Source organism: Panthera onca, chromosome E1 (assembly GCF_046562875.1).
Source record: "Panthera onca isolate mPanOnc1 chromosome E1, mPanOnc1 haplotype 2, whole genome shotgun sequence".
In the NCBI taxonomy this organism is placed as follows: domain Eukaryota; kingdom Metazoa; phylum Chordata; class Mammalia; order Carnivora; family Felidae; genus Panthera; species Panthera onca.
Genome location: NC_138352.1, coordinates 58331502 through 58471578, shown reverse-complemented (window position 1 = coordinate 58471578; position 140077 = coordinate 58331502). Strand labels below are relative to the sequence as shown.

At 44.5% G+C, this 140077-nt stretch overlaps 3 protein-coding genes, 4 long non-coding RNA genes and 7 other non-coding genes across 38 annotated transcripts; 5 read left to right on the top strand and 9 right to left on the bottom strand.

Moving 5' to 3' along the window:
• The first annotated feature begins 645 nt into the window (after window positions 1–645).
• On the top strand, window positions 646–836 carry LOC132675277 (U2 spliceosomal RNA). The gene has a single exon (XR_009608734.1). It is a non-coding gene; the product is annotated as a U2 spliceosomal RNA (small nuclear RNA).
• Window positions 837–1997: 1161 nt separating this feature from the next.
• LOC132675278 (U2 spliceosomal RNA) lies at window positions 1998–2188 on the bottom strand. Its single transcript, XR_009608735.1, has one exon. It is a non-coding gene; the product is annotated as a U2 spliceosomal RNA (small nuclear RNA).
• A 747-nt stretch (window positions 2189–2935) lies between these two features.
• On the bottom strand, window positions 2936–13764 carry LOC144614283 (uncharacterized). 3 transcript variants are annotated; one of them, XR_013551933.2, is made up of 4 exons: window positions 13065–13764; window positions 5910–6089; window positions 4249–4450; window positions 2936–3153 (listed from the first exon to the last, which is right to left on the bottom strand). It is a non-coding gene; the product is annotated as an uncharacterized LOC144614283 (long non-coding RNA). The 3 variants fall into 3 exon arrangements; XR_013551931.2 differs by having other exon boundaries at window positions 5968–6089; window positions 13065–13758; XR_013551932.2 differs by lacking the exon at window positions 4249–4450 and having other exon boundaries at window positions 5968–6089; window positions 13065–13742.
• On the top strand, window positions 4865–6174 carry LOC132674253 (uncharacterized). The gene is made up of 2 exons (XR_009608473.3): window positions 4865–5091; window positions 5182–6174. It is a non-coding gene; the product is annotated as an uncharacterized LOC132674253 (long non-coding RNA).
• On the bottom strand, window positions 7488–7678 carry LOC132675467 (U2 spliceosomal RNA). Its single transcript, XR_009608778.3, has one exon. It is a non-coding gene; the product is annotated as a U2 spliceosomal RNA (small nuclear RNA).
• Window positions 12827–13009, bottom strand: LOC132676953 (U2 spliceosomal RNA). The gene has a single exon (XR_009609158.1). It is a non-coding gene; the product is annotated as a U2 spliceosomal RNA (small nuclear RNA).
• A 7082-nt stretch (window positions 13765–20846) lies between the features above and the next one.
• On the bottom strand, window positions 20847–21037 carry LOC144614529 (U2 spliceosomal RNA). Its single transcript, XR_013552330.1, has one exon. It is a non-coding gene; the product is annotated as a U2 spliceosomal RNA (small nuclear RNA).
• Window positions 21038–22835: 1798 nt separating this feature from the next.
• Window positions 22836–29894, bottom strand: LOC132674360 (uncharacterized). Of its 5 annotated transcripts, none has more exons than XR_014136089.1 (4): window positions 29352–29894; window positions 28923–29026; window positions 27551–28321; window positions 22836–23607 (listed from the first exon to the last, which is right to left on the bottom strand). It is a non-coding gene; the product is annotated as an uncharacterized LOC132674360 (long non-coding RNA). The 5 variants fall into 5 exon arrangements; XR_014136088.1 differs by lacking the exon at window positions 22836–23607 and adding exons at window positions 25181–25253; window positions 25360–26170 and having other exon boundaries at window positions 28923–29894; XR_014136086.1 differs by having other exon boundaries at window positions 28923–29894.
• Window positions 28677–28867, bottom strand: LOC144614527 (U2 spliceosomal RNA). The gene has a single exon (XR_013552327.1). It is a non-coding gene; the product is annotated as a U2 spliceosomal RNA (small nuclear RNA).
• An 11519-nt stretch (window positions 29895–41413) lies between the features above and the next one.
• On the top strand, window positions 41414–45767 carry LOC132687587 (uncharacterized). 2 transcript variants are annotated; one of them, XR_013551945.2, is made up of 4 exons: window positions 41414–41618; window positions 43965–44310; window positions 44780–44838; window positions 45573–45767. It is a non-coding gene; the product is annotated as an uncharacterized LOC132687587 (transcript). The 2 variants fall into 2 exon arrangements; XR_014136085.1 differs by lacking the exon at window positions 41414–41618 and having other exon boundaries at window positions 42521–44310.
• On the bottom strand, window positions 45270–53483 carry TMEM106A (transmembrane protein 106A). Of its 2 annotated transcripts, none has more exons than XM_060645998.3 (8): window positions 53002–53483; window positions 51944–52170; window positions 51360–51423; window positions 50168–50321; window positions 49517–49657; window positions 49369–49412; window positions 48802–48855; window positions 45270–45757 (listed from the first exon to the last, which is right to left on the bottom strand). In XM_060645998.3, exons 2-8 carry the CDS (start codon window positions 52152–52154, stop codon window positions 45730–45732), a joined length of 696 nt encoding a protein of 231 aa, XP_060501981.2. In that variant the 5' UTR covers window positions 52155–52170; window positions 53002–53483; the 3' UTR covers window positions 45270–45729. The 2 variants fall into 2 exon arrangements, with proteins under 2 accessions (XP_060501981.2, XP_060501979.2); XM_060645996.3 differs by lacking the exon at window positions 45270–45757 and adding an exon at window positions 47615–48458 and having other exon boundaries at window positions 53002–53479.
• An 88-nt stretch (window positions 53484–53571) lies between these two features.
• On the top strand, window positions 53572–56374 carry LOC132687588 (uncharacterized). Its single transcript, XR_009614201.2, has 2 exons — window positions 53572–53666; window positions 56337–56374. It is a non-coding gene; the product is annotated as an uncharacterized LOC132687588 (long non-coding RNA).
• NBR1 (NBR1 autophagy cargo receptor) lies at window positions 53668–81688 on the bottom strand. 7 transcript variants are annotated; one of them, XM_060645991.3, is made up of 22 exons: window positions 80902–81015; window positions 80240–80394; window positions 77418–77528; window positions 74407–74469; window positions 73684–73702; window positions 71947–71969; window positions 68890–69084; window positions 68265–68342; window positions 67618–67832; window positions 66917–67084; window positions 66439–66648; window positions 65155–65314; window positions 64769–65059; window positions 63937–64086; window positions 63382–63457; window positions 62626–62736; window positions 62273–62437; window positions 60442–60880; window positions 59591–59685; window positions 58834–58906; window positions 58013–58121; window positions 53668–55404 (listed from the first exon to the last, which is right to left on the bottom strand). In XM_060645991.3, the coding sequence occupies exons 3-22, from the start codon at window positions 77517–77519 to the stop codon at window positions 55231–55233; spliced, it is 2916 nt and encodes a 971-aa protein (XP_060501974.3). In that variant the 5' UTR covers window positions 77520–77528; window positions 80240–80394; window positions 80902–81015; the 3' UTR covers window positions 53668–55230. The 7 variants fall into 7 exon arrangements, with proteins under 7 accessions (XP_060501974.3, XP_060501975.3, XP_060501973.3 ...); XM_060645992.3 differs by lacking the exons at window positions 80240–80394; window positions 80902–81015 and adding an exon at window positions 81573–81688; XM_060645990.3 differs by lacking the exons at window positions 80240–80394; window positions 80902–81015 and adding an exon at window positions 81256–81542.
• Window positions 81634–139860, top strand: BRCA1 (BRCA1 DNA repair associated). 11 transcript variants are annotated; one of them, XM_060645978.3, is made up of 23 exons: window positions 81634–81736; window positions 83079–83164; window positions 90543–90596; window positions 98389–98466; window positions 99439–99527; window positions 100101–100240; window positions 101429–101534; window positions 102500–102545; window positions 103961–104037; window positions 104652–108089; window positions 108487–108575; window positions 113958–114129; window positions 119173–119299; window positions 121534–121724; window positions 122884–123194; window positions 125698–125785; window positions 127974–128051; window positions 128544–128584; window positions 131556–131639; window positions 135746–135800; window positions 137375–137448; window positions 138063–138123; window positions 138974–139860. In XM_060645978.3, the coding sequence occupies exons 2-23, from the start codon at window positions 83085–83087 to the stop codon at window positions 139117–139119; spliced, it is 5625 nt and encodes a 1874-aa protein (XP_060501961.3). In that variant the 5' UTR covers window positions 81634–81736; window positions 83079–83084; the 3' UTR covers window positions 139120–139860. The 11 variants fall into 11 exon arrangements, with proteins under 11 accessions (XP_060501961.3, XP_060501960.3, XP_060501971.2 ...); XM_060645977.3 differs by lacking the exon at window positions 81634–81736 and adding an exon at window positions 81831–82042; XM_060645988.3 differs by lacking the exon at window positions 81634–81736 and adding an exon at window positions 81831–82093 and having other exon boundaries at window positions 101432–101534; window positions 104652–104765; window positions 119176–119299.
• Window positions 139861–140077: the final 217 nt, after the last annotated feature.

Sequence of the window (140077 nt, the reverse complement as noted above, 5' to 3'; positions counted from 1 at the left end):
TCGGTGTATGTATGTACAGTACACAACAGATCCATGATGTTAGGTGGTGGGTGCTCACGGTAGAAATCTTTCAACGTTGCTGTACGTGCGAAAAGAAATTTAAGAAAAGAAAAATGCTGCCAAGAAAAACCTCACAAAGCTATTTGTCTCGTTCTGGGCTTTCTCCAAGGAAATGAGACTTGAGGCAGCTTTCCCGCTACAGGCGCGTTTCCCTTTCAAGGCGAGAGAGAGAGAGAGAGAGAGAGAGAGAGAGAGAGAGAGAGAGAGGAGGGGGGAAAGGGGAAGGGGGGGGAAAGGGGGAAGGGGGGGAGGAGAGCGGGAGAGCGGGAGAGCGGGAGAGCGAGCGCGCGAGCGCGAGCCGGCGCTGACGGCAGGAAACCAGGAAACGGCGCGTGTGTGGGCGGGACATGCAAATTAAAGTGGCTGTTTCTCTCGCGAGCTATGGGAGCAAAACAATAAAAAGCGTGAAAGCCCCGAACAAGTTAAGCGATCTGATAAACTGAGTATGTCTTAGAAGTTGTGACGATGACACACTGTCCAGCCTGAGGAAAGAGGGTGAGCCTTCGTTTGAGGGTGACTTTTCTCACCGTGATCCAAAGGAGGAGTGAGAGGGAGGGTGTCGATGTGCTGGGGGAGGTTACGGTTATCGCTTCTCGGCCTTTTGGCTAAGATCAAGTGTAGTATCTGTTCTTATCAGTTTAATATCTGATACGTCCTCTATCCGAGGACAATATATTAAATGGATTTTTGGAGCCGGGAGATGGAATAGGAGCTTGCTCCGTCCACTCCGCGCATCGACCTGGTATTGCAGTACTTCCAGGAACGGTGCACCTCCCCTGGGAGGAAACACTCGAGTGTGTCAAAGATCAGTTGTCACGGTCGTTTTTTCCTGGCTCCGCCTCCCCGGGGGTTCTGTTCACTCTTTTACATTTCTTCTCCATTGATTGTGCTGTTTTATATACGTGTTTCCCGTTGTTGAGTTTTTTAGTGGTGGTTTTTGCTTCGGAAAACGAGGGCCGAGCTAGATACTTAGGATTCTGCCTTGTTTTTCTTCCCCCACTTGGACAAGCTCGCCGTTTTTTTTTGTTTTTTAATTCTTGCTTGCGTGCAGTGGGTAATTATGCGCACTGAGCTGGCATGCAGCTCCTTCTCTTTACAGTCCATGTAGGTCACCCCTATGTGTCGTACGTAATGGGGAGGCGGGGATCTCTATCTATGGTTCCACTTTTTTGGCCTTGTCGCTATCATTTCCAAGACAGCTTCTGTCAGTTCCTGTTGCTGAGTATTCTTTTGGAGGAAAATTTCCTTCCAAGAAGTTCTGCTCTTTGGTTGTTTTTAGTCGGACTTTCTTGACCTTGCAATTCTTGCTGAGGTTTCCTTGTAGTCCTTTCTATATAACGGGTGGAGCTTTAAAGTTTCCTTTGGCGTATACGGAGGGGCTTTGAGGGGAATTTAACAATATAGAGGGGCCCCTCGATTTAAGTGCATCTAACTTTGGCTCAGGGAATGCGGCTTGGGAGTCATTTCTTCCCCTCTCCACTCCACCCAAGCCTCAACGACTTGTGAGCGCACCTACAATTAGAAAATAGACATTAGAGTGAAGGATTCAGATCAACTTGTAGAGATTTATTGCAATTCTCATAATTCCTCCACTTTGTGAAAGCTAAGAGTTCATTTGAGTCAAAACACCACAAAAGTTGGAAAGTCAGTTTAAGCAGAACTACTTTTAGAGCATCTAAAAGCTCAAAGTGGGGGATATAGAAAAAAACTCAGCAGTTGAAGAAAAAACAAGGCAGAATCCTAAGTATCTAGCTCGGCCCTCGTTTTCCGAAGCAAAAACCACCACTAAAAAACTCAACAACGGGAAACACGTATATAAAACAGCACAATCAATGGAGAAGAAATGTAAAAGAGTGAACAGAACCCCCGGGGAGGCGGAGCCAGGAAAAAACGACCGTGACAACTGATCTTTGACACACTCGAGTGTTTCCTCCCAGGGGAGGTGCACCGTTCCTGGAAGTACTGCAATACCAGGTCGATGCGCGGAGTGGACGGAGCAAGCTCCTATTCCATCTCCCGGCTCCAAAAATCCATTTAATATATTGTCCTCGGATAGAGGACGTATCAGATATTAAACTGATAAGAACAGATACTACACTTGATCTTAGCCAAAAGGCCGAGAAGCGATAACCGTAACCTCCCCCAGCACATCGACACCCTCCCTCTCACTCCTCCTTTGGATCACGGTGAGAAAAGTCACCCTCAAACGAAGGCTCACCCTCTTTCCTCAGGCTGGACAGTGTGTCATCGTCACAACTTCTAAGACATACTCAGTTTATCAGATCGCTTAACTTGTTCGGGGCTTTCACGCTTTTTATTGTTTTGCTCCCATAGCTCGCGAGAGAAACAGCCACTTTAATTTGCATGTCCCGCCCACACACGCGCCGTTTCCTGGTTTCCTGCCGTCAGCGCCGGCTCGCGCTCGCGCGCTCGCTCTCCCGCTCTCCCGCTCTCCCGCTCTCCTCCCCCCCTTCCCCCTTTCCCCCCCCTTCCCCTTTCCCCCCCTCCTCTCTCTCTCTCTCTCTCTCTCTCTCTCTCTCTCTCTCTCTCTCTCTCGCCTTGAAAGGGAAACGCGCCTGTAGCGGGAAAGCTGCCTCAAGTCTCATTTCCTTGGAGAAAGCCCAGAACGAGACAAATAGCTTTGTGAGGTTTTTCTTGGCAGCATTTTTCTTTTCTTAAATTTCTTTTCGCACGTACAGCAACGTTGAAAGATTTCTACCGTGAGCACCCACCACCTAACATCATGGATCTGTTGTGTACTGTACATACATACACCGACACAGATGCAGATACATATATATCCATCCCTCTACCCTTTTACTAAGCTGTCTTGCTCTAGGAGTTATGAGATCAACAACCTTTTCTCTTTTTTGAATTCCTAGTTTCTCTTTTGAGCAGTTCTATTTGTAAATAGTGGTATTTCATGACTTGTATTCTCATTTACAGGCCTTCCAACGGGGGGGGGTGGGGGGGGGGGAAACTTTGCTTGTTAGAATAAAACGCATTCCACGTCGCAGTTCCCATATGGGTCCATCGGTGGACCCTCTTAATAACTTGTCAACGCCATCCAGCCAAAGACCACCAGGAACACACCTGTAATGAAAAGGGTTGGGTTACCGCTTGCTGCAAAGTGAGAAGGAAACCGCGGGGCGCCTCAGCGAGAGGGTGTCAGGAATGGCTCATTATATACGGGATGTAGGCTTGCATTAGGGGGCTTGGGGAAGGTTTGAGTGAGCGAGGCCTTCCTTTGGGATGCGAAGGGTGGCGGAATTGCCCCCCTCCCCCGCCGCCCGCCATTATGCCACTTTGGCGTAAGGATTATTTTGAGCTGAAACAGGAGGAAAAAACTCTTCCCTCCCCCGATTTGCCTAAAATCAGGACATAAAGGTATACAGGAGTTAATTACGGACAACCCTGGATCCTTATCAGCCCAGAGACTGGCACCAGAGACTCTACCTAACAAATTTTACTGCCCAGCCCTTATCTTCCACTATTTCCCCATATAGTTACCATCCCACAGTTGGCCAGCCTAGAAACTCAAAGCCCTTTTACTTTTTGTCACTTTTCTGAAAATTTATTATTTTTTTGTTTCTGTTTGTTTTGTTTTTAAAGATTCTTTATTTGTATATTTTATTTTCAGAGAGAGAGAGAGAGCACACACACACACAGGAGGCGGGGGGAGGGGGGAGAGAGAGAGAGAGAGAGAGAGAGAGAGAGAGAGAGAGAGAGAGAGAATCCCCAGGAGGCTCTGTGCTGTCGGCCAGCGCAGAGCCCGACTCGGGGCTCGATCTCATGAACCATGAGACCATGACCTGAGCAGAAATCATGGGTCAGGCACTTAACCGACGGAGTCACGCAGGCGCCCCTGTTTGTTTTAAGCGGCTATGTAAGCCCAAGTTCCAGCCACCCCATTGGGTTATTCATCCCTGGCTTTCTCCTGTGTATATATGAGATACGTACACTAATACACTTCTGTTTCTTTTTCTCTTTTTGATGCCCCAGCCATCCTCCCCTTCCCACCACCCCAAGAACCTTGAAGGGGAGAAGGACAAAGATTCCCCCCCTCCAGACAACACACACACACACACACACACACACACACGCACGCACACGCACGCACACACTCTCCTACAGATGACCTCAGGCAGTGGGGGTAATTCAGTGATTGGGTAGCTGAATACATCTTACCTAGGAGAAAGGAAGAATAGAGCGAGGCCAAAACTGCGACTGGGAAAGTAGCAGCAGTTACTCATATTAGCTAGGATAGGGGGTGTTTGGTCAGCTTTGTTGTTTGGACAATATTCTTCTTTTTTCTTGTCTCAGTTCGGAGGTGACTACGGAGTGGCCTTGTTTCTGTCTTGATTCATCACGGTCACAGAGTGACCTTAATCTGTTGATGTTGAAAATAAATAAAGGAGGGGCGCCTGGGTGGCTCAGTCGGTTGGGCGTCCGACTTCGGCTCAGGTCATGATCTCACGTTCTGTGAGTTCGAGCCCCGCGTCAGGCTCTGTGCTGACAGCTCAGAGCCTGGGGCCTGTTTCAGATTCTGTGTTCTCCCTCTTTTTCTGACCCTCCCCCATTCATGGTCTGTCTCTATCTCAAAAATGAATAAATAAACGTTAAAAAAAAAAAAAGAAAGAAAGAAAGAAAATAAAGGAGAGCTCAGTTAAAATGGAGTCGGGAAGCACTGGAAAGGGGAGCTCTCAAGCATGTACCACTCCTTGCAGCCTGCCTAACCTTAGCGGGAAGAAGGAAGACAAAAATTTATTCTGACAAGGGAGACCCTTTTCACATAGGAAGCTTATCTCCTGCCTTTAAGAAAAAGAAGGAAGAGCCCTCGTTGCACCCCAGCCAACAAGGCACTAACCCCCGCTTGCAGCTAATGAGAAACCGCCAGGACCTCAAACTCCTGTTCTTCTCCAGGGAACTGTTGTTCAAAACAAGCCTCCCCAGCTTCCTCCTAAAACGTAAACAAAGGCTGGCCTTCCTTTTGCCTCTTTGGACTTGTCTGCAGTTCACCACAGCCTGCAGGTCCGTAATCGCAATTCCTCTGCTATTCCCGAATAGCTAGTAAAATAGGTTTTTTTTGCTAGTAAAATAACGGGCTGTTTTATTTTTCAGATTGCCGCCACTGTTGTGTGAAACTGTTTACGTTCCACGGGAGACCCCCACAGCCTAGCTGTGAGTGTCAGGCCAGCTTCTGCGGCTGCTTTTCTGTCTCCAAACCGAAGACACATCGCGGGGTCTTAGCAATCTTATTCTCCCTGTAATCTCAAAACAACGAAACAATTTGCTATTTCATCATCCTGGGGGTATTTTTGCCTGAAGTTATTCCTCGATCCCCAACTAGGACGGAGAAATCTACAAGGCTAAGGAAATGGAATCCCTCAGAGCGGTGAGGCGGCAGTGAAACACGTCACCAGAGTGGCACCCACCATCCCTCAGTTTTCTCCCTGCCTTGTTGCAATTAAAAACAAAGTATCGAATCATCTTTCCAGAAGGTACACAAGCAGATGGGAGACACTATCCTGGCAGTCTGAATTTTGCTTTTGTTGAATGTCATCGAGAATTTGGAAATTTTCACCTTTCCACCCATAATATGGGCAACGAAAAGAACTCTGACACGAGTAGATGAACGATTAGACTCTGACTAGATGAACCAGAAGATGAAAGCAAAGGACTGGTCTCTAATGAGGAGGGTGAAAGGGATCAACATGAGTGAAATCTCCGACCCCACGTCTTCAAATGACAATATCCTAGATGAATTTTCTCAAACTCCAGACTCTGCAGGTCAACAGAATTGCAAGCCACCGAGGGTTAAAAACATAAAAAATAAAAATGAAAAAAACCTTCGACTGTTGTGTTTTGACGGTGCAAGAAGAACCAGAAGTAGTGATAAGGCCGAACCTGTTGGAGATGTATTGGAAATACTGGAGAAGCAATATTTCACAGGCCCGGTAGGACAGCCAGTGAGCAGTCCGTTGCATTTGGAGGATGTCGCCGGATTCGGATATTTAGACCTTCAAAACCTGGAAAGTATGAAGAATGTGAGTTTTGTTGTGTTTAATTAAACTCGTGTCAATTTTAAATAAAGCAGTTTCCCACAGTGCTTTTTGAGCTGTCAGCACAGAGCCCGACGCGGGGCTCGAACTCACAAACCAAGAGATCATGACCTGAGCCAAAGTCCGACGCTTAAGCGACTGAGCCACCCAGCTGCCCCCTCCCCCAATGCTTTTATTTTTCCTTCTCCTGAAAGGGCCTCTTGGGGCCTGGGTAACAAATGTGTTGAGGTCTATCTAGTTTCCTCCCCGGCACACTGAGAGTTTAGGTGAGCCAGATCAGCCCGGTGCTACGGTTTTCGCCGGCTACATTCAGTGGCACAGGTGGCACCAAGAACGTGTCAAGGACCTGAGGGTATGTGCAAGGAAATGAACCCGGGTCAATAGGGAGGCAAGGACATTGAGGGATCCGGGGTAGGGGTGAGGGTGTAGGTGTGAAGGAACAGAGAAAAGTGTCAGTGTCAAAGGGCAGAGGAAGGGCAGAAGGCGATGGGAGAGTGTGATGCGGGATGGGGACACGGTTAGAGCAATTGGGAATGACAAAATCTAGCGGGCGGACGAGGGGGATAGATTCAGCCGCAGTGGAGAAACTGAGAGGCCAGGCGGGGTGTTGGGAAGGAATCGCCCGTGTGACTGTTGAAACTCACCAGGAATGACAGAAGTGTCTCAGAGAGAGACAGCCAGGAGCTAAACTTTCAAAAGCGAAATGAGCTGCAGCTGGACACAAAGCACAAGGACAGGCATAGGCGGCCGGGGGGGGGGGGGGGGGGGGGGGCGTGTACAACATAAACGGCCGGGCGCGGGGAGGAGGGCAAAGCTCTTTGACAGATAAAGTGGAGCAAGACTCCCGGGAACGAAAAATGGAAGGTTTGGAAGAGCTGGCCACCACCGGGAATCAGACTACGTACGAGTGCAAATTTCCGGAGAAAGGTAAAAAACCGGAAAACGGTAGCGGGAAGCGGTTGAAGAAAAAAAAGGCTGCACCCCGGGGCGAAAGCGGAAAAGGGGGGGGGGGGGGGAAATGGGACGAAAAAAACACCGGCAGGGGAAAAAAGTGCCGGAGGTGAGGAACATGAAATTAAGGAGAGCAGGAAAAACCTAGCGCGCTGAACTTACGCGAAAACAATGATCCTCACAGGCATTTCGGACCCAGCGAACCGATCCTGCCGCCAAAGCAAAACCCCGACTAGGCCCCCCCAAATAATAATAATTAAAAAAAAAAAAAAAAAAACCCGCGACGGGCGCGCAGAACAGACAGAGAAAGAAAGAGACAAAAAGAAAAAAGAAAAGAAAAAAAAAAAAAAAAAAAAAACCACACGCTTGGCAAACCAAGCACTAAGTCTGCTTTTAAGAACCCAGCGAAAGGAAGGGAGGTGCACCGTTCCCGGAAGTACTGCAATACCGGGTCGATGCGCGGAGTGGACGGAGCAAGCTCCTATTCCATCTCCCAGCTCCAAAAATCCATTTAATATATTGTCCTCGGATAGAGGACGTATCAGATATTAAACTGATAAGAACAGATACTACACTTGATCTTAGCCAAAAGGCCGAGAAGCGATAGCGGCCTGCCCCTCCCTCTCCAGTACCGTTCTCCCATCATCCATATTCAACTCATGGTGAGAACCCTAACGCTCACTCCTTTTCTGATATCCTTTGCGTCGACAGGACCATCGATAATCACTAGAATACTTTTGTGCACATTTTTTTCGTTCTCCACATTCTGAAGGGGAAATCCCGTATCCCCGGTTGGCCCGTCCTTACCGCGCCGCACAGCCATTTCTAATCTGCATGATGCCCCGCCTTTTGTTCCCTGAGGAGGCGCGGCCGCCGCGGCCCGACTCCACCCTCCCCACCGCCTCTGCGCGCCGCGAGCCCAAACCCAACTGGGGGGCCCACCTCCCAGCGTGCACACACCTCGCGCAAAGACCCGGGAGGAGGGGCGGCTGGCGGGGACTGCAAAGGGACAGCCAACACGGCTGCAGATCCCGGGGCTTCCGGGAGCCCGTGAAGGCAAGACCTTGCTTTTGGCCGCTGCTCTGCCCGCCCCGCCCCGCACACTCAACCACCGTTCAGTGAATGACATCCTGCCTCTTACACGCCCAGCCAGTGCCCCGCGCGTCGCGATGCTGACGGCTCTTCAGCAGCACGCCCACCCCCCACCCCCACCCCACCCCCGCTCGCGTCCGCGTCCTTCGGGCCGTCTTCCGCCCCAGAGTCCGAGCCCCAGGCTGGTTCCCTCGCGAGAAGGGGATGTCCTCCTGGATTACTTTCATTGGGATGGAACAGTTCCCGTCGCGAATCAATAACTTGGCGTTTCCGTCTCCTCGGCGTGATTCACTCCCGCGGAGTTTGCTCAGATACACACGCACGGACCCAAGTGCCTGCAAACTGCGCTCTGTGGACGCCAGTCGTATGCCCTTGTGTCCTCGCCGTGAGTGCGGTGTGGTCACGGTCCTGCCACTCTTGCCGCAAGGGGGCCTTGAATTTCGGGGGAGCAGGGACAGTGACTGCAGGAGCACGGCGGACGTTTTCAGGCAGCGCCTGCTTCCCCAGTCCCGCCAGCAACTCCGCGTGGCATCAAAGTGGGGATTGCTTGGGGGGGGGGGGGGCGGGGGGACAGGGGAGCAGGGGGAGGGGACGATCTTACAGGTGAAAATGGTACCTCAGCATGGTTTTGACTTGTACTTCTCTAATCATGGGTAAGAAGATAAGGCTGAGTGTTCTCTCCTGTGTTTGAGAGCCCTGAACTCTCTCTGTTCAGGGACTTCGGCCCTTTTACTTGCTAGGTTAACTGGTCGGGCTTTATCATAAGGGCTTGTATCGGCAATTTACAGATTAAGGCCCTTTGTATGTAATACAAGCAGTGAATATTTCCTTCTGTTGGCCATCTGTCTTTTGAGGATTTCATCTCCTTGAGGTTCCACTGAAAGTTATATTTTAGAGGCGCCTGGCTGGCCACTCTTGACCTGGAGGGGTCGTGAGTCCCAGCCCCACGTTTAGGCGTAGACATTATCTAAAACATAGGGGCGCCTGGGTGGTTCAGTCAGTTGAGCCTCGAGCCTCTGACTTCGTTCGGCTCAGGTCAGGATTTCAGGTCAGGGTTTGTGGGTTTCAGCCCCACATCCGGCTCTGTACTGACAGCTCAGAGCCTGGAGTCTGCTTTGGATTCTGTGTCTCCCTCTCTATCTGCCCCCTCCACTGCTCGCGCTCTGTCTCTCTCGCTCTCAAAAATAAACAAATAAATATCACAAACTATTTCTTAATTTAAAAAGCCATTACATTAACAAACAACCTTTAAAAAGTTATTTTTTCTATCATCCTATTCATCATTAAAAAAAAATAGCTTTCAGATGTTTTTCAGATGAGGTTATAAAATAATTTCCTACATCTTCCCTTAGGTCTTTTTCTTCTTTCTCCACAGCTAAATCTTTGAGCCATTTGGTATCTACTCTGCAGTACAGTGCAAAGGAATGTATTTTTCCTTCACAACTTTGGGATGCCACCTTGGATCCTAAACTGTACCACGTGTACATTTTTGTAACACTCCTGGATCTTTCTTCCTCTCTCTCTCTCTTTCCTTCTTCTTTTTCTAAATGTTTATTTTTGAGAGAGAGCGCGAGCGGGGGAAGGGCAGAGGGCGGGGGGTGGGGGGGGGGTGGGGGGGTGGGGGGGGGTGGGGCAGAGGATCCGAAGCAGGCTCTGTGCTGACAGCAGCGAGCCCGATGCGGGGCTGGAACTCACCAACCGTGAGATCATGACCTGAGCTGCGAAGTCCCCCTCTCAACCAACTGGGCCACTCATGTGCCCCCTCCCCCCTTTTTAAAGATGTTATTGTTGAGTAATCTCTTCCATGCTCTACCGACTGAGCCAGCCAGGCCGCACCACCACCACCCCCCCACCCCACCCCGCCTTCGATTTTTCTTTAAAAAGTAGCAGAACATGGGGCGCCTGGGTGGCTCAGTCGGTTAAGCAGCCGACTTCGGCTCAGGTCATGATCTCGCGGTCTGTGAGTTGGAGCCCCGCGTCGGGCTCTGTGCTGACAGCTCAGGGCCTGGAGCCTGTTTCGGATTCTGTGTCTCCCACTCTCTGACCCTCCCCCGTTCATGCTCTGTCTCTCTCTGTCTCAAAAATAAATAAACGTTAAAAAAAATTTTTTTTTTTAAATAAAAAGTAGCAGAACAGGGGTGCCTGGACAGCTCAGTCGGTAGAGCATGAGACTCTTGATCTCAAGGCCATGAGTTCAAGCCCTGCAGGGGACATAGAACTTACTTAAAAAATAAAGTAGCGGAACACATTGACCTAACCACGTTTGATTCTTTGCGTCCACGGGATTGACCCATCCTTTCCATGTGGATGATGGTTGGGCACCCATCAGACAGAGCCCAACTCCGGGACGTGACTGTGATCCTATTCCTGCCCCCTAGGCATTCATGGTGGGGGTGAGGGGGTGCGTGGTCACTTGTATGGAGAATCCTCCTCAAGAAAATGGATGCCCCATTCGGAAAGCGACAGGCACTACAGAGTGGACGGACCCTCGGAGAGAGCAGGAGGCCCAGTGACAAAGCTCTTGTCTTTTTACCCTGGGGAAATGGATCTGCCCAGGAGGACAAAACCACCCGCACTCTGGGCCTCCTGCCATCACCAGCAGTTCCAACTTAAGGAATAGTCATTAATCACCTTCAACTCCACGACCCACCGGGGCGGTGCTTGGTCCTGGGAAGTAGAGAGAAACCAGACACCGTTCCTGCCTCCTCGATGCCCCAACCAGGGAGCATCCGGGCCAGGACCAGGATAAGACACCTGCCCAAATGGCCACAACACCAGGTTCCATGCGGAGGGGACTGTGAGAGATGAACACATGGTTGTGGCCCCCACCTGGCTGTGTGACTCCCTTGAGGCCCAAGGCCTCTCCCGTTTGGCTCTGCGTCCCTATGGGAAGCATGCGATACATATTCAATAAAGGAGAAGGTGGGATGGAACACAAAGCCAGCTGAATCAGGAAGGCCTGCCTGACGTCTTGGCGGGAGGGGGGGGGCGGTTGCGGGGGGGGGGGGGGGTGGTGGCCTAAAGAACAAGTCAGAGTGCCCATGCAAGTCAGAATTTCAGGGCACATGAGGGGGGAACCCGGGCATTGCAGTCTGACCAAGAGCGGGGGCAGGGGAGCGATTGGAGAATGAGGGGACCAGTTTGTATCCCACTGACCTGCCCAGCCACCTTGAAGGTACGATCTGGGCCTCAAAACTGGGGACCCTTGCTTCTGGTGGGCTCCTCCCTATCATCATGCCCCCACCCCCATGTCCCCGTCCTTCACAGACTCATTCATATCTCAAAGTCAGCCAGCAGGCTCAGCTTCTCACAGGAACCTGCCCGTACCCCTTCCCCTTCCCTTTCTTCCTCCACCTTGTCCCCACCGGCCGGCCTGGCCCTGCCCCCACTCCACCCCCCAACCCCTCACCCCCCAACCCCTCACCCCCCAACCCCCCACCCCCGCCCCTGCCCTTGCTCAGGCTGGAACCCTCCTTATCACATCAGATCAAGACGGCCATCAAACTCTGATCCAAGGGATGTTTGTTGAGTATCCACCGTGGAAGGCACGGTTTCATGGGCACCGTGCCCGCAGAAGGCGGCTGCCCACCCCCATTTCACAGAGGGGAAAGCAGCTTGCAGCAGGTCATAGAGAGTCTGACTTCCTTTGGATCTTTGACTGCAGACAGCTTTTAAGTCTCGCCACTCCCTCCTCTCTTCCTGCCCTCCCTCCGGTCGATCTGACAAAAAGCCTTACCCCAGACCCTCCATTCACCACCATAATAAACACACCAACCCAGGCTCCTTCCTTTGCTCTCAAGCAAAGATTTTTGAATCTGCCCGGGAGCCACCCTGCTCTCCCTGGAAAGCTTCATTATGTGAGCTGTAAACCTTTTCATACCCTCGTGAGTAGTGTCATCAGTCTCCACATCTAAGAGGAAATACGGGGGGGGGGGGGGGGGGGGGAGGGCGGTGAGGAGACGGTCCTCCGTCTCCAACGGAGACATTGGAAGTCGAGCCACATGGGCGTGGGCGTGAAGTATTTCTCCCCAAAAGTGTGGGTCACCAAGCCATGGGCCTGGGCCTGGGCCCACGCCCAGGGGCGGGGCATACGAAGAAAAAAAAAAGCACTTCAGAGGCAGCAAACAGGCACGGTCTTGAGCAGAGAAGTAAGAAAGTTTCAGGAGACCGGGGGCGGCGGAAAGGTGGGGAAAGGGGGTCGGCGCGTGTGACCCAGAGAAGAAGCCAGAGAGGCACGAAAGGGGAACGCGACTCGGCCGCAGAGCCCGATGACCGGAGGCATGGACGGGGGCTGACCCCAGGCGGCGGACGCCGAGCGGCGGCACGCGCCCGTGCCAGGGGTACTAGAGCCCAGCGTCGGGCTTCTTCCCCCCCGCTAGGAGTAATAAGACCATAAGGTCTCCGACCGGTCCCACAAACGGGGAAACTGCAAGGCTACAACTTCAGGAACCAAAACGCGGGGCGGGGAAGAAGAGAAAGCACAGAAGAGAAGAGAAAAAAAAAAAAAAAAAAAAAAAAAAAAAAAAAAAAAAAGAACAAACGAACAGACGGAAAAAAACAAAACAAAACAAAACAGCGCAACACACGAGCCGACAAAGAACAAGCACTAGATTCCACTTGTAGTTCACAACTCTCCAGTCCACCTCGCGCCCCGAGGCGGGGGAAAGCGCGCACGGATTCTGGTAATACTGACGCACGAAATGGACGGAGCGAGCCCTTGGTCCCACTTCCCAGCCCCAATAAGCCCATTTAGTATGCCGTCCTCGACTAGAGAATGTATCAGACACCGAAGGCGAGAAGGACAGGTACTACACTTGACCTTAGCCAAGAGCCTGAGAACCGTTACCGGCCGCTGCCTCCTCCCCGCTACCGCCCTGCAGTCATCCATATTGCACTCACGGTGAGCCAGGTCACGCTCAGTCCACATCCTTGACTCACTATCCCGTGGTACGCGCCACACGCGGTGCAGTTGCAGTTGCCCCCCGCATTCCTGGTGAATTTTCGCGTCCCTTTCCGCTCCCTCCCGTCCTTCCCTAGCGGAGGACTCGCTAATTTGCGTGTCCCGCCCCACCCTGCCCCGGGCGGGGGGTGGGGGGTGGGGGGTGGCGGGGAGCGTGTCACAACGGTCCCGCTCCGCCCCTGGCCCGGCCCGCCGGGTCCCCGGAACCCTTCCCGCCGCGGGCCCAGGGCAGGGGAGAGGGGCTGCGGGAGGAAGCCGTGGGACCGGAGCGGTCCGCGTGCTCCCGAGAAAGCCGCGGGGTAGAACGCTGTGCGTCGGGGAGGGGAGCGTCCGCCCGGGGGCCCCAGGCGGGGCCCCGACCTTGGGCGGGCAGCGAACTGTGGCCGGGGCAGGAACCTGCGAACGTGACTGTGAGCGGCCTCCGTCCTACTCACCTCCTCGCCAGCCTCCGGTGACTGAGACATCCCGCCTCGCCCCCTGTCCCCCGCCCCCGTCCCCGTCCCCGCCCTCGCCCCGGCGGGCGTCGGTTTCTTCCCTGGGTTAGTTCTTCTCGAAGTCTGCAGTTAGCTAGCTGTAAGGACCGTGAGACCAGCACGATCGCCCCTCGATCTGATGGAGTCCTCGGTTCCGTCATCCCTGCGGGGAAACCATCCCGATCGATCGCAGCACTGCCGCGCGCCAGACTCACTGCCCTGCGTGCGGTCTTTCCCATCCGTTTGGATCCTCAGGACCCTGGAGCGAGTTGAAGTGGTTACCACCCTCACTTCACGGCTGTGATAACCGACATCAGAGAGGTTGAGAAACTTGTCCAGTGGGACGCAGACTGTAGGCAGCCGACCTGTGGGCCTCACCCTGTCCCAAGACACCGCCTGCCTCTGGACGTGGACCTTGGAGCAGGGAAGGACTGCTGGGCACGCGCGCGCGCGCACACACACACACACACACACACACACACACACACAGGGACCGGCACGAGAGAGGCCGGTAACACGATGGTGACATCTGCGGTCACGGCCCTGCCCGACCCCGTCTTAGCTCTTGGCTCTGTGACTGTCTCCCGCCCTGAGTTTACCCTCTGTCCCGTGGGGGTGGGGGCGGGGGCGGGGATGATCTCTCCGTCACGCGTTCTCCCGGAAGCGCGGGGTTGCTCGGGACCCTAAGCAAGTTACCTTCGTGACTGGTTAGCCTCTGAGGCCCTGTGTGGAAATGCCCGGCAGGAGTCCGCTGCTTGAGTAGCAAACAGCGTTTTTGCCAGTCACTTCTCTGGAAGCTTCGTCTCCTCGCTGAAGACCACGTCCTGATAGAACCTAACCTAACCTAACGCCGGGGCCTGTTTTGAGCACTTTTCCCTCCCCACTCCCACCAGCCCCACTATGATACGGTATGGGAGTATGTCCTGGTCTGTACCCTGCCTCCCTTCCCACACCCTGCCCCGCCCCCTCGATACCCCAGCTCGGGACGACTGGGAAGATCCCACCTGGACCCCTCTTCCCACCTCTCTGGCGGCCCGTGCACTTAGCCCCGTGCCCAGCACCTAAATATTTGTTGAATGGATGAGCGAATGGATATGGATTCAACGAGGTAGATCTATCGACCAAGCAAGCTCACCCAGCCAGTGGCCCACGGCCATCCTGATGGCTCTTGGGGCCTCTCCAACACAAGACCTCTCTGCTTGGTTCCACGTTCTTCAGTTACTAGCCACTTTATGGTTTCCCAGCTGTTTTGACCCTCAAGACACTCCCATTCCTGGCAAAGGACCGTCTCCCGAGGAACCGAGTGCACCGATCGGCCTCTTGGGAGTTAACTGACTGCAGGGTAGCTGGAGTCAGTACCCCTGCCCCACCGTGCCCCCCGTGGCCCGCGCAAACCGACACACACGGGCGGTGGCGCCTGAAAAGCTACGGCTGGCACCAGCCTCACCCAAGAGCCATGTACCTCCACCCAGCTGTTGCACCCTCCTGGCCCCTGGCGCTGTCGCCCCAAAAGCGTCTCCAGCCACGGGTCAGGGACGGGGATGGGGACTCTAGGAGCACCCCGAGAGTTCTCAAGCAGCGTCTGTGTCTGCAGCCTGGCAAACCCAGTAGCTCGTCAGACTCTCGGATTTTTACCAAGCGCTCAGGTTGTAAACTCTATCTCAGCACCGTTCTAGGTACGCATTTCTCTCTTTACGGTACCTCTTTGTTCATCTTTGCACCTCTGTATGTGAAAACCCACATTTGTCATCTTTCCCCTGAAGTGCGTGACTTTGCCCACGTTTCATCAGGTCGTTTTTTTCTTTTTCCTTTTTGTCTTTAATGTTGATTATTATTATTTTTTTTTAATTTTTGAGAGACACCGACCAGACAGAGACAGAGACAGCACGAGCGGGGGAGGGGCAGAGAGAGAGAGAGGGAGACACGGCATTGGGAGCAGGCTCCAGGCGCCGAGCTGTCAGCACAGTGCCGGACGCGAACTCACAAGCCTCGAGATCATGACCTGAACTGAAGTTGGTGCTTAACCCACTGAGCCACCCAGGTGCCCCCCCCCCCTTTTTTTTTTTCTGATCCCGTTCTGGCATCTCCTATATAATTTGGAGAAAAAACCCTGCCTGTGGTTTCGACTGGCAAATATTTATTCCCCTTTCCATTTTTGTTGTTGTTGTTTTGTTTCTGGATTGTTGTTTCGTTTGTTTTTTTTTAAAGTAGACTCCATGCCCAACGTGGGGCTTGAACGTGAGGCCCTGAGATTGCGAGTGGCATGCTCTACACACCGAGCCCACCAGGCGTCAAAAATATTGTACAGACATGAGGGGTGCCTGGGTGGCTCAGTCGGTTAACCATCCGACTTCTGCTCTGGTCATGAACCCATGATCTCAAGGTCCCTGAGTTGGAACCCCGCCTGAGGCTCTGCGCTGACATCTCGGAGCCTGGAACCTGCTTCAGATTCTGTGTCTCCCCGGGGCGCCTGGGTGGCTCAGTCGGTTAAGCCTCCGACTTCGGCTCAGGTCATGATCTCACACCTTGTGAGTTCCAGCCCCGCATCAGGCTCTGTGCTGACAGCTCGGAGCTCGGAGCTCAGAGCCTGGAGCCTGCTTCGGTTTCTGTCTCTCTCTCTCTCTCTCTCTCTCTCTCTCTCTCAGCCCTTCCCTCACTCACTCTCTCTCTCTCTCTCAAAAAATAAATAAACATTAAAAAATTAAAAAAAAAAAAAAAGGATTCTGCGTCTCCCCCTCTCTCTGCCCCTCCCCCACTCACTCTCTGCCTCTCTCAAAAATAAATAAACATTAAAACATTTTTTAAAACTGTACAGACGTGAACATTACATATTCACATTGACCAATGTTTTGTAAAAGTTGGACTACCGGAGTCTGAGTCCTAGGCGGCATTGGGTCCTCTGGAAAGAAGCTGCTGGGACTGAGTGAGGCGTGCAGGAGGTTGATTGGGGGTGCGGGGGGTGGAGGGTTAATAAGATAGAGGGAGGAGGCAGGTGTGGGCAAGGAGGGCCTCAGAGCTCTGAGCAACCGGACAAAGGCTTGGCCAGTCAAAGGGAGGCCTCTGGAAACAAAGATAGCCGGCTAGAGGAGCCCCACATGTGAAAACCCAGTAGAAATGGCCAGCAGAAATGGTCGGGCCCCAGTACCCCATGGAGCCCCGTACCACCCCCACCCCCCACCCCCCCCACTGAGAGCCCCGAGAGAAGCAGTGCCGGCCCCGTGTGCGACCTCCCTGGCCACCACTGTAGCCCCCGCTGCTCACGTGCCGTCGTGCCAGGTCCGGGGTGGCCAAGAAAGGGCCGGCGGGGCCATTTCCTCTGTTGGCTGTCCAGTGGCTCTTATTCCTGCTCGGGCTCGACCCTGATACCCTACGTTCATCTTAGGACTGATGGACAGTCCGGGGCCCTGGTCTCTGACGGTCCCATGGTAAGCATCCGTCTCTACAAGGGCCCAGCAGCATGCCAGGAGCTGCTTTTCAGAAGGCGGAGAGGTCTCTGGCGTCCGGGGCCTGGAGGAGGCCTGGCTCCAGAACCCGAAGGGAGGGCCCCCCTCCCCCCCCCCCCCCCGCCCCCACCATGTGACCCTTCGGCGCCGTGGTGGTTTTGCCATAAACTCCACACAGCATCTCTTCCTTCACAGACCCGCCCGCGGCCGCCAACACGGTGGGGTCCGCCGGATCCTGTGGCCCCAACAGCAGGGCTGCCCCTCTGCACCTCGCAGGCCTTCAGAGCCCTTCTCTCTCTGCTCCGCACCCACCTCCCAAGGTGAGGGTCTTCCACGTCCCGCGGTGCGTGAGCCCAAGCAGGGCGTCTACGTGTGGAATGGGTTGCTTCCAGAACCCACAGAGGCCCACCGGGCCCTGGGTTTCCTTCTCTTTCAGTAGTCCGCGGCGGCGGCGGGTGTATAAAGAGGAAGCAGTTTTTCGGGACTTTGGAGGGGATGTCCCACAACGGGAGTCCTTAAACGCTGTGCTGCCCTGTTTCTTTCACTGTAGGGTTTCCCTCCCTCTCTGACTGCGGGGCACCGGAGTGCCTGTATGTCTTGATGGCCTCTGGTGCGCCAGCCCCCCAGCTCATCCTGTCCCGTCGGTGTGATGCCACAGAGGGGATAGATTCGATACTGGGGTCTCTGGGATGAGCGGGTGGCCCAGGCCCCTTGGCCCCTTAGAGACTCGGGGGCACAGAAGGGGTGACGTTGCCCCAGGGTGGGGGGCAGATGTCAGCCTATAACTAACTAACTGTGCTTTTCTCCCCACCCCCCACCCCCGCAACCCGCCGGCAGACTGTCTATCCTTTGCCCATTTTCTGTTGCCTGTTCAACTGTAGGGTATCCATTCCCAGGAACTCAGAAACGGACGCCTTGCATCAGTTAGCCCAGGGTGTGCTTTGCTGGCAACGGGGTGTGCCCAACCCATGAGAAGAAATCCTCTGCGGGGGTTTTAGAAATTTCAGTTCCGGAGACGATCCCGGATCCCACCATGATTGGTTGCTCCGCTTTCTCTGTCGGGGACCGTAAGGTTTCTCGGGGTAGGGAGGCCCGTCTGCCTCTTTCATACCTAGGCATCTGTCTCTCGGTCTTAGCACATAGCAGTCATTCAAGACATGTTTCCTGAACGCATAAACCCCAATTTGTAACACTCACTCGTTGGTTCCCCCTGCCTTCTATCAGCACCCCAGGAGCCTAACTCAATACTCCAACCATCCAGTCCCAAACGTGCTCAAACTTGCTAGCACTTGGGGAGAAGGAAAAGAAATGAGTGGGAAAGGGGAGGTTCGGAGTCTCATGAGGCTAAGGAGGCATGGAGAGAGATGACATCTTGCTATTTCTGTTGGGACCTGAGGGGACCCATAAAAGGGCACATAACGACACAGGGCAACAGACTAGGAAAACGAGAAGAAATTACGTGGTCGGTGTTCTAGATTTGGGTGTCTCTTCTTTCTTTCCTTCTGTCTGTTTTAGCCTATGAGAGGAAAAGAAGTCTCTTTTTAAGTAGAGAGTGTCACATATTTTTCCTCATGTAGGACACAGTTTTGTAGAAGGAGGTGTATGGATTGGGTGGAGGGATACTGTTGTTAGCTAGATTCATTTTTGTTTATTGTTATTATTTAATTTAAAAAATTTTACGTTTATTTATTTCGAGAGAGCGCGAGCGAGCAGGGGAGGGGGGAGAGCGAGAGAATCCCAAGCAAGATCCGCCCTGTCAGAGCAGGGCCTCACGTGGGGCTCAAACTCACCAACCGTGGTGAGATCATGGCCTGAGCCGAAACCAAACGTCGGACGCCTAACCGACGGAGCCATCCAGGCACCCCTAGATTCCTTTTTTTTTTTTTTTTTTTTTTTTTTTTTTTTTAATAGTCATGGGTCCCCCTCAGCGCTAGGAGAGATTGTAATCCAGATCTGCCCTAAAACATATAGGAGTATAAAAAAGACCCGATGATTACAGGTGGACAGAAACTGCAGGGAAACCCTGGAAATGTCCGCCAACACAAAGGTATTTTTTTAATCAAGAATGTACATTGTGGGGGCGCCTGGGCGGCTCAGTCGGTGAAGTGCCTGACTAGGGCTCAGGTCATGATCATCTATCTCATGGTTCCTGAGTTCCAGCCCCGCATCAGGCTTTCCGCTGTGAGCACAGAGCCTGTTTTGGATCCTCTGTTCCCCTCTTCTCTCTCTGCCCCTCCCCTGCTTGTGCTCTCTGCCTCTCTCCAAACAAACAAAGTTTAAAAACCTTAAAAAAAATAAATAAATAAAAATAAAAAAATAAAAAAGGTGTGTACATCGTGGGTGCTCCACAAATGTATTCCCCGTGAATGGAAAACCTGGGAGAGACAAGTGAGTGAGCAGGAACTCTCCGTTTCCACTGTGGGCACGAGCCACAGCCACTTGTAAATGTAAGGCCTTTCTCTAGTTGTGGCAGCGGACTGTCAAGAAGCCTGAAGGGGAAGCATGTCCCTGACAAGACAGAAAGTGGGTACTTTATACCAGGCGTTGGCCGACTACAGCCGGTACCCCTATTTGGCCCGGTCCGCTCTTGTAAGGTGCACTTTGACAACGGATCGTACATTTTTAAAGGGTTGTAAAAGAAAGAATATGTCACAGAGACCTTTGGGGGCCCATGGAGCCTCAACTTTCTACGATGTGGCTGGCCCTTTAGAGAGAAAGCATGCCCCCCCTCCCGCCGCCCCGGCCCCGGCCCCGGCCCCGGCCCCGGCCCCGGCCCCGGCCCCGGCCCCGGCCCCGGCCCCGGTCTCATACCACCAACGGTGAGGTTAAGAAAACATTTCACCTTTGTGCAGAAGACAAAAGGGAGCACGGTTGAGAAGGTATGTCACTTTGTAGGTATGGACTTCCTACGATGATAACCTTCCGCTTAAAAAGTGACCACCGACTTGGGGCGCCTGGGTGGCTCAGTCTGGTTGGGCCTCTCACTTAGGCTCTCAGACCATGATCTCGCAGTCCGTGGGTTCCGGCCCGTGTCGGGGGGTCTCTCTTTCTCTCTCTGCCCCTCTTCCGCTCACGCTCTGTCTCTTTTTTATTTATTTATTTATTTTTTTAAAAAAAAATTTTTTTTTTTTAACTTTTATTTACCTTTGAGACCGAGAGAGAAACAGCATGAATGGGGGAGGGTCAGAGAGAGAGAGAGGGAGACACAGAATCCGAAACAGGCTCTAGGCTCTGAGCTGTCAGCACAGAGCCCGACGCGGGGCTCGAACTCACAAACCGTGAGATCATGACCTGAGCCGAAGTCGGACGCTTAACCGACTGAGCCACCCAGGCGCCCCGCTCTGTCTCTTTGAAAGACAAGTAAACACTAAAATTAAGACAAAACAAACAAACCACCTGCTTACAGTATTCAGTCATTTACATGCCATAGACCCCACACAGGAGCACGCCCAGGAGACGGAAGTAGTAAGAGAGGTGATCCCATCCCGTGTCGGGCTTGGTCGGACTCCACACCCGTCCAGCCTGGGAGCAAGGATTTGGAAACTTAAGCCCTAACAGCAGGAGTCGTTGCAAACTAACTCCTAGTTGCCACTGCCCAGAAGGTGCAGCTGAGAACAACAGTTTCAGAAAAAGCAAGGCCTCGCGCTATCTTACAGGCGCCCGTCGTGCACGCCAGCCCCGAAGCGAAGAAGAGGAACTGCCAACGCTAGGCGCACCCGCCCGACACCAACACGAGCAGGACGCGAAACACGTTTATAACCGTATGCTGATCTTGAACACCACAAGTACTACCTCCCCCTAAAGGGAGGAGGGCACCGTTCCTGGAAGCACTGCAATACCAGGTCGATGCGCGGAGTGGACGGAGCAAGCTCCTATTCCATCTCCCAGCTCCAAAAATCCATTTAATATATTGTCCTCGGATAGAGGACGTATCAGATATTAAACTGATAAGAACAGATACTACACTTGATCTTAGCCAAAAGGCCGAGAAGCGATACCGGCCGTGCCCGCCTCCCCGCCACCGCCCTGCCCTCATCCACATTGCACTCACGGTGAGCCAGGTCACCCTCCTTCGAGGTCTCACTTCCCTCGCTTCTCGGACTTTGGTATGGGAGCCACACTAGGCAGCAGGCTCTTGTGCAGATTTTTAAATCTCTGCCTTTTAAAAGAGAAATTGTGTTCTCTGTCGTTGCTTCGTCGCGCTCACCCAGAGGCCATTTCTCATTTGAATGCCCCGCCCCTTCCGCGCGGCGAGGTGTAACCGCGCCCACCATTTCCCAGTTCTCTTGAAGGGCTTTGTGGGCTGGAGCAGAACCTAGGTTGAGGCCACGCTCTCAGTTGGTTTAAAGCTTTTGCCTGCGTAAAGGCAGGACCAAGGGGGAGGTGGGGATGGGGGTCTGGGAACTGGGGAGTGTGGAAGGGGGCTGGAGCAGAGTGGTCCGAGTTTGAAGAACGTCGTCCCGTCCCGTCATCACTGTAGGACCCTACGGGGCTTGCTGTATCCAGGGTGCTGGGAACCGAGAAGCGCCCGGCTGAGGTCTCCTGGAAAGGGCTCCAGAGAGAAGTTGGGACCCGAGATTGGGCCCTAACAGGGCTGCTACCCTGCCTTGGTCAGCAGGGCTCTTGGGCACACTACTTGACCCGACCCCAGTCGAGCCTCCAGTGTCCCGGGTCAAGAGGTGGAAACCTTCGTGCCTTCCTGAATGGGGTCGAGGGAGCACGAAACGTAGCTAATGAGGTGACCTCAATTTAAGCCGTCTAGAATATGGGTCCTGGGTCCCACGAGGTACCAGTGAAGGGGCCATCGATTGTGACACTGAAACAACGGAGCGGCAGTACACAATACAATAGGACACGTTGGTTGTTTGGGTCCGACTTGTGCCCAGGGCTTTCTTTTCGGGTCAAACTTGCAAAGTTTACCTACAGATGGAACAGTTGAGACAGAGAGGTTAAGCAATTTGTCCAAGACCACACAGCTTAGTTGGTGGAAGAGGCTGGATAAGGTCTAGGAAGTCAAGAGCTCAGGGCCTGGAAAGAGCACTGGAAAGAAAGAAAGAAAGAAAGGAAGGAAGGAAGGAAGGAAGGAAGGAAGGAAGGAAGGAAGGAAGGAAAGAAGAAAGAAAGAAAGAAAGAAAGAAAGAAAGAAAGAAAGAAAGAAAGAGAAAAGTTATTCTTGTGTGTCCAGCCCAGGAGGAGACTAAGAGTTGCTGAGCCTGACACACAGGTAGGTGTGCGGGCGCGGACAGGACGGAAGCCCTCTAAACCCAGTTTGCCTAGTGTGACCTAACGTGGACCTTGTCCTCCTCGCTTCACCCTCCCCCTTCAATAAACCATTTGCCCATTGTCCTGTAAACTAAGATGATGAGAATTATTAGAAATAACGACACGTGGGGTGCCTGGGTGGCTCAGTCGGTTAAGCGCCCCACTTTGGCTTTGGTCCTGATCTTCAGGGTCGGTGAGTTGGATGGAGCCCCTCATCCGGCTCTGCGCCAACAGCACAGAACCTGCTTCGGATCCTCGGTCTCCTGCTCTCTCCGCCCCTCCCTCGATCGTGCGCTCATGCGCGCGCTCGCCCCCCCCCCCCCCCCAATAAACAAAGAAACAAACATTTTTTAAAAAAGAGGGAATAACAAGACATGTTTGGTACGTAGTATATCTGTGAGAACCAAGCACAGGGAAACACCTCGGGCCATTCACTTCTCTGTAGCTCCTCATCTGGAAAGCGCGAGTACTAACAGCGGGCATATAATCTTAATCTTCCCTCCTCCACTCAGGGCCCCTGTTCTCCCTTACCTGTTTTTTGTTTGTTTGTTTTTGTTCTTTATTCCATAGTCCACAGTTATATTTCCAGTGCTTAGGACAGTACCTGGCATATACTGGACACTTCGTATATTTGGTCAAATAAATGAATGAATAAGTATTATATAATGTGATCTCTACATATGGAAGGTGATCAGCAGACCTCCTGGCTTGTGGTAATTATGACCCTCACTGCGTTCTACCAACTTTCTGCTCGCTTCCACGTTTACCTGGCCATCTTGTGCGTGCGTGCTTATTTATTTATTTATTTATTTATTTATTTATTTATTTATTTAAAGTAGGCTCCATGCCCAACATGGGGTCTGAACTCACGACCTCACGACCCTGAGATCATCGAGAATCCCATGCTCTTCTGACGGAGCCAGCCAGGCGCCCCACCGGGCTCCCTCACGGAACTTCACGGGCATCTTGATCTGTGCAATGAGGTGCCTGGGATGGCAGACATGCGTGTTCTGTCATCGCAAAGGAGTATTTCCCATTGCAAATTAATGGTTTCTCATTCCAGTTCACGCACCGGCTTCTTGTGAGTTTGGTCAAGTTACTGAGTGTCTCTATTCTTTGCCCGCTGTCCTTTAAATTGTTCATCATTTTGCATTTCCACCTCGAGCACAGAGCACACTTCTTCGTATCCGTCCTAGTGTAGGAATTGGGAGTATAAGTCTGACGTTACTTTTTCTGGATGGCTACCCAGCCGTCCCGGCATCCTATACGGAATAGCCCACGGACTGTCAGGTTCAGACGCCACCCTGATCATGTAAAAAAAAAAAAAAAAAAAAAAGTCCTCATACGTATTTAGATATATTTCCGGATTTTTCTTCTCTCTCTCTCTCGTTTTAAAAAGATTTTAGTTTTAAGTAATCTCTACACCCAACGTGGGGCTCGAACTCACAACAACTCCAAGATCAGGAGTCACATGCTCTACCCACTGGCCCGCCAGGCACCCCTGGATTTTTCTATTAAAAATTCTTCTGATAACCTGTTTTTAACATTTTTGATGCAGGCGCGCCTGGACGGCTCAGCTGGTTAAGCAACCATCGGCTCCTGATTTCGGCTCAGGTCACCATCTCACAGTTTGTGAGTTCGAGCCCCTCAATGGGCAGTGCGGAGACTACTTGGGATTCTCTCTCTCTCTCTCTCTCTCTCTCTCTCTCTCTGTCTCTGTCTCTGTCTCTCTCACTCAAAACACAAACATATGCATAAATAAACAAACTTAAAATTTTGATTCAACTGATTCTCCAGTATCACACCTACTCCATGACTGGCACCTGTGGGCCCTGGGTCGGCAAGGGGCATCTGCCAAGCTCTTCCAGTCCTCTTCTGCGGCCATTCAGCTACTACACCCCCACAGAGCCTTGGGGATGCCCACGCACAGCAGGAGGGTGTCTGCCCCCCGCCCGCTGCCGAGGACACCAACTCCAACTCCAGGCGCTCCTGAGTGTTCCCTCCTCAGGCCTGGCAGGGCTGTTGGGTCCCTGCCAGCCCAGGAGGACAGCGTCCTCAAGTCCAATCCCCACCGCATCTGTGTTTTTTTACCTGGCCCTGCGGCAGCCCTGCCTTCATCTTGCTCCTGAGCCAAAATCGGACACTCAACCGACTGAGCCACCCAGGCGCCCCTCCATGGGGTTCTTTTTTGTCCCCTCAGCTTTCACAACTAGTTGAAGAGACCCGGTGGGAGAGACATGCCATTTTGTTTTGTCTGACTTCCCCTCCCCTCCCCTCCGCTCTCAATTCTTCCCCCCTCTCCTTTCCTTTTTCTCCAGTTACACACAAAAGCTTTTGCTTCTGTGACTCCCATCAGAACCCGGTCCGTCTGTCTGACTTGGCAGTGGGCAAGGGAGATTGTTTTTTCTAGCAACGGCTGGCCACGTTAGGGTCACATATACCCTGTTTTTAAAATGACTCCAGGGGCGTCTGGGTGGCTCGGTCAGGTGAGCGTCCGACTCCTGATTTCAGCTTCAGATCGTGATCTCACGGTTCTTGGGTTTGAACCCCATGGCGGTCTTCGCACTGACAGTGCACAGCCTGCTCGGACTTCTTTCTCTTCTTTCTCTGCCCCCCCCCCCCCCCCCATTCTCTCTCTCTCTCTCTCTCTCTCTCTCTCCCTCTCCCTCTCTCACACACACACCCACACACACAAATAAGTAAATAAACTTAAAAAAAAATAAATACAAAAGACCCGAGGTGGGACATTTTACCGCAGTCTCGCCGCTCAAAGCGAGGTCTCCAGATCAGCAGCATTAGGGTCCCGTGAGCATGCTGGAAACGCAGGACCACGGGCTTCTTAACAAGACTCTCCTGGCGCGCGCGCGTGCGCGTGTGGTGTGTGTGTGTGTGTGTGTGCGCGCGCGCGCACGGGACCGTTTGAGAAGTGCTCGGCGACGGCACTTGATGACTGAGGGAGAGAGACCGGCAGAAGCAGCAGATATATTCCTCAGGATCTCCACTCTCACTACCGATATATGCAAACCAATTTCTCTCCACCCTTCTCTCACCCTGACCTTCTGAGTCCCTGAGGAGAGTCTGCAAACGGTTTCTAGAACCTTCTGGTGCCGAGACAGAGAAAAGGAGCCCATGACACACGAGCTAACTTTTTGGTGTTTCTTTTGTTTGAATTGTAAGTGACCGGAAGGCTCCAGGAACTGTGGATGGGATAATAAAAAAGCACAGAAGATACTGAAGGTCATTAATTAGATTCACTTGCATGTTCCTTGAGAGACAGGAGCCGAGAGGTGTGGGACTGTTCACGCTGCATTTCTTTGATGGGGCCGGGCGGTGTTACCCCAAGCCAGCCTGAAAACCCTGGATAGTTACACGTGATCAAGGCAGTTGCAAGGGCCAGCAGAGTACCTGCCCCCCCCCATCCCTCCCCGCCCCCCAACCTCCCGCCCCGACTGCGTTCGGGATCCCGGGGCTAGAATATCAGGGTTTGTGTGCTGGACAGCAAGTTTCATGCCCAGCTAGACTGGATCCATAAAACTAGTTAGACTCCCCCAAGAACCGGGCTTCAAAACTTGCCTGCCATCCTTGGGCACCCACCGTGGGCCGGGCCGGCAAATCCCCACATTGTTCTTTTGGTCTTCCAACAATCCCAAAGAGAAGGTGTTACTTATCGTATTTTACATCCAAAGAGATCCAGGCTGCCGAGGCCCCACCTCCCAACATCCTCAGCTTTCTTGCTCTGCTTCCTCCCACAGAATTAGGGGGACCCTTACTCTTGGCTGGTTGGTTTTGCGTCTTTGCGACTGACGGGTCCTCTCGTTCCCATCCACTTTCTGAGCAAAGTGGATCAATCAGCGTTCACGATCCCCACTTAACGGATGAGAAAAGCACACTTTCAGAAAGAGATTTCAAGCTAACCGGACTTGGGAGACAGACTCAGATGTGTGGGGGGCTGATTCAAGGAGCTGGACACCTGGCTGCTGAGGGCAGAACATTGGGTGCCTGGCCAGGTGTTTAAGATCCAAAGTGGGTTGCCAGGCAGGCAGCCGGCTCCTTTACCTGCACTGCGCCAACCACCTCTAGGGCTGAGTCATCATCTCAGCCCATGAACCGATTTTCTTTTTCTCTTTGGGAGCAGCAGGGGGAAGCAGGGAGCAGCTAAGGGATGGACCCCCCCCCCCCCCGCCGCCCCCCGCCGCCCCCCGCCGCCCCCCGCCGCCCCCTGTGCCTCAGGACCTCCCAGCACCTTGGGAGTCATCCATCCTGTGCTTAACTTAGATGACAAGAAAACCAAGGTCCTGAGACCGGAAGGTTCAAGGCCATCCAGGTGTCAGACACAAGAGGGTGTGTAAGCCCAGGCTTCCTGTTGAGACCCCCTCAGATGGTAACACTCCATGATGGGGACCGATTTCATCCATCCCTTGTACTTTGACAAGTTCAATTTCTTTTTCTTTCTTTCTTTCTTTCTTTCTTTCTTTCTTTCTTTCTTTCTTTCTCTCCCTTAAGTTTATTTATTTTGAGAGGGAGGGAGGGAGAGAGAGAGAGAGAGGGAGAGAGGGAGAGAGAGAGAGAGAGATAAAGAAAGTGTGGGAGGGCCGGGGGGGGGGAGGGGGGGGGAGGGAGAATCCCAAGCAGGCTCTGTGCTGTCAGCACAGAGCCCCACCCAGGGCTCGATCCCACAAACCATGAGATGCTGACCTGAGCTGCACTCAAGAGCCCGGCACTTAAACAACTGAACCACCCAGGCGCCCCGGCAAGTCCAAGTTTTTGATAAGTCTAAGATCACAAAACAGAACTGGGTAAAAATTTCCACAACTAATGGAAAAACTGGACTCAAGTAGAATAAATATTAATTACATGAGACTGAATGAGTTGAGGAGGAGGATCATTTTTATGACTTCATTGCTTGTTCTTTAATGTTTTGTGTTTCCAGATTTTTTTTGAAACCTTTTTTATCTTTTCTCTTAAGCTATCGACAATTGGCAAATTATACCTTTGTAAACAAATATGAAACATTTACTTTTTCTCCCTACATGATCCCTCCAGAATTCGGAAAGTTTTCAGCATTCTTCTTTCTTTTCTTTTCTAATTTTTAAAACATTTACTTATTTGTTTATTTTGAGAGAGAGAGAGAGAGAGAGAGAGAGAGAAGGAACGTGAGTCGGGGAGGGGGCAGAGAAAGAGGAGAATGAGAAACCCAGGCAGGCTCCGCGCTGTCAGCCCAGAGCCAGAGGTGGGGCTCAAACTCACCAACTGAGGGTTCATGACCTAGCCGAGACCAGGAGTTGGATGCTTAACTGACTGAGTCACCCAGGCTCCCCTAGATTCATTCAGTTGTTATAATCATGAGTCCTCTTGAGCGCTGGCAGAGATTTTAATCCTGATCTGCCCTAAAACATGTAAGAGTATACGAAAGTCCTGGTGATGACAGGTGGAGGGAAACTGCAGGAACCACGCGTTTAAGGAAGAAACCCTGGAAACGTCCGCCAACACAAAGGTATTTAATGAAGAGTGTACAGTGTGCGTGCTCAACAAATGTACTTAATTAACATGGATGGAAAACCCGGGAGACACAAGTGAGCAGGAACTCTCCGTTTCCACTTTGGTCACGAGCCACAGCCACTTGTAAATGTAAGGCCTTTCTCTAGTTGTGGCAGCGGACTGTCAAGAAGCCTGAAGGGAGGCATCTCCATGACAAGACAGAAAGGTGTTTTATACCAGGGGTTGGCAGACTACAGCCCGCACCCACATTTGGCCCGGTCCACTCTTGGAAGGCGTGCGTCAACAATGGACACTTTTAAGGGGTTGTAAAAGAAAGATATGTCACAGACCTTCCGGGGCCGTGAAGCCTCGACTTTTAACTACGTGGCGACGTCCGACTCGTACCACGAACGTTGATGAGGTTACGAAAACGTCTTACCGGGGCAGAAGGTAAAAAGAAGCGCGGTTCAGGAGATACACCACGTGGGGGTATGGGCTTCCCGCGATGGATCTCGTAGCAGCCTTCCATCGAAGAGAGAACTACCGTTTAAAGACGTCAGCTGTTAAATTTCCACACGCCCCACACAGAAGCACGAGAGACAAAGAGTAGCAGAGATAGGTCCACCTGTAAGACTTGTCACGGGAGTGAGCACCCCTCCCCCCGTACTGCGTGGTACCAAGAACCAGAACCAACAACCAGAAGCACATGCGTTTTCTCCCAAGCTACTTACCAAGGGTAGCAGGTAAGTTCTCGCAAAGCGTACATCACACCTGCCTGCACAGAAAAAGTTCCAAGTTTCCCGAGAGAGAACACAACACAAGCAAGCACTTACAGGAATGATATGTAAAACATGCAAGAACTGACTTTAGATACCACAGAAGTTGTCCCCCAAGCTGGGGGTGCACCGTTCCTGGAAGCACTGCAATACCAGGTCGATGCGCGGAGTGGACGGAGCAAGCTCCTATTCCATCTCCCAGCTCCAAAAATCCATTTAATATATTGTCCTCGGATAGAGGACGTATCAGATATTAAACTGATAAGAACAGATACTACACTTGATCTTAGCCAAAAGGCCGAGAAGCGATACCGGCCGTGCCCGCCTCCCCGCCACCGCCCTGCCCTCATCCACATTACACTCACGGTGAGCCAGGTCACCCTCCTTCGAGGTCTCACTTCCCTCGCTTCTCGGACTTTGGTATGGGAGCCACACTAGGCAGCAGGCTCTTGTGCAGATTTTTAAATCTCTACCTTTTAAAAGAGAAACTGTGTTTCTGTCGACGCTTCGTCGCTCTCACCCAACGCCGTTCCTAATTTGAATTCCCCGCCTTTTCCCGCCCGCGGAGGCGTGGCTAAAGCGGGCCCACCGGACCCCGCGATCGCTTCCGCGCGCCGAGAGTCGAAGCCGCGCCGGGCGGTCGGTCTCCGCTTTTGTGCATAACGGAGACTAAAGACAGGACCAAAGACGATTGGGGGTGCCGTCAAGAGGGGCCTGTGGAAGGGACCTCTTGGCGGAGGGTCTTCTTGAGGAAAGGCAAAGTCGCAAGACCCTTTCCCTAGAAACGCCGAGACCTTACCGTGTTAAGTTGGTCGCACGCCGGCGCAAAGACGACCTTGGTATCTGTCGGTCGAGCAGCTCATTCTGAGTCAGGGGAGCGGCAGGTCTGCGGGAGGGGCTTCCCGGGGCCGGTGGTAGCCTGCCTGCAAGGCGGAAGGCAGGTGGTAGAAAGTGTAGAGCAGGGAGGGGGGCCTGCCACATCTCGGGAGGCGGGGCTGGGCCGCTGGAGGGATTCCCCCTCCCCCCCCCCCCCATCCCTCCCAGCTCCAGCCCTTGCGTCTATTCCTGCTTCTTTCTGTGAATGAATCCTATCAATAGCTTTTTTAGCCCCTAGCTGCTGGACAGTGCTCAGCACACATGTGGCACCAGAGAAATCTTTGTTGAAAAAAAGAAGTTTCGGGCGCCTGGGTGGCTCGGTGGGTTAAGGGTCCGACTCTTGACTTTGGCTCAGGTCTTGACCTCACGGTTTGTGAGATGGAGCCCCGCATCGGGTTCTTCTCTGACCGCACAGAGCCTGCTTGGGATTCTCTCTCTCTCTCTCTCTCTCTCTCTCTCTCTCTCTCTCTCCCTCAAAATAAATAAATAAATAAACTTAAATAAAAACTAAGAAAAAAAGAAATTTGGTGAATGAATGAATGAAGTGCACATGAAACGATACATAATGGGCTTCGCTTGCACCTGACCTGACGACATAGGACTCTTTGCGCCTCCTAATCCCAGATCTCTGTTCAGATATGAGTGTATCAGACCATCCTTTTTTTTTTTTTTTTAATTTTTTTTTAACGTTTATTTATTTTTGAGAGACAGAGAATGAACAGGGGACGGGCAGAGGGAGACGGGGAGACAGAGACACAGAATCTGAAGCAGGCTCCTGACTGTGAGTCAGCACAGAGCCTGAGGCGGGGCTTGAACCCAGGAACCGCGAGTTCAAGACCTGAGCCCATGTTGGACGCTCAAGCGACTGAGCCATCCGGGGGCCCCTGTATCAGACAGACCATCTTATACTCGCTCATTGGGTTTTGCTGAGAGGGGGGTTGCTATCATCTGAACGCCCCAAGCAATTGTTCATCTCTCTTTGGCTTTCCTGTTCTGCCTGGTGTTCTGGCCGTCCGCGCAGGTGTCTCAGTCCCCGTCTGCAGCTGGATGCACCCCCAGGGCAGGAACGGGGTCTGTCCGGTCTCTGCTCCCAGCACCTGCCCAGGTGTGTCACATCACGTTACAGGAGATTAACGACAGACAAATCAGTTAACAACGAATATTGGTGCAATCCCTATCAAAATAACACCAGCATTCTTCAATAGAGCTAGAAGAAGCAATCCCAAAGTTTGTATGGAACCAGAAAAGACCCCAAATAGCCAAAGCAATCTTGAAAAAGAAAATTGCAGCTGAGGCATCACACTCCCAGACTTCAAGATGTATTGCAAAGCTGTAATCATCTGGACAGTATGGTACTCTTGCAAAAACAGACACTGAGATCAATGGAACGGAATAGAGAACCCAGAAATGGATCCACAAACATATGGCCAGCTAATCTTTGACAAAGCAGGAAAGAGTATCCAATGGAATAAAGACAGTCTCTTCAGCAGATAGTGCTGGGAAAACTGGACAGCAACATGCGGAAAAAGTGGACTTGGACCACTTTCTTATACCACACACAAAAATAAACTCGAAATGGATGAAACACCTTAATGTCAGATAGAAAACCATCAAAATCTTAGAGGAGAAAAAGGCAAAAACCTCTTTGACTTCGGCCGTAGCACTTCTTACTCAACAGGTCTCCGGAGGCAAGGGAAACAAAAGCAAAATGAACTACTGGGACCTTCTGTACTGCAAAGGAAACAATCAGCAAAACTAAAAGCAACTGATTGGATGGGAGAAGATATGTCCAAATGACATATCAGATAAAGGGTTAGTATCCAAAATCTATAAAGAACTTATCAAACTCCACACCCAAAACCAAATAATCCAGTGAAGATACGGGCAAAAGACGTGAATAGACACTTCTCCAAAGAAGACATCCAGATGGCCAATCGACACGTGAAAACATGCTCAACAACATTCATCGTCAGGGAAATACAAATCAAAACCACCACGAGTTACCACCTCACACCTGTCAGAATGGCTAACGTTAATAACTCGGACGACGATAGATGTCGGCGAGGATGTGGAGAAAGAGTATCTCTTTTGCACTGCTACTGGGAATGCAAACTGGTGCAGCCACTCTGGAAAACAGAATGGAGTTTCCTCAAAATATTAACGATAGAAATACCCTATGACCCGACAATTGCACTACTAGGTATTTACCCAAGGGATGCAGGTGTGTTGTTTCGAAGGGGCACATGCACCCCAATGTTTACAGCAACGCGATGGACAACAGCCACAGTATGGAAAGAGCCCAAATGTCCATCAATGGATGATGGATAAAGAAGATGTGGTATATATATATATATATATATATATATATATATATATATATCTCATATGTATATATATATGATATATATATACACACACACACATATATATGATATATATATATATGATATATATATATATATATACAATAGAGTATTACTCGGCAATTAAAAAGAATGAAATCTTGTCATTTGCAAGTATGTGGATAGAACTAGAGGGTATTGTGCTAAGGAAAATTAGTCTGTCAAGGAAAGACAAATATCGTATGACTTCACTCATATGAGGACTTTAAGATACAAACCACATGAGCATAAGGGAAGGGAAGCAAAAATAATATAAAAACAGGGTGGGGGACAAAGCATTAGAGACTCATAAATATGGAGAACAAACAGAGGGTTACTGGATGTGTTGGGGGGGGGGGAATGGGCTAAATGTGTAAGGGGCATTAAGGAATCTACTCGTGAAATCATTTTGCAGTATATGCTACTAACTTGGATGTAGTTAAACAATGAATAATTAAATTAAATTAAATTAAAATTAATTTAATTAAAAATAAAATAAAATAAATATATGCAACCCAGACCACAGAAAAAGTACTTTTTTTCTAAAATATAAAGAGCTCCTGCAAATAATTATAACAGACAAACTATATAGTTTTTTTAAAAAAAGGGCAAAGGCCAGGTGCAGACAATTCACAGAAAACAAAAAGTGGTTCTTTGGGGTTTTTTTTTGTTTGTTTTTTGTTTTTTTATTTATTTTGACAGAGTGAGAGCACATGAGCAGGATCAGTGGGGAGGGGCAAAGAGAGGGAGAAGGAGAGAATCCCAAGCAGCCTCTGCACTGTCAGTGTGGAGCCTGATTAGGGGCTTGGAACTAACAAACTGTGAGATCATGACCTGAGCTGAAATCAAGAGTCGGAGGCTTTACCAACTGAGTTTCCCAGGTGCCCTTTAATATATTTTATTTTAAGTAATCTCTATACCCAAGAGGGGCTTGAACTTTAGACCCCAAGTACCCCTGTCTATATTGGTTTAAATCCTGTTAATTGTTTTTGAGGTTTTATCTATCTGTAAATTAGACTTGATCCTGAATTCCTCTAGTTTCCTCAAATATCTGGGTATGACTCACCAAATTTACATTTCCAATTTCCTCCTACCCTTCTGATTTGGAATCGCTAAGAACAAAGACTGTTTTGAGTCTCCTTGGATGGGAGTATATAGCAGGTCTTTGTCACAACCCAGATGGCAGCCAAATATCAGGGACTTAAAACTTGAATCTCCATCTAGCATCAGAGTGCTACGTCCTCTCAAAAAGCTGAGATGTAATCTCAGCTGAAGAAGGTTACATCTGAGATCTGGTCCTGTACAAAAGTTGGAGATCTCCAAATCAAATTAGGAAGAGAAGTAGCTGACATCAAGGTAGACTACTTTCTTCCAAGATGCTAGATCAACACTTCATACTTTAACTAAACATGAATCTCTTCTTCCCTCTCTTTGCTTTACTCTGGCACTGGCCTGGGAAGATAACACCATCATCCATTATCTCCCAGGCCACTGCTAAGACGAATAACCTCTGGAATTTAGAACAACTTTTCATTTCAGGCTAGGAGAAAACCTAACTGACCCCTTGCTTGGATTAGCAAATGAAACAATCTCTGTGAATGAATCCATTAACAGTACCACCTTCATGGAAATGGTTTGTGCCCAATAAGGTTTTTTGTTTTGTTTTGTTTTCCTGCAGTGGTTATCATTCTCCTTGGGTGTATGAATGCCTAGATGCTTGGCATATAGCTGGGCAATGCCTCTTAGGTTGTCTATCTGTGTCCCTAACTTTTTACAAACAAGCTAAGACACCTGTTTGGTCAACTCCTCTGAATTTACATTGTCAAGTTAGAAAGGACCTATCTGGAGGCTTTCATGATTCAGGATTCACTTCCTTTGGCAGGTCCCTACTTGCCTGGTCAGGAGTAATGAGCGCCAATGAGGCTATGACAAAGAATCTCTCTTTAGCTCTCAAAAAATACTGCAGAATCCATTGCAAAACCAATAGCTGCCCAACAAATATCCGGAATCTCTAGTCAAACTTGTTCTTGATAATAAAACTGATTGTCTTTTAGCTAAGCATGGAGGTATCTTTGCTGAGGCCAACACCACCTGCTGTGCCTGGATTAACATTTCTGGGGAAGTTGAAATTCAGTTACAAAAGAGATCACTGAGCAACCTACTTCACTTAAAAAGGTGACTCCCTGGGGCGCTTGAGTAGCTCAGTCAATTAAGCGTCAGACTTTGGCTTAGGTCAAGATCTCGAGGTCCGTGAGTTCCAGCCCTGTTTCGGACTCTGCTGACAGCTCAGAACCTGGAGCTTGTTTCAGATTCTGTGTCTGCCTCTTTCCCACTCACACACACACACTCTCTTTCTCTCTCAAAATTAAACATTAAAAAAATAATAAAAGGTGACTCCTTCAGGGGCATCTGAGTGGCTCAGTTGGTTAAACATGTGACTCTGGATTTTGGCTCATGTCTTGATATCATGGTTTATGAGATCGAGCCCCTCATCAGGCTCTGTACTGACAGCATGGACCCTGCTTGGGATTCTCTCTCTCTCTCTGCCTCCCTCCCTCATGCTCTCTCTCAAAAACAAACAAATAAACAAAAGTGACTCCTTTGAAGGTCTTTCTCTGACTTATTTAAAAAAATTTTTTTAAAGTTTATTTATTTTTGAGACAGAAAGAGACAGAGCATGAATGGGGGAGGGTCAGAGAAAGAGGGAGACACAGAATCTGAAACAGGGTCCAGGCTCTAAGCTGTCAGCACAGAGCCTGATGCGGGGCTCGAACTCACGGACCGTGAGATCATGACCGGGGAGGAAGTCGGACGTTTAACCAACCGAGCCACCCAGGCGCCCCTCTCTGACTTATTTGATTGTGATTGGTTTTTGTCTTGGGAACTCTTGCCCCAAAGTATACTCCAGAGATTGGGAAGTATCTTGTTTATAGCAATCATAGTAATCTCCCTGGCATCTTATGCTCTCAGTCTTTAAAGGCATGCATGTTTGCAGCCTTTAGCCAACAATCTAAGGCTGGTATGCCTAGAAATGAAGAAAATGCTGCCTGGTTCATGAATCCCTGAATAAAGTCAATTAGATTCTCCCATTTACTCAGTTGAATTTTGTTTTTTAACATATCTAAATAGTAGCAGTGCCTTCTGGAATGTAATAAATGCATCCTGGTTTCTGAGATGTAAAGTTATGAAAAAGATGTGTTATTTGGGATGGAACTCATGAACCATGAGATCATAACCTGAGCTGAAACCGAGTCAGCTGCTTGACTGGCTGAGCCACTCAGGTGCTCCCTATTTATATCTATTTGGTTTACTTGTTCTTAACAATTTTGTTTGTACTACCCACAAAACATGAGATATTAGAGAAAATTGGCCATCAACCCAAGCCTATTATTCTTGATGACAAATTTTGTAAGAGATTAACATGAACTCATCCAACCTTTAGTAAAACTAGGTAGAATAAAAGCATTATATTTAATGCTGATAACACTAAAGACATGCTTATTTTAATCAAACCAACAAACTTAAACTAGCTTTAATACCAAATATTTCCCTAGTTCAGGTGAACCTGAAATTCATTTGGGTTACTGTCTACTATATTAATGAGAACTCAATTTATATAAGAACCTAATTTTCTTTCTTTCTTTTTTTTTTTTCTTTTTCCTTTTTGAGTTTAAGTAATCTTGAAACAGGCTCCAGGCTCCGAGCTGTCAGTACAGAGCCCGATGCGGGGCTCGAACTCACGGACTGTGAGACCATGACCTGAGCCGAAGTCGGTCGCCCAACCGAATGAGCCACCCAGGCGCCCCAAGAACTGCATTTTTTTTTTTTTTTTTTTTTTTTTTTTTTTTTTTTTTTACTGCATGCTTTTTCAACTGAGCCAGCCAGGTGTGAGAAATAAGCCCACTGACCCAATCAAAGGAGGGACACGGAGACTGGGAGCACAGTGAAGTGAGGCTCTAATCAGAGTTCTTGTAAGAGTGGGTGTCTGATGGACAGGCACACTTGGGGCAGTTACAGCAGGTAATTTATCTCCTAGTGTGCAAATCCCTCCCCTGGTTCCTCATTGGCTGAGCTTTACAGAGGTAAGCCCCTCCCCTGATTCCTCCTTGGCTGAGTACTATGGTTACAGCCTTACCCAGAAGTCACCTATGCCCAGGTAAGGCAAAAAATAGTCTGACTGGAATACATGTATATTCCTTGAGACGAGGCAGATACTTCAGTTCTTTGGCACATGGTCATTGCAAAGCCTGCAAAAATAAGCCGGGGAAATGGAGAGGGGAAGAAGAACCAGGAACTGAAGTGTCTAAGGGTTTGGGACTCCACTGTGGTGTGTGTGTGTGTGGGGGGGGGGTGGTTGTTTATACATATTTCCAATAGATTGTAAACCTATTGTTAACTGGACAACACAGCTTTTATTTGGTATTTCTGAAAATGAATCATCTCACTTCCTGATGTGGGAAACAAAGGCAAAAGGAAATGGCAGATAAAATTAAATTTCCTTATGATCTGCAGCCCATTGACAAATACTTGAGGGAGACAGAGTAAAACATTTCTCCAGGAACTCCCTGCTATCTTCATGCTAATGCTTTGCTAGAGGGAAAAACAACATTAGCTTGACAATAGCTAGATAATAGCATCCTGGGAGTCTTCTTTAGCATATGAAAATCCCATTGGAAACTTCCTCTTAACTCTCCCTCCCCCAATTCCCAAGTATATAACCAATCCCTCCACAGGGTCCTGCCCACGGGTCCTGTCCCCGTTTTTTAAATAAAATCACCTTTGGCACCAAAGACATCTTCAAGAATTCTTGGCCATTGACTCCGGACCCCACGAGCCCCACTATCACCTCAGAACTTCATCACTTCTCACCCCAGATGCCCCAGAACTTAATTTTCTTTAAGCCAATTAAATAGAGGTCTTTTACAAATTAATTTTGGTAATACCATCTGGAGATGGGAAATACCACACATCTACAATACACACACAGGTAGACACACAAATATACAGAAAGATATAAACAGAGACCTTATAACTTCCATTTAAAAATTACTGCCATTGGTAGGGCACCTGGGTGGCAGGGTGGGTTAAGCTGCTGACTTCCTCCCAGGTAATGATCTCGGAGGTTCACAAGTTCCACCCCTGCGTAGGCTCTGTGCTGACAACTTGGAGCCTGGAGCCTGCTTCAGATTCTGTGTCTCCCTCTCTTTCTGTCCCTTCCCTGCTCACAGTGTCTCTTTCTCTCTCAAAAATAAGTAAGCATTAAAAAAAAAATTACTGGGGCGCCGGAGTGGCTTAGTGGGTTAAGTATCTGACTTGATACTCAGGTCATGATCTCACGGCTTGTGGGTTTGAGCTCCTTGTTCGGCCCTGTGCCGACAACTCAGAGCCTGGAGCCCACTTTGGATTCTGTCTCTCCACCCCTCCTCTGCTCATGCTCTGTCTCTCCTTTTCTCAAAAATAAATAAACATTAAAAACAAATTAAAAAAAAATTACTGCCATTGGGGCACCCGGCTGGCTCAGTTGATAGAGTATGTCTCTTGATCTTGGGGTCATGAGTTCAGGTGCCACGTTTGGGGTAGAGTTTACTTTTAAAAAAATGCTGAGGTGAGCAGAGTAAAAAAAAAAAAAAAATACTGGCATGTATTAGGTATAATAATACAAAACTCACAATTTATAAAAGTTGGATCGAAGTTGTTTTTCTGGTAAATGTAACAAGTTAAGTTTACCTACTCAGGTGACTAGGGCTTTTTCCATTAATATTTGTGGAGAAGATATTGAAGATTTATATTTGTCCAATCAAGTTCCAAATGACCTTTTCTCCTTTTGTTTTATCTTTTGATAAGAATTCCCTGAAGTTTGGGGCACCTGGGTGGCTCAGTCAGTTGAGCATCCGACTTTGGCTCAGGTCATGATCTCACAGCTCGTTGAGGTCGAGTCCAGCATTGGGCTGTATGCTGACAGCTGAGAGCCTGGAGCCTGCTTCGGATTCTGTGTCTCCCTCTCTCTCTGTACCCCTCCTCCACTCATGCTCTGTCTCTCTCTGTCTCAAAAATAAATAAACATTAAAAAAAAAAAAAAGAATTCCCTGAAGTTTGCATATTAGAGAGAGGGTCTGAACACTGTTAGAATATTTACATCTCAAAGGTACAAGAGAAAAAATGCAAGTTCCTACATACCTTTTGAGACAAATAGGAAAGACTTGGGGATTGATAAAAAGGATAGATGGACTTTGAATAACTATTCTGGAAATAGCTGGAGCCATCCAATCTTCTAGCCTGTAAATAGATTTGGAAAGCAAGGGCAGCTATTTTTAATTCCTTAAAGAATAGGGTTGCCACTTTAATGATACTAACTGTTGGAAGGGTTTTCTTCCCTCTGGGTACATTTGGTTTAGGGGAGAGGCCTTAAACATTTCCTATCATGGGGCACCTGGATGACTCAGTTGGTTATACATCTGACTCTTTTTTTTTAATTTTTAAAAATCTTTATTTTTGAGAGAGAAGAGAGAGACAGAGTGTGAGTGGGGGGAGGAACAGAGAGAGAAGGGGACACAGAATCTGAAGCAGGCTCCAGGCTCTGAGCTGTCATCACAGAGCCGAACATAGGGCTCAAACTCACAAAACTGATCATGACCTGATCCGAAGTCAGACACTCAACCGACTGAGCCACCCAGGTGCCCCAAGCATCTGACTCTTGATTTTGGCTCAGGTCATGATCTTGAGGTTGTGATGATGAGGGGCCATAAGGCAAGCTGAGGGCAAAGCACAAGCTGGCACACCCTGTCCAGGGCCCCCCCACTGAGGGATATGTGTGACCTTCCTCAGGCACTCCTGGCTGCCCAAGAACAAAGGAAAGGGGAAAAACAAATGGTTAACTGATAGAGATCATAGTCATGCAAGACATGAATTTCCATCAGTTTACAAATATCTTAGTAAATTATAAGAAAATGGCAATCTTATCATTAGCCTAATCTCCAGAAACCTATAGACTCAGTTTCCTGGAGCCCCTAATATCACCCTCCCCTCCATAGTGATATGGGGAACAAAGGCAAGAAGGAAATGGCAGGTAAAATTAAATTTTCTTATAACCTGCAACCCATTGACAAATACTTGAGGCAAATACAGAGTATAATACTTCTCCAGGGACTCCCTACTGTCATAATGTTAACGCCTTACTAGAGGAAAATACTGTTAGCTTGACAATAGCAAGGCCCAGGTATCTTAGGAGTCCTCTTTAGCATATCAAAGTCCCTCTGGAGGCCTCCCTTGTGTCTTCACCTCCCCTGATTCCATGGTATGTAATGAAGCCACTCTTCACAACCCCAGTGCAGCTCTTTCTGCCCTCAGGTCCTGATCCAGTGCTTTAATAAAATCACCTTTTTGTGCCATAGATGTCTTCAAGAATTCTTTCTTGGCCATCAGTTCCAAACCCCACCATCACCCCAAAACCTCACCAATAGTTTTTGAATCCTTTCAAAAATCTTGTCATGTTTCAGCCAGGACAAATAACAAATATTTCTGATAGTACTATACAATCCCATTATTATTATTTTTTAAGTTTATTTATTTATTTTGAGAGAGACAGAGACAGCGAGTAGGGGAGGGGCAGAGAGAGAGAGAGAATCCCAAGCAGGCTCTGCACTGTCTCATGAAGCCGTGAGATCATGACCTGAGATGAAACTAAGAGCTGGACGTTCAGGACACCTGGGTGGCTCAGTCAGTTGGGCGTCCGACTTCAGCTCAGGTCATGATATCATGGTTCATGTGTTCAAGCCCCTCGTTGGGCTCTGTGCTGACAGCTCAGAGCCTGGAGCCTGCTTCGGATTGTGTGTCTCCCTCTCTCTGCCCCTCCCCTGCTCATGACCTAAGCCGAAGTTGGAAGCCCAACTGACTATAACTGTCGACCTGTATGACCATCTTGTTTTTCACTTTCAGTATTCAATAAGTTACATGAGATATTCAACATTTTATTATAAAATAGGCTTTTGTTAGATGATTTTTGCCCAACTGTAGACTAATGGAAGTGTTTTTTGTAACCAAATTCAACAGTTTTCTCTTTGGGGTGCATCAAATTGAACACAGCCCACAGAAGTGTTGAAAGTAAAGAATTTTTTATTACTTATTACAAGCAAGGAGACAGAAAGACAACCCTCAAAGCACTGTCTCTGGCGCACCTGGCTGGCTCAGTCAGTAGAGTGTGCAACTCTTGATCTTAGGGTTATGAGTTTGAGCCCCACATTGGGTGTAGAGACTTAAAAAAAAAAACACTGGGGTGCCTGGGTGGCTCAGTCAGTTGAGCGTCTGACTTCAGCTCAGGTCATGGTCTCGTAGTTTGTGAGTTCGAGCCCCATGTAGGTCTCTGTGCTAACAAACAGCTCAGAGCCTCAAGGCTGCTTTGGATTCTGTATCTCTGCCCCCCCCCCCCCCCTCATGCTCTGTCTCTCTGTCTCTCAAAAATAAATGTGAAAAAAATTTTTTTTAAGTTTCACAGGAAAGGCTCAGAGACGTTGAGCGACCTACCTAGGTACCAGCAGCTAGTAGGTGGCACAGGCAGAATTAAACCTGAGCCTGTTTGACTCCACTATAGTGGCCACCTGAATTGGTAGGTTCTCTAGGGACCTGTTCTCTGGTTCTAGGGCTGCTCTCTCTTGTCACCTTCCCACCCCACCCTGCTTTCCACTAGCACAGTGTTTGAAGCTGTGACTGGGTTTGAAGCCCTTTTTCACTCACGCCCGTCCCCTACCTCTAGACCAGAAGCTGGGCACAGCTTCTGCTGCTTCTAGAGGAAGACTGCTCTCTGTGGGTAAGGGCAGGAGGTAGGTCAATAGCCTATCCAGTCCCTGCCTCCACAAGCCTTCCTGGGTTGCAGGAAATGATCCCTTCCTCTGGCCAATTCCACCTCCCGGGAGGAAAATCAGAAGGATAATACATATTAACCTGTAGCTACACAAGTTTATACTTTGTCTTGAACATTTCTCATCCACTAATCCACTTGGTCCTGATACCAGTCCTGTGAAGGAGGTAATAAGTAATATCCTTCTTGTTCTACAGGTAAGGAAACTAAGATCCAGAGAAGTTATGTAGGGTCTCCAGGGTCAGAGGAAGAGGTAGACACTAGGCTTGAGCCCAGCATTATAAATCCCCAGGACTAGGCCACTTGCTAATTAGCCATCTTGCTTTCACAGGGCTCAGACTCCAGTGAAGGTTAGATGGATTTTACATTTTCTTCCCTCTTGACTCAGCACAGCCGGAGGAGATGGAAGACTGAGGGAACTCCTGAAAACTTTGGGAGTGGGGAGGGAGGGGTCAGCAGAGGGCCAGATGAGGATCCAGGGATCCTAGGAAGGGTGGGAGGAAGAAATCAGAGAGAAAAGCCAGCTGACTCAGAAATTGTCCCTGGGGCCCATGGAAACTCAAAGCTAAGGTGGAAAGGTTTCTGCCTGCACAGGACCTTGGAGAGAAAGGTAATTTACAGGCATTTCCTAGGCAACTCAGGAGGACAGCTTCCCTCCTCCCCAGGGCAGAGGAGGCCTGCCCAGTTGCCCCGGTAGTGGCCACATTGTGAGGTGGTTCTTGTTACAGGCAGTGGGGTGGGAGAGGAAACACAGGTGATGGGAGCAGTGGTAGCAACCTGGGCTCTGCCTGCCCCCACCCCCTTCTGCTGCCCCCACCATCATGGGCAGCGCTTACCACTGGGAGGCCCGTCGCAGGCAGATGGCTTTGGACAGGAGGAGGTGGGTGATGGCCCAGCAGCAGCAGCAGCAGCAGCAGCAGCAGCAGCAGCAGCAGAAAGAGCAAGAGCAGGTGCACGAGAGGGGCCAGTTTCATCAGGGCTTCCCGGGGCAGGAAGGGAATGGGAAGGGAAGACAGATCCCTAGGAAGGTATTTGGTCAATGTTTTGCTGGGGTTAGGAGGAAAGTAAGGTCCTTTGATGTTCTCAGGGATGCACTGTGTGTGTGTGTGTGTGCGCTCGCGCGCATGTGTGTGTATTAGGGTAACTCAGCTTTGCTGCTGTACTAGGCTGAGGGCTAGTGGGGGATCCAGGGAGGGTCAGGTCTGAGAGATTTTATTTTTAAAAATTTTTATTCATTGGGGCACCTGGGTGGCTCAGTCGGTTAAGCAACAGACTTTGGCTCAGGTCATGATCTTGCAGTTCGTGAGTTTGAGCCCCGTGTTAGGCTCTGTGCTGACAGCTCAGAGCCTGGATCCTGCTTGGGATTCTATGTCTCCCTCTCTTTGTCCTTCCCCTGCTTGCACTCTCTGTCTCTCTCAAAAATAGACATTAAAAAAAAAAAAAACAACTTTTTTAATGTTTATTTTTTTAAAGTTTGAGAGAGAGAGAGAGAGAGAGAGAGAGAGAGAGACAGAGAGAGACAGAGAGAGAGAGAGAGAATGTGCCCATGTACACAACAGGGGAATGGCAGAGAGTGAGGGAGAGAGAGAATCCCAAGCAGGCTCAGCTCGCTCGGTCAGTGCAGAGTCTGACACAGGACTAGATCTCAAGAACCATGAGATCATGACCTGAGCTGATATCAAGAGTTGGAGACTTAACTGAGCCACTCAGGTGCCCCAGACCTGACTGTGCTGTCCAATAGGGTGGCCACTAGCCTGTGTGCTGTTGAGTCCTTTAAATGTGGCTAGTGAGACTGAGGAACTAAATTTTAAATGTTATATACATTTAATTAATTTAAAAATAAATTTAAAAATACTTTTTATATATTGGAAAGCTTTTAAGTATGTTTAAAACAACTTGGATACGTAAATCTTTTTTTTTAGAGATCCTATTGAAGTGTTTTTTTGTTTTTTTTTTTTTCTTTTAATGTTTATTTGAGAGAGGGAGCATGAGTGGGAGAACATGATCGGGGAAGGGACAGAAAGAGAGGAAGAGAATCCCAAGGAGGCTCAGCACTGTCAGCGTGGAGCCTGACTTGGGGGCTGGATCTTACCAACCTTGAGATTATGACCTGAGCCAAAATCAAGAGTCTGATACTTAACTGATTGAGCCACCCAGGTGCCCCTGTTGTTGTTGTTGTTATTTTTAATGCTTTATTTTATTTTTATTTATTTTGGGTTGGGGGAGAGAGGCAGAGGAGGGAGACAGAATACGAAGGAGACTCTGCACCGTCAGCACAGAGCCTGTCATGGGGCTGAAACTCACAACCCATGAGATCATGACCTGAGCTGAAGTGGGTTGCTTAACTGACTGACCCACTGAGCCAGCCACCTAGGCGTTCCGATAATTTTTTTTTTTTAAGAACTTTATTATTTTTATAATGTTTACTTAGAGAGAGAGAGTGTGGACACATGTGAGTAAGAGCAGGGGAGGAGCAGAGAGAGGAGGAGACAGAGATTCCCAATCAGGCTTTATGCTGCCAGCAGAGAGCCCCATGCAGGGCTGGAACTCAGGAACCATGAGATCATGACCTGAGTTGAAGTCAGACACTTAATGGACTGAGCCATCCAGGTGCCCCATAAATCTTTTTCAACTATACATTTTATGAAATCTAAATATAAAGCAATTAGTTTCGATCAAACTCTAGTGTCTGAATTAAGAGGTACTATTACATATAAAATACATGGTGGGTTTTGCAGACTTAGTACAGAAACAAAGAATATAAGCAATCTCATTAATATTAATATTTTCATGCTGATTACATGTTTTGGACGTACTGGGTTAACCAAAATATATTAAAATTAGCATCACCTATTTCTTACTTTTTTATGTGGTTACTAGAAGAGTTTAAATTACTTGTGGCATGCATTATATTTCAATTGGACAGTGCTGTTTCAAAGTGTTTGCAAGAAAGTATCCTTTGTTCTCCTGCACTGAAAACTGTTCTCAGTGCATAGCTCCGGAGCTGGGAGGTGGGTGCTGAGAGGCTGCTGTTTCCTGGGCCAGCGCTGTGCCAGGGGACACAGTCACCAAAGAAATAGTTCTTGGTGTTGTGGTGGGTGAAGGGAGATAGACTAGCTTCCCACTCCCTGGAATAGAGACCTTCCTGCCACATCTGTTTCTCCTTTCCTCCATTGCCTGGCTCTCCGCGGTGTCTCTGGCAGATGGGTGATGAATGAATGAGGAGGGAGGAGGATGCCACTAGCTGGGGGGGTGGGGGGGGTGGTTCTTGCCAGGAACTGAAGGAACTCCAACAGGAGGAACGCCAGTCTGAGGAAAAAACCCAGCCACCTGTGGAGTCTCAGCAAGAGCAGCAGTGGCCATTGGGGCCTCCACCAGCGCAGCCACAGCCGCAGGGGACCCCAGTCGGAGCACAGCTGCCCCGGCGGCCACAGCTCGCAGAACAGTCCCAGATCCTGCCTCCGCCGCCGCCGCCACAGCCACCACCGTCGCCAAGGCCACAGAATGCCCAAGACTCTCTTACTCAGTGCACCTCCGCGCACATTCCGCAGGATTCCCAAAGGCCAGGTCCCCAGCTTAGCTCAGTGGGAGCCCATCAATTGCCAGGGCAATCCAACTTTAATAAATTCCTTCAAAACCCTGGTGAGATGCCTGGGAAGGGAGGTGGTGAGGAGAGAGTGCCCTATAGTCCAGAATCCACATCTGTCCTCCACTGTGTCAGACTCTCCCCAGTACCTTTGGCCTTTACTTGAGGATCTCTTCCTGTGGGTACCGTTGCATCACTCTGGGGCTGCGAAGGAGGCTGCTGTCTTTTGCAGAGGGTGGTTGAGAAGTTGGACCCCTCCTCCAGGGTGAGGGTGGTCAGAGGGTGGGATCTGAGTTGTAGGCTTAACAGCAGTATAGTGTGCCCTGAGAGGGCTGGAACAGGGAATCCCAGCACAGCCTCCCAGTTGGGAATTTTCTGGGTGGGCTCAGTGGGTGCCTTGCCCTAGGTAAGGGCTGCCACCTGCCCCCGCTCCCCCCGCCAGACACATAGTAAAGGGCCCAGCTCTGCCATGATCCATTTGCAGAAACTGTCAGATGAGTAACTTGTGCTTTGTTTCATCATTAGGTTTCAGGAAATCATTCCAATCTAATCCAGATAAATATACTGAGCACTCACGATTCACGGTGAGACAGTGTGAAAGACAGGTAGACTCTGGCTGTGTGTCTGAGAGTGTGTATGTGTGTAAGTGTGGATGGAATCCTAGAGAAGCTTCCTTGGTGGAAGGGGCTGCAATTATTTATATTTTATAAAGTCAATTATATAAAGTCTTGATATGCAATTATATAGTCACTTCTGGATGGTCCATTCCTCCATTTGTTGCCTTCACAAAAATGTCCAAGGAAGGCCTGTTGCTCAACACTAAACATAAATGGAGGGATTGACAATCTATTGTTTTAAGTGCTGATCCGAGCAGAGGCAGCTGGAGCAGGAGGAAGGCAAGACATGAAGCCAGAGGCTGGGAGTCTCAGGATCGCCAGTCCCTCATCGGCCCCATCCAGAAAATGAGAATGATAATACCACTTCCTTAATAGAGGCATCAGGACCACTGAATGTGGCAATTAAAAGAGAAGGCATCAAAAGCGTTTACTTTAGAACCTGGCTCAGTGCAGGCCTTCAAACCCAGGGCGGTCACTCTTGATGAGGACACAAAACAGTACAGGCTTTGGAAAGTGAGTTTCTGACACAGGTGCAAAGGATGAGAGACCCTGATGCTCTAGCCCTTTTAGGATGAGGACTGGGCTGCTCCATTTTACTTTGAATCCTCTGGCCTCAAAGGGCTTGATACAATGTTCAGGAATCAGCAGGCCCAGAAACTGTTAACTAACTTGCTTTGCCTCCTGTCTCTCCCTCTTCCCAGTCAACGAATTACACACAGCAATGGTGATCCAGAGATAGACCCCCACCCCTACCGGCCATCAGCAAAAAAATAACCCAGATGAGGAGCCCCACACTTTTTCATCCCTGGCAGCATCTCCACTCCGAAGGCTCCTCCTGATCCACTCTAGAAGAGGAGGCTAGCTGGGAATAAAATGTGATGGCCTCCTGAAAAGAATCAAGAGATTGGTCAGCTCTGTGAGACTGGGATGAAGGGACAGGGGCATGAGGACCCATGAAGGGGACGGACTGGGTGGGAGAAGAAAGGAGGCAATTCCATGCTTCTGTAGGCAAAGCCATTGGGGGAACTTGGTCTTGGCCCTCTCAAGTCTATATAGCTCCACTGCTAACCCTTGTTTAGCAAGGATAGGTCTTTGGGGGGGCTTTAGGTTTAGGATGCTAGCGGGAGCCGTCACCCCTACCCCCTGGCCAATGCTTACTGAGATACGGCTGGGGAAGGAGGGGTTGCATCACACCACAGCAAGCCTGGGGCAGCATTAGAGGTGTCAGGTAGGGCCCCCCCAGTGCTGGGCCCTTAGTGGGCGCTGAGTGGTTGCATGATGGGAGGCAGGGGTGGAAAAGAGCTCAGAGTAAGGGGGGCTGTAGCCTCAAGCACAGGACACCTGACCTTGGGAAGGGGAGGCGGGACTCACCCACAAAACCCCATAGGCCTCTTCCTTCCGTGTGTGGCAGAGGCAGTCAAAAGGCTCCGAAGACCTCAGGCAGCCCTCTTACCACTTCCTGAAGCTGGCACCCGGGACCCCCTAGGCTGCCCCCTTTTCCGCCTTGGACTGGTGAGGGGATGCCTGGAGCCCTTCACTGTAGCCCACACAGCATCGCCTGTGGGTCAGGCTGAAGGAGCCCCTCAGTGCAGTGTTTCCTGAGCGGGGGCAGCTGGGGAGGGGGGAAGGGGACACAGAACAGGAATATTAAAGTAGGGAGGGAGTTGGGGCGCCTGGGTGGCTCAGTCGGTTGAGCGACCGACTTCAGCTCAGGTCATGATCCCACGGTTTGTGAGTTCGAGCCCCGCATTGGGCTCTGTGCTAACAGCTCACAGCCTGGAGCCTGCTTCAGATTCTGTGTCTCACGCTCTCTTTGCCCCTCCCCCACGCATGCTCTGTCTCAGAAATAAACAAACATAGAAAAAAAAATTTTAAAGTAGGGAGGGAGCTTAACAGACAAACAATGAGAGAAAGGCAGAGAGCGAGCTCCTGGGAGCAATCTCTCAGAAGCCAGAAAAGCCGTACATGTTATCAGAGGAGCTCAGGGCCTGGGGAAGAGAGCTCGACGCCCACCCGGACACTAAGAAACAGGCTGGGAGTGTACACCAGCTCCCTGCCCACTTACAGGAGACTTTTTAACACTGTCAAGTACAGTTTATTGAATACAATATAAACTCTACACATTCGGCAACGTACATACAGCAGAAACTCCGGCCTGGCCTTTCTGGACTTCTGTGCTCCTGCTGGCACCTTCTTGACTCCCCCCCCCCCCCCCCCCCCAGCCAACTAGCCAGGTGCTGTGACACTTCCCCCTCTCCAGCCATCCAGCTTCACATTCACTTTCCCCAGTACCTAAGTTCATCTCCCTGAGGAAAACCACAGCCGCCTTTAGGGAGCAATTACCATTCTGGCTCAGCTACAAAACAAACCGCCTCCACCTGGAGCCCAGTGGGAAATTGGGTTATCTGGGACTTAGCTTCATCTGAGCGACAGCAAAGAGGAGAGGTCAAGACCAGTCCCTACTGGTATCCAGCTCCATACTGTCAATTCCTGAAGGAAAGCAGAGGACTCTGGGTGCGCAGGACGGGACCTGGTACTAAGCCAGGGATGCTGCAGAGCCCAGCAGCTTGCGGAATCTTGAGAATCGCGACAGCTTCACCTCTGCAGGCTTTCATGGGAGAGCAGCTGGGACCACCATTTGACCTACCTGTGTCCCCACATGGACTCAGGATTGTCGCCTCACCACCAGCCAGAAGCTTTCCTTCAATAAACAACTTATCAGATGATTCTGGTTTCATCTCCATTTTTCTTAGGCAGAGGGGGTGCCTCCCTCTCCTCCCCTACTACTTTGGCTCCGGCTGTGGCGAGAATAATAAAACTATTTTGTGGCAGGAAGAGCTTTAGCCAGAGAACGGCTCTGTCTTCCTAGGAACAGGAACAGTCTTTAACCAGGGAGGATGCAGGGTCAAAGGGCCTTAGCCAATCTTGCTGTGAGGGGACAAGTTACCAGGAGAGAAGCAGACCATCACCATCACTTTGTCACATGACCAAAGCAGGGAGGCATGAGACAGCACGGATGTCCCTCAAGTCCCAATCCCCTCCCTGGGTGGAGAACTTGAAAAAAGATCCATGTTTTAAGACCCAGATAAAATTAAAGCTTTCCTCATTCAGGCAGGAGGAAGGCCAGCTCTAGAGAAGTTAGGCAACCAAGGTGCTCAGCACCGAAAGGGCAGGTGCCACTCCAGGGATGCTACAGCAGCTCTGAAGAACATCAGGTCAGACTTTCCTCAAGACAGACCAAGGGGAAAACCCCTAGAAGAACCAAACTTCTTTTTTTGTGGACATCAGGGGATGCGTGTGCGCACGTCTGTAAAGTTAACTTCCACAGAGAGCTTCCTGTGCTGAGGGGGTATGTGTGGCGGGGGAGGTATAATAAAGCGGGGCTTTTCCTTTGGCAAAGTCACTTAGGCACTGGGAGATCCAGCCCAGGCTGGCGGCGGCCTGGAGTTTGGGGGCAGCAGACAGGTCACGTCGGGTGAGGGACCAGCAAGTGGGGCACCGACGCGTTTCCCCGGCAGTCCACATATTCATAGCTCTGGAAGACTAGCTGCTCTGAATGGCTCAGGCAGGAGCAGGTCAGGGTGCCCCTAGAGAGGAAGTAGGCTTTGTGGCTGTGTCTGGGAGGAAGAAAGCTCTGGACCTGCTCTGCCGTCTCGGGAGGTGAGGATCCCTCAGACACCCCACCCTCTTCCTTCTGTTCCCCACTCTGCCAAGGCGCCTGGGATAGTTGTCCCACCTGTAGTCCAGATAGCCCTGTGCCTTCACATCAATGGCTTATAAGCAAGGTGGGATATAGGGAAGGGGCTATTCCCATGAGCCAACAAAGATCCAGGGAGTTAGCTTTGGATGACTCGTCCCACAAGGTGGAGCAGAGGGGAGACTGGGGTTGGAAGTAGGAGAGGGGACACCAGGGCTCCAAGCCCTACTTACTGGATGTGCAAAAGTACATGGTGGACTTTGATTTTCATCCAGGAACAGATTTTGCTGAGAGAGAAAGAACAAGGGACATTTCACACTGAGCAGCCTGTCGGCTCAGAGGAGACCTGCAGGTCCCAGTATCCTTGCCTCCTGGGCTCTTTTCCATCAGGGGTCCCAAATGCCACTCCCACTCTTTCTCCCTCCCTCAGCCTAAGGTGAGAATGTCACCCTTGCTGCAATATCATTCCCCCAGGCCCCACAGGCCTGGCCCAGGTATGTGCTAGCCCCTCCACCAACAGAAAACAAGGACATTCATCTTCCTCAGCGATTCAGGCGGAATAACTCAAGGTCACATATTGTAAGAATTAACCAAATTCTGGCCTGTTTTCATTCCAACCTAGGTCTAAACAGGCAGAGGCTGGGGACCCTGAGCCCCCTCACATTGCAGTCTTGGTCATGAGAGTGAAGGCCAAGTGCTGGCTGCAGGGTTTGCTAAGCCATCAGGAAATCTGGTAGGGATGAAAACCGGGTTTCCAACCAGGAAAGAGGCTAAGGGAGAAGAGATCAAGGGATACTTACTAGGTGTTTTCATCCCCTATCTTGTTGGCCACTGCATAAAACATCTGTCAACCAAATGGGCATAGGGTAAGCCCCAATCCCAGCTGCCCCTTCCCACCACCAGTGTCCATACACCTGTGGGCAGGGCTGTCCAAGGGGAGGGAGTCACCTGTTCACTGGCCAAAGGGCCGATGTGTAGGAGGAGGCTGTTGGAGACCTGCCCCACCACGAGGGACAGGTGCAGAACCTCGATGGTCAGCTGGGTCACGGTGATGGGGTAGTAGTTACTATTGGAGATGTTTAAGATATTCTGAGGAGAAAGAGAAGGAAAAGGGAAGTGAGAGGGAGACCATCCTTAGAAAGGAGATGTCAAATAGCTTCCAAAACCACCAGGCCTGGCTGAGCTTCACTCCCACCACATGCCAGGAGCCCCTTGGAAGAGCTCTTACTGGCAAAGGGTCACTGGAAGACATTAAGCTGGCACAGGATCTAGTCTCACCCTGCGAGGCTTTTCTCTTCAGTTTTGCCGCCCCCCCCCCCCCCCCCCCGGGAGTCTCAGGTATGCCCCCTGACTGCACCCTGTGTTTTTTTCCTCTGGTCCCGATTCTGACCCCTCACTGTGTACAGTCCCAATCCTACACAATCTGTTATGGGGCTCATGGTTGCCCCTGCTTCTCCCCAGCCCTCCACACCCCCTGGGTGCCATAAAATTCCTGGCAACCTGTGCCCAAGATTGTAACCCCAGATAAGGGCTATAGAGAAGAGCTGCTGGCAAGGCGGGGTTGAGCCCAGGGGTGCAGGCATCCACCCACCCACCCACCGTTATGTTGAGGTTGATATCAGTCACATCAAAGGCCACTGTGGAGGAGTTGAGGCCTGCAGGCTGCACGGAGATGGGCCGGGGAAACAGGAAAAAGATGATGAGGGAGGAAGTCACAAGGCAGGTGAGCACTGCCAGGAACACGAAGAGCTTCCTGTGGGAAGGCAGGATCCGGGAAAGAGGAGTGGAGTGGTCTGAACACCAAGGAAACTTGAGCAGGGAGCTGTTCAGACACTCCTCTCCATATACAAGGCTCTCCCCTGCACTAGCCCCCTCATAACCGTAAATTTACCCCCCACCCAGATGTGGAGGACCAGCCCAGGTTCGGATGTGCCCCAAAGTGAGTCAGAGCACAGGATTGGGAGGCAAGTGACCTGACTTCCATTCCCAGCTCTCTGTACCCACTGGCCCAGTAACTCTAAGCAAGCTACTTAACCTCCTGAAGCCTCAGTTTCCTTGTCTGTAAAATGGAGAGAAGTGTACCTACCTCACAGAATTTGTTAATGCAAGGTCCTGACACTTAACAAAACTCAACAAATGCTAGCTATCATCACTGGAAGAAACATCCACATGGATGTGAATCTGAATATGAAAATTCAGAACAGGATATCATCTGTCCATCTGATTCAAAACTGAGATATGCATTAAAGAGACAGCACCTTATTAGTGTCTTATGAGGGGCACTGCTAGATTCAGATTCTGGTACAGTGGTTGGGGAGGGCAGGGTGGTGGCTCCCAGACTGAAGCTGAGGAACTTGGGAAGAGGTTGCAGGGACTCCTGCCAAATAGACCCAGATGACAAACAGGGTTATAACACCCCCAGTGAAACTCAGGGCTGCCTCTGAGGTTCTGAAGCATCTCAGAACAGGGAGCAGCTAGTTTTCCATCTCAGCCAGGAAGAGACCAAGCAGCTCTGAACTGCCACAGCAAGGGAGGTTCTTAGGAAAAATAATTTCCCCAAATTGCAGCCAGGGCCACTCCTTTCAGGGCCACCCTCAGGTGGCATCTGCTATGCCCGTCTTCTTAAACCAGGAAAATCTCTGGAAATGCAGCTAGTACGTATGAACCCAGTGAGGCTTTCTTGGGGAGAACCAACGGAAAAAAATCGCAGGGGGAGACACAATGGAGGAGACAAAGAGAACAGCCCCCAGGGGTGACGTCCTGTGGAACTGAGGGGAGAAGAGGGGCTTACGTGTGCCTGGGCTTCAGCCTCTGGTCCCCATAGGGGATGAGCGCCACTAGCTGCTTCTCTAGCTCTGTAGAGAGAAAGAAGAGAGAGGGCCAGGAAGTATTCATGACAAATGTTTCCTGTGCTTGCCTCCCGGATGCACCCCTACACCCCACAGAGTAGGGTCAGAAGCATGCCACCTCTGCCCCACAGAACTGGGAACACAGGGCAGGGAGGGTAGCTCAGAATAGAAGCGAGCTTTTCATTAGCAGGTGTGAATTTCTGTAAGACATCAGCAAATGAGAAAAGCCTAGCTTCTTTGGAGAGGTCATTTGTTAACTTCCTGAATCCTAAGGCACAGTGTTGCTCAGGGAGTGGGGAGGCCAGAGACCCCTGGGCTGGGGAGAACAACCAGGTCAGGAGGGGTGGGGGGTGTCTCTGCAGTGAGCCCAGGGAGAGTTAGCTCCTTGTTGGCCCAGCTGCAACTGGGGGACCAAGAGCTGGGAGACCCAACCCCATTCAAGGAGGCTCAGGGGGGCCTGCCCAGCTGGCTGCTAAGAGCTTTTTTTCTGGATTCCAGGCGATTTCCAAAGCCTCGGGCCACTCACCTCTTGGGATCTCCCCACTGCCCTGGCAGGTGGGACAAGTCACAAAGCTGGCACCAGCAGTTCCTTCACGAGGCATGCAGGAACAGAAAGACTTGCTGCTTCGGATGCTGGAGTAGCAGGCAGCTTTGTTGCCAATGGCTGGGCTGGGGGGCAGGATCGATTTGTTCTCATCCTCCCGAGAACCCAACTGGGAGAATGTCTCACCCATCATTCAGGGGGAGTTTTCACTAATAAGAAAAGAACAGAATTCACTGCTAAGCTTGTTAGCACGGACACTGGATGTAACTCTGGTTTTGGGTTCTCAGGATTGGCAAGGACTGCCATCACAATGTCAGCAAGCTCCAGCCCAAGGAAACTAGGAGATGGAAAACTAAGCAGTTACATGGGACTCTCCCATCAGAAATCGCAGTGTGTTTCCTTTCATTACTGCAGGGGAGCTCAATCTACCTGCAAGAGGGACGAGAAAAGCAGGTTATTTCACTAGAAGAGATTTCCAGAAGTGAATGGCAGAGCACTTATTGTTTTTCTGGGAAAGTTGCTGAGCTGTCATTCTCTTCAAGAGAAGGAAGTGGACAGGGCTGGGGGTGGGGGTGTGGTGGAGGGAGGCAGCAGTCCAGAGTCCCTTCACCCTCTGCAACAAGAGGACTCTCAAGAGTTGTCTAGAACACCCGGGAAGAAATGCCTGAGATCTCCCAGCCTGGGCGTGGAAGGAAAGCTTCCATTCCTGAGCCGCGGCAGGTGCTGGCTTAATAGGAAGGCAGGGATTCTTTGAAATAAGAGAAAGAAGGTTAGACTGGTCACAGGTGCGGCTAAGAACCTTAAAATAGCCTGGAAGGGAACAGAAACCTCTTCCTCACTGCTTTCTGTGAGATAGGAAAGAATGTCAGGGGAAGAGTGGGAGCACTGGTCAGGGCTGATAGTGAAGGATACTTCACTAAGGAATGGTACAGGCTAACAATCCAGATTCTTCTCCAAAGGCTCAGGAGTGGTGTCAGAATGAGTGGGCAAGGTGAGCTGCGTACAGACCTTACTGGGCTAAAAATCAAAGAGAGCCTCACCTGGTTCAGGTCTGGGATCCAGGGCTCCTGTCAGCCAAGAGTGAGATTTCTGGAATGGTCTTTGGAGAGAAGGGCTTGTAGGGTAGGGTGACCAGAGAGGCCACGGCTGGGGCTGGCCAGGCTAGTGGCCCCCTTCAGCAGAGGCCTGGGGGAGCGAACAGGCCACGTTGGAGGGAGGACGGAGCAGCGACACCGGCCTCCTCAGAGGGCTAAGCCGCTTCCTGCCCTATTCCGGGGCTCAGCCAGGGGCCCGAGCTGGGGAGCGCAGAAGCTGGGACTTCATTGAAGGAGAATTTCAAGTCCCGCCAGACACCGAGGCCGTTAGTCGAGCCTGTTACCCGCGAGTGCCTGCGTGAGGCTAGGAGACACACAAGGTTCCTCGACCCTTGCCTCCCAAAGGGATAGAAAGGAAGGAGGGTCTAGGAGCGCCTTACCCCACCCCTGGACGTCAGCAATCGTTGCAAGCAGAATCGAAAGTGCGGGAGCCCAGGGGCTAACCCCAGGCTTTGACTCCGTGCTTGGGGAGGCTCCGCCCCAGCTCCTCCAGGCCCGCCCCACCCCGCAGGGGCCCGCCCCCTCCCTACTCAGCTGCCAGAGAAGCGCTCAGCTCTTCAAAGATCGCCACGCATCTCGGACGCTGCTTTCGCAAGTACCAGTCAGTCCAGGTAGGCCTTTCAAAGAACGTTTATTCCACCATTTTTTAAGCGGTTATGTACAACTGGACGGACGACTGGACTCCAAGGTCCTCCTGCACCCCTACAGTATGACTCAGGAGGTCAGAACAGGTCTCGCCCGATATCAACCCAATTAATTACACACACCCTGCAGCTCAGCCTCTACCCAGAAGCCCGGATAAAAACGTTTTAAATAATGAACAGCCTGGCTGGCTTGCAGTCTGAATTTTGGTTTATTTAATAGGTCAAGAATTATACTGTAAATAAACATCGTGATGGCTAATGATTAATTAACATTACCATTCATTATAAATACCAACCAGGTTAAATAATACTAGTTTACTACCCTTCCTCCTCCTGGATGAGGGTCTTTTTCTGGAAGTCATTTTCATGAATACTAGCTTTTAGTGTTTTCTGTTAACTTTTTTTTTCACCGATTGTACCAAAGACTCCTTTCTGTAAACAGAATGAGGACCTGGGCCGCAGGCAGCAAGCTTTTTCATTCATTTTGGGGTTAAACCAAAACTTTTTCAGAATTTGCCCCCATCCAAGTTTTGCAAAACAGCCGCCTCGTTCTAGATACCTTTGAGCAGATTTCAAACATTCAGGAAGTCGTCAGGATCTCTAATGCCTCACACACACATTTGCCCGCCCCTGAACTAACTTTACAGATTAATGTAGGGCCCTGCCTTTCATGTTTCTATCTCCCCTCACTTGACTGTAAATAACATCTGCCTTGACATTAAGAAAAAAGGTAACCGTTACATTTATTTTCCCTTTAATAGAAGTTTTCTCCTCCCTTATAGGATTAGCAAAACATTCCACACGACCTACTTAAATTTGTTCCCTTAAATAAAGAAAAATGTATGCAAAATTACTACAGTAAACACTGCTCAACAGGTGCTGGTGGGTTAATGAGCACACTCCCTCCTCCTTTCACTGAAGTGCAGAGACCCTGAAGGTGGATTATCTTGAATGTACCAGTGGGGTCTTTAGACAACAGCGGTCCATTACTCAGTGTTGCAAGGGAAAGGACTTTGTCCTGGAGAAAGGAAGAGTAACAACATTCCTTTGGGGCTCTGGGTGTCATTTCAATCCCGTACAGCTATGAGGCTTGGGGTAGGCTAGAAAAATTGTTAAGAGTTCTTGAAAACAACTTCCAAGGTTAATTTCTTTTAAAAACTGCCAACAGATATCCCCATAGAAACATCCACATTTAACCAAAGAAAAATACTCAACTTCAATACAAGCAGAAAGAAAAACGGTACTATAGAAAGTTCAAGTTATACTCTTCAATACACTAAAATGGAGAGAGGAGCTTTATCCAACTCAACTGAAAAACCGTTTTCCTACAACTCAATGTCTCTGTTTAAGTCCTGGTCTTTCATTTGCTCCAAAAAATACTGTAATGCAGGTGCTGTCTTGATAACTCAATAATGGGGTCTATATAGATTCATCGGATTAAAAAATAAGCAAGGGCTTCTCCCCCATGCCCCAAGGACAGAATAAAGATTATCTCTGAGCAGCAGGCAGTTATTTAATACAGGGTCACTCCTCAGTAGCGGTGGCTGTACCAGTCATTGTTGTTGACCTGAAGCAGTTCTGTCACAACCTGCAGGATGTTGTAATTGTGTTTCTTCAGCAGCCTTAGGTTCAGCTGCCTGTCACAGAATCCCATTTCAAAGAGATGGGCCATCAGGGCTGCTGTCTGATCTTCAGAAACTATTGGCTGTGTAGAGTCAAGAAAAGCAGAACATTTTCTGTATCATTTATGGGTCTTGTAAATTGTTATTATCTTGTAAATCATACGAATCTTTCCAGATTTGTTTAAAATATTAGGAAATTCAATGCAAGGGTATGGTGTTCCTGTCCACCTGACACTAATGGACCTTCTGAGGGAGGACTGGGAATGCCCTGCTCTAGATTCAGTATGTTTGTACCCAAAACCAAGCAACTAATGAACTGTCCTCAGAACCAGGAGGAGGATGCTTCGGAGGGGGCTTCCCGAAGGAAGCATCCTTTGACCTGATGAAGCAAGAGATGCAAACACTGGAAACACTGTGAAGATAAAAGGTAACTGTGGTGATGGGGCAAGTATAAGCAGGAGCCAAGACCACTATTGGAAGAGGGTTTGGTCAGAAATACAAAGGAGCTGAACAAAAAACTGCTTGGGAAGTTACATTTTGGGTGACTTTCTTGGCATTTTTCTCCTTTTTCTTTTTAAAGAACAGAAGCAATCCAGAAGAGAGGAAACTAATATTCATTTACCTCTCCCTCTTTAGGTCAAGCTCTATGGTGGACACATAACCTTCTTAAATCCTAACACTTCGGATCACTCATCATTTACTTACCAACTGTGTTGACTACCAATTAATTCTATTATGTATGAAAATGGAGATATAAAATACCTCCTATTTTGCAGGGTTGCTGAGAGGATTCAGAAGAGAGTGTATAAGCATGTTGAGCACAGTCTCTGGCATTTCTCTCTACACCTAACTCAACTGTTCCCTTCCTTCCCTTTTATTTCAAAATAAATTATCCAACCTCCTTTCAGGTTAATCCTTCCACAGGTACTTTGCTTGCTATCTCATCACCTCTCACCATCTCTGAAATCTCTATGAATTATCCTCTCTCATCTTTTCATTATTATTTTGTCTTTAGAGAAAAAGTGTGCATGGAGAAGAGGGAGCAAGAGAAAATCCCAAGCAGGCTCCACACTCAGCAAGGAGCCCGACGCGGGGCTTGATCCCATGACCCTGGAATCATGACCTGAGCCGAAATTAAGAGCCAGACATTCAACTGACTGAGCCAGCCAGGTGCCTCTTATCCTCTCTCATCTTGACTGTTAACCGCCTTTACTACTGGCTCAGCCAACTGTAGAAACCTCTCCCTCTGCCTTATGCATCCTTGCTTTCTCTCTTTCCCGCTTTGTGGTCCAGCTACTTGAAAATGAGGTGTACTTGCACTCTCCAAGTCCTCTCCACTCCCTCCCTGTTCTCTGCAGCATTGACCACGAGGTCCTCATTAAAGCTCCCTTCCCCGAGGCCCAGCACAGACTCTCATTTTCCTCCTAGTTCTCTGTCTTCTTTGCAGGGCACTCCTTTCCAGGGTCCTTAAAGGCTGCTTCCTGCTTTACACCCCTTTTTCCTGGAAACTCTCACCCAATCACATGGCTTCTGTTATAACCTGTACGAATAACTTTACCTCCAGGCCAAATCTCTCCTCTGTGAGCCACATGCACGGGCCCAACTGCACTCTGGGTAACTTTACCTGGACATGCCTCAAATTCCACACCTTCCAAAATGTACCTAATTTTCTTCTTCCCCTGCCCAAATATATCCTTATTCCTGCACATCCTAATGAATGGTTCTATTGATTGCCTGAAGCCAGAAACATGGGATTCCTCTTTGACTTCTTTCTAGCCTTTTAATCATGGTCTCCAAGTTCTGCCATTTCTTTTACCCCTTTTCCATCTCAAATAGATTTTTTTTTTTAAGTTTATTCATTTATTTTGACAGAGAGCGTGAGCAAGGGAGGAATGGGGGGAGGGGGGAGAGAATCCCAAGCAGGTTCTGTGCTGTCAGCTTGCAGCCCTATACGGGGATCAATCTTACAGACCATGAGATCATGACCTGAACTGAAATCCAGTTGGACATTTAACCAACTGAGCCACCCAGAAGACCCTCAAATCGATTTCTTTAGGTCTCCCCCAACCTCCACACAATACTGGAGTTCTCTCACTAGGTACAAATCTGATGCTAATTACTTCCCTAAAACCCATTCACTGGCTCCTCCCATTAGCCTTAAAGTAACACCCAAACCACTTAACAGAGCACCTCACCTACATAAGTTGGTCTCTTCTTACTCTTCCCAGACCAAATTCACACTTCAGAGTCACATTTACAAGTCTTCTTACTGGCTAGGCTCTGTCTGCAATGCTCTTTCTATTCTTCTTTCCTGGCAAATACTTATTTTGTCCTTAAGGACTCAATTCAGGCACCATCTACCAGGAAGCCTTCTCTGGCCCCATGCAAGGACCCACAGCAGGCCGAGATGTCCCATCCAAGAACATGGGCATAGGATCTTACACTGCACTGCAGAAGTCTGTGTACCTTGCTTGTTTTCCTGTCTTTGGGCAGGGACTGGTGTCTTTTTCACCTTGTAGTGCTGGTACTCGGAAGAGCTCCCCACACATGATAGGTCCTCAACAAACACTAGACCTTTTCCCCTTCATCCCTTAAGTAACTTGGCTAAAGTCATATAGCTTGAAAGTGGCAGGCAGCATCATTTTCACTGGGGACTTGGCTTTGCTACAGGAAAATAAAACATACACTGACCTGGGCAGTGACTGGTGGCCCAGCAAACAAGGCCTTGTATGCAGAAGCAGCAACAGACAAAGCCCCCTTCACCAATCCTCCAGCAATGCTGCTCCCATGGTGGTGGTGTCTGGAGAGGAAAACCAAATCATCTCCCTAAAAAATCACAAACTATTATCTTCCTACAAGATAATCTGGGCTCTAATCCTTGAAAGAAAATGGATTTCCTTGAGAAAAAAAGTCAGATGTAAAAAGAGGATGTGATCACTTTCCTATTAGTTTTATACCTACAAAATCTTGGTTTGATGTCGTAGAGCCTAGTTCTACTGCTGCAAGATAAGGCTGTGCAGCAAATGCACCCTTCTGGTTAGTATACCAGCTTTCTGTCCCAGCTGAAAATTACATGGTCAAGAGCACAGAAAAGTATTGGCAGTCTGTCTGCACAATTACCATTTCAGAGGAAACACCTCCAAAGGCAACGTGCTTTTCTGGGTACTGTAGGGAGGAGCCCAGCTTGCCATTGCTCTGAGCCGATTGGGAGCAGAGAGGCAGGTAGGTCTAAGAAACTGTTACTAAGATGCACAGTGGGCTTGATTTTTCTGCCTTCTCCTCTGGTACTAAGGATGAGTTGAACTTGAGGGTACTGGTCTGAAATGTGAACACTCTGAAATGTAACTTTAGCCCTCTGTTCAATGTTGCTCACAAGCTTCAGGAGAAATAAGGAGTGACGGCTCTCCTCTGCTCTCTGGAGGTGGCACATGCTGTGAGAGGCTTGTTTAAGCAGAAGCAATACTAGGATATCCACCTGCTTCTGAAGAAGAGGCTGCACAAGGTCCAGTTACCTTGAGTGGTCATAGCTCTTCTGTCTGCTGTTTACAATTCCTGATGAGCCTCTGGGCTCTAAAAGCAAAAGAGCTATTGGTTAGATGTAGCATCCACAAGTGCCTAGTGTTTCTTAACTCATAGTGAAGCTATTTTTGAGAGGCAGGCAGCAATCTGATCACAGCATTTATTTATTTGTTTGTTTGTTTGTTTGTTTTTTAACTATTTGGGAAATTTTGCAGGTGGTTTTAAGTGATAACAGGGAACTGTCCAGAATGTAATACAAGGTGATTGTTTATTGAATCAGAAAAATTCTATAATCCTATCACGTCCATTTATTACTTTTTCAGTTCCTTAAGTTTCGTTTTTTTGAGGTGGAGTGGGATGTGACTTCGAAGGTCTACTAGCAACTTCAAGATGCTATTCTCCTTATTTTGGAGACAAGAAAACAACCTCGCAGGTGGTATGAACGTGCTGACCTGCTGCAAGGTCACACAGTGAGGAAAGGTGGAACTGGGCCTGGAATCTAGACTGGTCTAGTTCCACAGCCTGTGTTCTTCCCACTGCAGCACAATGCCCACCTCTGTAAGGTCTCACTTTGTAAATGTTAAGAATATTTACTAGAGAATAGAAAACAGTATGAGGGAGGGGCAGAGAGAGAAAGAAAGGGCAAGTTTCCAAATAATGCCAAGAGTCATGGAGACACAGTGCCCCTTTATACCTGGTTTCATTAGAAAGGAGCACAGAAAAGGATATAAAGCTTAGGCTGGTCATTACCTCCTCTGATCTGATCAGGGACTGAACAAGCTTCTGGTATGGTGACTGGTAAATCCACTCCTGGGGAACCATCATGCTGTGCACAAGAAGGGCTCCTTTCAGAAAGACACAATATTGAAAGTCAGTTGAAAAGGCACCTATGGGAACGGTGGAAACAGTCAACATGGCATAGAAGTGACCGATTTTCTACAGAGGCTTCACATTTCTGATCCAGATCTCATGTCTGAATTTAGGGATCAGGTAGAAAGGGCTCATTCTACTTCTGGTTTTCCTCTTTAGCCATAGTCAAGCTAGAAAGACCAGCTTCAGTCAGGTCACTCCCCCCTACATCAATTGGTACTGATAAGGGGAAATGTCTAGCTCCCTGAGAGAGTGGTTTAAATTACAGTCAAGGCTCCACCATCTTCCATTACTGTGACAGAGCAAGGACACAGATCAGTAAATAATTAAAAATAATTGTTTTCTGATTTTGGAGTGTATTTTTTCCATAACAGATTAAGCTTTCTACTACTTTGTTTGGGTTAACATGAAAATAAGTTTTGAGTGCCTTTACCCATGAGTCAACAGAACGGCGAAGAAGATCCAGGGATGTTTGTGTTTAAAAACTGGCTCTCAACGACCAAAACATAAATAGACTGTACTCCGATAATTAAGATGAACTAAAACAAGCGTTTCTTTAAATCCAGAATCCACAAATTCTGGGAAATACAACTTTTATTCATCTAAATTCAGACTTTTATGGGAAATAGTCTCTTCCCATGCTGACAAAAAAATAGGTTTTGAGATCGAGTCCTTTCCTCTCTACTCTGCCTGTGAAGAACAGCCGAGCTGAGGGGGGTTGTGGATGGTACCTGGGCAGCTGTGGAGGAGGCCCCACCACCTCTGGGGTTAGGGGCACGGTGTCCAGAGTCTGTGAGGTCATGAGGATGTCGTTGATGCTCTGTCCCTGCGGCTGGTTCTCCCCTCCAGCGACTCTCTCCCCAGCCTCAACCCCAGGTTCACCTTCAGCCCCGCGCTCTAGGCCTGGCTGTGAGAGTGCAGAGCTGTACATGGAGTCCCCCAGGGGGCGGCTGGTGTCAAAGCACTCAGGCAGGATGATGATGTAATCCTCTGAAGAAGTAGAGGACTGACTCTGAACTTCATCTTTGAGCTCATCATCCTCTTCCTCCTCCTCCTCTTCCACTTCCTCCTCCACAATAGCTTCCTCCTCCACAACAGCTTCTTCAGCAATATGGACAACCTCCTCCTGCTCAACTCCAAGTGGTCCCTCTTCAGGGGAGGGAAATTTCACTAAAGGATGAAAGCAATCAATTTTCAGCTACAGCTAAAAGCAGCCTCTGGTGCTGTCCTTACCTGATAAAGTCTTTTGTGGGTCATGAGCTACAGTCGTGAAAGCCAGAGGATGGAGACGAACCAGAGGGAAGGGCTGCTGCTAGAACCTCAGCTATGGCCACATTCTAAGTCTGAAGCCCGTACAAAGCCAGGAAGAACTTAAGCTTATAACAACAAGGTATGTAGAAACACCAAAGCTTCCGAGAAGCACCATGAATTTTAGAAACATATCAAAACTGATATACTCGCTAACAGTGCTAGAACAATAGCAAATGGTAGGTGGTGAGTGCTGCCGGACTGTATGTCTACTTTCCTCCTTTTCTTTGCAAAGTAATGGGTAGTCATGGTAGAAAACTGGCAAAACATGGATGAGGGGCAAAAAAGACACCTATAATCCTATCAGAGATAACTACTGTGAACCTTTTGGTGTAAGTCCTTTCGGATGTTTTTGTTATGCATTCGTATATAAGTGTATGTGGGTGAAATAACTGTGTTACATATTTTATTTCCATTTATTTAGTTTCAGCTTTTATTTTACTTTTATTAGTTAGCTTACAGTGTAATATTGGTTTCAGGAGTAGAATTTAGTGAATCATCACTTACATATAACACCCAATGCTCAACACAACATGTGCCCTCAATACCCATCACCTACTTACCACATCCCCCGCCCACCTCCGTGTGTGTGTGCGCGCGCATATGTGTGCATGCGCACTCGCGCGCCTGTGTGTATTTTAAACAAAAGTGAGACAAAAAATATTTAAAGGTATAGGTTAAATTTCATTATGACAAACGAGATTTTCCCACATTATTTTGATGCACTAGAATTTGAATTTTTGGATAGTTCTTGAAATACACAGTATGGGCTCTACATATCTGATCTAGAAGTATCTGTTGTGAAGAAAGTGGATTACGACAGAATATAACCTCGTGAAACTTAGTTTGGCACCCCAGCTTCTGCACGCTATTTCCTGGACTGTGTCCTGGGAGAAATGACAAAACTCAGCTGCCAATGGAGGTCTCTGCTGAAGAGCTCTGTCAACTTACAGGAAGACTCTTCACAGCAGAATCCAGGCAGCACAAGTCGCTGTTGTTCCTCTGAATCGTACAGCTGTAATTCTGCCCCCGAGAAAGTGTGAAAATGTGTTATGGTGGTTGCTTTGCTCTTGAGGCTACAATTAAAATGGTCAGGTAGAGTGTGTGGAGTCTAAAGAAACAACCATGACCTGAAGTCTAACAAAGATCACCTAACCTCCACTCTCAGTGAAGAAGAGCACTTCTTTCTACTCTGGTCAGGCAGCCACAATTCAAGCACCACCCTGCTAGGTGGAGGAACCCAGGGACACTCACTGTGTGGGGATTTCTGTCTGCAAGGTGGTTTGTGATCCGGGGCAGCATCCAAGGTAAGGGATCGGATTACAGTCTCACACACGAACTGGGTCCCACTCAGGTCATCTTCTGCTTCCTCCACTGAGGAAATGTTCTCAGCCTTCCTCCTAACTGATGCTGTGGGATCTGAAAGACACAAAGCTTGTCTGCACTTGGTGTGGAGGAGCTTCTTCCATTCATGTTCCCATGCTGATACCATGCCAAGGAATAGCCTTGACTATCTGTGCCATATGAAGGTTAGGAGGAGTATGTATGAAAACGGTATAATATGGAAGGGGACAATGCAAAAACTTTACAGATATTGAAGTCCCTACCAGGAAGTGCTTTAAATCCTGCCCCTTCGCTCTCTTCCTGTATCTGCCCCAAGCCTGGCTTCTCTATTAAAGGATTGTCATGCGGCAGAGGAGACATGCAGGGAGTCATATCTGCAGAATGAAGACAGAAGAATCATCAACCAAGAAAAAGCATCACGTCGTAAACAGGGTTCAGAAGCAGCGGCTCACAGGCTTCTTGCCTCCTGCAGGGCTAAAACAAACCTAAGTATGCTTCAAGGCCTGTTGTAAAGAAAATCCTCCAGACCATCAGGTGTGGAAGTATCTCAGATCAACGAATGCAGGAAAGATCAGTCATCTGGCCTTAAAAACCACGGCCAAGACACAGAACCAGGAATGTAAAGGGAAAAAAGGACATAGTGTTTACAGAAAAATGGAGAAGAGGGCTCCCCCACCCCACTTCTTAAAGATTTCATTTTTAAGTGATCTCTACACTCAGTGTGGGCCTCAAACTCACAACCTCAAGACCAAGAGCCTCACGCTCCACCAACTGGGAAGCCAAGCGCCCCAAGGGTCCCTTTATCGTGGGGAAGTCTTACACCACCATGTATTGTTGACTCTGACAGACAACAGAAAAAAGAAGGGACGTGATGCATGGGTGCAATTTTACTGTCACACGGTGGGAGAAATCCTTGTCATCTATTTTCTCAGAATAAGATACTACCTATCAGAGTCTAGGGTATAGCACTTTTGTGTCCGTTAATAAAATAAACAATATGGGTTGAATGACATTCTTACCCACAGGAGTATTGTGGGGCACTCTTTCCAACTCTTGGACAATGTTTATATCCAACAGTTCAAAGGACAGCAGGTCCTGGAGGAAAAAAGGGCAATGTTAGGCTACTTGCCATGGAGGCTGGAGTCATGTTTTGTCCTGCTGGGATGTGTAGGCCACTGAGCATCACACCTTCCTGGATTCTGTTCAAATTCATGCCTCACCTCAGTCAAGTGAAATCAAGGAGAGCGAAATGGGAACTAGGTGTTCAAATAACCAAGTGGCAGGAGAGAGAGAAAATGCAGTGGGGGTGAAAATGAACTAGAGAAGCAGAAGTGAAGAGACAACTGAAGGGAAGCTGTGGGGAAGCACACGAGTTACCAACTCAGAGAGGAAACATTTAGTTCAGAGGCCTCCTTCCACAGGTGACCTCCTTCCCACTCTGCATCTGAATGGATCGAAGTGGGCATCTGGCTAACTTGCTGGGCACTGCCTGTGGCTATACCACCTTCTCAAGGGGGTAAGGCCTCTTTCTCCACTGCCTTGTCCTTTGCCCCCCAAAGTGTTCAGTCTCCCACCTGGGCAGTCAGTAGATCCACGGAGGGGATGTAAAGCTCCCTCTCACTGGCAACATTTTTTGTCTTCTGTGGGATGCAGGTTCCTGTCCCTTGTGACTGCTCAGTTACTTCATCAAGCTGAATGTCTTCTTTAGCCAGAAGAAAAGCTTCCTACACAGACAAAACCATTGGGACAAATGTCAGGCCCTCAACTGACCTCAAAAGGTAAGGTGGCAGCTGCCTCCCTAAAAACCGAAACACTGCTGCACCTCTACATGTTTTAAAACTTGTTCTGATGTAATTTTAGACTTACAGAAAAGTTGTAAAAATAATAATCCCCTTCACCTAACTTCCTTTAACGACAAGTCAGGTTAACCATAGTTGACGACAGTCAAAAGCAGGAAATTAACTTGGTTAACTAAATCTAAGCAGTAAAATACTCTAAGAACTAGTAACACACTAATAAAAATGGAAGTTGCTTAAAAAAACTGCACCAACTAAAAAAAGGGCAAGACTTCATTAGTATTTACAGAACACACACGTGGATATTCAGGAGAGGTAAGGGTTAAGGAGCAAAGCCATCAGTCCAGCAGTTCAACAGGCCAGCCAGCCCTACCTTCCCTCCTGCAGCAAAGAGGCTGGCCAAACATCATTACAAAGAGATACAAAAGCACTGAGGGATGCCTGCACCAAGATCCTAAGGACATGCAAAGAAAGCCCCTGAGGACTAGGCCTAATAAAAGCTTACTAATGTACTGGGGGGAGGGGGAGGAGCTATGTTTTCCAGATGTCTGGAGGAACAACCAGCTGTGTGTGGGCTGTTTTAGCTTTAGTTTACCCTTCCAATACTCACCTCTTGCTGGCAAGTGAGCTCATCAGCTTTGCTTGAGTTAATCATGCCCTTTTCAATGTTCTCAGGGCTCTCTGTGGAGGGGAAAGGATCCACTATGATACTGCACCAGACCCGAGGCCCAAACTGCTGGCCTTTGTGAGAAAGACGCCAATGGGAAGTGTACGTTCCCTCCAAGGCTGGGGCGATGAACTCCACGGACACAACACCCACATGGCCGGCCTTTAGGCAGGGAACCAGAACATCTTTCTTTTCTGTAGAAGCCAAAGTTAGGTTTCCCCACATGAACTTGAGCTGAAAAGAGCAGTGACAAGAGAAAGCAAGCTTGTAAACTGAGCACTGTCACTTCTAATCACATCTTCACATTCTGGGTGGGGAAAAAAAAATACCTTTGTGTCTCCATTCCACTTGACGTTTCCTGTATTTTTCATCCTCCAGTGTTTGATAAACTTGGTTCCTGGCTGAAGGTGAGTCCCATCAGGCAAATTCTCATCCACAAACGCTGCACTGAGGGTTGGCATAACTGGGGCACAGGGCTGCAAAGGGAGCCTGAACAGAAATTCAGATAGCAGTCACTTGTGTTGGGTATGATGGCTTCTGAATATCTAGCACCGTGATTCAAGAGGCTGACAGTCACTCTTCGTTTGCCTTAAAAATAATAGGGGGCGCCCAGCTGGCTCAGCTGGTGGAATGTGGGACACTCTTGATCCCAGGGTTGTAGGTTCGAGCCCCACACTGGGTACACAGACTACTTAAAAATAAGACCTTTACGGGCACCTGGCTGGCTCAGTTGGAAGAGCATGCGACCCTTGATCTTGGGATCGTGAGTTTGAGCCTTACGCTGGGTACAGATGTTACTTGAAAAAAATCTTTAAAAAAACTATAATTTTTAAAAAAGTTTATTTATCTGAGAGAGGGAGTGAGCACGCACATGTGTGCATGAGCGGAGAAGAGGAAGAGAGACAGGGAGAGAGAGAATCCCGAGCAAGCTCAGTGCTGTCAGCACAGAGCCTGACTTGGGGCTCGATTCCAAAGCAGTGAGATCACAACCTGAGCGGAAGTCAAGAGTTGGATGCCCAACCAATCAGGTGCCTCTAAAAATATTTGAAAAACAAGACAGATGCGACTCCTGAGCTGAAAAACTATGGTGAGGATAAAGGTCCATAAATAAAAGAACTAGAGAGTCAGGTCCTTTAAATCCCAACTGCCTCCAGTGAGGAGAAGTCACACCAGCCAGTTTGGAACCTTGTTGGTTGCTGTCCTTCTGAAGAACGCAACAAAGCAAGTGTCAACAATGACTACCAAACCACCCTGTAAGAATACTAGGATCAGGGGCGCCTGGGTGGCTCAGTAGGTTAAGTGTGTGACTTCGGCTCAGGTCATGGTCTCACAGTTGGTGTGTTCAAGCCATGTATCTGACTCTGTGCTGACAGTGTGGAGCCTGCTTGGGATTCTCTCTCCTTCTCTCTGCCCTTCCCTAACCTGCACCCTCTATCTCAAAATAAATAAAACTTAAAAAAAAAAAAAAAAAGAATGCTAGGATTAGAGAATGGGAAGCTCTAAGAGTTTGGGTGTTATTAGGGGCTGCCAAAAAATAAGAGAAAACCTGGCTGAAGTTCTGGTTTTGGAAGGCTGGATCTCCACCTTGGTGCCCACCCAGGCCCTGGGCTTACATCAGGGTGTTTGACTGCAGCAGGCTCTCGGGTCGGCCCAAAGGGGACCTGGGGCTCTGGAGTCCGTGGATGGAACTCCACAGGTGAATCTTCCTGTGGAGCTTAAGCTGCTTTTTGAGTTCCTTGACCTCTGCCTTTCGCTGTTTCTTCTCGGCTCGCAACCTTTGCTTTTCTGCTTTAAGAAAGTTCTTGTCAACCTGTTTCTGGAGCCTGTGAGGTAACAAATGAAAAGTGTCAAATCCTCACAAATCCTGAAGCTATTCTGAGCCATTTGTAGCCTCCATCAGTGCCAGCCTCTAATTTAACTTCTTTCTATAGTTTTCATTTGTCTCGTTAGCTTTGGGTAATCGTCCTCATCATCACACATCAACTGGAAATGAATAGGAACTAAGGAGACTGTGCACTTTTGTGATTCACGTCCCATCACCAGAACCAAGACTCCCATCAAAGAACAAGCCTCCTTTCCTTATGGTTTTACCTGGCTTGTTCCAGAGCAGCAGGAAGACGAGGGGCAGAGAACCTTGGGTGAGAGAATGCTTCAGAAGAACCCACAACAGGTCTCCGTAGCTTCAGCAGGATGTGGTTGGAGTCATGGGCATATGGCCCTGATTCACAATCTTCACAGATATTGTAGGACGGGCATAGGCTGTGGGGAAAAGCATGGCGAGTGGGAAGTACCAGAGGTGGTGAGATAGGAGACTAGACTTCTATACTGACTGTATTACCAGCTAGGCAGTAACCTGAGCATGTCACCTGGCCATGCCATGTCTCACGTTTCCTTATTAACAAAATGAGAATTAAGAGACTTAACATGTATGCATTTCAAAAGACAATCCATGAGAGGAAGCAAGATATGAAAGCACCTGGAACAACAGGGAGATAATCCGTGGTGATATAATTTTGCTTTGGGGAATGTAAGTTTGTCTGGCTCTGTCATTTTTTTTTTTTTTAATCGTTTTTGGTTTTGTTAGTTCAATGTACATCTGAACACAACAATCTGAATAGTTACCCTTCAAATAGTTATTGTATTTCTTGTGGGTGGAGAATAGCTTATTTCCAATCCAGAGCTGCTATCTGTGCATGATGCTCAGAGACAGAGTACGTGCAATTTGCTTTTACTTATCCAGGATGCCAGAAAGGCCTGCTCAAAGGTCTTCTAATAGCCAAGTTACTGTTTACCTGCACTGGTAGCGCACACCAAAGATCCTCCTTTGGCAGCTGCTGCAAGCAATATGCCAGTTGAACTGGTTTTCCGGCAGAAACAGTGTTTCCTCTGAAATAGGCATGGAGACCTCTGAGGGACAGGAACCCAACGATGGGTTCTGGAGGACAAGCTTCTCATGTAATTTCTGTTCCAGTTTCTCAACTGTTTCTTTGACCACCTGTTCTCTGAACTAGAATACAGAGCAGAAGAGGGGAAAACCTTAGTTATACCACACACCTCACTGTCTCTGGTACAGCACAAGAACATAATAAAACACCTAGTAGCTACTGAACAAATAGAAATGTAGCAAAAGAAGGTCTATTCTCTTCCACAGCTAACCAGGTTCAAAGAAGACACCAAGAAATTGTTTTGCTGAGTAAGTTTCTAACCTCTTCCTTCTCAAGCACAGAGACTAGTTCCTTTCCCTTACATCCTTAGAAGTAGGCTCCCTCTTTTCCCAGTCAATCACGGTAGAAGTGAGGAGCTTTCTTGACCAGGACCATTATCACTCTTCATTCGCCTGCACCAGAGGCAGCAGCCATTTGGGTTCGGTTTGCTATTTCTCCCGTACTCCACCTGTGCCAACACTGCTGCTAAAACCCAACCCAGAGAGAACACTCACTGTCTCCAGGTAGCTCGTGAACCAGTCTGGGGGCTTGTCTTGAGGCTGGTCTGTGTTATGGGGAGCAAGTGGGAGCCGCTGCAAGGAAACACAACCCAAGATCTTGGAGACTGTTTTTTGTTTTTTAAAAAAGATTCTCATTTTTTTAAGTAATCTCTATACCCAACATGGAATGGGGCTTGAACTCACAACCCTGACATCAAGAGCCACATGGTCTACTGACTGACCCAGCCAGGTGCCCCTGTTTAAAATAATTTTCCTGGGGTGCCTGGATGACTCAGTCGGTAGACCATGGGACTCTTGATCTTGGGGTCATGAGTTTAAGCCACACATTGGGCATGGAACCTACTTAAAAAAAAATAACAATTTTCCTGAAATGTAGTAATCTGAGGCTTCTTTTGTCAAATAATATAAATGGTTAAAAAAAAAGTATGAAGAAGTATAAAAGGAAAACAAAGTATATCATCCTATTGCCCCTTCTCCAGAAGTAACCAGTTACCAGTTTCAAAAAGTCAGGCAGAGATTGTCACAACTCCCAAATTGTTGATGGACAACTCAAATGTTAGACTATGGACAAGACATTCAGGCTAGAAAAACCGTAGAGACGGGTCCATTCCCTTCATACCTGGGCTGTAGGCTCCTCTGGGGTCTTCATGTCTGATCCTAAGACTCTCACCAGTGAAGAATAATGGGCCAGTGGCTTCTTCCCTGCCCTCACAACTGGTCGTTTTTCTGCTACGGCTGGGAGTGGGGCTTCCTCGACAAGCCGGGAGCTTTCATGGACTTGCATCTGCAGTAGGTTTCCCTGCTTAACCGCCATCTGAGAGCATATGTTAGGAATAAACACGTTAATGTGTGATTCTCCTTTCCCAAATGAAATTCCAAAGACATCTAATCAGAAGAGGTAGGGTGAATTATGCTGAAAATATTAGCATTTACCTTTATTTTCTTAAATCAAATGGCATATACTATGTTATTAGTCAGCCTGCTGTTTCTCTAATCAAAATGTTACCTAGGAATGGTTTTATTATCTAAAACACAAAAGTACATTTAATGTAGCACTTTGTGAGGTGAAATGTTCTCATTAATGGGTTACAACTTTTCTATATAACTGGTTTTCATGTAGGATTCCACTTATGGATTTTAATCTCAATTTTTCAAAAAAGTCAATCCCAGACTACCAGAACCCAAGAAACTTAAAGCCAAATGCTATAATTAAGCACTTACTTTTCCATTAAGAATAGTACTGTGGAAAGCATACTTGAGTGGTCACCTCTTTTTGAAGAGCATCTTCTTAAAAATGCTATTTTGAAAACTACTTCAAGGAGCATTTGAGGTCCTATGAAGGTACTCCAGTGTCCATGAAGAGATCAGGGGCTAAGTCTATGAGTTTGTAGCTCTCCCCACTTGTCACCCAGTGACAAGAAGAACTACTTTTCTTTTTTTTTTTAATGTTTATTTAAGAGAGAGAGAGAGCGAGCATGTGCATGCACACAAACAGGGGAAGGACACAGAGAGAGGGAATCCCAAGCTGGTTCTGCACTGTTAGCATAGAGCCTGACGCGGGGCTCAATCCCACAAAGCGTGAGACCATGACCCAAGCCAAAACCAAGAATTGATCACTCAACCAAATGAGCCACCCAGGCACCCCTGATGAACTGTTCTTTTATCTATTTTTATACAACAATCTTAAGCTTCCATTTATTTTACTTTTTAAAAGCTGATTTATTTTAAGAGAGTGGGCAGGGGAGGGGCAGGGGTGGGTGGGAATCACAAGTAGGTTCCTCACTGCCAGCACAGAGCCCGAACTCACAGGGCTCAAACTCACGAACCATGAGATCATCTCCTGAGCCAAAATCCAGAGTCAGATGCTTAACAGACTGAGCCACTCAGGTGCCCCAAGCTTCCATATAAAAATAGCATTCTATGGCCAAAAAGTTTGACAGGTATTATTTTAAGATCAGGAATCAGCAAATCTTCTTAAAAGGCCACATAATAAATATTTGAGGCTTGCAGGCCATACAGTTTCTGCTCAAGTCTGCACAAAAGCAGCCACAGACAATACGTAATAGGCATGGCTGGGTTCCAATAAAACTTTATTTATAAAAACATATGGCTGGCCCACTGGCTGGTCTGCCAGCCTTTCTTCTAGACTATAAACCAAGAGACATTTGATAAAACGTATGGCAAAGTCTGTGGACAAAATTGTTCAAAAAGTTAGTATAATGAAATGTGTCAAAATATAAACATGGGATCTTAACTATCACATAGTACCATGCAAAAACGTATAAAAACTCTTGCTTCCTGAGACAGGGCAGGCTTATACAACATCTAGACTCCTGAGGTCTGAGATTTCTGACTGCATAGGTAAACAGTGATCGTGGGAAAGAGAAAAGTTTTGAAGCCTGTAGAAGACTTTTTTTTTTTTTTAGTGAAACTACTGTAGCTTCTGAGAATAGGGAAAGAGAAAAGCCAGTGGGACAAGAGTGAAAGAATGTGGGGAAAAGCACGTTACAACAGCTTAAAAGCAAAGATGAAATAGGAAGAGCACGTGAAAACTAGGGAAGAAGGAAATGATGAAGCATGAAATAACTAAGAGATGAGCAGCTCAACTAAGAGAAACCAGGGAAGGGCCTGAATGTCCAAAACCAAGAGACTGGCTGGTAAATAAGGATATCTGAGTAAAAACCAAGAAGACTGGCTGAACTGTTGAATCAGGTTGCACCCACAATGGCAATTTTAACCAGGCAACAGAAAGGGTAAATCCAGCTCCCAATTTAAAAAATCTTGCCCTTTCCTCCCTAGACCAAAAGTGATTATAGAAAAGAGTTTTGTTGTGGACTAGAAGTTCATAAAGGATAGTAAACTTTAATTTTTTTTAAAGTTTATTTTTGAGAGAGAGCAAGCGAGCAAGCAGGGGAGGAGCAGAGAGAGAGAGAGAGAGAGAGAGAGAGAGAGAGAGAGATACAGACCCTGAAGCACCCTCCAGGCTCTGAGCTGTCAGCACAGAGCCCGATGTGGGGCTTGAACTCACAGACTGCGAGATCATGACCTGAGCCAAATTTGGGACGCTCAACCAACTGAGCCACCCAGATGTCCAAAGGATAGTCAAACTTTAAAGAAAAATCTTAATTACAAAGGTGGTAATGAAAGGACAGCTGGGCACACCTTAAAGATATGACTTTGAGGAACACTCTATTTCATTATTGACAAGCAAGAGATCGTTAACTGGATAGTTTATGCCTTAAATGCTCCCACTTTATATATAACATTCTATAGGAAACAAGGTGGGGCACCTGGCTGGCTCAGTCAGTAGAGCATCTGACTCGATCTCATGGTCATGAGTTCAAGCCCCAAGCTGGGCATGAAGCCTGCTTAAAAAAACAAAAACAAAAACAAAAGGTGAAGGAAGGAGATGAAAAATGTGACCCAGAAAGCATAATTCTACACAGTTCCTTGTATTTTTGAATCCTACAATGGTGACACCAAGATCAACAATGAGAGGGAAAAATATCTTTATATCAGGAACTGCCTTTTGCTGAGTGATATGCCCTACTAATCATAATCTCCCTGAAAATCTGTTTTTGTTGTGTTTTGTTAGTTTCCCCTCATGGCTAATGGCATTCAGGTTCAAGTTTTAGTTAACAAATATTATTTGCAAATAAGATGAAATAACCATTACCTTAAGTGCTTCTTCATATTCTCCTAAAAAGACAAAGAATAAATATACTGTGTTATTTCTTCACCACCCCAAAAGATTCTATTTAAGTACAGCCAATCCTTTCTTTTAAGAATTTTTTGCTTACAATTCTTATACATGAACAGCTACTGCCTTTTTGCTGACAAACTCCCTTCCTGTCCCATTGCAAATAAAAGCCACATGTAGATTAGTTCTGCCTCTTAAATCTCTCTCCCTCTCTCTGCTACTGGAGACTTCCAGCTGTAAAACCTCAACCCAGCTGCCTCCCACTAGGGATACAAGGGACTTCATGGATAGTGTTAACCCAAGCAGACCTCAAATGTATTGCAGGTTTGGTTCCAGACTCCTGCAATAAAGCGAATACCAGGAAATTGTAAGTCAAATCAATTTTTTGGTTTCCCAGTGCATATAAAAGTTATGTTTCCACTATCTGCAGTCTATTAAGTGTGTAATAGCATTATATCTAAAAAAAAAAAAAAAAAAAAAAGTACATACCTTAATTAAAAAATACTTTATTGCTAAAAAATGCTAACCATCATCTGAGAGTTTAGCCAAGTCATAAACACTGATCACAGATTGTCACGTTATATATAATAATAATGAAAATGTTTCAAATACTGCGAGAATTACCAAAATGTGACACAGACACAAAGTGACCAAATGCTGCTGGGAAAAGTGACTCAGGGTTGTCACAAATCTTCAGTTTGTTAAAAAAAAAAAAGATGCAGTATCTTCAAAGCACAATAAAGCGAAATGCAATAAAATGATATATGCCTGTTCTATCATTACAGCCGGTTAAAATAAGCTTTTGGGGGCTAGCCTAGGGAACTAGCCTTTATTTTTTTTTTGTAATTTTTTTTTTTTAACGTTTTTTATTTGTTTTTGAGACAGGGAGAGACAGAGCACGAACAGGGGAGGGTCAGAGAGAGGAGACAGAGAATCTGAAACAGGCTCCAGGCTCTGAGCTGTCAGCACAGAGCCCGACGCGGGGCTCGAACTCACGGACCGAGAGATCATGACCTGAGCCGAAGTCAGCCGCTTAACCGACTGAGCCACCCAGGCGCCCCAGGACCTAGCCTTTAAACGCAACATTGTTCCTATAGGAAAATGAACTCCAAGCTCTGAACAACCAAACCATCTTAGAAATACACTCTGGGATACCACTTGTTTGTAAGTTGACATTAACATATATACCAAGTCAGGGACAAAGGCAACATAGGGAGAATGGAGTTGTATGTGTTGAACTGGGAGGCATATTTTCAAAAGATTAACATCTTAAACATAAGAGAACCTTCCATTAAAGCTGTCCTTAGGGTCCAATCAAAGGCACTGATGTGTATACAAAAAACTGCTACAAAATAAAAATCTGCTATGTAACTAATGCCCATGGACAAGTGAGTGTGATGTCAATTTACTGTATGTTAAATTCGAGTCTAAAATAAATAGTGCAGCAAGATCTTAGTGTAAATGGAAATGCATACACCCATCAACAGATTAAGGCTTGAAAATTTCTTTTTTGAGAGAGAGAAAGAGAATGTGCATGCATGTGTGGGTCAGGGAGAGGGAGAGAGAGAATCCCAGTCAGGGGTTTGATCCCACAACTCTGAGATCTAGACCTGAGCCAAAATCAAGAGTTGGTTCCACAACTGACTGAGCTACCCAGGCACCCCCAGATTAAGGCTTTTAAGTAAAGTTAAGCAGGTTCTCTTAGGAACTCACCTTGACTATTGATGGATACCTGTAAAAGGACAAAAGCAACAGGGAATTATAAACCTCCTGTCATTGTAACATTTCTGTTACTAGGACCAGCCTCACAGATAAGATGAACAATCTCAGGTTAGGGATTCAGCTTTTCCAGTATCATGAACTAACGGTGAATAATAATTAAGGACTTTTATTGCTTAACTCCTGTATCCTCCTTTATTTCAGGTACATTAAGAGGCAGCATAATATAGAGGTTAAGAGCTTGGGCTCTGGAGTCAGAGTATATGGAAGGAACCCCTACTCTACTATTTCCAAGATTTTGTGCCTGTGGGCAAGTTACTTGGCTTCTCTGGGCTTCAGTTTCCTCATGGGTAAAAAAAGAGATAATAATGTAATACCCGATACATAGTAGTGTTGTTAGTCTGACACATTGCAGTCACTCAATAAAGGTTTGTCATTATTTTTATATTATAAGCTAAATGGCAAGTTATGATATATTTGAACTATATGACTATATAGTTTTAAAAGTTATCTCCCAAATTTCCTTCAATGTTTACTCCTTATCTCTCAACTCCATCTCAGATTCCACAGTAAGCTAAGAACATGCAGTTATCAAGTACATTTAAACCGCTACACAAATGAGAAAACATTAGTTAGAACTTTTCAATCCCCTATCATTCTTGAGAAATAAGATCCCTATCCGGGATACCTGGCCATGGGTACCATCATATACTTTACCTCCTCATTTTCCTCATCCAGGTATTTTATCTGAATAGTGTTCAGATCAAATGAAACTTTTACCTGCAAATGAAATGTATATACATATCAAAAAGGCAGATTGTAACAGAAACCCAGAAGTCCTAAAAGAAAGGGTGAGCATATTTCACTACATAAAAATTTAACATTTAGGGGCGCCTGGGTAGCTCAGCCAGTTAAGCGTCTGACTCTTGACTTCAGCTCAGGTTGTGATCTCATGGTTCGTGGGTTCAAGCCCTGCACTGGGCTCCATGCTGACAGTGCGGAGCCTGCCTGGGATTCTCTCTCTCTTTGAGGACACTCTGTCCCTCCCCAGTTGGCACACGCATGTGCACTTATGCTCTCTCCCAAAATAAATTTTAAAAAACTTTAAAAAATTAAACATTTAAATGGCATAAAAGAAGAAAACCATGTCAAAAGACAAAGAATAGACGGGAAATATTTGCAACTCATAACCAAGGGTTATTATCAACAATACACAAAAATCATCTGCAAAACTGCTAATCATTATGATAAACAATCCAGGTAAACGTAGGCAAAAAGGTATGGAGATTTCTTTCAAGAGAGATCAAATGTGACTAACAAGTATAGGAAAAGATGTTCAACCTTAATGCTAGTCACAACAATGCAAATTAAAGCAATGAGATGTCATCTCAATAGAATGGTGAAAAAAATTTTAAAGCCATAACATCCAGTGTTGTCAAAAATTCAGGGCACTGTCATATATTTCTGCACTGGCTACAACTGTTCTGCAAAGCACCTGGCAGTATCTATCAAAAATTAAAATCACATGCCTTGTGACTCATTAATCTTTCTTTGGAAAACTTTATCCTACAAAACAGTGCTTAAGTGTTATACACAAAGAGATCTCTCCTGTAGTTTATTTTATAATGGTGAAAAGAAAAACAACAATAACAAACCCTTTTGACCTTGAGGGTACTGAGTAAGTGAAATAACAACAATGAACTCACAGATACAGATAGCACACTGGTGGTTGCCAGAGGCAGGGGGTGGGAGGTGAGTAAAATGGGTGAAGGTGGTGAAAAGGTACAAACTATCAGTTATAAAATAAATAAGTCCTGGGAATGTAATGTACAGCATACTGAATATAGTTGTTAATAATGTGCCGTATATTTGAAAGTTGCTAAGGAAGTTCTCATCATAAGAAATTTTTTTTTTATAAATTTTTTTTTTAATGTTTATTTATTTTTGACAGACAGAAAGAGACAGAGCATGAGCTGGGGAGGGGCAGAGAGAGGGAGACACAGAATCCGAAGGAGGCTCCAGGCTCTGAGCTGTCAGCACAGAGCCCGACGCGGGGCTCGAACTCACAAACCGCGAGATCATGGCCTGAGCTGAAGTCGGACACTTAGCCGACTGAGCCACCCAGAAGCCCCAAGAAAAAATTTTTTAACTACACGTGGTGACAGATGTTAGCTAGACTTATTGTGATCATTTTGCAATATATACAAATTTAGAGTCATTATGGTATATACCTGGAACTAATATAATGTTATATGGCAATTATATCTCAATTAAAAACAAAACTAGAAACAATTTTTCAATTAGAAATGGTTAAATTATGGTATGACAACACCAAAATACTGTGGACAATCTATAGATTTAAAAAGGATGACCCTGGATCCTTATCTATTCATTGAGAACTGTCTATAACATCCTGCTGGGAAACATAATTCCCATCCCAGAGGTGGGAACAGTGGATGGAAGAGTAATGAATAGAGGGATATTAACTTTTTCTTAGTATGTGTTTGGATTGTTTTACTTCTTATAATAGGCATGTATATTATACTTTTATAATTTAAAATTTACAGTAAGGAAAAAAGGCAAGCTGTCAACTCATTTAACTACTAGAAAAAGAAAAATAACTATGTTTGATTTTCAGATCATTTGACAAACACCCCAACTTTCTGGATAACCATCTGTTTAGGCCAGAATAAAGAAATATTTGCTGGAAGACAGAGGACTAGTTCACATCATCTTTTGAAATCTTTCCACCATTTCTTTTTCTTTTTAGTTTTCATAGCACATAACCAAATAAAAGCAGGTTTTTACCAAAGGGTTTTGCTGGATAAACAGTTACACAGGAAGTAAAACATTCACTACTGCAAACGAAACAAAACCCAGAAGAGTACAAAGGGCAAACCAAGAGGAGGGAGGGCATTGACAACAACAAAAGAACAGATGAACTGCTAAGTACCTGTGGGAGTTTTTTCTGCTCAACTTTTTTTTTTTTTTAATATTTTATTTATTTTTGAGAGATAGAGATAGAGCACAAGCAAGGGAGGGGCAGGGAGAGAGGGAGACACAGAATCTGAAACAGGTTCCAGGCTCCAAGCTGTCAGCACAGAGCCTGACATGGGGCTCGAACCCACGAACCCTGAGATCACGACCTGAGCCGAAGTTGGACGCTCAACAGACTGAGCCACCCAGGTGCCCCATGCTCAACTTTTTTTTTTAAGATTTTTAAAAAATTTTAAGCAATCTCTACACCCCACCAGGCACCTGAAAACACAACCTCAAGATCCAGAGTCACACATTCTGCTGACTGAGCCAGCCTGGGGCCCCCTTTGCTAAACTTTTAGATACTTGACCTCTGAGCTAGCAATAACAACAATTAGCTCTTGCAAAACTTAGGTTATATCCTTGCTGGTTCACAAACTACAGTAACATATCTGCTCTCAGGCAGGAGAACATTTCCCTGGGGCCTGGTTAGGGTGGAAGCCACACCAATTCATTCCTTAGACTGTTTCTAAAATTAACAGGTTTTCCAAGTCTAGCTGCAAATTAAGGAATTTGTTTATTCTCTTGGGGGTGGGGAGAACATCGCCTACATGAATATTGAACCCCTGTCAAAAGTAATTTTCCAAAAGTCCTAGAAAAGGTAAATATGACAGCTATGAAACAACATTGCTAAAAATTGCTATCTTTGGAAAAATTAGGCTTAAAAGATGGAGAAACAAAGTAACACTCACCATAGCTTCAACATCAGCCCAAGTTGTATTTTCTGGATCAGAAACCAGAAAGCTTTGAGTTTCATTTTTGAAAGTCACATTTAGAGTAACCTGTGGTTCCATGCTGTGGGGCTAGAGTTGAGAGGATGGGTGAGAGAGAAAACAGTGGAAAGGGTTCTATAAAACTGCATAAGCATTCATTCAGCAAATACTTGTGAAGGCCTAATATGGGTTAGGCTAGGAAGACACCGAAGTGAATGAGAACACAATGTCTCTGCTCTTATGCTATTTACAACCTGGTGGGTAGCTTAAAACAAATTTCCCTGTTAAACGTTTGCTGAAACAGTATAAATTTTGGCCACATCCGCAGAAATCCTCTAACAGCTATAAAATTCTTTTGGATTTTATGGAACTTTATATGATTAGTTAATTCAATAGATACTACTGAATATCCACTAGTGGCAGGATACCAATGAAGATGAACACCCACAGGTCTCTACCCTCAGGGAATTTACATTCTCATAGCTTGAAAGCAACATTCTACATTTTTCTTAGAAAAACAGCCTTTTCCTAAATTGAGCAACCCAGGTTCTTTGTTAAGATCAGTTTTAACAATTTAGAGGCCAAGACACTAGCCAAGAAACTACACAGGGGTAGCAGTCAACACCTTTCATCCAAGTTCATGTGGTGTTTTTTGTTTGTTTGTTTTTGTAGTTATACTTTTTTTTTCTTTTATAGAAAATTTCATGCATAAAAGTGGAGAGTCACGGACATATAACTATAGTAAACAATTCAAGGCTATCGTCATTTTGTCTATAATTCTGTATTGTCCCCAAATCCCCCAATATAGATTGACCATAGTTAACTAATGTTTTAACCAAACTATAGTACCATAATTAAAAAAAAACTATTAAGAGAAAATTTAAACATATACAAATGAATAAAGATTAATATACAATGAACTCCTAAGGACCCATCAGATATTTTCCATAATTATCATCAACCCAGGACTAATCTTGTTACAGCAATAGAATTATTTTGACAGCCATTATTTCATCCATAAAATAACTGAGTATGTAACCCTTAAAAAAATAAGACTTTTTGAAAAGATAACCACGATACCATTATCATGCCTAAGAAGTTAACAATTCTATAATTTAATGTCTATTATGGTCAGTTGTTTTTAATTAAGGATTTTATTTACTGATGAGTTGTTAGATTATTATTTAAGTTTATTTATTTATTTTGGAGAGAGAGAGCCTGCACACATGCACATGTGGGGGAGGGGCAGAGAGAGGAGGAGAGAGAATCCCAAGCAGGCTTTGCACCATCAGCACGGAAACTGATGTGGGATTCGAACCCACGAACAATGAAATCATGAGCTGAGCCAAAATCAAGAGTCGGACACTCAATTGACTGAGCCACCCGGGGACCTCTAGATTTTGTTCTTATGACTCTGTGAAAAAACAGTTTACTAAAATCTGAACCTAAGTTGTAATGAAAAAGGTCATCTTTTAAACATATTTATCAGCAAATCTTTTAAGAAATCTCTTCAAAGAACCAGATTCTGCTCTAGGCAAATGGAGAAAGGATATGAACAACTATGTCTCAGGAATTTGCAGTGTAATGGTGAGGGAGCAAAAGGGCTGAGAAGAGCTGGGCTCCAGACACAGCTCTGACACATAACTAGCCATGTACAAAACAGTAAGTCATTTGACCTGAGCTTCAGTTCCTTAATCTGTAAGATAGGTCAAATAAAAACGTGTGTCCAAGTTCTCTGAGAACATTACTCAAACACAAAAATTATTATAATAAATCAGTCTTTAGAAGCCAAAATAGACCTGTTTTTCCACAATACATTGAGAGTGTCATTAAAAAGGACTTTGGGAGTGCCAGGGTGGCTCAGTCGGTTAAGAATCTGACTCTTGATTTCGACTCAGATCATGATCTCACAGTTCACGGGGTCAAGCTCCACATCAGGCTCTGTGCTGACAGCGTGGAGCCTGCTTGGGATTCTCCCTCTCCCTCCTCTCTCTCTGCCCTCCCTTGCTTGCATGTTCTCTCTCTCTCTCTTTCTTTCTCCAAAAAAACAAACATAAATAAACATTTTAAAAAGAGGACTTTGAACTTTCTGAGAATCTGGGTTTTTTTTTAAAATTCAAAACCAATCATCCTCCAATTTTTTCCATTTTTTGTCTCTACCTACAGTCAAGTTCACAACCAAAAAAAAAAAAAAAAAAAAAAAAAAAAAAAAACAACCAAACCCAGTTTCTAGCACCAATCTGCTGACATCTAGTATTCATTCTTATGGAATGCAATTCTTGGAGTCCTTAACATTTGGACAGAATGCCTCCCCAGGTCAACTTCCCAGATTCTTGGGGAGAAAAAAAAATCTGGGAAATGAAGTAACTGATTCAGTCAGCCAAAAAGTGGATATTCTGAATCACCTTCTTACTTTTCAACTTCCCAGAAATGCTTTCCACACTTTTGAGAGTCCAGAAGGAAACTAATCTAACTCCCTTGTTCCAAATTACATACACAATTAAAATTAGTTTAGATACTTTGGAGCTCATCCAGCTGGTAGGCTGATGAGAGAAAACAGGAAGTGGGGGATTCTAGTTTAGCTGGACCATACCCAGGTCTTCATAAAGAACTGCCTATTTCTGTTTGGCTTTTATGTGAAAATTCTTTCAGCAAGAGCATTAATCTTGAACTTGAAATACCAAAGCTATGGTTAGCACCATCTGTCCTTGTAGCTTTAAAGCCAGTAAAGTCAGACGGCTGGGTCCTAGGCCTTCAGTTTTCAAAACTGGCATTATTATACGTTCATGCCACTGGCTCACTTTTGCTTGGCACAAGTCAGCTTTTCCTCTACGTCAAATTTTTCAGGATACCAAAAATCCCTTTAATGAAGCAGACCTGGGAACTTGAGCTTTGATTACCGTCTCCACCAAAGGCCTGACATGTTAATCCGGGGGTTAAAACATGTGACCTATAGCTGGGTGTTTTGACAAAAAGGAAAAACGGTGCCTTTTCAAAACCAGAGGTCCCTGACCAAGGAGACATCTTTACAAGGTTCTCAACAAGCGGAGGGGGATGGGGATGGGAGGCTGTGTGGGCACTGTCATTTTTTTTTTCCCCTGCAGACTTTATCCTTGTCTTCCAGTTATCGTTTCCCTAGCACTCCATGCCCCCAAGATCGTGTTACCACCCCCTGAGGAATCTCGCTTTCTTTGCCTAGGCCCTCTTTCTGCTGGAGAGTCTTAGCCTCCCATCAGTAGATGCCGAGCGTTCTGAGCCACGGACCCCCCCATCTCTCTGGCAGTATCCGCCGCCTCGGCCCCCTGGCCCAAACGGCTCTCTCATCCAGTCACTGAAAAGATTGGCTGCCCCCAGACACGGAAAAAGTCGCCTTCTCTTTTGCAGGATCCCTTCCGCAAACTTCCCCTAGCCCTCTCAGTGGCGATGTGCTCCCACCCCTCTGTAACCGCCGCTACTTCCTTACCAGCTCCCCGCCCCCGGGGGGCGCCTGCCGGAGGCCAGTGCAAAAACCGTTCGCTGCCAGCTCTGCTGCTCTCCCCGCGGGGTGAATCTAACATGGCGGATAGAAATAGGACCTAGTCCCCAGTTTGAGTTTCCGACAAGATGATTGGCTCTTAACAGTTGTCTCTCAAAACTACCACCCCCCTTGATTGGCCGAGCATGCGTGGCAGGGGCTGGGCAACAGCAGCCATAACAGCACAACAACAACAAACACTGGGGCAGAGGGGCGGAACTACAAGTGCGCAGTCGAGGGCCGCGGCCCATTTCCCCTTCCCAGGTAAATTCGGCGTCCACTGCATTCCCTTAGGTCACTGACCTTAGTGGACTCCTTGCCCGAGACTTGCGGGGCTGGATGGGAATTGTAGTCTTCCTGGGACTTGTAGGTTCTTTAGCCTATTCTCCGCTCTCAAGATGTGAAAACCTAACACTCCAATCCATATCTGTTGACGTGCGTAAGCGCACAGAGCTCTTCAATCTGTCAACTGGATTGCCGTGAGACTCTTGCCCGCTTCCGGTGTCGGAAGCCCCTCTCCATAAGACTACAGTTTCCAAGGAACACTGTGTCGAAGGCCTTTCGATCCGCAATGCATGCTGGAAATCGTAGTTTTTCCCCCACACTATCCTTTTATTTACCTAAACTGGAGACTTTCATTGCGGCGGAAATGGGGAGGGAACGGGGCCTCTTCTTGCGAATGTTTCAGGCACTATCTTGCGCTCCTATTCAGGCCTCAGGTATTGATTTCGACCCTAGTCCCGCAGTCTCTGTGACGTAATAAGCCGCAACTGAAAGCGTACAGGTGAGGGGGCAGGGGCCTCACAGAAAAGTGGGGGGAGAATTCTTTCTCTTCCGTCTCTTTCTAATTACGTAACGCGGGGAAGAATGGATGACCAATCGGGAGCCCGGAAAGACTCTCGGCTCTTTCTGCTCCTCCCTTCCGTAATGTGTTTTGATCTCGTATTCTGAGAGGTTCTCGCTCAGCGGCGGCGGACGGTTTCCGTGGCAACAGGAAAGCGCGGGAATTACAGATAAATTGAAACTGCGACTGTGCGGGGAGAGCTCGCTGAGGTTTTTCTGAACTGAGGACGGCCCGGGAGGTTTTTATGTAAGTGGGGCCCTGGGCCCGGGAAGCCCCGACGCTTTGCTCTGGGTAAAGGTGAGAGAGCTCGCGGGAAGGGATAGGGCCCAAGGGGTGCTCCGAGGGACAGGCAGGAAACAGGTATGGAGAGAGTGGGGAAGAACAAGATGGGCATTACCTGGCTGGCAGGGGCGGGCGGAGGGTGGAACCTGAGAAGCCTAAGAAGTTAAGTCTGGGGAAATTGGGGAGGGGGCGCCTTGTGGGTCCCGGGGTAGGGGAGGCACTGAGGACAAGGGAGGGAGCAGGGTGTGTCCGAGGGGGAATCCTGATGACAGGAACTGGAATGTGTCCTGAGGGGAATATATAGTGTAAAAAGACGGGCTGGGGTGTGTGAGAAGGGTATCCTGAGGAAGGAGGAAAGGGAGCAGGAATGTGTCAGGAATGAGAATAGGAGGAGGGTGGATTGTGAGGGAGGGGGAGCCCAGAAGAAAGAACTGGCTTCATACGCGTTTCTGAGAAGGGACAAGAAGAAAGTAGAGGGGCGTCAGCAGTCACGCATATATTGCTGGTATGAACGTGCCTAAAGAGGATCCTGAGATGAATGCAGACCAGTGAGAAACACTGGGGAAGGTCAGGGGTGGGGAGCGTTGGTTGGTGTTGGTTTTGTTTTTTGAGTTTGGTTTTAAACACAAGACAAAGAAAGGAGCCAGGTGATTGGAGAAATATGAGGCTACCATCACTCACTCAGTCACCCCACTGTGGCTTTCTTTTTCTTGGGGAGAGGAAAACACCAAAAGGAAGCGGTTGGCGGCTGTATGTGGGAAAAAAATAGAGAAAATAATGGTCTTTAATTACAAAAAAACAATATTTTGAATCTAAAAAATAAAGCTTTTGTCATTAATTCTATGGTTGGTATGATCCTGAAGCACTCCAGTCTTAAGTTTCTCTTATTTAAAAATGACATATAATGAAACTAGTCTGTTCTTATAAATCTTTTAAAGTGACTTGTGCGTGTGTATATCCATATATATTTAAGTTGATGCCTTAAAATTCATTGGAACAGGGAGAAATGGATTTATCTGCAGATCGTGTTGAAGAAGTACAAAGTGTCCTTAATGCTATGCAGAAAATCTTAGAGTGTCCAATCTGGTAAGTCAACAGAAGGGTTTCTTAATTTGAGATTCTTCCTTTCTTGACTATATCCTATGCAAATAAGTGGAATTCACCTTACATATTAAGGAGAAGAAAATTATACTACCTATTAAAATTAAATTATAAAAGTTGCTGCTTTTCTTAACTCAAGAGCTTTGGGAATATAGGAAGTTACTCCTTTTTCTCCACTCTGCTTCTCCCCTTCCCTTTTTACTGCCTTAACACATTCAGCTCCCTATCTTTCCTAGCCCACAGACTGTCTTGATTGGTTCTACTTTGGGGTAGGGATCTGGTTTGGAGTAAGTGGCCTTTTCATCCAGGCTCTAAAAACAGCTAGATCACTTGGAATGGGCATAGTTAATAGTGGCAAAATAAAATCACCAATGATTGGTGCTTGTGAATGGGTAGGTCTCCAGTTGGAACTAGTCTTGTATATTTAAATAAGAAGTCCACAGAACATGCGACTCTTGATTTCCACTTTTTTTTTAATGTTTATTTATTTTTGAGGGATAGAGAACATGAGCAGGGGAGGGCAGAGAGAGAGGGGTACGGAGGATCCCAAGCGGGCTCTGTGCTGACAGCAGCGAAACTGATACGGAGCTCAAACTCAGAAACTGTGAGATCATGACCTGAGCCGAAGTCAAATGCTCAACCAACTGAGCCACCCAGGCGCCCCACTTGATCTCCATTCTTCATCTTGGGGTTGAGTTCAAGCCCCACATTAGGTGTAGAGATTACATAAAAATAAAATCTTTAAAGAAAAAAAAGAATACTGCGAATCATCAAAGTCTTTGGTAAGTCTCTGACTTTTTGAGTGAGCTTGTTTTTCTTCATCTATAAAATAAAGAGGGGACTAGAATATTCAAGGTTTTGGGATTCCTGGGGCGCTCACGGTTAAGCCTCTGACTCTTGATTTCAGCTCAGGTCATGCGTGATCTTGTGGTTTGTGGGATTGAACCCACATTGGGCTCTGGCTGACAGCATGGAGCCTGCTTGGAATTCTGTCTCCCCTTCTCTGCCCCTCCTGTGCTTACCCCCATGCACTCTCTCAAAATAAATAAACATTAACAACAACAACAAGGAATATTCAAGGTTTTTTTTTTTTAAGTCGAGGCATAATTTACATACAGTGAAATGTAGAGATCTTAAGTGTGCAAGTCGATGAGTTTTAACCATTGTATATATCTGTGTAACATTTCCATCACCCCAGAAAGTTCAGGAGCTCTTAACTTGCTGACCCTTCATGACATTTGGAGGCCTATGGCTAGAACTATATTTCAATATAATTAGTTTCTTGTATAATTTTATATTTTTTATTTTATGCATTTAAAAGCATTACTCTGGAAGGGCGTTCATGCGCTTCACTGGCTGCCAGAGGTTATGAGCCCCAGGCAGTCACTAGGTGATATCTATGGTAGTCACTAAATCTACTTAAAAACCATACCTCAGAATGTCTTGGTGAAAAGCCAGAAAGGAAATTTAGAATCTTTCTTCTTCTCTTTACTCTGGTCATTCTGGCCTCTTAACTCTTCTTCAGACTAGAACATACTCTCCTGCTTCTGAGCTTTTATGCTTGCTCTTCCCTCTGCCTGGAATTTTCTACCCTTGATAATTGAATGGCTTACAAATCTTGACTGAAATACCACCTTTTCACAGAGGCATTTCCAGACAACCCTATTTAAAATGGTGGCACCTGGGTGGCTCAGTCCTTAAGCATCTGACTTTGGCTCAGGTCGTGATCTCACGGCTGTTGAGTTCGGGTCCCATATCAGGTGAGCTTGAGCCCTGCTTCCTCTCTCTCTCTCTGCCCCTTGCTCACTTGCTCTCTCTCTCTCTCTCTCTCTCTCTCACTCTCTCAAAAAAAAATAAACACCCTTACCCCCAACACACTCTTTATTTCCCTTTCCTGTTTTTTTTTTCTCCATAGTTCTTACTACTATCTAACATTCCTTACAATTTATCCTTTTTCTCTACCCTTACAGAGTTTAAACTCCACGAAGGCAGGAATTTTTGTTTTATTTACTTCCATATCCTTAGTAGTTATATACCTGGGACATAATAGCCACTCAGTAAACGTTTGCTGAAGGTATTAAATATTAATTAACGTTAATTAAATTGGTTCTTTGTTAGTTTAATGGGTTTTAATATGGTGATGGTTAGTGGTGGGTAAACATTCAAAAAATAAATTGGAAAGCTGCACCTATTGCCCCTTACCTTCAATAAAGGAGAGTAAATTCAAGTAAATTTTCATTTGTGCTTCATAAAGTTGTTTTTCATATTTGGAGTCAAGTAAATAAAATTAAAGAACATGCAAGTTGTGTTTCCAGAGAGATACAAGATTTATAAGTAACCCTCCTCTCCCTTGCCCCTCAACATTTCATCTAAATAAAAACAAGAGCTAAATGAGATTTATAGCCTACTTTATGAATCATCAGAGCCAGAGAAGCAGGAAATGACAACTAGAAAAAAATTGCTTTTGAAAAAGCAAAACTTATTCATGATAATTACAAAGAGTGATCAAAAAAGTCCTCAATAGTGTGGCATCTGGGTCCATTTATTTTACATTTCCATGGGACTCAGTTATAGAAATGTAATGTTCTTTCTCACTCTGGCAAATTAAACTATCAATTAAAAAACTCAAATACATAAAAAGTAAAGACACAAGAATGAAAGTTAGTGCTAAATTTTCATTTTCAGTTAGCCGTCCTGTTATTTCTGGCTCCTTGTTATTTTATCTATTTTCTACTAGCAATGGACTTAAGTTTTTAAACTAAAGCTTTTCATTCTGGTCATTGTTAAACCTTAAACTCATTCACGGGGGAAGTTCTAGGATGGGAATCCTACCTACTCCACTTTTTGTTTGTTTTAAAGTTTTTAAAATTTATTTTGAGAGGAAGAGAGTACACACACACACACATGTGCATGAGTGGGGAAGAGGCATAGAGAGAGGGAGAGAAAGAATCCCAAGCAGGCTCTAAGCTGCAGTGCAGAGCCCTACATGGGGCTTGAAGTCATGAACCGTGAGATCATGACCTGAGCTGAAATCAATAGTCGATGCTTAACTGAGCCACTCAGGCGCCCCTGTTGTTTGTTTACCAGTGCCTAGCTAGAACAGTAGAATTTGCCATTATGTCTTAATAAATGATTCCTGATAGTGACTGCAAAGTATTATTGAGGGTAGCTAGAGGATAGGTTTCCAGCTTCTTTGAGGCCTTTTGAGCTAAAACCACTTCTGCTGACCTCTAAGTTATTGATATTTACTTCTGATAATTAGTATTTCTTTCTAAACTTTTGCACATGACCATATAAAATTTTTGACTTTCAGAAGAGTTTGCTAAAATATGTATCCTGCTGGGTGGTGGTGGTTTTTCAACCCTAACCTAGCTTCTTTTTCCAATCACTTACCCATGTCAGAAGCCCAAAGGCAAATATGCAGGAGGTCTAAATTGCCTGAGTCGAAAAGTGTTTACAATATCTGAGGGGCACCTGGGTGGCTCAATCACTTAAGTGGTCCAACTCTGGATTTTGGCTCAGGTCATGATCTCATTGTTGGTGAAACTGAGCCCCACGCTGACAGTTGAGAACCTGCTTGGGATTCTTTTGACTCTCTCCTCTCTCTCTCTCTCTCTGTCTCTCTGTCTCTCTCTGCCCCTCCCATGCACACACTCTCTCAAAATAAACTTAAAAAAATAATAAAATATTTGAATCATCTTTATAGTGAACGTTCACTTTCATCAGGATCTAAAAGAGGACTGACTTTTTTCTTTTTATTCCCATTCCCTTTTCAAGGTTTTTTTCAACAGTCATTACCTTTTTACATATTGGAGTTTTCATCCGTTTAAAGTTTGTGTTTACAGTATGTTTGTATAGCTTGGCTCATAATTACCATGCTGAAACATAATTATTTCAGAATTGAGGCAGTGGTGAGAATGAAAGCCATCTGGCATCATAGCTAAATCCAATTTCGCCTTTGCCGAGAATTTCTTTGATATGTAGCTTATCTGAGGAATAGTGATTTAGTAGCAAATCGAGTTCTCTTTGTTGGGTGGTTTTCTTTTTAAAATCACATTAGGTCCGGATAATAATTCTCACATTGATAGAAGTCATCTCAGGTTGTGAACATTTTCCCAAGTAGCGTTTAATTTTATTCTGACAATAACCTAAAGAGACTGGTAGAGTGGGTGACAGAGAAGGAACCTGATGTTCAGGTCGAGGGCTTGGCCTGAGGTCACTCTGCTAATAAAAAAGGGAACTGATAGTAGAAACCTGGCCTTCTGACTTACTCTGATATTCTTTTCTCTGTTACCCTGTGTTGCGTCAGAAGCCCCATGATCACAAGAGTTGTGTTACCAAACCTTTCACAACGAGGCTATTGTCCCCCAGCTTTTCTTGTGATCCTTTTCTAAAAAGTTAACATTTAATGAAAAGACCCACATTCTTGTCACACACAGGTTACCTGTTTTTTGATGTCCTGGCTGAACTGTACCAGAAATCCATTGCTAAAGCTCTCGTTCAGAATAAAAGATAAAAACTTAAAATTGCCTGTAGGTTTCTACCTGCTCAGGCTCCTGGCTGCCTCTCCGAGCTCTTCTAGTGCTTCCCCTGCTGGCCTGCTCACTGTCCTTCAAAAACACCAGGCATGGTCCTGCTCAGAGTCGGCCTTCTCTGCTCCCTCTGCTGGAATGTTCTTCTCCCGATTGTTGCACAGCTTGTTTCCTCACATGCAACTGTCTGCCAATGTCACCTCAATCAGGCCTTTCCTGATCATTCCGTATACATCTCCCACCCCAGCACTCCCTATTCCTGTTACTGAGCTTTATTTTTATTTCTAGCCCTTATTCTCCTATGTTCTTGTTTAATTCTCAATTAACTATCTACCACAGCTAAAATGAAAGTTCTATGAGGACAGGCTTTGTTTTGTCCACTGCTGTATGTCACATCCCCAGGAACCGTACTTGTATACGGTAGGTGCCCAATGAACATTTGTTCTGTTAATAAATGAAAGAGTCTCAAGAAGATCTTAAGATTTTCTAGAAAATAAGAAAGATTTTGTGAATGGACCCACAAGGATGGGAATTTGGGTGACCAATTTTCTTTTCTCAAAATTTTAATCGTTTTCTAAGCTTGTTTTTTATTTTCTAAATTTTCTTCAGTGTTTGTTACATTCTTTTTACAAAGTGATCACAAGCCAAGCATCATGTACCTCCTGAAGTGACATAATAAAAGTCCTAGCACACAGTGCCACCTGTAAAGTGTTCTTGCCAAAAAAACCAAACCTGAATTGATCGAGCCTGTAAGTCTAGTTTATAGGAAATAGAGGCAAGAGGAACATGCTAAACCATATCATAGGGTTACAATCAGTAAAATCCAGAGTGAGGGAAATAATGTAGATCAAATGACTTATTGATGTACTTTTAAAAATTTTTTTTCTTTTTATTTATTTATTTTGATAGAGAGAATGAGCAGGGGAGAGAGAGGGAGAGAGAGAGAGAAGGAGAGAGAGAATTCCAAGCCGGCTCCACACTGGCTCCACACTGTCAGTGTGGAGCCCTACGCGGGGCTTGAACTCATGAACTGTGAGATCATGACCTGAGCTGAAACCAAGAGTCAGACACTCAACCAACTGAGCCACCCAGGCACCCTCAGGTGACATACTTCTTAAAATAAATGACAAGGGGAAAAAAGGAAGGGAAAATCTATAGATTAAAAGACATTTGAGGGGTGCCTGGGTGGCTCAGTCGATCAATCATCCAACTTTGGTTCATGTCATGATCTCCCAGTTTGTGAGTTCGAGCCCCGAGTCGTGCTGTGAGCTGACAGCTTGGAACCTGGAGTCTGCTTCAGATCCTGTGTCTCCCTCTCTCTCTCTGCCCCTCCCCCACTTATGATCTCTCTTTCTCAATATAAAAAACATTAAAAAAAAAAAAAAAAAAAAGACAAGATATACCAGCCAAATGCAATGCATGGATCTTATTTGAATCCTGATCTAAACAGATTTAATTATTAAATTTTAAGAGATAATGAGGGAAATTGGAGTATTACATATTAGATGGTATAAAGGAAATTATTTTTTTAAGAGTAATGGTTTCATGGTCATCTTGAAAAGATCTTTATTTTTTAAAAACTTTGTTTTGAAATATTTATAATTGAAATGAATGATTCCTGGAATTAATTTATAAATATTTTTAATGTTTATTTTGGGGAGAGAGAGAGCACACACGTGTGTGAGTGCACGTGCGTGAGCAGGGGAGGGGCAGAGAGAGGGAAACAGAGAATTTGAAACGGGCTCTATGCTGACAGCAGAGAACCCGACATGGGGCTCAAACTCACAAACTGTGAGATCATGACCTGAGCCGAAGTTGGTGCTTAACCGACTGAGCCACCCATGCACCCCTCTTGGAATTTATTTTAAAGTAATCTGAGCTCATGGGTGCTTGGGTGGCTCAGTGGGTTAAGTGAGCGATTCCTGATTTTGGCTCAGGTCAAGATCTCATAGGTTTGTGAGTTCAAGCCCCTCATTGGGCTCCACACTGAAAGTGTGGAGCCTGCTTGGGATTCTCTCTCTCTTCCTTTCTCTCTCTGCCCCTCCCCACTCTCTCTTTCTCTCAGAATAAATAAATAAACTTAAAAAAAAATAATCTGGGCCTTGAGTGGGTACTGGTGTGTATATAAGACTGGCTTTGAGTCAAAAATTGTTGTAACTGAGTGATGGTACATGGAGTTCATTTTACTATTTTATTTGTGTAAATGCTTGAAATTTTCCATACTAAGAAATTTAAGCGGCGCCTGTCTGGCTCAGTCAGTAGAGCATGCAACTCTTGATCTCTGGGTCCTGAGTTTGAGTTCCATGTTGGATGTAGAGATTACTTTAAATTAAAAGAAAATAATAAATTTAAAATAAAAAGGTAGTCACATGTGAAAAAAGTGCTGTGAGGGAATCCAAAAGAAATACAAGAAGTTTTTGTCTTTGTAGAGCTTAAAGTTTAGGTAAGATATATATATAGGATGTTTCCTCACAAAGATAGCTCAAAAAAGTGTATCGGTGAAAACTTATTAATAATGGAGCAATGTCAGCTAATCTTTTAAACGTTAAAGATAATAATAGTAATAATAATAATAAGATAATATAATATAGAGTGTTGACTAGAGTAATATATTCTGTTTTGGTATCTGGAAGCTCAGGAGGGAAGGATCCTGTTTTCTGCTGTATTTTTGGCTCCTAGCACAGCAGACATTTAATAAATATTTATGAAATGAACTTAAAGCCTTACTTTGACTTAGTTATAGCAACTTAAAGTTGAACTTCTTTACCAAGATTATATTTACTTTGAAATGAATTATTGAGCCTCATTTCTTATTTTTTGTATCCTTCTAGTCTGGAGTTGATCAAAGAGCCTGTTTCCACAAAGTGTGATCACATATTTTGCAAGTAAGTTCGAATGTTTTATGTGGCTCCATTATTAGCTTTTGCGCTTATTCACAACATAGGAAATACCTAACTTTCTACAAGCTTTTGCTACTCCATTTAAGTGAAAAAGAAAAATCTAACTCTGCTTCATTCTGCCTCAGAGTACTTAGAAAGTCACTGGAAGGTGGTTGTAACCATAGTTCTTGGGAAAATATTGGCACATTTATCTGGTGGGATGTGAAATCATTTTGAACAGCTGTTTGTTTTTGTGTCCATGGGTGGAGGCAGATCGCAAGCGATTGTGCAATAAGCAAATTGTGTTCCAGCTTTCCCTGTTTCTCCTTTCTGTTATTTCTTTCTGTTTGTCCCTCTGCTTTCTCCCTTCTAAGGTGCTATGTTTGCCTGCTTCATAATCCTTGTGAAGATAGGAAAGGATCTGATACCAGTTTATTTTTAGGCTGAAATTCATGCATACCAATGATTGGAATTATATTTACATTTTTAAGGACCTTGCCTTTTGAAAATGTTTGTTTATTTGAGCTTGAGCGTGGGCGTTGGGGGGGGGGGGGGCAGAGGGAGAGGGAGCGTGAGAACCTTAAATAGGCTCCAGGCCCAGTGTGGAGCCCGACACAGGGGATGATCTCACAGTTGTGAGATCATAACCTGAGCCTAAATCAAGAGTCGGACGCTTAACTAACAGCCACCCAGGCACCCCTAAAATGTTTTTTGATGAAAGAATTTGGGGAAACATTTGGTAGGCAATTTGGTAAAACGAGGGGTTCTCTCCTCTCCCTGTTGTTAAGCTGTGATTGAGACTTGCCCTGAATGCCAACTAATTTGTTTTTGGATATTTTTTTCCTTTTTGATCGGAAAAGCAAGGCATGTCCATGGTAATGAGTTTACTAGCACAAATGGTTATATGATGTGTATTTCCCTCCTACCCGCAAACCCCTGCTTCCTCCTTTCCTCCATCTCTTTACCCATCGTGGGGCTCAAACTTAAACCCTAAGATCGAGTCATATGCTCTACCAACTGAGCCAGCCAGGTGTCTCCTCAGGAATTTTTTAATTCAGGACTTCTTAACTTGGGATTCATGAATGGTTTTCATGAATTTCCTAGAATTATATTCAGTTTTAAGTTTAATTATATTAAAAGCTATAGACATGTGCAGTTTCCTAGGAAAGATAGTCCATAATTTTAATCAGATTCTTAGAATGTTTCCATAACCTAAAAAATGTGAAGTGCTTCTGAGATAAAGATAAGGAGGGCTGGCTGAAGCTGAAGGAAACCTGTTCCCCTGGAGGGATATGCAAACTCAAGTCTGGCAGGCCCCTTCCTTCCTCTGAATTCTGCCTTATTCTTCCCATTCATCTGTCCCAGCTGGGATCCAGAGCCCATTCCTATTGCCCTTCACCCCTTTCACACACCACCCCACTGGTCTGCTCCCGTGAGTTTCCTTCTGATTCCCCAGGCCCTTCTCCCTGTCAGGTGCCAAGGCAGCACAGCTTTATCACTCTGCTTTGAGGATTTTTAGTTTTGTGGCCCCTTAGAGAGAAGCTTATCAAACTATCGTGGTATAAAACTGGTTTCTTTGTAGATTGATACTTTCATAAAACAAAATTTAAAAGTCCCAGTATTTGGGGCACCTGGGTAGCTCAGTTGGTTGAGTGTCGGACTTCGGCTCAGGTCATGATCTCATGGTTCATGAGTTCGAGCCCCGTGTTGGTCTCTGTGCTGACAGCTCGGAGCCTGGAGCCTGCTTCAAATTCTGTGTCTCCTTTTCTCTCTGCCTCTCCCCCACTCATGCTCTGTCTCTCTGTCTCAAAAATAAACATTAAAAAAAAAAAAAAAAGAAATGGGAATGCAAGCTGGTGCAGCCACTCTGGAAAACAGTATGGAGGTTCCTCAAAAAACTAAAAATAGAACTACCCTACAACCCAGCAATTGCACTACTAGGCATTTATCCACGGGATACAGGTGCTGTTTCGAAGGGACACATGCACCCCCATGTTTATAGCAGCACTATCAACAATAGCCGAAGTATGGAAAGAGCCCAAATGTCCATCGACGGATGAATGGATAAAGAAGATATATATATATACAATGGAGTATCAAAAAGAATGAAATCTTGCCATTTGCAACTACGTGGATGGAACTGGAGGGTATTATGCTAAGTGAAATTAGTCAGGGAAAGACAAAAATCATATGACTTCACTCATATGAGGACTTTAAGAGACAAAACAGATGAACATAAGGGAAGGGAAGCAAAAATAATGTAAAAACAGGGAGGGGGACAAAACAGAAGAGACTCATAAATATGGAGAACGAACTGAGGGTTACTGGAGGGGTTGTGGGAGGGAGAATGGGCTAACTGGGCAAGGGGCATTAAGGAATCTACTCCTGAAATCATTGTTTCACTATGCTAACTAATTTGGATGTAAATTTTAAAAAATAAAAAATAAAATAAAATAATGAAAAAAGGAAAAGAAATGAATACTCTGAAAGTCCCCCAAATTAGTTTGTGCCACTGTGATTTTACTGGTTTTTATCAGCTTTAAAAATCTGAAGCCACCCTTCAGAAAACATACTACATTTGCTTAAAAAATATATTGTCTTGGGGCACCTGGATGGCTCAGTTGATTAAGCGTCCAACTTCAGCTCAGGTCATGATCTCATGGGTTGTGAGTTCGAGCCCCGCATCAAGCTGTGCAGACAGCTCAGAGCCTGGAGCCTGCTTCGGATTCTGTGTCTCCCTCTCTCTCTGCCTGTCCCCCGCTCACACTCTATCTCTCTCTCAAAAATGAGTAAACATTAAAGAAAAAAAAATTTTAATGTATTGTCTTTCCTTAAGCATTGGGCTTTAGAAATTCAAGAAGCCAGAAACTTGGGGTGCCTGGTTGGCTTATTCGGTGGAGCACATGACTGTTGGTCTCAGGGTTGTGAGTTCAAGCCTCCTGTTGGATGTGAAGATTACTTAAAATCTTAAAAAAAAAAAAAAAAGCCCCATACTTGTCTCAGACATTTTTATTGAGAACCTCATGCAGAACTTTTGTATGTGTTCTCATTCAATTGGTGTATCACATAGATTCCCCAAAGCTCTAAAAAGAATTTAACAAATTCTTCTCAGCCCTCAAAGATATGCCAGTGTTCTATTGGCCTGTTGGTTCTTTCCTTAACTGAGTCTTTTCAAGTCATATACAAGCTCATTTTCTCTTTTTAGTTAACAACCATGAAGAATCTGTTCTTTTTCTAGCGTAAGGAAAAATCGGAACCTGTATCTTAGTTGATTTCTACTTAACTACTTCCCCTGCGTTATTTATGTAATTATTGTACAGGCTACAACACTCTGTAACTTAGCTGGTCACTATGGCTTAGCTACTGTATTCTGCAGTACTCTGTTCAGGAAATTCCCTCCCTATCCCTACTATGAATTGTTTAATTGTACCATTTGCCAGTGTAATTCACTGATGCCTCCTAGGGCCATTATGGTAGAGTATAGGTAGGATTTGCATCTTCTCGAGGAGTGGTAGCCTAGTCTGTGGCTCTTTAAAGGGGATTTATATACAATACCGGAAGGTTTTTGACACCCCTGTCCCCTATACTATAGAGTTGTCGTTAAGCATCTGTATAGGTGAGGAAAGGCCCTGGTGTCCTTGACCATACCTACTACATTCACTTTCTCTGGTAGAAAGACTGTGGACCTTGCTGCAATTCAGTCCTGATCCAGTATCACCTTCACCACTTGATTACTGTGTGTTCTGGGGCAAATCTGTACTGTAAAATGGAGATAATACATCACGGTTGTTGTGTAGATTAAGAGAGGGCACTGCACATTCAAGGACACGGCCAGTAAGCAGTGCTGTCTGTGTCTGCTGGTTCACCATTCCTACTGCTTTTTCAGCTCCCTTAATCTCTTCTTTTATGGTTCTTTTCACTGCCAATGTCTGCTCCCTCCCCCAGTCACCTCCCTCACCGGAATATTCTGTTTTTCATGATTGCAAGGATTTTATTTTGCTTTTCCACTGAATCCCTTGCATCTAACACAGTACTGGACATTTAGTAAATATCAGTGGTATGAGTGAACCCCTACTTTTAACTATCATCCCCACAGCAATTTCTACTGCTCTTTTTCCTTTATTTCCTTTCTACCTCTTTTTCCTCTGAGTCTTTTGTCTTCGTCCTAAGGGAACGTTAGATCTTTACAGACACCACCAGTCAATGGCAAGAGTTGTTTTTTTGTTGTTGTTGTTTCTTTGTTTTTAAGGAAGCAAACGTATTAGAATATGGTGCATGTGTTCATGTCTTCTTAGCCATATTCATTGTCTGAGATAACCAACAAAATTGTTCTCCAGAGCCGGTCTAACAACCCAACTGTCCCAGAAGGCTGGCACCTTCTTCATTCCTTAGACTGCTAGTGAGCCACTTGGTTATGCCAGATACCACATCTGTGAATATAAAATATGAGCATATTTTCTCCCTGCCTTGAGTTTTTTTTTTTTTTTTAACATATTTATTGAAATATAGTTTACATGCTATAAAATTCACCCATTTTAAGTGTACAGTTCAGGGTGTTGTTTTAGTATATTCACAGTTGTGCAACCATCACCACAGTCTAAGTTAGAACATTTTAATCACCCCAGAAAGACATTCTGTACCCATTAGCATCTAACCCATTCCCGCCTCCCACCTCCTCTTAGGAAACCACAAATTTACCTTTTGTCTTTTACAGATTTGTCTGTTCTGGATATTTCACATAAATGAAATCATACAATATTTGGTCTTTTGTGTCTGACTTCTTTTCAATTAACATGTTTTCAAGGTTCATCTGTATTGTAGCCTGTATCAGTACTTTTGTTCTTTTTTGTTTTTTAATTAAAGTTTGTTAGCATATAGTACAACAATGATTTCAGGAGTAGATTCCTTAATGCCCCTTACCCATTTAGCCCATTCCCCCTCCCACAACCCCTCCAGAAACCCTTTGTTTGTTCTCTATATTTAAGAGTCTCTTATATTTTGTCCCCCTCCCTGTTTTTATATTATTTTTGCTTCCCTTCCTTTATGTTCACGTGGTTTGTATCTTAAAGTCCTCATATGAGTGAAGTCATATGATATTTGTCTTTCTCCCACTAATTTCGCTTAGCATAATACCCTCTAATTCCATCCACATAGTTGCAAATGGCAAGATTTCATTCTTTTTGATTGCTAAGTAATACTCCATTGTATATATATCCCGCATCTTCTCTATCCATTCATCTGTTGATGGACATTTGGGCTCTTTCCATACTTTGGCTATTGTTGATAGTGCTGCTGTAAACATTGGGGTGCATGTGCCCCTTTGAAACAGCATTCCTATATCCCTTGGCTAAATACCTAGTAGTACAATTGCTGGGTTGTAGGGTAGTTCTATTTTTAGTTTTTTGAGGAACCTCCATACTGTTTTCCAGAGCGACTGCACTAGTTTGCATTCCCTTTTTTTTTTTTTAAGATTTAATTTTCGGGGCACCTGGGTGGCTCAGTCGGTTGAGCGTCCAACTTCGGCTCAGGTCATGATCTCACAGTTCGTAGGTTCGAGCCCCACATCAGGCTCTGTGCTGACCGCTTGCTCAGAGCCTGGAGCCTGCTTCAGATTCTGTTTCTCCTTCTCACACTTTGTCTCACTGTTTCTCAAAAATATATAAATTTAAAAAATAAAAATAAAAAAGATTTAATTTTCAGGATGCCTGGCTGGCTCAGTCAGTAGAGCATGTGACTTGATCTCAGGATCATGAGTTCAAGCCCCACATTAAGCATGGCAGCTACTTTTTTTAAAAAAAGTAAAAAAATAAAGATTTTAGGGTCACCTGGGTGGCTCAGTCGATTAAGCATCTGACTTCGGCTCAGGTCATAATCTCATGGTTTGTGAGTTCCAGCCCCATATCGGGTTCTCTGCTGTCAGCCCAGACCCTGCTTTGGATTCTTTGTCCCCCTCTCTGTCTGTCTCTCTCCTGCTCTTGCTTGCTCTCACTCTTTCAAATAAATATTTTTAAAAAATTATAAAGATTTTATCTTTAAGTAATCTCTATACCCAATGTGGGGCTCAAACTCAAAACCCTGAGATTAAGAGTCACATGCTTACCCAAGCAGGCACCCTAGTACTTTGTTCTTTTTTATGGCTGAATAATATTCCATTGAGTGGATATACCACGTTTTATCTATTTATTCATCAGTTATGGACATTTGGATTGTTTCTGCTTCTTGGCTATTATGAATAATGCTGCTCTGAACATTTGTGTACAGGTTTTGTGTGGACTTATGTTTTCATTTCCCCAGGGAAGAAACCTACGAGTAGAGTTGCAGAGTCCTATGGTAACTCTTTAATATTTTAAGGAATTGCCAAACTTTTCCAAAGTGGCTGCCTTGTTTTCTATTCCCACCAGCAATGAATGAGGATTTGAGTTTCTCCACATCTTCTGTAGTACTTATTTTTGAGTATAGTCATCCTAGTGGACGTAAAGTAGCATCTCATTGTGGCTTTGATTTGCATTCTCCTAATGGCTAATAATATTGAACATCTTTTCATGTGCTTATTGACTGTTTGTATATCTCCTTTGGAGATAATGTCTATTCAAATCCTTTGCCAATTTTTCAGTTGGGTTATTTCTGTGTTTATTATTGAGTTGTAAGAGTTCTTTGTATATCCTGAATACAAGTCTCTTAACAGATAAAAGATTTGCAAATATTTTCTCCCATTTTGTGAATTGGCCTTTCACTTTCTTCATGGTATTTGTAGCACAAAAGTTTTTAAGTTTCATACAGTCCAGTGTATCTGGACATTTTCTTTGTTTATTTGTGTATTTAAGAAATCATTGCTGGGACGTGCGGGTGGCTCAGTCGCCTGGGTGGCTTAGATCTCATGGTTGTGAGATCGAGTCCTGTGTCAGGCTTCACACCCAGTGTGGAGCCTGCTTAAGATTCTCTCTCTCTCTCTCTCTCTCTGTCTCTCTCTCTCTGTCTCTCTCTCTCTCTCTCTCTCTTTCACCCTCTCTCCCCCTCAGCCCCTCCCCTGCTCACATGCACAAGCTCGCTCTCGTGTTCTTTCTCTCAAAAAAAGAAAGAAATCATTGCTTAACCCAAGGTCATAAAGATTTATAGTTTTAGTTCTCACATTTAATTCTGTGATCCATTTGAATTAATTTTTTTGTATTATATATTAGGAGTTTAGCTTCTTCTTTTTGCATGTGAATACTTAGTTGTCCTAGCACTATTTGTTGGTATTTGTTGACTGTTTTTTTTTTTTTTTTCTATTTAATTGTCTTGGTGAAAATCATTGTTGAAAATCAATTGACCTTAGCTACATGGGTTTTTCTGTACTCTCAATTCTGTTTCATCGATATATATGTCTGTCCTTATGCCAATATCACACTGTCTTGATTTACTATAGCTTTGTAGCGATGTGCTGAGTTTTTAAACTAATTACAATTGTTTTAAACTATTTACCACTTATATCTAATTATGCAGCATGATGTAATTATGAATATATCACTAAATATGCCATATTAACTTTTTAATATGTTTTATTTGATCATAACAGCAAGCCATATGCATGTAAGTTCAGTTTTCATAGATCGTTGCTTATGTAGTTTGGTTTTCTGCTTATGCAGCATCTAAAAACAATTAAAGAAAGCCATTGGTTGTAATTCACCTGCCATTACCTTGAAAATGGCTCTTAAGGGCAGTGGTGAGATTATCTTTTCATGGCTGTTTGCCTTTTGAGTACTCTCTGTACAAAAAAAAAGTAACTTGAAGTGTTCTTTTCATTCCTTATAATTTATAGATTTTGTATGCTGAAACTTCTCAACCAGAGGAAAGGGCCTTCACAGTGTCCTTTGTGTAAGAATGATATAACCAAAAGGTATCTGATTTGGGTAGTGATGGGAGGTTGGATGCAACAACAGTAGGGAAAAGTAGAAATTCCTTAATAATATATTGGTGTTCCTGTCAAACTATTCATCACTAGAAAAATGTACAAATGGATATTCAGCTGACAGAATAAATTATTTCTAAAGTCATTTTCTTGAAAGTTTTATTGTATATCTGTCTTATAAAGGTATTAGGAATTCATTGCCTCTTTCTAATGCTTCTGAATGGCACAAGAACTTGTAGTCTTATCTAAAGTGGGACTATATCATTTTGCCCTCATTGTCTCCTGGTCCTGCTTTTATTTTTCTTGCATTTGTTTCCACTTAATTATTTACGCACACACTGTGTGTTTACATATTGTGGGTCCCTCTGGTCAGAATGTAAGTTCTTTTGGGGCACTGGCTTTTTCTGTCTCAGTCAACACTGTTTTTTCAGTGTTTGGCACATAGTAGTCACAGAGATATTTAAATAAATGAATTATATTGCCCTACAACTTTCCTAAACCAAAATCTCTCTTCGGACATTATCATCTGTGCTTTTGAAATAACGTCATCATCATTTCACAGAGATCCTTGAAAGCTCAAATTAGGAGGTTGAGTGGATGAGGTTCAAGTGTTAAGAATGGGAAGTTCTCTATGCAGTAGACTTATATCTACTATGGATTCAGAGTACTATTATTTTAGATAGCTATAGGCTTTTGATAGGCTTGAATGGCCAAAAAAGAGAGAGAGAGAGAGAGAGAGAGAGAGAGAGAGAGAAAAGAACAACCGATACTGCTACGTACCTTCTGATGTGGGTGATGTTTGATTATACTGTAATGTCACTAATAGCTGTATTCTCTGAATATAATTTTTCTACTGTTGCTACATTTACTTTATTTGTTTACATGTCTTTCCTTATTTTAGTGTCCTTTAAAAGTTGATCATCCTTTGTTGAGTATGTTTCTCAATCAATTTAATTTCAGAAGCCTACAGGAAAGTACAAGATTTAGTCAACTTGTTGAAGAGCTGTTGAACATCATTCATGCTTTTGAGCTTGACACAGGATTGCAGTGTAAGTGTTGCATAGCCCTAGGGGCCAGTTCTCAAGTGGTTGTCCATTAAAACTCGGGAAGTTTTCACAATTATTTTCTTCTGTGAATAAGCAATAAGATCTTTTGGTCTAGGTTAACTTTAAATCTTTATCTGTTGATTTATTTTTTAAATTATTCCCACTGGTCTCACCCCTTATTTTATAGGTTCTGAGATGTGCATTTTTCACATTTCACATCTCCCAAATTGGGAGCAATTTACCACCTGTGGTGTGTTAGTGCTTAATGTAATGTGTTTTCTAAGTGGTACAGAAAATAATGATGCATATTGCATTGTTGGCATCTTAGATTTAGGGAAATATGGTATTAATAGGTAAATTTGTTAGTATTGAGGTAGGGAAAAAAGATTAGAAATAACTTTGACAGTCTGTGTGTTTCCTAGGAGTAGAATTTCCAAAGTTGATTAAAAAAATGATAGGTAGTCTTGAATGCATTGTCTTAACAAAACAGTATATACAGAATTTCTCTTGGTTCTTTGATACAATTACTATATTTTTTCTAACTACAAAAATAACATTTTCCTTTCTAATTCACAGTTGCAAACAGCTATAACTTTTCAAAAAAGGAAAATAACTCTCCTGAGCATCTGAAGGAGGAGGTTTCTATTATCCAAAGTATGGGCTATCGAAACCGTGCTAAAAGACTTCGACAGAGTGAACCTGAAAACCCTAGCTTGGTAAAGCCATTTTCATTTATTCTAGTAACATCTGTTTATTGAGCGTTGTGAATTAGTGAAGGTGCTAGATGCTTGTGGATTTACATAAAAAGTCAGTAAACAAGGTAAGATGGTAAATTAAGTGGTTGGTCAAGAGTTAGAAGAGCCAAGAGAAGGTCTTTATACCTAGTGTGGGCAAGAGAGACCTTCTGGGCCCTTCCCCTGCTTTAGTGCTTTATCCATTCTGATGCTTGTCTAAATTAGCCGCAAGGTCACTGATGGTTTTAAGTTTTAAGCTTGCTAGTTTTTTTTTTTTTTTTCTAATATTTATTTATTTATTTTGAGAGAGAGAAAGAGAATGGGGCAGAGGGAGAGGGAGAGAGGGAATCCCAAGCAGGCTGTGCTCTAACAGTGCAGAGCCTACGCGGGGCTTAATCTCACAAATCAGGAGATCATGACCTGAGCCAAAACTGAGTCAGACGCTTAACCGACTGAACTACCCAGGCACCCTACTCGCTAGTTTTTAAAATAACCATCTTACAGTAATTCTCCAGGCATGAGGAAGTATGTCCTAATTTGTTTCCTTTGAAAAGTTGCCTGGAAAAAAAATCAGTTTTTACCATTTGAAAATTATTTCAATTTAAAAGATGCAATTGTCAGAGAAAATGCAGTGATTTGCTCTGTTGTTGCTTGTATATGAATGAATAATGTAGATCTTAAAGTAATAGTTCTCATGGTACCAGCATTCATTTTTCAATAGATGTTTAAGGACTCAAAAAGAAGGAAACCTTCATCAGAATAATGTTGGAGTTTTAAATATTCTTACCCATTCTGAATGTTCTTAGGATTGCTGGGTTTTTATTCATAACCCTGTTATCACATATGATTGGGGATGTGTACTAAATGAAGTTCATTCCCTTTCTATGCTATAATATAAAGTATTAGATTCAAAATCTGTTTTTCTTTACTTCAAAAAATGACATAGATAAAACATTCAGTTTAGAGAAGTTTAAAACAACAGAGAGAGGAAAAAATACTCAAACCACACATAACTCGTACATTTTGATGTGCAATTTGCCAAGTGTTTTTTTCCAGGTGTCATATGTTAGCTAATTATGATCGTCTATTTTGTCCATGGCCTGGAGTTTCTCTTTAAGAAAAGAAACACAGGACTGGCCAACAAATAGTTGATCATTCTTTACTGCTTAGCAGGAAACCAGTCTTAGTGTCCAACTCTCTAACTTTGGAATTGTGAGATCTCTGAGGACAAAGCAGCAGATACAACCACAGAATAAGTCTGTCTACATTGAATTGGGTAAGAGACACAGATTTTGTAAATTTAGAGTAATAGTTGCTGGATTATTTGTCTTATAGTTATACCAAATCCTCATAATTTGTACAATGGCAGGGAGCTTTGGAAAGTGAAAATAAAATATTATTTTTCCAGCCTTATGGTGTGTTCTAAATAATGTAAAAGATGCAGCTCTCACCTTGAAGACTCTTATTTTATAAAAAGAGCAAAAGGAAGGCTGTCTAGCATGTGTAAATATGCTTTGGAAGGATGGAGAGTAGGGATAAGAAATAACCTAATGGGATGGCCACAGCATTTAGAGGGATCCAAGATACATTATACTAGGTTAGGAAGACTTTTAAGAAGCCAAGCTCAGTTCAAACAGGTCTCTGATTGTCTTATCTTTTAGAACGTTTTTATAATGGGAAAGAATGACCGGTCGTCTTTGGGCTCCCAAACACCACTGTATGTTTACCATCACACTTACCAGATTCTCTTGAAATTACTTGTAAATCTTTTCCCGTCTTAGGATCATAAGTTCCAAGACAACAGATGTTGTGTCATAAAAATAAACAAAGTAACTATAATAGTGAATATTTAGGACCACTTATGTGGTCTAGGCACTGTTGGGCTTTATTTGTATAACTCATTTAAAATGCATGACAAACTTCTGAGGTTGTTAATATTATTATACTTATTTTACACATGAGGAAATAAAGGCACACAGAAGTGAAGACATTTTGCCAAGATAACAAAACTAGCAAGGGGCAGAGCTGTGATTCAACCTTAGGAATTCTGGTGTCAGATCCTGTGTTTGTAACTACGTCTCTGTGTTGGCTGCCATATGTATCATTGTGCCTGCAAATTTTGTGTATAGTGAGTGTGCAGTAATATTTCTTGAATATCTGTTTTGCAACAAGTACATTTATTGAGTTTAACCCTTTTAATAAAAATCCTTTTATTGATTGGTCATCTGGGGAATTTTTTAGGATCTGATTCTTCTGAAGATACAGTGAATAAGGCAAGTTATTTCAGGTGAGTTGAAGAGAGCCTTTGTCTATGAAGCCGGCATTTTTGTGTTTGTTTAATTAGTATTAAGGATTGGTGTTTCGATTAGGATCATAGCATTGGAATAGACCTTGATGGTTGTTTGTTTTTATAGCTGAGAAAGCCTATCTTAGTAGAGTTTAAAATAACAGAACTCCAATCAAACTTGCTTCCAGCCCATGGTCATGTCTAACTTAGTTCCTTGAACAGTAGTATTGACATAGTGGTAATTTTGGCTCATGAAAATACTAAAGGACTTAATTTTCAATTCTTTTTCTCTTCCTTAATTCCATCTATCCCTCAAGCTTTGTCTACATCAGTTCTACAGTAATCTACAAGCCACCCCAATTGGGTTACCTGTCAAATTACTTTCCTTAGGAATTATTGCCTGACTCTAAGATCTGTGGTGGCTTTGGTGATCTATGGTGATTGTCATTGCCAATCAGATCTTGTTTACGAATGACTTTTTCCTAATCTCTCAATTGGGAGGAAATGATTTTTAGTTGGAAAAGAAGCACAGAGGCAGTGTTGCATTCTATTGGAGTGTCTACTCCATCCCAGTGCTCTCTTTGTTTAAATATCTTTGCTCTTGCGTTCTCAATAAGATACACTTAAAAAAATATTTTTTTTTAACATTTATTCTTTTTTTTTTTTTTTTTTAGTTTTTTTTTTTAACATTTATTTTTGAGACAGAGAGAGACAGAGCATGAACGGGGGGAGGGGCAGAGAGAGGGAGACACAGAATCCGAAGCAGGCTCCAGGCTCCGAGCCATCAGCCCAGAGCCCAACGCTGGGCTCGAACTCATGGACCGCGAGACCGTGACCTGAGTTGAAGTCGGACGCTTAACCGACTGAGCCACCCAGGCGCCCCTATTCATTTTCTTTGAGAGACAGAGCACGAGCAAGGGAGGGGCAGAAAGAGATGGAGACACAGAATCTGTAGCAGGCTCCAGGCTCTGAGCTGTCAGCACAGAGCCCGACACAGGGCTTGAACTTGTGAACCGTGAGATCATGACCTGAGCCAAAGTCGGACACTTAACCAATTGAGCCACCCAGGTGCCCCTCATTAACATACACTTTTAAATTTCATTGGGTATTTTTCTCTACCATCTTTTGGCTGTTGTTCGGCTACCATTTAAATTTTGGTTCTCTTTTGCACATCCGTAAAGCAATGTATCCACACTACTCTGATTTTTGTGAATGTGTTTCCTTCTTTAGTCTTTGACCATTTCACTATAACTGGAAGTTACTAAAGGAAAAAGCAAATTTCAGAAAGTGAATTAAATTGATCAGCTTATTGCAATAGTACCTAGAGGAGCTAAAATACTTGATCTTGCTCATTTGACAACTCTGTGAGCATGTAACTAGCATTTCGCATTAAGGCTTCTATCTCTTCTCTATAGTGTGGGAGATGACGAATTGTTAGGAATCACCCCTCAAGGAGCCAGAGCTGAAGCCAGTTTGAATCCTGCAAAAAAGGGTAATGACAAGTCTTCCCAACTTAATGGGCAATGAAGAGAGAATGGGTGGATTCAGTACTGTAATTAGATTATTCTGAAGACCATTTGGGACATTTATAATTCACAACATCTCTTGGCAGAGTTAGAATATCTTTCTTTTTCAAATGTCATGGTACAGCCTGATCTATTTCAATGGCACTAGACTGATGTGATTATAATAGTAGCCTGTGTAACTGATTGTTGCCTTTTACTTTTAATTGATATGTTTATATTTCATCTTTTGTATACTGGTATTTAAATAGAGTATGAATCTGAAGATAGAGCACTGTATGTCTGATGCCCAGTCTGCTTTAAGTTCATTGTCAGAGGTTACAGAAGTAGGAGGTATGTTTTATGAATAAGGGGAATTCTGAAATTAAAATTTTAAGTATCTTGAGTGGAAATAAGGAGAATCTAGATAAATAGAAATTCTGGGAAAGGGCATGAGCTACATCTTCAGTATATTTGGTGGTTTATGAGGTTAGTTTCTCTAAAAATAGCCAGTTGCTTTATTTCTATCCTGCAAGTTGTATGAAGGACATTATTTTTTCATGATAATTCAGTTTTTAAGCACCTTGTTTTTGTATCCTTTCAGCCTCTTGTGAATTTTCTGAGGAGATAACAAATATTGAACATCGTCAACCCAGTAATAAAGATTTGACCACCACTGAGAAGCATGCAACTGAAAAGCATCCAGAAAAGTATCAGGGTATTTCTGTTTCAAACTTGCATGTGGAGCCATGTGCCACAAATACTCATGCCAGCTCATTACAGCATGAGAACAGCAGTTTATTACTCACTAAAGACAGAATGAATGTAGAAAAGGCTGAATTCTGTAATGAAAGCAAACAGCCTGGCGTAGCAAGGAGCCAACAGAGCAGATGGGCTGAAAGTAAGGAAACACGTAATGATAGGCAGACTCCCAGCACAGAGAAAAAGGTAGTTCTGAATGCTGATCCCCTGTGTAGGAGAAAACTGAGTAAGCAGAAATCTCCATGCTCTGACAGTCCTAGAGATTCCCAAGATGTACCTTGGATAACACTGAATAGTAGCATACAGAAAGTTAACGAGTGGTTTTCCAGAAGTGGTGAAATGTTAACTTCTGATGACTCACATGATGGGGGATCTGAATCGAATCCTGGAGTAGCTGGTGCAGTAGAAGTTCCAAATGAAGTGGATGGATATTCTGGTTCTTCTGAGAAAATAGACTTAATGGCCAGTGATCCTCATGATGCTTTGATATGTGAAAGTGAAAGAGTCCACACCAAACCAGTAGAGAGTAATATTGAAGATAAAATATTTGGGAAAACCTATCGGAGGAAGGCAAGCCTTCCTAATTTGAGCCATACAAGTGAAGATCTCATTATAGGAGCATGTGCTATAGAACCTCAGATAACACAAGCCCATCCCCTCACAAATAAAACAAAGCGTAAAAGGAGATCTACAGCAGGCCTTCATCCTGAGGATTTTATCAAGAAAGTAGATTTGGCCATTGTTCAAAAGACTCCTGAAAAGCTAATTGAGGGAACTGATCGAATAGGGCAAAATGGTCATGTGATGAATATAACAAATAATGGTCCTGAGAATGGGACAAAAGGTGATTATGTTCAGAAAGAGAAAAATGCTAAGCCAACAGAATCATTGGAAAAAGAATCTGCTTTTAGAACCAAAGCTGAACCAATAAGCAGCAGTATAAGTAATATGGAATCAGAATTAAATAGCCACAGTTCAAGGGCACCTAAGGAGAACAGGCTGAGGAGGAAGTCCTCTACCAGGCACATGCATGCGCTGGAATTAGTAGTCAATAGAAATCCAAGCCCACCTGATCATACCGAACTACAGATTGATAGCTGTTCTAGCAGTGAAGAGATGGTGAAAAGAAAAAGTTCGGAACAAATGCTAGTCAGACACAGCAAAACACTTCAACTCGTGGAAAATAAAGAACCTGCACCTGGAGCCAAGAAGCGTAACAAGCCAAATGAACAAATAAATAAAAGACTTGCCAGTAACACTTTTCCAGAGCTAAATTTAACAAACATACCTGGGGTTTTTACTAACTGTTCAAGTTCTAATACACTTCAAGAGTTTGTCAACCCTGGCATTCAAAGAGAAGAACTAGAAGAGAGCCGAGGAACGATTCACGTGTCTGATAGGACCAGAGATCCCAAAGAGCTGGTATCGAGTGGAGGAAGAAGTTTGCAAACTGAAAGATCTATAGAGAGTACCAGTATTTCATTGGTACCTGATGCCGATTATGGCACTCAGGATAGTATCTCATTACTGGAAGCTGACACCCTAGGGAAGGCAAAAACAGCACCAAATCAACATGTGAGTCTGTGTGCAGTAATTGAAAACCCCAAGGAAGCTATCCATGGTTGTTCCAAAGATACTAGAAATGGCACAGAGGGTTTTACAGATCCTCTGAGACGTGAAGATAACCATACTCAGGAGACAAGTATAGAAATGGAAGAGAATGAACTTGATACGCAGTATTTATACAATACGTTCAAGGTTTCAAAACGTCAGTCATTTGCTCTGTTTTCAAATCCAGGAAATCCAGAAAAGGAATGTGCTACAGTCTGGGCCCGTTCCACGTCCTTAAGGAAACAAAGTCCAAAAGTTGCTCTTGAATATGAACAAAAAGAAGAAAATCAGGGAAAGAAACAGTCTGAAATCAAGCACGTGCAGGCAGTCCGTGCAACTGCAGGCTTTTCTGCAGTCAGTCAGAAAGTGGAGAAGCCAGGTGATTATGCCAAATGTAGCATAAAAGGAGTCCCTGGGCTCTGTCAGTCATCTCAGTTCAGAGGCAATGAAACTGAACTCTTTATTGCAAATAACCATGACATTTCAAAAAATCCTTATCATATACCACCACTTTCTCCCATCAGATCATCTGTTAATGCTGTATGTAAGAAAAACCTGTCAGAGGAAAAGTTTGAGCAGCGTTCAATGTCACCTGAAAGAGCAGTGGGAAATGAGAGCGTCATTCAAAGTACAGTGAGCACAATTAGCCAAAATAACATTAGAGAAAACACTTTTAAAGAAGTTAGCTCAAGCAGTGTTAATGAAGTAGGTTCCAGTGCTAATGAAGTAGGCTCTAGCATTAATGAAGTAGGTTCCAGTGGTGAAAACATTCAAACAGAACTGGGTAGAAACCGAGGACCTAAGTTAAGTGCTATGCTCAGGTTAGGTCTTATGCAACCTGAAGTCTATGAGCAAAGTCTTCCTATAAGTAATTGTAAATGTCCAGAAATGAAAAGGCAAGGAGAAAATGAAGGAGTAGTTCAGTCTGTTAATGCAGATTTTTCTCCATGTCTAATTTCCGATAATGTAGAACAACCTATGGAAAGTAGCCGTGCTTCTCAGGTTTGTTCTGAGACACCCAATGATCTATTAAATGGTGCTGAAATAAAGGGAAAAATCAGCTTTGCTGAAAGTGCTAAGGAAAGATCTGCTGTTTTTGGCAAGAGTGTCCAGAAAGGAGAATTCAGAAGGAGCCCTAGCCCTTTAGACCATACACATCTGGCTCAGGGTCACCAAACAGAGACCAGGAAGTTACAGTCCTCAGAAGAGAACGTGTCTAGTGAGGAGGAAGAGCTTCCCTGCTTCCAACACTTACTATTTGGTAAAGCAACCAGTATACCTTCTCAGTCTACCAGCCATAATGCCATTGCCACGGAGGGTCTGTCTAAGAAAACAGGGGCGAACCTAGAATCATTGAAGGATAGCTTACATGACTGCAGTAACCAGGTAACATCAGCAAAGGAGTCCCAGGAACATCACCTTAGTGAGGAAGCGAGGTGTTCCGGTAGCTTATTTTCTTCACAGTGCAGTGCATCGGAAGACTCGGCTGTTAATACAAATACCCAGGATCCTTTCTTGATGTTTGATCCTCCTTCCAAACAAGTGAGGCATCAGTCCAAAAATGTGGACGTTCTGAGTGATGAGGAATTGGTTTCATATGATGATGAAAGGGAACCTGGCCTGGAAGAGGATAATCACGAAGAAGAGCAGAGTGTGGATTCAAACTTAGGTATTGAAACCAGGTTTTTGTGTTTGCCACCATCTGTAGTATAGAAATGAGCTACATGTTGATGCCTTTTGGGAGAGTATAGTTTACAAGTTTACAAGTGCAACTAAAGTAACTGCTTCTTAAACTTTATACATGTTCCTCCTAAGGTGCCTTTCCTTAAAAGTCCTTTACCCAGCTAGAACATCTTCTCTGTTTGAATGAGATATAATTGTTGGGGGACTTGTTTCTAGTTTTCATTGTTATGATTTCCAATAGGAAATTCAGGTGTCCCAAAACAAGGAATGTAATCATTTTGCATGACATGAAAGTGAAATTTTTCCCACCAATGGGAAGAGAAGGATACGAGTTGCAGTATGTGCTGTTTTCACATCTGAAGCTATTTTTATCATCATTTAAGGTGAAGCGGCATCTGGGTACGAGAGTGAAACAAGCCTCTCTGAAGACTGTTCAGGGGTGTCCTCTCAGAGTGATATTTTAACCACTCAGGTAAAAAGCCTATGTGGATGTGTGTGTGTTGTGTCCTCTGTGTTCAGTAGCATGCACCCAGGCACCCCACGTTCTGACATTTGCTTTATCATGCTTTAGAATTAATGGTATAACAGTTGTATGTGGTACCTTGTCTCCTCAGAGTAGGTGGTAAGCACCTGAACGGAACTCAGGCTGCCTTTTATTTCACACACACACACACACACACACACACACCATCTAGTTGACTGCGAAAAATACATCCTGAATTTAATGAATAAGCTAAACCTTCAAAAGCAATTTTCCCTAGGGGCGCCTGGGTGGCTCAGTCGGTTAAGTGACTGACCTTGGTTCAGGTTATGATCTCACAGTTCGTGAGTTTGAGCCCCATGTCAGGCTGTGTGCTGACAGCTCAGAGCCTGGAGCCTGCTTCAGATTCTGTGTCTCCCTCTCTCTCTACCTCTCCCCTACTCACACTGTCTCTCTCTCTCTCTCTCTCTCTCTCTCTCTCTCTGTCAAAAATAAATATTTTTTAAAAATATTTTTTAAAAAAAGCAATTTTCCCTATAGCAAAAATATCTATGAAGACACTACTGTATTAAAGAGAGGGGTTTGTTCTTGTTTCCAAATTGGAGCCCACAGAGTTCTTGTTCTGTTAGAGATGATCTAGCCTTTTGTTGTTTTGTGGAGATTTCTTTTTGTTCTTTCTTTTTAAATCTGCTAGTTGTTCTTTGGTGCCTGTAAGTCCTCTTTTTTCTTTGAAAAAGAAAGTAACACAATTTTACTTCCTGTATCTCGTGGCCAAGACCAATATTGTGGTTACTTATGAAGGGGATAGGAGCGTTGTCCTATCTATAACATTTGGTAACATGAATGTTTCAGTACTACAGGCAGAACAGTCTCCTCGAAAAAGTACTCTCTATCACAGTATTTAAAGATTAACACCCATCATAAATAAATAAATAAATAAATAAAGATTAACACCACCATCTTCACTGAACAGCTAATAGTAGTTGCCCTTGGAGTGGGGAAACAGACTGGGAGAAGGAGGAGGAAGCCTTATTCTCTGAATGTCCTTTTGTGCCTTGAATTTTATGCCATATGCTCACATTAATTATTTAAAAGATTAAATTCTATGGGTTACCCAGGAATAATTACTATTAACTATTCATGCATATTCTTCCATTTTCCTGCGTATGCACAAAGATAGGTGTACTCCTTATCTTTAAAAAATACATAATACTCCATGGGGTGCCCAGGTGGCTCAGTCGGTTGGGCGTCCAACTTCAACTCAGGTCATGATCTCACGGTTCGTGAGTTCGAGCCCCGCGTCGGGCTCTGTGCTGACAGCTCAGAGCCTGGAGCCTGCTTCGGATTCTGTGTCTCCCTCTCTGCCGCATCCCCATTCATGCTCTGTCTCTCTCTGTCTTAAAAATAAATAAAAATATTTTAAAAATTTTAAAAATACATAATACTCCACTGTAATGTTTTTTTCTTTCGATGTCATTCAGTTTTCCTCAGTGATTCTTTTTTTTTTTTTTAATGTTTATTTGTTTTTGAGAGAGACAGAGACAGAGTGTGATGGGGGAGGGGCAGAAAGAGAGGGAGGCACAGAATCTGAAGCAGACTCCAGGCTCTGAACTGTCAGCACAGAGCCTGACGTGGGGTTTGAACCCACAAACTATGATATCATGACCTGAACCAAAGTCAGAGGCTTAACCAACTGAGCCACCCAGGTGCCCCTCAATGACTCATTTTTGATTACTATATAGTATTCTGTCCTTTGGGTAAGCCGTGATTTATTTGGCCTATTAATGAATATGAGGGTTTCAAAGTAAGAGACCCAGTTTGCTGTTATGTACAGCACTATAGTAGTATCTTGATAGTAGCTGAAGATTTGCCCGCATCCCCAATGATTTCCTTAATATAAATTCCTACAACTGAAAATTTTCATCTTTGATACATATTGTTAAATTGTTCTTCAGAAAGATTGAACAAATCCATACTTTTGCAGCCCCTGTAGTACTTGATGGTTCTCACTTCCCTGCACCTTTGCTAACACCAGGTGGTATCCAGTTTTAAAATCTTCTAATTCTTGGCATTGCTGTGAGGGCTATAGAAAGGAAGGGTTGGTCTTCTGCCCGTTTTCTGTACAGAGCAGATCCCTCTAGGACTGAAACCTGCTGGAGTCAGGAAGAAATCTTTGAGACTGTGGCCTGTTCAGTCTGTTCGTACCTGAGTTGTCACCAATATTCTTCCCGCCCTACAGGATTGCCATGGTGACAAAATGAATGAAAAGACTAAGGAGGCCTTTTCTCTGCAACTCCTAGGTGGATTTGGGGCCCTGTCAAACTTTCACCAGTGCCTTTCACCTTTTTGTCCCTTGTGTTTTAAGGTTGTAGGTTCCAGCTTCTAATTCTCTTGGGCTTAGCTATAGTGCATTAGATTTGACATTCAATAAACTACCCCTTTGTTTTTCATATTCCCGATCTTCTTCCTAGAGATGTGTCTACTTGTTCAAGATTCATTTTGCAAAATGTTTTTATCAAGAATCTTCTCAAAACAGAGCTAGTCAGTTTTCACGGCTAACTGAAATTTAAAGTAACAGACAGGCAAAATGATGGGAGCAGGATCTTTTCCCTCCAGCTGTTTAACAGAACTAAGAAGAAATATATAGGAGATAGAGAAACCTAATTTGGTACCATTTAATTTTTTTTTAACATTTTATTTATTTTTGAGAGACAGAGAGCACAAGCAGGGGAGAGGTAGAGAGAGAGGGAGATTCAGAATCTGAAGCAGGTTCCAGGGTCTGAGCTGTCAGCACAGAGCCCGACGCAGGGCTCAAACCCACGAACTGTGAGATCATGACCTGAGCCAAAGTCAAACACTTAAGTGACTAAGCCACCTAGGTGCCCTGTTTTTTTTGTTTTTTGTTTTTTTTTAATTAAAGACTGATTAACTATACTCATTCATTAGTTCATTTCTGCATTAAACGTTTACTGAGTACTTACTACTTGCTAGGCATTAGGAATACAAAAATGGTTAAGAAAGATTCCACCTATCAAGAAGGGTCCTGGGGTGCCTGGGTGGCTCAAATCGGTTAAGCATCGACTCTTGATTTCGGCTCAGGTCATGATCTCACCGTTTGTGAGTTTGAGGCTGTCAGCACAGAGTCTGCTTGGGATTCTGCCTTCCTCTCTCTCTGCCCCTCCCCTGTGCTTATGCACGCTCTCTCTCCCTAAAGAATACATAAACATTTAAAAAATTAAATAAAATAAAATTTAAGAAGGGTTCAGTATTCCACTTTTGTATACTAGTGTGTTAGCCAGTGAAGTAGTGAGGGATCATCTGTTCCTGGTAGTAGATGTATTCTTGGTGGGGACTTCTGAAGGGGCCATCTGAGCTGGGCCTTGAAAGATGAGAAGAATTATTCCATGTAGAAAGCGAAGGGAGGCAGCAATCAAGGCAAAGACACAGAGGCACGATATGTCCAGAAAGCACAAAGTTGTCCTGTGTAACTGGAAAACAGAGCATATGGGTGGTTTGGGGAAGTAATAAAAAATCAGAGTGTGAAAGGCCTTTTGAATGCTATGCTTAGGAATTTGGGCTTTATCCTGAGGGCAATAATGAGTTTTAAAGAACTTCCACAGTAATGCAGCTGTATTAAAAGAGATCAGAGTAGCATATTGGGAGTAGAAAAGAAGAATAGGGGTAATTCCAGAAACATTTAAGAATTAGAATTAAAAAAAAAAAAACAAAAACCCTCAGTAACCAATTTGGTCTTGGTCTCCCAAATGTGTCTGGGCAATTACCTACAAGGGAATTTAGGTTATAAAGTAATTCCTTTGGGAAAACCCAAAGGCGAGCTCTCTAATTACAATTCTCCCATTACTATTTTTCCTGATTTTCTAACGTATTTAATGGCAACAGAGAAATTAGATGTGGTCGTCATGGCAGAAGTGACTAATACGGCTTCTGAAGCTTGTCAGATACCTGTGTGTGGTTTCATTCCAGATTTACTGAGGCAGTTCCCATGGCCAGGGTTTGACAGAACTACCCACAAGCACCACGTGGTGGCAATGGCGCTGCTGCAGACTTTGGCAGCAAGGCATCTCAGGGCAGCTGCGGAAGCCTTTGTGACGCTGGGAGCACATTTTCTGGTCATAAACATCTGAAAACTATGAACACAGTGTAGCAGGAGAAAGTAGATGGCTTGTTTTTAGTAGAGGGCAAAGTCATTTTCAAGGATCAGAAGAAAGGGAGGGTCAAACAATCTGTTTCCCTGGGGTTTGCTGGCAACCATAGATGTTCCTTCAAATAGTAATGAAGACATGTAGTTTTTGGAAGGCTCCTTACTTACCAAATACTTTGCTTATCAAAAACCTAAGACTTAGCAGATACCTTCTTAAAATGGAGAAATAAACATCAGAAGTCCCATAAGCAAGAAGAGCCATTATTTTGAATTAAAAACAGTAACAGTCCTTATAGGATTTCCTAAGGTTCTTTCTGCTAAATCCTTCCCTCTAGCGGGTCCTTGTCTGTTGTGATCTCTTGGTACCCTCTCTGGATCCAGAATGGCAACACCTCGAGGGCTGTAAGCCCCTAGAACAGTGCCTTGCATATAATAGATGGTCAGCAAATGGTTGTTGAATGAATAGATAAACCAGAGAATTAACTCTTTGCTCGCTCTTTTGGAAACTAAATGTTCAAAGAATCCCAGAAAAGGAAGAGTCCTCATAAGCCAGAAGGCAGACATTATTATATGGACTAACTCAAATCTCTTGTAAGTCCCACAGCACCAAGTCTGTGAAACATGGCCTGGGTAAAATGTTACAGAATCTTGCTAATTTTAAATATTGAAAGCATTTGAATATTTTGGTTTTTTGCTCCCTAGCTTTATTTTTTTATTTTTTTTGACGTTTGTTTATTTCTGAGACAGAGCATGAGTGGGGGAGGGGCAGAGAGAGACGGAGACAGCATCCGAAGCAGGCTCCAGGCTCTGAGCTGTCAGCACAGAGCCCGACGCGGGGCTCGAACTCACAAACTGTGAGATCATGACCTGAGCCCAAGTCGGCCGCTCAACTGACTGAGCCACCCAGGCGCCCCATTTGCTCCCTAGCTTTAAGAGAAAATAACCAACGTTGAAAGGGCATCACAATAAAACAAGTCTGTTTGGGAGAGTTTGAGGCATTTTTTCCCTGCTCTGACATCATTCTGAAATAACTTCATGGGCCTTAATTGCAGGAATATGGTTGGATGAAAAGGTGTTCAACCAGAACTCATAATTCCATTCAAGATGGTTTCGGTTTCCATGCTAAAATTAATTGGTGTGACATATTCCTGCTGTCTGGCAAGTTGCTAAAAGAGTGTGACTTTCTTGGTGTCATTTCTTAATGTTTGTAGCAGAGGGATACCATGCAAGACAACCTGATCAAGCTCCAGCAGGAAATGGCCGAACTGGAAGCCGTGTTAGAGCAGCACGAGAGCCAGCCTTCTAACAGCTCCCCTGCCCTCATAACAGATTCTTATGCCCCTGAGGACCTGTTCAATCCGGAACAAAACACATCAGAGAAAGGTTTGTAATATTGGCCAAAGCAAAGTTTTTCCCCTCCCAAAGTGTGGGCCTAACTCCAACATTTTATGTTCTTTGCTCAGCATAGGTTTGCTGAGTCACTCCATGGGTAATTTTATTTTGAGCCTTGGTTCTAGTCCCTGCTCACAACTAATTTGCCTTACAAGGTAACCAGGACAGTCATGAAGTGTCACTGTCTGAGTACCCACAATGAGGAGAGGCTATGGGGAGCCCATAGGAAGCTGAGTGAGTTGGGGGAGATTGGAAATAGGAAACTCCATCATTCTAGAAAACATAAAAAACAAGACTCATCCCTTATAACAGTGGTGTCAGATCCCAAAGCCCTATTTAATGTGCTTTCCAATTTTGAGAGACAGATGTCCTAGGTGTCAGGAATTGCACCATGATCCACAGAAAGCCTAGTTATGTGGGAGAGTCAGAACTTAACAGTGTTCTAGTGATCAACAAGACCACAAGACCTCTGAGAGAAGGCATTTAGAATAACAAAGCAGGTTGGGATTGATTAGAGCTGACTTCCTGTAAGAAGTGAGCACAGAGCTGAGGAATAATGTGGTGTAAATGAAGGAAAGTGAGATGAAAATTTGAGTTTTTGATTGGAGAGAGCCTTGTGGAAGACAGCACATCGGGCAGGTTTTAAATAGGGGCAGATCTGCAGACACAGAGATGAGAGGCTATGCGCAGGCACGGGTGCCACAGAGGGTGTTGCTGCTTCCGGACTGGCAGGTGTGGTGAGCCCTCCCAAACTGGTCTTCCCCACTGTCTCCATGATACCCACCCAGCTAATTTAGTGTGCAGGTCCCTTCTTTGTCGCTTCCTTCCCCAGTCTGGCTGGGGGCCTTAGGGCCTTCCTTTTCATCTTTCTAGGAAATCAAGTCTTAATTCTCCAGAATACTGTGGCTCCGATCCCAGAATGCGCCTTGCAGTATGTTCATGTTCAGGGAGAAACAGTAGCTCATGCATGAGAAGCTGGGAACTCTGTTGCTATGGCAGTGGTTCAAAATGTATTTCCTTAAATGCTTTCTTTGTAACTGTACCTTCATTTAGTTCATCTCCCAGATAACGAAGCCCAAAGTCTCGTCCCCAGCACGGTTCTCTTCTTTGGGGTGCTTTCACTATCTTCAGTCTAAAAACAGACTAGACTTTCCATGTTAATGCACAATGCAGAAAATGTTATTGTCTGGCTTTGAATATGTGTGTAAATCTACTGTCTCCTCTTTGACAGGAGGTGGGGTTGTGCATTTATTTTTTCCTGAAGATCTGCAGATGACATGTTTCTTGTGGCTTGCTTTCTTTCATTTTAAAATTTCATAAATACTATATTTTTATACATTCTAGTTTACTATGGATTTGAAAACCTTTTTTAAAAAATATTTATTTTTGAGAGAGACAGACAGACAGAGGATCTGAAGGAGGCTCTGCACTGACAGCAGAGCCCCATGTGGGACTTGAACTCACACACCATGACATCGTGACCTGAGCCAAAGTCAGGTGCTTAATCAGGTGGATGGGTAAATGTTGAGAGGATAGGATGGAGGAGAGGCTTATGAAAATTTCCTGGCTTGGGACACCTGGGGGGCTCAGTCTGTTGAGCATCCAACTCTTGCTTTTGGCTCAAGTCATGGTCTCATGGTTGTGGGGTCGGGCCCAACATTGGGCTCTGTGCTCAGTGTGGAGCCTGCTTGAGATTCTCTCTCTCTCTCTCTCTCTCTCTCTCTCTTTCTCTCTCAATTAATTTTTTTAAAGAGTTTAAAGAAAATTTCCTGGCTTAAAAGAAAAAATTCCTTGGGCACCTTGCTGGCTCAGTCAGCAGAGCATGCCACTCTTAATCTCAGAGTTCGGAGTTCAAGCCCCATATTGGATGTAGAGATTACTACGAAAAGAAAAAGAAAAAAGTCCTTTCTCCCAGCTCCGCAGAAAGTGTCCTCCATGATCTCTTTGGCATAACTGGAATATGTTGTACAAATTGCTCAAATGCTACTTATTTGATCTTAAATTACTGAGCAATGCTCAGTAAGATCTACCATAAACCACCATGTTTTTTATTGTAACTTTTACCTCTCTGACATTTCCAGCCCCACTTTCCCCTGTTATACTGTTATTTTTTCATAACCCTTATTAGCTTTTAATTATACACAATTTGTTTTGCTTACTGTGTAGAGTTCCTCCTCACCTCCCACTAGAGTGTAGATTCCACAGGGCAGAGAACTCTTAGAACATAGTAGTCACTCTGTAAATGTTTTAATTTGCATAATTAAAACCCTGAAACACACCCCAGACTTACTGAAAGGAGATTTCTGGATATGATTTCTGGAATTTTGTGGCTTTATTTCTGAAAGAGTATGAGTATCAACTTAATATCCATTCAAGTTTTGTGCCTTTTCCTTTCTTAAATTGGTGTGAGGTGAACTGAAATTCAAGCGAGCTTCTTGATCCTGGGAAGGGTATTTTGTTTACCTTTAGCTGTACTGACATCTTTTTTAATAGACTTTTTATTTTTGAATAGTTTTAGGCTTACAGAAAAATAGCAATGATAGTACAGAGAGTTCCTGCAGGAATTCTGCCCCTTATCTAGTTTCCGTTTCTCCTAATGTTGTCATCCTACATTATATGGTGCTTTTATCAGACCTAAGAAGCCAACATTGGTACATTGCTAGTAACAAATGGAACTCTAGACTTATTTGGATTTCACCAGTTTTTATTTTTAAGATCCAATATCCTTAAAGATGAAGAAAGCTCCTTTTGTAGGATCTTTACATCAAATGTCCTGCCCTCAGCATAGATCTGCCCTATGGTTTATCTAGGGGTCATTCCCAAGTCTGCATATTTTTGTGCAAATGTGTATCCTTACCCATTATATATTATGTGTACTTTCCCTCTACAAGTAAAGCTATTTCCTATCAGGTACTTTTTTTTTTTTTTCCAATTACCTGTCATTCATAAAGCAAACATTAGCATTTGTAAGATTATAACCTGTTATAGCGGAAGTGATTTTCAGACATATCTGAGCTTTTCCGTCTGGCAGTGCGTTCATTTCCGGAAGCACTTGTTCAAAATTCTTAGGTCCCTGCCCCAGAAATTCTGAATCAGTTGGCATGGATGGGTTATGTACTTTTTAAAACTGAATTTCATTGTAGGTTCTGTATTTTGTAGTTTATCATTTCTTAATATCTTTCCTTTCTCCCCAATGTCTTTTCCTTTGATTTCCCCTCCCAATACTTTGCATAATGCTTAGCACATAATAGTCAATAAGTTTATTAAATGTTTGGTCTAGCCCATATTCCCTAGCCATGAAGAATATAACATGTTAAGACCCCCCAGAGGAGGGGGTGATTTAAGAGGGACTATTCCAGGACTTGGGCTCTGGATCCTGTGTTTATGAAATACGGATAAAGGAAGAAGAGCAGAAGAGTTTTGCCCCGTGTTTTTTATGTACTGTTGAGTTACTGAATCCTAACTCAGGTTAGCTTCATTTCTTTGTAGCTTGAGCCATATTGTATTGAGAAGAGCAACTCATATGCCAAACGTTCAGGCAGTGGAATGACTTTAACATCTCTGTTTGTGTCTGAAGCTCTCCCACCCTGCTCTGTACCCTTTCACTTTTTTTGAAACCACACACTACCTTTTCTCAATTATCACCCTGGACTTGGGAGGGAATGATACCTGAATTAAAAAGCTTTACATACACAGTTGGAAGAAAAACCTGCTGGTTCATGGTCAGACTCTGCTTCCTTTCAGCAGTTGGGAGTTCTTGGGTTCCTAGAAATGTACAGGTCCAGAAAAGATGCACATGAAGGAAACTATAAATAGTACATTTGAGGATTAGATTTCCCTCCAGGCTACCCAGTGACTTAAAACACAGGTTAATTAATTCAGCCTTTTGTTTAAGTTTTTCTGCCTTGATTTATGCATTGTAGCTTTTCTAATAAAGGCTCAAAATAAATTACAATTGTCAGTGACTTTTTAGTGGGTAGAAGAGATTTGTAATTTTAAGTATTTGCTTTTGCTTTTTAAAGATTTCTGCCTTGGGGCGCCTGGGTGGCGCAGTCGGTTAAGCGTCCGACTTCAGCCAGGTCACGATCTCGCGGTCCGTGAGTTCGAGCCCCACGTCAGGCTCTGGGCTGATGGCTCGGAGCCTGGAGCCTGTTTCCGATTCTGTGTCTCCCTCTCTCTCTGCCCCTCCCCCGTTCATGCTCTGTCTCTCTCTGTCCCAAAAATAAATAAAAAAAAGTTGAAAAAAAAATTAAAAAAAAAAAAAAATAAAGATTTCTGCCTTTAAGGCATTTCCTAGAAAGCAGTGCTACAAGAATACATTTGGAGGAATTAATAAATAAAAAAAAATCACTAACATGCCAGAACTTTGCCTTGGGTCTGTTGTATGTTTTTTCCTTTCTGGTGCCATTTCATCATTAGTTCCATAGATTACTTCAAGGTTCCTTATCAGTCAGCACCTTGGTTTTTGTGTTTATATTAGTTTTGTTTGTTTGTTTTTTTGTTAGTCATTGCAAATGGAGAGCAAACTGTCACCTGGTTTTTCTTTCTCATCTGACCATTCCCGTCTTAATTCCCCATACATACAAAAAGCTCAAACCCCCATCCTCTAGTCTTTGATGTGGAGCCAGTAGGGAATGTGCTTTGTGCTTTCTAGTACTTTCTCTTCCTTGTTATCTGAGGTGATTTCAGAATAATTTATTTTGCTGCACAGATAAAAATTCATTTCCTATTCTTGTTTCCTTATCATCCAGGGCCAAAAAATATATGTTTTTTGCAGCCTCGTCTCAGCTGGATATCTTAATTTACTCCTGTCTTGAAGTATGTCCTTTATTGTCATTACTATTTTTTAGTCATTTTGTTTCATTTGGTGCTGCATCACTTATGTTTATAAAATTCTGTCTGATACACTTGTTTTAAAACTAATTTGACTGTTACAGATTGCTGCTTTTGAAAGAATCGATATCCTCACCTGAATTATCACCCTTAAGACAGAGCAGTAAAGTAGATTTCTTTGTTTTCTCATTCCATTTAAAGCAGTATTAACTTCAGAGAAAAGTAGTGACTGCCTTATAAGCCAGAATCCCGAAAGCCTCTCTGCTGACAAATTTCAAGTATCTCTGGATAGTTCCACCAGTAAAACTAAAGAACCGGGAATGAGAAGGTAAGCAGTAATAAATGTCAATTTGTGGTTTCTAAGTAACATCTTTACTTATATTGAGCTCTTATTAAGTTTTTTCACCATACTGCTTTAGTTTTTTGTAAAGAGCCATTTCTGACGTCTCATTGTTCCAGGACACTCTTGTTTAATTGTATGTAGGTTTTCTGGGTCTATACAAGGCATGAGCTACGAGATAAGAAATGCACGATCTGTCCCTCCCGAAGGTCGGAATAAAATTCAGAACTGAAAGCTAAACAAGCCTGAGGGCTGATGGTATTCTTCTCCAAGGCAGCCCTTGCCCTAATCAAAGTTTTTGTCTCTCTAGAAAAAGTTTAGCTATTGATTTACCCAGGAAAATTCAGAATATCTTTAAAGGGATGTCTGTTCAAATCATTATTGAGATAAGACTGTATAGCAGTTACAAAAATTACAATAAATGCAGAGTGTTTATCTACCTTCTGGTTGGATCTTTACAATACTACAGGGGGAGAAGGACAAGTTTGGACTGTTGTTCCTCCTTGATAGTTCAGGACAGAATCTCAGACCCATTAGAGTCCTGCACCTCACCACTCTAGGAAGGAAAAGAAATCATATATTTTTTTAATGTTTATTTTTGAGAGAGAGAGAGAGTGTGTGAGTGAGACAGTAGGAGAGACAGAAGGAGATAGAGGATCCAAAGTAGGCTCTGCACTGTCAGCAGAGAGCCCAACACAGGGTTCGAACTCATAAACCGTGAGATCGTGACCTGAGCTGAAGTCAGATGGTTAACCAACTTTGCCACCAAAGTACCCCAGGAATCATATTTATTGGGTTCCTACTGTGTATACATATATTTTTATTTTTTATTTATCTTTCTGAAAATAGTGATAGCTGTCAATAATCTAATCACACTATCTTTCAAGCCTCTTGAACTGAGGATATATTTTTGAGGCTGGGAGACTGACATTGTGGCTTTTACAGAGGAGACAAAGGTCTGGCCTCTATAGGCACTAACTCATGTTTAGAGGTAATGACCTCATTGCCACATTTAATCAATTGAGCTAACCATCCATTTAATATTTAGACTAAGGGGCACTTGGGTGGCTTGGTTGGTTAAATCAAGTGTCTAACTCTTGATTTCAGTTCAGGTCATGATCTCATGGTTCATGAGTTCAAGCCCTGTATAAGGCTCCGTGCTGATAGCATGGAGCCTGCTTGGGATAATCTGTCCCTCTCTCTCCGTCCCTCTCCTGCTCATGCTCTCTTTCTCAAAAATAAATAAGTAGACTTAAAAATATATATATTTTAGACTAAATATTTCTATACCTCCTTCCCCTCTTCCCCAGTGTACCCTCCAGAGTCTTGTATTAAAGAACCTAGACATTGATTGAGCATCCTCCCTTTACAACTCAGGTTTTGCTCATCTTTAATCCACAGGGCCTAGTTTTATTGCCTGACTTGTAGTAAACTCCACCCAATAATTATTTAATTGACAATTATTTAATGTATGTCCATTGTTAATTTATATTATTATATTATGTCATAATCGATTATATTATTTTAATTATATAACCCATTATAATTATAATTTGATGATTATTTTAATTATTAATCATTGTTTATTATTTAAAGACAAGTATAAATGATGCATTTGAGTATTAATTCTTCAAATCTGTTAAGTGTCCTTTAAATCTGTTGATAAGTATCTTATTCTGCAAAGTCCTAAACACCTGAAAGAGCAGAGGAATAAACCATTGGGTGCATATACTCTTCTGACAATACTTTATAGCTGGCTTTGGTTTTAGAATGGCTTTGGACATTGAAAAGGCAGGAGGTAGGGATGATTCTATGAATTCTGCTAAAACTGGGTAGAAAGAATGAGTGTAGAAATGTCAAAATTAATCAGCTTTGTATTTTTGTGAGAGATCTGATTGATTCTGAAACATCCATTTGGACTCAAATGGAATAGTGGATAGAATTTGAGTGAGGGACACAGAAATTTGCTGACATGCTTTTAAACAGCTAAGAGATATACTGCCTTGGCCCAGACCCTAAGAGGAGATGTTGTCTGTCAGCCCTGACATGTTGGCAGGCATCGTGGATCCAGACTTCTGGGCAGTCACTCGGGTTCTTTTTCACTAGTCATTCCCCGTCTCTCTGGCAGTAAGCTGTTCGACTTGTGCTTTAGCTGCCCCGGAAGTATGATGAACCCTTTCATAAGCTGTGCTGGCACCTTTCTCCTTTCATCCTTCTTCTAGGTCTTCTCCTTCTCAATCACGGCTGTTAGATACTAGGCAGTGTGTGCACAGCCACTCAAGCAGTCTTCAGAGCACAAACTGCCTGTCTCAGAAGGAGCTAATTAAGGTTGTCGATGGGGAGGAGCTACAACTGGCTAAGTCAGAGCCCCGAGATTTCATGGAGCAGTCTTATATGCCAAGACAAGATCTGGGTAATATTTTATCTGTTCTAGTGGAGAAAACACTTCTGTTTTACTCTGAATCTGACCTAAAGATATTTCAGTTAATCAACTTTTCAGATGTCTAGCATGTGTAGTCTATCATGAGGGTTTCTGTTATACTTAAACCCATTTTAGAAAAATTGCTTCAATGTTAATCCAAATTTACATGAAAATTATTGCAGCTGTTAATATATCTGTATAGGTTTAGCTCTAACAGTTTTGAGAATGGGAGAGTCTTGTGTACTGTAAATATTTTATTTCAACTGTTAAATAAGAATTCTAGGGTCCTAGGGTACCTGGCTGGCTCAGTCAGTAGAGCATGTGACTCTGGATCTCAGGGTTGTGAGTTCAACCCGGAACTCAGATATGGTGGACACAGAGATTACTTAAAAAAAAGAAAAAAAAGAAAAAGAAAAAAAAAGGTAAAAGAAAAGAATTCTAGGGCCCTAGGATAAAGTTTTCAGTCTGCCCTTTTTTGAAAAATGAGTCAAATCTCCACAAAGTAAGCTCTTATTTTATGAGTTAATGAATATAAATGACTAGGTATTTTATGCCTTATAAATCACTATAACTGAATGGTGTGTTTTATGGCTTATAAATCAAAGTTTTTTAATCAGTAAAGAAAGTTTTAAATTAGTCCTCAAAAACACATTATCATGAAAGGTACACTTTGGTACCTAAATGTAGTATTTGGCCATGTTCATTAAGGTCATTTTAGGAATCTCATGAATTCTATGTAGCTATGCTTACTTCCTTATGGAGTGACATTTTCTGAAATGTTTCAGGAATGGTCTCCTATTTTTAATTTGGTAAGGGTATCTGATGATTTATTAAGTCAAGAAGACAATGATGTTGTGGATAAAGAAACAAAAATCAAGTATTAGTTTCCTTTTTCAAAATTATTCTCCCTTACAAAAGTACTATATGTTCTTTATGTTCATTGTTAAACAGTTGGAGAATGTAGGTAATAAAAACTCGAAAGGAATATTTAAAATTACTTGTATTCCCGTTACTGGCAATGAAATGCTGTTATATTTCTTTAGTCTGTTGACTTAAACTTTCATTTTTAAAATATAGAATTATGATGAATACTATTTATAATTCAAATTCATTGTTGTGTGGGTTAAACTTCTTTCCTCATGCCTTTCAGAGGGAACCCCTTACTTCGAATCTGGAATCAGCCTCTTCTCTGATGACCCTGAGTCTGATCTCTCTGTGGACAGAGCCCCAGAACCGGTTCATGTTAGCAGCATGCCAACTTCAACCTCTGCCTTGAAATTACCCCAATTTCAAGTTGAAGAATCAGCCAAGAGTACAGCTGCTGTTCATATTACTAATACTGCTGGGTATAATAAGAGGGAAGACATTGAGGGCAAGGAGAAGCCAGAAACGATGTCTTCAACAAAAAGAGTCAACAAAAGAATATCTATGGTGGCATCAGGCTTGACTCCAAAAGAATTGGTGAGTGTATCCATATGTATCTCCCTAACAACTGAGACTTCTTAATGTAGTACAAATAGTTTTAAATAGGTACTAGCAGTGAATAACCTATGAGGAAAAATCTAGGTACCAAGAACAATTCAATGTAATTTAATTTCCATTACTGATTTCTGATCATTGGACCTAGATAAAGCTATAACATAGATTATTTTGTGTATATTTACTTAAGTAAATAATCATTAATATTAGCAGCATGTTGTAGTTTGGGATATAACATAGAACTTTTTAATTTTAATTTTTTTTATCTAAAAAAGCAAGTAGGTATAGTATAGTGGGGTTTTTAAAAAATTTTTTTTGAAGTTTATTATTTTGAGAGACAGAGCGAGCAAGGGAAGGACAGAGAGAGAGGGAGAAAGAGAATCCTAAGCAGGCTCCACACTGTCAGCACAGAGCCTAATGTGGGGCTTGAACTCACGAACCGTGAGATCATGATCTGAGCGGAAACCAAGTCGGTCGCTTAGCCGACTGAGCCACCCAGGCGCCCTTATATAGTATAGTTTTATTCCCCAGAGGAAACACCTTGGTTTACATCTGAGTGAACTTATGAGCATAATGAACTAAATCCAAAGTGGTTGCAAGCAAACTGCCAGATAGTGGCTTTTCTCCAGGGTTTGTCTCTATCTTGGCTTGTAACAATTATTCAATAGTCTGCTCTGTCGTTTCTACCCTGTAGCACCCTTCCCTCTAATTTGACATGTCCTTGGGCTCGTGGTGCTACAAATAGGAATTGTTTCACATTGTAGAAAAATACCTATTAAAATACCACTGAAATCTTGTTGCTCCTTGGGCTGAGTATAGATTTCAAACATCCTAGGACATTGACCTCCTTGTAGTTAATCACCTTTGGTATCCTTTCATAATAAAATAATTGAGTGAAAAAAAAAATAATTGAGTGAATATTTCTTTAAAATCATAAGATAACACACCAGCATATCAGATGGATGCAATAGTGGGTGCCATTTATTGTACACTGAGAAACGACTGAGTCATTCTTAAGTATCTTTCTTAATATATCCTTCCTAGGCTAAGAACCATTTCTCATCCTAACTTCTCTATTGGTAGTGGCTCAGCATAATATTCTGTGTGGCCAAATGTATCTCACCACCAAAAGGTAAAATAAGCTGTGTCTGCCCTAGTAGATATGACGAATAAATTCTCATCAATAATGCTAGGGTTCCGATCTCACAAGCACATGCCCAGATCAGCTATTTGCCCTGAAAATTCATACCTGTGCCTGTTTATATTGTTCTTGATCATTTGCTTATGCATCTAGAATTCCCATTATTCATTGAAAATTAGCATTCCATCCTCCCTTGTTTTGTCAGTTCAGCTTTTCAGAGAAGGCTAAAATGGTCTAATCTTTTCTTGCCATGGACAATTCGGAGCTGCACATTAGACTGTAAGGGACTCGGGTACGTCTTGTCTTTAAACAAGCAAAGAAGAAAACTTTTCAGCTCTATTCAGACTTGCTGAAGTGTGGTAAATTTATTATGAAAGCTGCTGACTGTAGTACACATGATTAATTCTGGAGCCCATATTAAGATGATCTTTTCAGCAGTTGCTCTTCTAACTAAACACTGTTTCAAGGCTGGGATTTCAACAATTAATCAGTTCAGAATTGCTAATGATCCTGGCAGAGGGCAGTGGCAAAAGGGGGAGGATGTCATTAGCTTCTCTAGCCTCCCTTTTTCGGTGCCCTGTGGCAGTATGGAGTGAGGCAGCTTGAAAGAAAGATGGCCTGATCTCCTTTGCAGGGTTGTGCTGCACATAAATATTGACATGGATGGCGATGCTTGTAAATGATGGCCCTTGGTAAACAAAGTGGTTTACTACACATTAGCTACTGATTGTGTCAACCGTGTCCATAACGGATCTGGTTAATTCCTTTTACTGCCTATTGATTTTTATTTGGTTGATAGATAATAGCTAGAAGGCTTTAGCTTTCTTTCAGGAAGCATATGAATCTCTTCCAATCCTTATCCTTAAGAGAAATTGATGGTTTTTACACTGACCTTTAGAAGCATCTTGCCTTGAATGTTTTGTAACTATCAGAGGGTTGAATCAGGTTTTTAAGCCGCATATCTGTAGCGTAACTTTCTGAACAGGCTGGTTACCTCTTGGCTTACGAAGTATAGGCTGATAAATCTAAATTATAGTAGCGTATCGCTCTGCAAAGAAACTGTCTTAGGGTATCAAATGATAGCTGCTATTAAAGGGAAAAATTATTATTTTGAATCCTGGTTTGTATTTCCATGGCTACTAGCACAGACTATTTTAGAATTTTTCCCTTTGATTTATACATAATTTTTATTAAATTGCTATTTATTTTGGGACTTCAGGCATGTTAGAATAAAAGGGGTGTACCTTTTGTGAGGAAAATGAAGACTCAAAGCTAGGGTAACTAATAGTCTGAGCTCTGTACAAGAGGTAATTTATTATGATGTAATATTTGATTTGATTTCAGGTGCTTGTGCAGAAGTTTGCCAGAAGACACCAAATCACCTTAACTAATGTAATTTCTGAAGAGACTACTCATGTCATTATGAAAACAGGTATACCAAGAGCCTTTCCAGAGCATGTTGCATCTGTTGCATAAAACCACATGAAGAAATGGGAATATTTGTTCAGCATAGCATGGCTGGCAGTCTTCCAGTTGTCAGCCAATTATTTATGAGAGAAAAATAAAAGTTTTGCTACTTCCTGGCCCCCTTTTGTTTGGGTTAAGATTTGGAGAATCAGGAGCCCAAACGATGAACCACTTCTAGTCCACCCTGCCTGGACCACACTGTGTGAAGGGCTTTCTGATAAAGCACAGCCGAAGTCCTGGAGGAACAAATGGGGCAAAGAGGAGAATGAAGTGAGCCTGCGCTCAAAATCCAGGCAGTTGGAAACGCTAGCCCCCTGTCCACTCTGTCTCCTAGCTCTACTCTGCACACCCAGTTTGAGTGCGGTTGGGAGTTTTTCAGGATCCAAGTCCACTGTCAGTTCTGAGGTAGCCTAGCATAGGAAACAGGAAAAAGAGAAGGGGAAATTCATTTTTCCTACACCTTCCCCTTTTCCAGTCTTAATTATGGCTTTTGTGATAACGGAGACCTCAGAGGCTTTGAACTAAATCTAAGTAAACATTTCAGGGCTGCTGAAAAAGCTCATTTGAAATTGGGCCTTATTAATAGAAGCCTAGTGTCCAGAACAAGCAAAGTGAAGATCCTGACCCCCCCCCCCCCCCCCCACTGCATTCTCTGCTGGAGGGGCTGCCTGGAAGGTGTGTGCTCTGCTTTGAGCACCATACTTCCTTTTGAAGCTGGTCACTGACAGACTAGAGTGTTTACCCAGAGGTAGATGATGAGGATGGGGGAAAGGAATTCAAAGCAGTGTCATTTGAAGAACAGGTGAAGGAATGGAAAGACTTAAGGGAACAAGACAGCTGTCTTCCAATATTTGAACAGCTGATTTCTGGAAGAGGAGGTGGACTCACTTGTTGGGCTCCAAAAAGATGCAGATTGGAGTACAATTCTTAAAGCCTTTCTCACAAAACTGACTCTCTGGAAATACAGTGGTCCTCTCCAGGATGTTTCTGTCATGTAGCTGCAGGCACTTGAGCATAGGGTCCAGACTCCTTGGCAGGGACACATTGCCCTAAAACCTCTAAGATCTTAGGTTTCTACTGTACAAAGACCATACCACAGGGTAAGAGGATAATGCTCACAGGAATCAAGTGCCACAACAAGCTACTTTGAACGAAGTAACATTTTAGAGATGGATGTCAGTAACGTTTAATATAGCTTAAGCTAGCTATAGTTGTGGATCAAAGCTGCTGAAAGGTGAGAAGAAAACTTTAAAATGTAAATTAAATCTAAAGTAGTTCAGTCTTTAAACTCAAAGACAATACAACATTTGCTACTTTTAAACTAAAAAGGAGCTAAAATTTCTGGGTTTAAAGCATATTACTAAATCAACTTGTACAACAGGTAAAAAGCTCTAAAATTTGAAGAAAAAAAAAGGGCTTTTAAAAATCTGTGAAGAATTCTGGGAGAGAGAATGGCTATTGCTTCTACTGGCAGATGGCCTACTGTGTTTAGGATTTAGTTAAATACATTTCTCCTGTTTAAAACTAAGTGTTCTTTCCTCAGTTTGCTTAGTTCTTCAAAGGAGGCCTTTGAAATGCTAAGAAAAACAGAACTGATTCTTCAGCTACTACCTTCTGAAGTACATAGAAAAGAGAAAAGCTGTGAAAATAGTCTATTTTTCCTGTGCCTCTCAGGGGACTTAGAAATTAAGGGGTTAGGATTCCCCAGGTAGAAGTTCTGGGTGGTGAAACCTTGTCACTTACATGGACATTCAGATTCAGGATTTCAATAATGCTGCTTTTGTCTCCTTTCACATTTTTCCATCCAGTAAAATAGATCTTCCCTAGCCAAGTGTATCAATACTACTGATAAGGGTGATTTCTTCAACACAATGACAGTCGTCTTTAGCCAACGTTGGCACCTGGAAGATAGAGCAGACCTTTCCTGTGGTCTCAACCTCCTATCAGCCTTTCCCAGGCCTCCAAAGATGCACACTTGCTGCTTATAATTAGGGTGCTTCTGGCCTCTGAGCCTATCACCTGGGCTGTCAGAATCATCAATCCGGATTGATCTCAAGTAGCATAAGTTGCTAGGGACACTTTAGCTTCTTAAAGCAGAACTTGCTGATTTTTGTTTTCAACTGCTAATCCTTTGGATGTTTTTCATCCTGCAGATGCTGAGTTTGTGTGTGAACGGACACTGAAATATTTTCTGGGTATTGCAGGAGGAAAATGGGTAGTTAGCTATTTCTGTAAGTACAATATAATGTCCCCCCTCCTCCCTTTAACACCTCAGAATTGCATTTTTACACCTAACATTTTAACACCTAAGGTTTTTGCTGATGCTGAATCTGAATTACCAAAAGGTCTTTAATGGTAACACAAAACTAGCTTTATCTTGAATGCATATCTCTTTGTTCGGATAAAGCTGGTGATGTTGGGGAAAATGGATTTCTTTTTATAACTAATACGACCTAATCTGCTCCTAGCAATGTTAACATAGGAACTAAGGATTTATTTAATAGCAGGCAGAAATCCATGTGCAGCAGGCAGTTTTATAATGTTTAAATTAAGCCACCACTGTGTCTCCAGAAGGAAATCTATTAAGGGGCTATTGCTTTAGAGAGAGGACCTTTACTCAGTGTTGCCCTCTGTGCTGTACGGTATCACTTCACCATCCACCTCCGTGAAAAGAGCATGTTCTTCTGCCTTTGTGTGACCTGTGTTTTCTGTCCTCTCTTTAGGGGTGACCCAGTCCATTAAAGAAAGAAAGATGCTAGATGAGGTAGGTACTTGATCTTACAAACTAGTCAGAAAGACTTGGTGCCACTGAGTCACAAAATCATTGAATACTTCTCTGTTTCCTTTTTAATTTTTTTTTTTTTAACATTTATTTATTTTTGAGACAGAGAGAGACAGAGCATGAACGGGGGAGGGTCAGAGAGAGGGAGACACAGAATCTGAAACAGGCTCCAGGCTCTGAGCTGTCAGCACAGAGCCCGACGCGGGGCTTGAACTCACGGACCGCGAGATCATGACCTGAGCCGAAGTCGGCCGCTTAACCGACTGAGCCACCCAGGCGCCCCTCTGTTTCCTTTTTTTATACTGCTTTCCAAAGACTTTCTTTGACAATGTGGACCATCAAGAATTACGCAGAGCAAACCAGGAAATTCTGCATTCTCACTCATTTGTTTAAGTGTCAATAGAGGGGCGCCTGGGTGGCTCTGTTGGTTAAGCGTCCGACTTCGGCTTGGGTCATGATCTCGCGGTCCATGAGTTCAAGCCTCGCTTTGGGCTCTGTGCTGACAGCTCAGAGCCTGGAGCCTGCTTCAGATTCTGTGTCTCCCTCTCTCTCTGACCCTCCCCCGTTCATGCTCTGTCTCTCTCTGTCTCAAAAATAAATAAACATTAAAAAAAAAATTAAGTGTCAATGGAAACAATCCTTTTCTTAGAGGAAGGAAAAGGAATTTATTTTTTTTTAAACATGAAGATTTTATTTATTTTTTATTTTTTTACTGTTTATTTATTTTTGAGAGAGACAGACACAGAATGCAAGTGGGCTGGGGCAGAGAGAGAGGGAGGCACAGAATCTGAAGCAGGCTTCAGGCTCCGAGCTGTCAGCACAGAGCCTGACGCAGGGCTCTAACTCACAAGCTGTGAGATCATGACCTGAGCTGAAGTCAGACACTCAACCGACTGAGCCACCCAGGCACCCCAGGAAAAGGAATTTATAAAGCAGAAAGGAAGACCCGTAAGCTTAAGAAACAGGCCCACCTAAATCTTACATTCATATACCTTGGTAGAAAACTGTTGTTGAAGAGAAACCCTTCATATTAACATGCAGATGTATCTACTTAAAAATCAGATTCCTTCAAAGGGATGTTACTCTTTATGATCCTAAGAACAGTGAGAGGTAAATAAGACAGGGTGTAGGAGGAAGAATCATTTTAGAACAGAGCCATCTAAGAACTGCTGGTGACAACAGACAAGGCAAAATAAAATTAGCAAAAGCAGTTTTAAGCTATTATGCACTATTTAGCATATTTATAATTAATTAAATGGCATTTTGTTGGTTTTAATTTTGATTCAGTGACCTAATATGGTTGGGAGCCTACTATGTCCTGGACACCAGGAATAGAGCAGTAGATAAGACTGCTGGGTCCCTGCTCTGGTGGGATTCATGTTCTATTGAGGGGAGACATACAATAAATAAAGATACATTTAAAATACCAATAAATACTATGGAATAAAAACTTCAAAAAATGATAGTAGCCAAATAATAAAAAATACATACATACATACATACATACATACATACGTACGTACGTACATACATACATACATACATACAATGGAGAAATAATATAGAACAACAGACTAGCAGCTGACTAGGGACAGAGGTTGACTACTTAAGGAGACCAGCGAAAGCTTTCTGAAAGCTTGAGCCGAGACCTAAATAAAAAGAATTGGCCTGGAAAAATGTAGGAAACAAATGTTAACAGGCAGAAGAACTGCAAACATAAATGTCTTGAGGTAGGAATGAGTTTGGTTTATTAAAGAAAAATAGGCCCGTGTAGCTGGAGAGTAGTAATTGCCAAATTCTATGTAGAGAGCAGAGGTTGGACCAGGGGTTGGAGAAGATCATGGACAAGGGCCAGATCACATAGGATTTGGTGGAAGTCATGGTAAGGAATTTGACTTTTATTTGTAGGGTAATTGGAGGCATGGAGGTGGGAAGAAGAGGTTGATTTACGTTTGGGGATAGGACCTACTGAAGGGTTAAATTTGGAGGATGAGGTAAAGGGAGGCATTCAGGGGCTAACACTTAGGGTTTGGGCCTAAACAAGAATGGGTGCCAGTAATAGTAAATCAGATCAGGAAGATATGGAGAAGGAGCACCTTGAGGGGGAAGAAGTAGAATCAAGAGCTCTGTTTTAGACTGTGAATTTGGGGATGTATATTAGACTTCCAGGTAGAGAGCTTAAGTAGGCACAGGGGTGCAATCAGGACAAGGAATTTGAGGGTCAGCTTCAAATAGATGACATTTTTAGCACTAGACTCTTCTCACTCAAGTGACTACGAAATGTTAAGTGTTCTTTCCTCTAATAACAGCCTGTAGTTACACTCATGACTTTGTCTTCCCTACAATCAAGTGTCAGTCAGAATTGTTCCCGAGCATTCTTCCCCAAAATTCTCCCAAAAGCTCTAACCTCCCCAGTCACATTATTCTTTACTTCCTTGTCCTTGACCAGTCAAAATAGTGATTATGAAAAGCCTCTAACTTTCTTTACTGGGTTAAATCTATATTTTATCATTTTGTTCTCATTAACTGTAAATCTCTCAATGGAAATCTGAGAAGCCCTTATTTCTTTAGATGGTAATACACAGTTGATTTAAGAGATCAGGAATTCTCCAGTTATCTTTATAACAGCACAGTATTAGCAGTTTAATCTAAATGCTAAGTGAATGTTTTGAGAAGAGATAGATGTTAAAAATTAAAATACGTTAAGTCCCAATGAGGTGAAAAGCCAATTGTTAATTTCTGCCCACAAAGATTTACTTCAGTGAATTGATTTCAGCAGCTGAGATGCTGGTCATTTCATTCAGTCCACCAAAAAGAATGATTTTGGGGGGTGGGAGTAGGGTTGTCAAAATTTGACAGTACTGAATTCCTTAATACGACTTATCTACTCCACTTCCATTGAAGGAGGTTTCTCTTTCTCTGATCCCTGTGGTGTGCGTTGGTTTTTTTCCAGCATGATTTTGAAGTCAGAGGAGATGTTGTCAATGGAAGAAACCACCAGGGTCCGAAGCGAGCAAGAGAATCCCGGGACAGAAAGGTAAAGTCCCCCTCTGCCTTGTTGTCAAAAACCCCACCCATACCCCTGCATTCCAGTCCCCTTGGTAGAGATGGTCTCATTCATCTGTGAGGGGCACTGGATACTCACTTGCTGGAGTTCTAACTAGGTGCTTCCATGTAGGCTCTTTTTTAGTTGCCCTAGCCCTGTAATAAGGTAAATAAGTATTCTCTCCATTTTATGAATGAAGGAGCTTAGACGTGTAGAGAAGCTATGTACTTTGGACCCCAGTCTAGGATTCAAAACTCAGCTGATAAGGGGCAGAGCTGGAATTTGAAACAGATGTGAACCTAAGGCTGTTGCTCTTTCCACTTCACTGTGGTGTCTTCCTCTAAGGTAATGTGGTCACTGCTGTGAGGGGGATGTACAGTGCTGTCTGTGGAAGCACAGAAGAGAAAGTGTTTGTTAATCAGTAGCTAACATCTTTATAACCTACACCGTATGCTAGGGTCTGCTCTAAACACTCGATCATATTTTAACTAATTAACAACTTTACAGTAGCCCTATGAGGTGTATACTATAATTATACCTATTTTATAGATGAGAAAATTAAAAGCTCAGAGAGATTGAGTAGATTGCCCAAGCTCACAGAGCTAGTTGGGAACCCATGACTAGTTGAACTCATGCAGTCAAGCTCCAGAATCTGAGCTCTTAACAATACCATAGTTTCTTGGGACATGTGGCTGGCTCAGTCCGTGGAGCATGCGACTCTTGATCTCAGGGTTATAGGTTTGAGCCCCACATTGGGTGTAGAGATTACTTAAAAAAGTAAACTCTTAGGACTCCTGGGTAGCTTAGTCACTTAAGCATCTGACGTCGGTTAGGTCATGATCTCACAGTTCATGAGTTTATGCCCCACATTGGGCTCTCTGCTGTCTCACTGTGGAGCCCGCTTTGGACCCAGATCCTCTGTCTCCCTCTGTCTGCCCCACCACCACCACCACCCTGACCCCCTGTGCATGTGCACTCTCTCTCAAAAATAAACAAAAAATAAAATCTTGAGGCACCTGGTGGCTCAGTTGGTTGAACATCCAACTCTTGATTTCAGCTCAGGTCATGATCCCAGGGTTGTGGGATTGAGCCCTGTGTCAGGCTCTGCACTGAGCATGGAGCCTGCTTAAGATTCTCTCTCTCTCTGTCTCTCTCTCTCTGTCTCTCTCTCTCTCTCTCTGCCCCTCTACCTCGCTCAGACACACATGCACACTCTCTTTCTCTCTCTCTCTCTCTCTCTCTTTCCCTCTCTCTCTCCCCCTCTCTCTCTCAAAGATAAATAAATGAAATGAAATGAAATGAAATGAAGTCTTAAAAAGAGGAGCACCTGGGTGGCTCAGTCAGTTGAGGGTCTGACTCTTGGTTTCAGCTCAGTCATGATTTCACGGTTTCATGAGTTCGGGCCCAGTATCGAGCTCTGTGGTGACAGTGTGAAGCCTGCTTGGGATTCTCTGTCTCCCTCTCTCTCTGCCCCTGCCCCATTTACACTGTCTCTCTCAAAAATAAATAATAAACTTTTTTTTAAATGTTAAAATAAGAAACAATACTAGGGGTGCCTGGCTGACTCATTTGGAAGAGCATGCAGCTCTTGAACTTGGGGTCATGAGTTCAAGCCCCATGTTGGGTCAGAGATTAAATACATACATATATACATACATACATACTTTTAAAAAATCTTAAATGTACAATACCATAGTTTCTTGGAAAGTCATAGATTTCACAGAGGAAAAAAATAGGTTATTCTAACAATTTTACAAATGAAGGCCTAGAGGCCCAGGAAGACTCCATGATTTTTCCCAGATCACACTGTAGCAGATTATGGAAGCAAAGCATTGTCTCTCTGTCAGGGAGAAGTCTAAGCATGGTTTTGCATCTGCCTGTCAGGCCTGAACCTGCTGCTTTCTCAGGTCACTGACTGAGCACTTCCATGCCTAGTCTGCATTTCTTCGTTTTTAAAAGTTTGCCTTTTTTTCTTCCTTTTTTAAATGGGCATTTTAGAACATCCCCATACGGAACACTGTCTGTCCCTTTATAAAAGTTGAGAAAGAACCAGTGGAGGAGATTTTCTAGGGAAAACTGCTTTGGGAGAGCTCTGAACCCTTGAGCCCATCCCCACCCTCTGAACCTATCGAGTAACTTCCAGATGCCAAGGAAAGCTATTGGCCCTGTTTCTGCTTCTGCCTTCACTCCAGGGGAGTTCTGTGTGAGCCAGCCATTTGTTTTTATTCCACTGTACGCAAGGCCGAATTAGCACCAGATTCTTCCTCCTTCAAAGGAAATTCCAGCGTTTGAGGGTTTTCCCTAAATTTGGGATGGCAGTGATGGAAGGTGCCTGGTCAAAGTGATGATGTTCTGAAAATACTAAATGTCACTGTAATATTTTCCCGTGGAAGAGAAATGTATTTGTAGTTGTAGAAGTGAAACTTCAGATTTCTAAACTCATCTCCTAACTAGCCATCCTCATCAGTGAGTGTCAGCTTGGATACAAAAATTCCTAATCTTTTGTACTTTTCACAGCAATGTTGGGCTCCAGACGGCTGCTTGGGGGCAGCTTTTAGCATTATGAGCATCTAGATCCTGTCAACAGGTTGGGGATGCAGTTTATTCATACAGATACTGAGAATGGCATATATGGAGGCTGTCACTTAAAACAGAAACAGACTTGTCCTGCTGCTCTTCTTATTCCTTTGGCTGTAGTTAAAATGGGGGTGGGGAGGCTCATTTCCTAAAAGGCCATGATGAGTTTTTAGCTCCTGAGTTTTCTGTAGCCCCATCTCTCTTATTTAAACAAGGTGAGTTCCAGGCCTAGGCAGTCTTTTTAGTGGAATGGGGAGAAAGAGGGTCAAGAGAATGATGTTTACCCAAATGGTATCTATCCAGCCAACTGACACAACTTGAGATTTCTTTTAAATGATATGCTAGTGCTTGCCTAAGAACCTGTGCCAATTTGTGTGTAAGAATTTGCCTGTCCAACACCATAGCCACCAGCCACATGCCGCCGTTTTGAAATTTAGATAACTAAAACTAAATAAAATAGGAAGTGTAGGTCCTCACCCACCGTGACCACATTTCAAGACCTTGGTAGCTACATGTGACTTGGGCACCTTATTAACACAAACAGAGAACATTTCCATCATCACAGAAAGTTCTTTTGGGCAGTGCCAGCCAGCACTGTATGTAAGTGGAAGAGGCACCTTGGAGGCACAGTATAATCTGTGTCTCCTGGAAACCAGGCAGTCAGGTCAGCTCAATGAGGAGAGGCAGAACCAGGCTTCACTTCTAGATTAGATTAACTTCTAGATTAAAAATGGTTTAGGTTGCCTAAAGGAACAATGGCTGTTCTTAAAGCAGTGTGAAGGCAGGAACAGATGTTCAGAGACCAGAGAAAGAGGAGAAAAAGAGCATGTAAAATCAACATAGACCTCTCTGACAGTTAGAATTATGGTTAGTATTAATGTACCAAGTCTGCATAAAAACACCAAACTGCAGCTAAAAGCTTGAATATCTAGCCATCCAAGACTTTTAGTAAATATAAAGAAGGCCCAGGTTTTTTGGGTCTCTAACAAGAAATGAAGTCACCAGGAAGGAGCCCGGGCCTGATTGGTGGCGAAGTGGAAAGCTCAGCCTCTGAATAACAGAGAGTGACCCTAGTGTGGACCAATTACTCACACACTTTTAAAAAGTCCTCTAAGGGGCGCCTGGGTGGCTTAGTTGGTTAAGCGTCCGACTTAGGCTCAGGTCATGATCTTGCGGTTCCTGAGTTCAAGCCTCGCTTCAGGCTCTGTGCTGACAGCTCAGAGCCTGGAGCCTGTTTCCCATTCTGTGTCTCCCTCTCTCTCTCTGCCCCTCCCCCGTTCATGCTCTGTCTCTCTCTGTCTCAAAAATAAACATTAAAAAAAAAAAAAGTCCTCTAAAATCCATCCATGTTCTGACATTACACTGATTGTCTCCGGGACATAGCAGAAGTTATCAGGTGGTAAAGAAAAAAGAAAGTCCTTCATTTTCGAGAGTCTCTTTATGCTGTTTTTTATAAAATGCATACTCTTTTATAATTGGTGTTTCTTTCCCTTCCTCCTTCTGTGCCACTCTTCTCCCAGATCTTCGGGGGCCTAGAAATCTGTTGCTATGGGCCCTTTACCAACATGCCCACAGGTAAGAGACCGGGAGAAGTGGCGAGTCCAGCACCAGCCTTTCCCCTTACATGGTAAAGTGTTACAGGAGAGGCCATCCCTTTTAAGGGCGTTCCTCAGGTTGGTGAGGTGTTCTAGAGGTTTTTCTATTTCTCTACCATCCGTCAGGCAAAACTGCGCTTAAACATTACTCTGTGGCAAAAAAACAGCCCTGTGCCCCTTCCTGAGAGCTAGAAGTCAGTGAAAAGTTAGGTTCTAGGATGCAGTGTTCTATGCTCAAGTGGGGTAGAGCTGCCCTTCTTGCCCTTTGCTTTATAAGAAAGGAGGGAAGTCATAAGTTAGGGAGAAGATACCTTTCAGATTTGTAAATGTTAAGAAGGAATTCTGCTCTTCCTAAACCATCTTCATTTGATACTAAGAAGCAAACACAGCGGCTGCATAAGCCCTGTGGGCCTGGGGCCCCACACAGGCCCAGAGCAGGCAGGGGAAGACTCTGCATGAACATTTTCTAATTAACTTTGACATTGAATGTGATGTTATGTTTAGGAGTGCTGTGGGGCTCAACTCTGCAGTTGTGTAGCACTGAGGCCCTGGTATGTGTATAGGTTTGGTTTGTTCTCTTCAAAACAAAGTCCGCCCACCTTTGCTTCTGTGCCCCCTTCCACCCCAGGGATCAGGTTCTCTTGCTCCTCAGAAGATGGCCTTGGCATCTAGTCAGGGACAGATGAGCAGCCCCAAGAGGGCCTGGCAAAGTAATTTTGCTTCTGTCTTCTTTATTGGTTATTGATTGGATTTTTATGAAATTTCCAAGTGCCACTTGAGGATTTCTCAGTGTTTTTGTTCTTTGGTGTAATGAAAACCAGGTCTCTAGCAGGTATCATTTTAGAGATGAGTCTGTTGACCTCGGTTTATTCAGACAAATAGGAGCACCTCAGCAATCCCCAGAGAGGCCCAGAAGCCATTCATTGGTCGGTTCTGCTGATTTTCCAGGTGCAAGGGGAACATCTGTATAATCCCTTTTGGTTTCTGTTCCCCCGAATGTGTTGATTCCAGCTCAGCATGTAGCCCTTCCCCACTGATGTGCTGAGTCTCTGTCCAGGATGATGTGTATTTTTTTTTGACTGAATGAATTATCTTCCTGTCTCTTGACATTTACAGTAATTACCACCAAGTATGGTGCTCTTGGTGGCCGTGATTATCAATTACCAACACAGAATTAGGCAGGGAGGGAGGAAAGGCAAGTGAGCATTTTTTCACAGTATCTTAGCCAGCAATTTAGCAATTTAAGGGAAATTAGATCTTGGATTCTTTTCTTCCAAAGTGTTTTATTTGAGAGACTGTCAAACCTTATCTGCCAAGTGGCCTTTTGGGGACCAATAACCAGAGTAGGTAGCATATTGGTGGCAAATTGACTTAGAATCCATACCTGGTATAGATTCTAGGTCAAGGCCTCTCTGTCCTTTTGGAGCAGAGAGGTGGAGACTCTCCCACTGAGAAGTCTTGCTGTAAGCCTTCATCCAGAGGAGCATGGGGTAGAGGGCACAGGTTAAGTGTGTAGAGTACTGTGGTGATTTTAGGTCTGTATGTGCTATTTAGATCAACTAGAGTGGATGGTGCGCCTCTGTGGGGCTTCTGTGGTGAAGAGGCCTTCGTTATTCACTCTCAGCAAGGTAAGTGATGCCCTGCCAAATATCTGTCCTATGATTGAGCAAGGCTGGTTGGTACCCATCCATCCCTACGAACCCTGCCAGTGGACCTCAGAAGCCTCTCTGCTCTGAGTCTTCTCTGACCATGTACCAGTGCCAGAAGATGCCATCTGTGGAGGATGAGTAAGGGCTTGAGTTCTCCAAGTATTTAATTTATTGAGGGAAGACTCTCCCTCCAACCCTTCCTTTTTGCCGTGTGCCCATCCCCCTCCTTTCTGTGGTTGCACCTAAACTAGTCTGCTTCAGCAAACCGTCAAGAAATGGTGAAGTGATGGGGCCCCTGGGTGGCTCAGTCAGTTAAGCGTCCGACTTCGGCTCAGGTCATGATCTCACGGTCCGTGAGTTCGAGCCCCGCGTCGGGCTCTGTGCTGACAGCTCAGAGCCTGGAGCCTGTTTCAGATTCTGTGTCTCCCTCTCTCTGACCCTCCCCCGTTCATGCTCTGTCTCTCTCTGTCTCAAAAATAAATAAACGTTAAAAAAAATTAAAAAAAAAAAAAAAAAAAAAAGAAATGGTGAAGTGACTGTTCTAAAAGCCCTGCTCTGATACCCTCAATGCTGTTTCCTTCCCGGGGATACAGGCTACTCACCCAGTTGTGGTCGTGCAACCGGATGCCTGGACAGAGGACAGTGGCTTCCATGGTAAGTCTTGCTATAAGCCTTTGTCCAGAGGAGTATGGGTTGCAGGGCCCAGGTTAAGTATGAAGACTATGGTCATTTTAGGTCTAAATGTCCTGATTTGATCAACCGGAGTAGATGGTGCACCTGTGTGGGGCTTTAGAAGGCCATAGGAATGTGCCTATGAGATATGGGATCTGTGTGATGAGTTTGGGTCACCACAGGTCACCCATTGTTTGATTAACACAGTTCTCAGCATCTTCTAGGTGCTCAATGAATATTTGAATGAATGAATGCATGCATGCATGCATGCCTAAAATGACTTTTTAAAAGTTTTTGTGATGTCTTTTGTGTTATAAAAGTAAGGCATGAACTATTTCCATTGGTGGAGGTTAAATATTAATTAATGTTCATCACATAAAATATAAATGAAAACAAACACAACAAAATAATCCCAGTAATCTCACCACTTGAAGATGGTGATGGTAAAATTCTACGTGGCATGCGTGTGTATATATGTACACACATGTATTTCACACAGATGTGATCGTGCTCATCATCTGTTTTGCTTTCTCTTCTAAGATGTTGCAAAACCATTAAACTGCAATGCTGTTTTGCTCTCTGGTGACTTCCTTTAACAGATTGGAGCTCATGTTACTAAAGTTGCCAGAGGCTGTAGGCTTTCACCAGCAGTCACTCCTCAGGCTTCTAAATAAGGTCCTATGTCCTGAAGCATTACTTAAGATCAACCGTTTTGCACCTACCTGAGTAACGCTGTGAACTCATACAACCAGTTCCCCAGGAGTAGATTGACAAGAGTCTGGCCTGGGAAAATGTGAATTGACTAATTTCTGTTTGCATTCTTTGTCCCCAGCGATTGGGCAGATGTGTGAGGCACCTGTGGTGACCCGAGAGTGGGTATTGGACAGTGTAGCCCTCTACCAGTGCCAGGAGCTGGACACCTACCTGATCCCCCAGATTCCCAGAGCTACTGCTGACCTCAGCCAGCCATGTGTGTAGCGTACAGGGCCTGTCACCACAGGACCCCAAGAATGATCGTAAGAAGCAGTCGTTTTCCAGGCCCTGGGAGCTCCTCTTCAGTCTTTCCACAGTCCTGGTTACTGAATATTTTATATACATCAGCCTGAGAAGAAATTCTGGTATGCAAGGGGCCCTTAAAGATTTTCTGCTTCAAGTCTCCCTTTGAAATCTACCATGAGCACAAAATTGTGGTAATTTTTCACCTGAAAAGAATTTAAAACCATTTAAACGCCGCCAATTGAGCAAGATGCTGATTCATTATTTATCAGCCCTATTCTTCGTACTGGGGGTGTTGGCTTAGAGCTGGAGGCACAGAATGGCTGGCCTCAGGAGAATAGCTGGTCTCCCTAAGTTTGCTTCTCTAAAATCCTGTGTTCATAAAGGCCAAGAGTTAGACCCTTCAGTGGGAAGCAAGTACTTGGGGAAATCTGTAATGTGACTTAAAATCAGAACAGCCCTTGGGCGGCTCTCAAATGTTGGAGTGGATGGAGCTTGGGTGGGGGCCTGGAGGGATTCAGAGGCAGGTAATGGATATAAATATGAACCTTGAGGGTTTGAGGAAAAGGGAGTCGTCCTGCCCTTTAGAAATCCAGATTTCTAAAAGATTTCTTAGCACTGATATGCTCTGAAATAGCAGAATCTTTTCAAGAACTGATGTCCAAAGAGGGTCTTCTAATTCCCCATTAGAAATAAATACAATGTTTATTGTTGTAGCTCTGATATGTCACCCATTCTTCTTGAAATACAAGATCTCTGATAGGGATATTTCATGTCTATAAAATGACGGCTCCCACCAGGAAAGGAGCTGTTGCTTTCCTTGAGGTAATTTTCTTCTTTTTGCTTCCTATTGCCGAACTGTACAGCTTCATAAATAATTTTGTGTGCTGAAGGAAGAGAAAGTGTTTTTCATAAACTCATTATCCAGGCCTGTTTATAG

Bases quoted from the DNA above. Each gene is read 5' to 3' on its own strand.
- BRCA1 (XM_060645978.3), top strand. From the start codon at position 83,085: ATGGATTTATCTGCAGATCGTGTTGAAGAAGTACAAAGTGTCCTTAAT. The intron at 108,576-113,957 runs GTAAAAAGCCTA...TAATGTTTGTAG, and splicing joins GTGATATTTTAACCACTCAG to CAGAGGGATACCATGCAAGA. The intron at 138,124-138,973 runs GTAAGTCTTGCT...CTTTGTCCCCAG, and splicing joins AGAGGACAGTGGCTTCCATG to CGATTGGGCAGATGTGTGAG.
- TMEM106A (XM_060645996.3), bottom strand. From the start codon at position 52,154: ATGATGGGTGAGACATTCTCCCAGTTGGGTTCTCGGGAGGATGAGAAC. The intron at 51,424-51,943 runs GTGAGTGGCCCG...TTCTCTCTACAG, and splicing joins CAGTGGGGAGATCCCAAGAG to AGCTAGAGAAGCAGCTAGTG. The intron at 50,322-51,359 runs GTAAGCCCCTCT...GCCTTCCCACAG, and splicing joins AGGCTGAAGCCCAGGCACAC to GAAGCTCTTCGTGTTCCTGG.
- NBR1 (XM_060645992.3), bottom strand. From the start codon at position 77,519: ATGGAACCACAGGTTACTCTAAATGTGACTTTCAAAAATGAAACTCAA. The intron at 67,833-68,264 runs GTGAGTGTTCTC...TCTGTATTCTAG, and splicing joins TCACGAGCTACCTGGAGACA to TTCAGAGAACAGGTGGTCAA. The intron at 60,881-62,272 runs GTGAGTGTCCCT...TTCATCCTTTAG, and splicing joins CAGACAGAAATCCCCACACA to TGAAATTTCCCTCCCCTGAA.